The sequence below is a fragment of the Seriola aureovittata genome, chromosome 18, assembly GCF_021018895.1.
Source record: "Seriola aureovittata isolate HTS-2021-v1 ecotype China chromosome 18, ASM2101889v1, whole genome shotgun sequence".
NCBI lineage: Eukaryota > Metazoa > Chordata > Actinopteri > Carangiformes > Carangidae > Seriola > Seriola aureovittata.
Genome location: NC_079381.1, coordinates 17,971,378 through 18,075,757, shown reverse-complemented (window position 1 = coordinate 18,075,757; position 104,380 = coordinate 17,971,378). Strand labels below are relative to the sequence as shown.

General features: G+C 41.7%; 5 protein-coding genes and 1 long non-coding RNA gene across 12 annotated transcripts; 2 read left to right on the top strand and 4 right to left on the bottom strand.

Annotated features, from left to right (window-relative positions):
• Window positions 1-5,250: 5,250 nt before the first annotated feature.
• Window positions 5,251-7,228, bottom strand: LOC130186102 (uncharacterized). The gene is made up of 3 exons (XR_008830246.1): window positions 7,076-7,228; window positions 6,672-6,733; window positions 5,251-5,288 (listed from the first exon to the last, which is right to left on the bottom strand). It is a non-coding gene; the product is annotated as an uncharacterized LOC130186102 (long non-coding RNA).
• Window positions 7,229-8,728: 1,500 nt separating this feature from the next.
• LOC130186827 (beta-1,3-galactosyltransferase 9) lies at window positions 8,729-11,205 on the bottom strand. Its single transcript, XM_056404118.1, has 2 exons — window positions 11,200-11,205; window positions 8,729-11,109 (listed from the first exon to the last, which is right to left on the bottom strand). Exons 1-2 carry the CDS (start codon window positions 11,203-11,205, stop codon window positions 10,015-10,017), a joined length of 1,101 nt encoding a protein of 366 aa, XP_056260093.1. The 3' UTR covers window positions 8,729-10,014.
• Window positions 11,206-11,885: 680 nt separating this feature from the next.
• Window positions 11,886-17,186, top strand: psmd5 (proteasome 26S subunit, non-ATPase 5). Its single transcript, XM_056402842.1, has 10 exons — window positions 11,886-12,111; window positions 13,061-13,205; window positions 13,289-13,402; window positions 13,484-13,612; window positions 13,959-14,068; window positions 14,413-14,555; window positions 15,098-15,289; window positions 15,372-15,481; window positions 15,553-15,693; window positions 15,914-17,186. The coding sequence occupies exons 1-10, from the start codon at window positions 11,939-11,941 to the stop codon at window positions 16,169-16,171; spliced, it is 1,515 nt and encodes a 504-aa protein (XP_056258817.1). The 5' UTR covers window positions 11,886-11,938; the 3' UTR covers window positions 16,172-17,186.
• Window positions 17,187-20,647: 3,461 nt separating this feature from the next.
• kcnt1a (potassium sodium-activated channel subfamily T member 1a) lies at window positions 20,648-52,021 on the top strand. 7 transcript variants are annotated; one of them, XM_056402839.1, is made up of 32 exons: window positions 20,648-20,705; window positions 20,857-20,919; window positions 24,336-24,500; window positions 31,753-31,832; window positions 32,040-32,187; window positions 33,249-33,296; window positions 33,704-33,752; window positions 33,971-34,030; window positions 34,353-34,427; window positions 35,110-35,193; window positions 35,666-35,760; window positions 36,740-36,920; window positions 37,005-37,169; window positions 37,436-37,572; window positions 39,716-39,779; window positions 39,960-40,068; window positions 40,740-40,848; window positions 42,020-42,169; window positions 42,529-42,758; window positions 42,868-43,084; window positions 43,599-43,704; window positions 43,863-44,035; window positions 45,356-45,427; window positions 45,822-45,956; window positions 46,101-46,212; window positions 46,431-46,532; window positions 46,785-46,868; window positions 46,957-47,085; window positions 47,831-48,125; window positions 48,222-48,284; window positions 48,385-48,469; window positions 50,152-52,021. In XM_056402839.1, the coding sequence occupies exons 3-32, from the start codon at window positions 24,406-24,408 to the stop codon at window positions 50,267-50,269; spliced, it is 3,570 nt and encodes a 1,189-aa protein (XP_056258814.1). In that variant the 5' UTR covers window positions 20,648-20,705; window positions 20,857-20,919; window positions 24,336-24,405; the 3' UTR covers window positions 50,270-52,021. The 7 variants fall into 7 exon arrangements, with proteins under 7 accessions (XP_056258814.1, XP_056258810.1, XP_056258809.1 ...); XM_056402835.1 differs by lacking the exons at window positions 20,648-20,705; window positions 20,857-20,919 and adding an exon at window positions 21,120-21,779 and having other exon boundaries at window positions 46,434-46,532; XM_056402834.1 differs by lacking the exons at window positions 20,648-20,705; window positions 20,857-20,919 and adding an exon at window positions 21,121-21,779.
• Window positions 52,022-52,444: 423 nt separating this feature from the next.
• camsap1a (calmodulin regulated spectrin-associated protein 1a) lies at window positions 52,445-73,399 on the bottom strand. Its single transcript, XM_056402833.1, is given in 21 exon segments — window positions 52,445-54,122; window positions 54,237-54,355; window positions 54,659-54,780; window positions 54,868-54,955; window positions 55,298-55,360; window positions 55,559-55,767; window positions 55,884-56,020; window positions 56,146-58,167; window positions 58,169-58,505; window positions 58,625-58,709; window positions 59,027-59,112; window positions 59,642-59,768; window positions 59,875-59,971; window positions 60,072-60,211; window positions 60,444-60,585; window positions 61,554-61,586; window positions 62,844-62,924; window positions 63,008-63,169; window positions 65,001-65,263; window positions 72,322-72,527; window positions 73,020-73,399. Coding segments are annotated over 20 exon segments (4,809 nt in total). The 5' UTR covers window position 72,527; window positions 73,020-73,399; the 3' UTR covers window positions 52,445-53,831.
• Window positions 73,400-74,590: 1,191 nt separating this feature from the next.
• notch1a (notch receptor 1a) lies at window positions 74,591-99,133 on the bottom strand. The gene is made up of 34 exons (XM_056403871.1): window positions 98,881-99,133; window positions 97,597-97,678; window positions 89,713-89,975; window positions 89,271-89,609; window positions 88,136-88,258; window positions 87,782-88,015; window positions 87,537-87,692; window positions 87,232-87,417; window positions 86,940-87,053; window positions 86,198-86,311; window positions 85,855-86,088; window positions 85,646-85,756; window positions 84,211-84,403; window positions 83,951-84,096; window positions 83,735-83,848; window positions 83,031-83,150; window positions 82,763-82,915; window positions 82,440-82,668; window positions 82,119-82,320; window positions 81,854-82,007; window positions 81,545-81,729; window positions 81,116-81,248; window positions 80,742-80,999; window positions 80,526-80,638; window positions 79,827-80,398; window positions 79,276-79,716; window positions 79,013-79,158; window positions 78,670-78,883; window positions 78,471-78,555; window positions 78,194-78,356; window positions 77,750-78,048; window positions 77,491-77,638; window positions 77,288-77,385; window positions 74,591-77,168 (listed from the first exon to the last, which is right to left on the bottom strand). Exons 1-34 carry the CDS (start codon window positions 98,936-98,938, stop codon window positions 75,906-75,908), a joined length of 7,443 nt encoding a protein of 2,480 aa, XP_056259846.1. The 5' UTR covers window positions 98,939-99,133; the 3' UTR covers window positions 74,591-75,905.
• Between the last annotated feature and the right edge of the window lie 5,247 nt (window positions 99,134-104,380).

Genomic DNA, 104,380 nt, shown 5'->3' with positions numbered 1-104,380 from the left:
AGAGATGCACACCCTGCATTCTTTACATAGCATCTGACCAGTGACGAGTAGACCTGGCTACAACATCAAACTGGGCCCTAAAGCATCACTGGAGCCACGGGAAACAGACTCTGCTCAAAGTGTCACCATCACACTGGTGGTTGTAAACTAGTCAGCCCATTTATCTTTCTGTTTCTTTATCACTTGGGTTAATGCCTGCCTGCTTGTGTGGATGCAGACAGACAAAACACTGTGAGAAAGACAGCAGTGAAAACGAGGAAGCATCTTCCAGGATTAAAAGAAGAGGAAAACAGAGACAAAATAAGCGGGTTAGCAAGATACAATAATCCCAAAACCAGTTCACTGGCACCTGATCCAACAAACAGAATAATTTGGTACTAGAATAGGGCTTCCATAGCCGAGTACACCAAGTCAGAGCTATCATTACAGAATAGTTTCTTCCCTGTCTCAGTTAGAGACAATGGACTGAGTCCATTTTAGCACAGACATGTTTTTTTCCTCAAGCTGTTACCATCGACTGAAAGGTCCTTCAATTAAAAACAAAACTTAAAGGAATCTCAGTAAAAGAAAATTACAAACACAAGATAAAGTTCTGGCAGGAAGACCAATAAAAAGTATTATAAGATCCCCTATGATATAATGCACAGATAAAAGACACCAGTAAAACCCGCTGGCCATCAGAAGCTACAAATCTCAGTGCTATGAAACCTCTGCCTGCAGTCCCTGCAGTGGAAAAGCAGCTTACTGCAGGGTGTCTCACGTCTGGCTGGTTGAAAGTCCTGTCTGAAACAAAACTCTATTCAGGTCAGATTAAGATCACATTCTGAGGGAGGACAATGCGACCACTGATCTGGGGCCAGCAGAAAGAGAGAAGATTACTTCACTGACTTGAGACTTGAGATACACTTTCTTCTAGACGACTGCTGTAGCTAGAAAGCAACAAAAGACAGAATCACAGTCACTTAAGGTCAATCCTTGGGCCTTTAAGAGTGAGTAAAGTTTTATAGACCCCAGTCAACTAATCTTATCAGTTAAATTGACTGTGAAACACTTTTTTCATTACGCAAAAAGTTGGAGAATGGGTGTAACAAAAACGATTAGTTCATGACGACGGTGTTCCTACAGCCTTTTTCAAAGGGCGACAGCTAAGATGCTCTCCACTAATGACTCTTCAACTAAAGGAACAGTGCGACATTTCCAGACTGAGCGCAACAACAGTAAACAACTTGAAATAGTTAGCCAGGCCCTGTCCAAAGGCAACAAAAAAAAAAATCTGCCTACAAGCACCTCTAAAGGTGCATAAATATCGCTTGTTTGTTTAAACTGTGCAAAAACCAAACTGTAAAAATAAGGTTTACCATCTTTAGGGGAGATTATGGTCCAGAGTATTTCCTGCCTCTGAGCTTTAAGCTAACTAGCTACTGGCTGTAGCTTCATAACAAACAGATATGAGAGTAGTATTGGTTTTTATCACTGCCAGAAACACAAAAAAGCATTTTTCGTAAAATGTCAGAGATTTGCCTTTACTCCCTCTATAGGATCTACATCCAAATGTAGATGCCATTCTGTGGGAAGGAACCCTGCGCTGATTGGCAAGTAATATAAGTGTGGGCTGACATGGAAACTCTTCACTGGAGGCATTTTGTAAGTGAGGTGGTGACCGCACTGTCACAAGGCCAACGATTTATAACTTGTTGTGGCAGCAGCATCCACAGAAACTACCGAGAACGACAAAACAATAAAAGATAAAGTTGTAGGATGCATTTAGTTCCTATAGACGAAAATAGTAGTATAAATCTGCGGTCTGTGTACTATTGGATCTTTAAACCTCAACCAACCAACACAGACTCTACATACGTGCTTTAAAGACAACTACCCTTGGCACTCTCATGGACTTTGGATACTGACTACCCATCAGCTCCTGTGGAGCTGCTGAGGAGGAAGCTTTAATGAGATGTGTTGGATGATGAGGTGGTTTTATTGGGAAACCCAGCTTTATAATTACTATTATTACAAGTCAAGCCTCCCTGTAAAACACTTAACATACACATATTCTCTGTCTCTCTCTTTCACCCTTTCCTATCCAGCTCAACTATGGTTATTACAGCACAACAGTCCTTTGATGCTTGTTCTATTAGAACGGCATTTTAACATAAGACATTACAGTGCAAGGCAAGGGAGGAGCTACACAACCTCAACCAAACAGTCATATTTGGAGCCATATCTCAATGGAATAGTGTCTCCAATACTTCAAGAATAAGTAATATCTTCCTTTAACCCTCCCAATTAGTACTTATATAAGTAGTAAGTGGACATTGAGATAAGTTTGTCAAAATGGCTGTTTCTGATGTTAACAAAAGCTGTGAGTCTGTTTGTTTGAGTTTTGAACATATTTATAATAGTTTTAAACCTGCCTATGAATCATTTGGATATATCAATAATCTATAATAGTTGATAATGTATTCTAACACACTAAAAGGATTTGTACATGTGTTCATCATATATGATTACATACAAATTATATTGTTTTAGTTATGATTTATTGACTGATTATACACCAGTTATGGATCGCTAAATGATAAATTATACTTGTTAATCTATTAATAAACCCTTAAAAATGTGTTATAAACTATTTACTAAGGCTTTAAATGGTGCTTATAAATGCTAAATAGAAGGCTAAAGACAAGTGTTTCCAAAAAATCTATTAAAAGAGGTTTTAAGAAACAACTAAAAGCAGTTGATTTTGAAAACAGGCTTACAAATAAATTATTCTTTCGCTTTATTGGCGGTAAGGATATGAAAATTAATTGAGATTTATTATAATTTTTGTGTTTTACTGTATGTCATGCTATATTTAATGACTGTATGCCATATGTTTGGCTTGCATGGATTTGAATGCTTTTGAAAGAAAGATAGGGGAGAGTTGCATGTAGGAGAACATTAGAGTAATACAGTGTTAACAGATGTCTTGATCATATTTAGCATTTGAGACAAAGTAGAGGGGAAAATACTGCATAACCACACCAGAGCCCATCAGCAAATACAGTACAAGCCTCTAATAATATGTGATCCTATATGCTCTATTAAAGACAGAGTCTCCACCCAGCACTGATCCTGACAACAGTGACTGAGGATCCCTTTGACAAACTAGTTGCTGGTTTCTGCACAAGCTGAAGCTAAACTGCATTGCTGGCTTGAATTTGTATGAAGACACAGTTGAATTAGTATTAAGAGATGGAAAATAGGGAAAAGCGATGAAGAATGCAAACTCCAAAAAATTGCCAAGGGGCCTTTCCAACCAGCATTCATTGCCATTATCTAATAAATAATCTAACTTCATCAAAAAATTTACAGAATCTGGAATGAATCTGAATTTTTGATTTTAAATGTTCACGATGGTAAAACATTAATATGAAGAAAAAATAAAACCTAAATAAACTAAAACTAAATAACTTCAACATTGTCACATTGTAAATAACCAAAATTATGAGGCCAGTGCTCACCGACACTTTAAGACCCTGTAGGGAGGTTTCCTACTGAGCCATGTTGGCAACTTAGCGACTTTCTCACTAGTCCGATTCTAACCAAGTCTGCAGCTGTAGGGGGGGGGGGGTATATAGAATGCATAATTAAAACACAAGAAGTCAAAAGCAACTGCAATGTAGGAGAGTTACAAACTCCTGGCTTGGCAAAGTTACCGAAACCTCAAAGGAAAGATTGTGGAGTTTACAAAAAGGGAAAGGAGAAGAAACCACATATGTCGTCAAAAAAAAGAGGGTTTATCCTTGAGGTTACTGCTTCTACGTAAATGAACGTGGGCTGGAGGGCCACATGAATACTGAGCTTCTGCTGTGAACATAAAACTCAAGAATCTCAAAAGGATTGTACACTCATGTATAAAAACGCACACTGTATGTTCTCACGAATGACACATGTGCACATGCAAAATTAAAATTACCTACAGTTATTTCTTTCATCAGTTGAGACATTAACGCCTACTGACCCTCCCTTCAAATCAGTGGCTGTGGAGCCCCAGACTTCTTTCATCGGTGTAAACAGTCTAAATAAAACAGTGTTTCTCTGGTTTGATGAGTCCTTCCCTGCGGAGATGCGTCTCTCTGAGGGGAAGCATTCATCTGAGCACTGCACCACCCACATGCAGTTTACCGACCCCTCGACCTCACATTAACAATCTCTGCAGGCTGTGTTATGAGTGTGTGCGTGCATGCGTTGGAGTGTACATGTGGTTTGGAGGGTCTGATGGCTTTCCCGCACTGCGGACCTGGTTTCCACTTTCTCCTGGAAACTCCTGTCCAACCTCGACAGAGTTTTTGAGCCAGTAGGTTGTGTTGATGATTTTTTTGTAAAGAATAGATGCACTCAAACGCTTTTGGCAACTTTTTCAGTTCCACAGTAGCAAGAAAACAAACCCTTTTGAGTTTGTGGTCCTAAGTAAAGTATATTTTTTGTGAGTGTGGACATAAGACCATGAGTTAGACCCTGCTATGGACTTAAGGAATAGTTTGACATCTTCGAAAAAAATACACTTATCTCCTTTTTTTGCTACAATTAGACAAGACGATACCACTCATATATGGCAAATTCCTTACAGGCAAGAGTCACCACATGGCAACCTCAGGCAGTTATTTCAGGCTAACAAGACCAAGCCTCAATGTAAATGAATGGGGAGAGAGCAATAACTTCACTTTCAATGGTCACAGGGACATAAAAACTGCATGTACAAAACTGCCAGTAAAATCTGATAAGAATGACAAGAGATATAGAAATGGTATGGTTCTTCTTGTCCCTGAAGATGTTTCCTTAATGATTTCTATTCACTATTAGCAGTCCAACATAAGTATAAAATATAAAAATATAGATATCCTATTCTCCTCGTGCTATTTGGGTGCTTCATTGGAAATTGTGTCACAGTTGGACTGTAGCGACCATAAAATGACAAGTCAAAAACTAAAGCATCATGGTGCCAGTTTACAGACTAGACAGACGGAGAGGTGAGAGGCCAAGGATCATGTGGTGCCAAAGCCATGGATCAGAGGTGTTGATGCTAATAAATTCCGATTAATCCTGGAGAGCGATCCAGGTTCACACTGATGGTATGCCAGTCAAATTGTTGCCATGACTGGTCACCAGCCAGAATGATTATAGACATGCTGAGATGTTATTCTTTGAATACCTTGGCCCGATGCAGGAAGACAGACAGCCAGGAAAAGCTTTGCAGACACAAGGGAACCTGGCCAAGGTGGAGTAGAGTGTTGCTGTGTGAACATCTGGCAGGAGAACAGAAGAGAAAAAGGTTGTAAAACACACAAACATTTTGTTTGGTTAGCTCGTGGTGCTGGGATAGAGGCCAAACCTTCCTTTTGTGGAATTTGGGGAGAGAAGCAGTAGTTTGAGTGGTATTTAAAGGACATAAAATTGCTGGAAATCTAAAATGCAAGTGAGACAGAAACATTTCCTGCTTTACCAACTATGGTGTGATCACACCTCTCAGTCACGCTAAAGCAACAATATTGATAACGCAAATATTTCTACTCGGGAAAAAGGGTGGCACTCATTTATGTTAATGTTTAGAGTACTGAAAGCATTCACGATCATTATGTTACCTGTTCCCTGATGTTTATGGATTACTGACACAATCTTTTATGCATGTAGACATCAGTCATTTTTTAGGGGAATACAGTATATGCATCACACTTCCAAAGAGATACACAGATTTGGAATAAAAGATTTGAAATACAGAATCCTCAGTTAACTGTGAGTTTTCATCACAGGCTAAACATATACTGCACAGAAGCATACAGAGGAGACTTGGTTGCCTGGCCAGTGTATTGCTATAACTCATATTGGGCACTAGATGTCCTCGTTGGTGTATAGTGTATTCAGTAGTCTGAACCTTGTCCTGGAATTAGTGTTTAAATGACACAAATTCTTGAAAAGTTTGGTAAATCTATCTGATGGTTTGTCTTAACCTGCCATTTAGGCCTTAATCTACCAAACTACTACCAGAATGAATAAAATGATGCCTGAAAACAGGAAAGTGAACAATATTTTCAGATTAATTTCGTTCTGTGATATTTTAAAATCGACAAATGTATCAGACCCAGATCAGATTCTTCAGATTAATGCCATCTTTATTAATAGATAACTTTAATTCAATTATGATTTTTTGTCAAGCTTTTAAAAAAAAACTGAGGGACTGAGGGAATGGAAGCAGGGTGCTGGATTTTGTACACAGTGATGATGATGATGATGATGATGATGATGATGATGATGAAGCAACATTGTAAATATACCGCATTTCATACTCCCCCCCTATGTCTTTACCCCTATTTATGTTTATTGGTGGTTGCTGTGCCACCTACTGGTAGCAACTGTATTTTTCCGGATACATCCTGAATGGTGTAGTGGATTTTCAAACCCACACCGTCGTCCATCTTTAAAATCCACAACACCTTTGAGGATCTGCAGGTGGAGATGAAGGCAACAGAACCACCTCCTCTCTAATTGGACTCCGCTTTGTGATTGGACTGTCATTGTTCAATCAGATTCAGGTGTGAAAATATGGTCAAAATTTGTACTTGTAACTGCAGTGTCACACACAGTTAATTTGAGCCCATACAGGTGCGGGTGTAGCCATGCACTTGACTTACCATTTCTTGCTAGTTGTGGGGGGCCAAAGTGTGGTACTGTCCTGAGGTGGACTCTGACATCCCTGTGAAAACATGTAATTATACTAAATAAAATGACTTTCCATTGCAGGGCAAACAAGGACATTTTAAGAACAACCACCAAGGGTGACCTTTAAAAGTAAAGCTAACAATTTTGACATTTTAAAGACATCTGATGCACACCAAATTTCTTAGCAAGAAAAACAAACAAAAACACTTCCCTTTACTGATTTTTAAGTTGTGATATACAAACGCTTGTGTTCGCCCATTTTATTTTCTGGCCAGTAGATGTCGTACTTTTCAGATGAAGAATCAAGAAATGAACCTGCCCCCCGACCATTTAGCTGTGAAAGTAAACTCAACACCGGCGTCGCTGTCGGACTTACTTTCGGTACCTGGCAGTTGATTTATTCCTTACAAACAGGATGTAACAAGGTGAGTGAAGTTTTTTCTGAGGAGGAGATCCTAGTATTTCACTTAGCGACCGCGGACTGCACACAGAGCCATGCATCAGACCATCGTCTCCATCTTGTTTTTGTCATCCGTATTTAAAGAAATAATGGCGCGCTTTCGGGCCAATGCACGTATGAGGGCGGTGTATACACGGAGCCAACGGCGCGTTTCTGTTCAACCTACTTCCGTAATCGACTCAGGTATGAGAGCAGTTTCTGCGTATGTTTCTCCCCCAGTTCATTTTTCTTATTCTTTTCTTATTCATATTATTCTGGCTAAGACTCGGCCGGGTCTGGGCTGAGAGATCCGGCTGAAGTGCAGTCCGGTTGCTTTGCAGAGTCCAACAACCCACAACCAGGCCTGAAGTACACCACGCCACGCGGCCTTGCCATTTCAGGCAGTGAGCCTAAATGGCGTTTGTTAATTTCCTGCTATTTTCCCCATACCAACCCTCCGCTTAAATGCAGGATAGAACCAGAACTGCTCTTTTAGTAAATGACACATCCGCACAACATGAGCAGGCTACTCACATTCTCCTGGAAACCGAGAGTAAAGCAGAAAACATGAAGCAAGAATCCAGAAAAATAGCAGCTGCAAGTAAAACAAAAGTCCATGAACTTCAGCTGTGAGTGAAAGAAGGTTAAATATTCATAACCTGCAGCAAAAATCCAGCAAACGGCAGCAATAAATTGCAAGTTAAAGTCCAACAGCAGCTGTGGAGGAAGTTTATGTTACTAATAATTGCACAACATTCATAAACGTACAGTTCATTCATTTGAAAGCAATTCTGACAAAGTAAAAGGCTTAAATGTCACATTTGTTATTCCTGTGCCCAAGGACAGTTAAGTCTATAGGGAAACATCACACTCACTCTGTCCCAAAGCTAGAAATCAGAGAATCCTCAAATGGGGCTACTCCACACAACACAAGGAGCACTCACTGTTTTTTAGTACAAGTGGATGTATATTCCATTAAAATATCAATCAGTGTCATAAGTGACACATGAAAATGTAGAATGCAGGAATTGCATTACTTTTTTATTGAACCATTAACATGAATAGCTATTTAGTGCCAATGATGAACAGCAGAAAAATGTACTCTAATCTGGAAATGTAGACTTGCTTGCAGATGTCATTCTAAAAATGTCAAAGCTGTCATCAGTCAGGTTATCCAAGTTATATAGCAGAAATTACTTTGAGCCACTGGGGGAAATAAGTTACCTTGCTAACCATATAATCTACAGTATCTGTTTAGTGTAAACTCTAATAGGTTTCATCCAGATATTGAATTGGATATAAAGTTTAAGATAAAATCTGGAAAGGTCCAGAAACATTCATGAAACTTGAACTGTCACTGTGTAAAAACTGTGAATGGGATTTCTATGGAGATAGATTTGTCTCAATGTTTTTTGTGTGAACAGATTGACAATTTGTGTGTAAATGTGTAATCTGTAAATATCTGCAGGATTGAGCGGTTCAGCAGATCCTTTCTCCCCACTGCCATCAGGCTGTATAGCACCACAGCCAAAGCCTGTAGCTCATGACCTGGACCGTAAATCTAGACTGCATATACAGGTATGTGCGAGCCTCCACACCAATATCCACCCACACAGGTGTTATTAATTATTGTGCCTGATTAGACTTCCTCCCAGGACTGCGTGTGCATGCACAGATGTATATCTCCCTGACTCACCTACTTGTTATTTTAGCATGTGCCGTAAGAGCAAGAAAACATCTTTAGGCCTTTTTAAACCACACAATTGGAATTATCACAGCAGGAAAAACACATGTGCGATTAATAACATTAATGATATCTGCATCCCATTTAGTTTTGTGAAATCCAATACTGACATTTGTGCACCGAACAGCTAAGGAGCCCTCATCATTATCATTAGTTTCATCTCTGCTTCTCTGGAATGATGAATTAAAATGTCTGCCATGGTAAAACATTTATTATGAGTACATGGAGTCTATAACCTCACAAACCCTGAAACCGAAGAAGCTAAACAGAATTCACCCATCTGTGATTTTATCATTTACACCTGTGCTTTTTTCCCACTGAGACATGTCAAAATGTCTTCAAGGCATATTCCAATCATATCTTCACTTAAACTTCAGCGTGAGCAGAGGTTCAATCAGCCAGAATGACTCAAAGGACAACAAGATCCTGTGAAATCTGACCCCTCGAAGAATTAAAAAAAAAAAAAAAAAGTACATTACTCCTTCGTTAAGCAGGAAAGCACAGGTGAAATTACAAACATTGACGACAGCTCCTTTCTAGCTATTATTACAAAGCAATGCAGCAGTTAATAATGTTATCATTTACAGCTGTCTTTGAAAAAATCTAAGTGTTTGCTGTGATAAAGGTATATTTGGCTTTAGTTTCACTTCACATTTTTATCTTTTTCTTCATGTCTGCCTCCTCTGCACTGGCTCTTGGAAAACATCAGTTTAAATATAAGATAAAGACAACATTATGTACATGGAAATAAACATAAGTGGATTTTGTTTTTGTGGAAAATCTGCAAAATTCACTCGAGAAAAAAGAATTAATGTTTCTACTGAATTAGAAGTCAACTTTGCACTGCACTCTTATTTACATAAACCTGGCCCCGTGGATACACAATGTACACACAAAACAAACAATGTATTACAATAATTCACTTTCTCATTATAGTGATCTGAGCTGTCACACCAAGACTCTGATCTGAAATTAACACAATTAAAGCAGACACTGCCACCCACATATGCACAAGGACAACAAACTTACACACACATTCCTTTTGTTTCTTTCAACCCAACTTCCTGTCAGTTTTTGTCTCTCTTGTACTTACAAACTAATCACACACACACTCCGTCAATTAACCATGCAATTAAGCTTGTCCCTGGGAGTTGAAGAAGGACAGTTTATCTAGGTATGTAAGGGCCTTGCAAGTCACCAGGCCGTAGTAGGTCTGTAACAGGGAGCATCTTCCACCCTTCTGTCCCAGGTCTGCCCACACTGTTTCTAGTTCATGGTTTGCCATTCCTGCTGAACTGAAGAGATAGCGGTAGCAGCAGGTGTTGTAGCGGATATGTTTCTCTCCTGAGAACCTAGCACTGTGGGTTGGTGACACACCAGCCCTCTGAGAACAAAGGCCCACAAAAACATCAGCTTTCACAGGTGCACGGACAGCTGCAGACGCTATGTACACTTTCCGGACCACATCTTGGGATAAAACATAAGCCGTTCCATCACAGTATTCAGGCAGGTACTTGTCAGGGTATAGAACTGGGGGCAGGTAGCCAGGACTATTGGGGTCTCTATCAGGTGAGTCTCTCTGAATCACCCTACCTAGATAAAGGTCCTCAGGGTGCCTGTGTAGCCCAAGCAGGTAGTCTCCGATGGCAGGGAGGTTGACAAACACAGAGTCCTTGGTCAGCAGAACAAAGCGTGCCAGAGGACAGAAGGTGATCACCCAGCGGAGTGCCAGTACAGTCCTCTCTGTCTGGCCACGGAGGGACGAGTCGGCCACAGCATGACCTTGAACCATGTCCCCAAAGCGGTCAAACTCTATCACGAGGGCGTCTTGTGCAGCAGAAGTCTTAGTTGATCCTAAGAAGAACAGTACCCTCACTGGGAAGCCTTCGACAAGTGTTTGGTTGGCCCATGATCTCCTGACTGCATCTCTTTGAGTGATATTACCTGGGGAGCTGAAAACTAGTGTAAGGAGGAAGAGGTCTGAGTTACTGCAGGCATCAGGGTTAGCGATGGGGTAGGCCTGGGACACATTCTCCCTGGCGTTGCTCAGATCTAGTTTCCTCGCTTTCTCTCTTACATCAACGACAGTGCCATCAGTGTAGACAGCAGGTGTGGGCTGCAGGAGGTACTCCTCGACAAAGTCAGCCCCAAACAACAAGGCATGGAAGAGGAGAACGTTGAAGAGAAGGAAACACCACTGGTGGGTACGCAGCTTGCACAGAGAGCACTGGGGTATGAGACAGAAAAGGGGGGATAATTAATTACTGCAGTCAATCTTAAATGAAAATTTATAAACTGCAAAGAATTTACACTGTACCTGCATGACATCTGCTTCACTAGCCTTGTTTCTCTGGGTATTTTAGCTGTAGGTGACCAGAGGACCTCCTGCTGCTCTGAGTTCTACAACAATACCAGCTAACGGACAGGGTTTCCACTTTCGTGAAACTCTATCTACAAGGTAACCCTGCACCCCAAGCCCCATGTTACAAGCCTCAAGCAGAGGAGTGTATCTTCCCTCATTCATACAATATTAATGATACCTAGAAGGAGTAGTTGGATCAGACCTCAAGGACATTAAGGATCCCCTCCAGACACGTCTGAGACCTATAAAAATACTCACATATGAAAAATAAACTAGTTGTGTGTTAAACTCAGAGTCAAGTTTTTCCATCCACAGATAAAAATAATCCCCTCTGCACATATATCAGTAAGAAGCAGGACACTTTTTTTTTTTTAATGGTGGGGGACTTTTCAGACAATACAACTTTCATCAAATGTATTCAGCTGTCAGTAATAGTTTACTTATAATGCAAATAAAAACAAAGTTTACATTACAGGATTTTAATGTCCCTTCCGTGTTAGGGCCCTGGGTACTTTGCTCCACTCTTGCTCTACGGACTCTATCTATTGGTTTTAGACTGAAGTGGTTCCTGAAGCCTCCCTCTCAGTCCAGCAGGTGGCGGTAACGCGCCATAACGTTGGATGTCAACCCTGAAAATTGCAGAAGAAGCTGAGGCGGATACTGGTGCCGGTAGTTTCCCCAAACATTGACAGACATGGCTGCTTCCATTGAGAGTCTACTGGAGGAAATCTCTGGTGTTGAAGACCCACTTGAAGAGCTACAGAGTTTAAAAACAGCTTTATTATCGATACCTGTCAGCGCTTTGAGAGACTCAGTGAGCGGGCAGCGATTCGACGTGATATTCTCCCTGTTAAACTCAAATCAGAGGTTGGTTTAGCACAGTGCGTCTTGTTTACACTGTTAAACAAACTGTTTGGGTGTTATCTGCTGAGTCTTGTGACTGACAGGATTCAGGATGTATTATTAGTGTCACTAAGTTAGTGTACCAGTAGGTTAAGTTGTGTTTGCTCAAGAGAAAACGCTGCATCTGACCTGTGCTAGTTAGTCGTTAGCAAGCTAACCGGCTACAATGCTACAAAGAATATACAGTGCAGTACAGGCGTGAAGTGACTCATTTCCGTCATATAGCCCTTTACTCCTGATACTTAGATTTACAACGAAATGTCTGAAAGTTACATGAGTGACTTCCATATTTCAGGTGTTTTTAGGGGTGTGCATTGTTGCCCCTTTTTTGACACGGTGCAGATGCAGGGGGTCCAATATGGACATGAACATCATCCTCTAGGTAGAGCTGAAAGTTAGCACTGAAGCTACAGAGTCACAGTTAGTTTCAGGTTGTGTGTGTGTGCCGGAGTGTGGAGCTAACCAATAAAAATATGTCACTTTCCAAACAGTCACAGTACAGATTTACCTTTTCACAACGAATTAAATTCCTTATTATTTTTTAATGGTTAAGTAATTAACTCGAAGCTTTGGCGGTCAGACAAAACAAGCAATTTGAAAATGTCAGCTAGGGTTGCAATGAGTGATTATTTCCATTATTGAGTAATCTGACAAGTATTTTCTTTACCAATTGTTTTGTCTATAAAATGTCTATAAAAGCTAAAACCAGCAAATGTTTGGCATTATTACTGAAAAAGTGACACAAAATCATTGTTATCGAAGGGCTTATCACTGCAGATCTAATGTCAACTTGCTCCGAGCAATTATGAAAGTATATTTTCTAACATATGTAGACCAAATTGATTAATTGAGAAAAGAATTGGTAGACTAATCACTATGAATAAAAAGTGACTAATGTGAGCTGCATTCACAGGGCGCAGGTGGAGCTGTGTGTGGACATCCTTGAACGCATCTTAATGGCCCTCAGCCCTGAGCACCTGGCCCAGAACTACAGAGTGGAGCTGCAAGCTGGTCTGAACCATCCTAATGAAACTGTTATGATACTGGCCTTGACACAGGTAGGCTGCTCACAAACACACACACAAACACGGAAAGTTGCCCATAAAGCATTGACAAGGGTATTTCTGTTTTTCTCTGGCAGATTGGCAGAATGGTGGAACACCCCAATGCTGTCACTGAAATCCTCAACAACCACGACATTCTTCGAGCGGTGATCCAGTGCATCGCAGCGGAGAAAATGGCTGTGGCAAAACAGGTGATGACTGCGGCACTGAAATTTCCTGCATGAGATTTTTAATGAATCTACAGTGGGTGCAGTAACTGTTTTATTTCTTAGGCCATTCAGTCCCTGTCTAAACTGAGTCACTCCAAGCCTGGATTAGACAAATTGTTCCAGAGCGACTTGCTGAAAGCCATGAAGGATGTGATGGCCACAAGTGACATTGTCAGATATAGAATATATGAGGTATGTTCAAATGTGTGTTGCCTTGTGACTGATGATACATAAGTGTCCACTTTTTTATATGACATAGTTTTTTAAATTACATTTATTTTTGATGGAATCAGTAGAAGGTATGACTAATCAGCACAAGAAATCATGCCAGAACGTGGGCAATGTTGATTGAAGTTTTAATGTATGACAGATGAGCTTGTAGGCATGCACATGGACACAGTTGGGTGACTGCTGAACTTTAAGTTAGTTTTTTTTCACCGTTTTCATAAAATCGTCCAACAGTCATTTAGTAGGCTCTGTAAACAGCTGGAAGATTGCAAACACTACATTGCTGACTTGCTTTTCTTGCTGCTTGCAGCTGGTGGTGGAAATCTCGTCTGTTTCCCCCATTTCTCTCGGTTACTGTGCCAACAGCAGCCTCATTTCTCAGCTCATCGGTGAACTCACAGGAGATGATGTTTTGACCAGGTAATAAGATGAATCATACTTACATTAATCATACAGGGTCATAAATTGATATAGTCTGCGAAAGCATACAATGTAGCAGCTGCAGTTAGGTTTGTCAACCTCTTGGACAAGATAAAGCTCCCCAAAGACCCATTTAACAGGGAGAAAAATGGAAGAAATCTCAGTAAGAGCAGCAGAAGAAAGATCCCTCTTCCAGGATGGAGAAACATGCAACAGATGTGTGTACTGAATAGAGTAACATAGTAGATTTACAGTATGGACGATCAGGATGACAATATTATAGATAGACTGCAAACATTTATGAAGGACATGATTCAGGAAATGTTTTTAATCTTTTTCACTAGGGCCACAGCTATAGAGATGGTGACCTCTCTAGCCCACAGTCAGCATGGCCGGCAGTATTTGTCCCAGCAGGGTATCATGGACAAGATCTCCAACATGATCAGAGGAGCAGATACGGACCCTTTCTCCTCCCTCTACCTGCCTGGTGAGTCAGTTTAGAAAAGTGTTTCAAGAAAACTCATCCAATACATCCAAATTCCTTCGGCTACGCTCAGCAGAGTCCACTGTTATTGGTTCCTCTTGTTTGTTTTTTTATTTGTTTTTATATGCTAAATCGTAAATAGATGTGTAGTATCATTGTATTTTCTTCAATCCTTTTTGTCAGTTGATGCAAACCAGCTGACAAACAATCTGTTAGCTCAGTTAATTCTTATCCATAAAACAGAAACTGTTTGCATGGCTCGATATCAATAATGGTAAATGAGAAAATGTGTTTTTATGTGTCATCTGGATCAATTGACTTTATAAACTGCTTTTATGTCATTCTAAAGACGTGTCTCTCCTGTGATCAGCTGCATCATAACAGAAAAAGCTGCCACTTTTGGACACTATTCTCTTTGTGATCTGGCAGTCCAGGCTACATGTGACTCAATCATGAAAACATGCTGAAGTTTAGTTGAAGTATTAATTGTTTAAGTCATTCAGTGCTGCATTATTCAGCATTGTATGCAAATATCTCTCCTGTAGGTTTAGTGAAGTTCTTCGGGAACCTGGCCATTATGGACAGCCCACAGCAGGTTTGTGAAACGTACCCAGCCTTCCAGAACAAGGTGTTTGAGATGGCTCTGGACCCGGACCCTGTGATGATTGGGGTGGCTCTGGACACTTTGGGCTTACTTGGATCTACTGTGGAGGGAAAGCAGGTTCTGCAGAAAACAGGTTCGTTGTGTTTCTTATTTTTCTTAAGGTGTTATAGCTGATGTCTTGGGATGTTTGTGTCTAATTCTTTGTGTGTCCTCAGGAGAAAAGTTCAAGGCCGTGTTGTCAAGAATGAGCCAACTCGCCAGCTCTGGAGCTACGGAGCTCAGAGTGCGCAGCTTGGATGCCATATCACAGCTTCTCGGTCTAGAGGTATGTGTGTGCGACATAAGTGTTTTTTGTGTCTTTAAATGAATTATGAATCTATGATGCTTTTATTGCAGTCAGAGCAGCAGACAGAAGATCTTTTGGCCCTGACAGAGTCCTGGTTCCACGTTTTGTCTAAACAGCCCATGGACATGATTCGTGACATCAGCACTCAGCCGTTCCCAGAGCTGCATTGTGGGGCTCTGCGGATATTCACTGTGAGTGCTGAGCTGAATCTAGCTACCATAATTTCCTGTTTGTGTTACGGAGTGATTCCCTCTAAAACAAGAAGGGAGCTGTTGATATTGAAAGATTTTGTCTAGTTTTATTTATGCTTTGTATATTTACACAAAAGCTCATTGCTATCACCATTGCTCTGGTAATACTTGTGTCTTCATTGGTGGATATACTGAATCTCCGTGTGTATGTGTGTTCCAGGCCATTGCCACTCAGCCATGGGGTCAGAAGTTAATGATCAGAAATCCCGGATTCATGGAGTTCATTTTGGATCGTTCAACGGGTCAGACTAAGGAGGCCAAAGATGCTAAGTTTGAACTGGTGGGATCACTTTTGTCTTCATCAACATCTGCCGAGATACTGGGCAGCCAGAATTACATCCGTCTGAAAACTTACCTCAGAGAGGGACCTTACTATGTTTCAGCCGTGGCCTCAGTTAGCACAGAAGGAGCAGACTGATTCAAACGCACTCAGATACACTTCATGGGTTTCTAGGTAATTCTTAAGTAACGGGTAAGTGCTGAACTAATCTTAAGTGTGGGTTAATATATTATACTCTGCTATAATAAACTCATTCTCTGGTGAATACAAAAAACCTTTTAACAAAAAAGGACATGGTGTTAACTTGTTCAGTTGATTTAAACTTCATCACCTTTTCAGCATAAATCAACATATTATCTTATGAATGTTCAACAGTAAACAACTCAACTGCATCAAGAAACATTTAACTTGTAAAGGAATCTTGAAGTACTTTGGAAGTACTGTGTCTCAGTTTGAGTTTAGAGATTGTAACTTTTGTAACAGAAAGCCTGTGATACAAACTTGGGGAGTGAAGTTTGGAGCATTTGGGCAATTCAACAGCAGAGAGGTTCTAATGAAAGATGCCATTGAGCTGCATTTTGGAAAATGTTGAATCAAGTGTTTTTGGAGTTTGACACACATTAGAGACTAAAAGCGAGGATATCCCGAATTGTGATGCTTGATTTTGACTATTAAAAAAAAAAAATCTGTCTCTTGAGAGTCTTCAAACTATATGAATATGCAACACTGAATTGCTAGAGTATCACCTTTTAACAGAAAAAATGATTGCAACACTTTTGAAACAAGACGACTCTCCATAATGGACAAGTCCTAAACATCCACACACAAATGCAATAAACTTGGTGTCATTATGCTGGCAGCAGAGGAATGGTATGTTAACACGTTTAGTTTATGTGACCAACCAATTGAGCAAGGAGCCTTACACAATGTAAAATGTTACCGTCCAGTGTTCACCATCCAGGCACTAAAACAGACAAATACACATCATCGTACACTGTAGCTTTCAAACAAAACTGGCCTCGGACCAAAAACATCATTAATCAAACCACTGCTCTGCACATTCCTCAGACACTGATTTAATGTTTTGTGTCAAAAATAGTTTTGTTTAGTAAATAGAATGAATTTCTTTTATTAAAGCGGATTCAGTCTCACAGAGGATGTGTTGTGCTTACTTTTAAAATATTACACCCAGTGGTTTTAAAACAGCAATTTAAGTTTTTGGGGTTTTTTTTTTTGTATCTAATGAGATGACCATTAAAATGTCATGATTTTGGAGGGAACAGCAGAAATCTCTATTTCTGCTTGGCAGCTACAGTTTATGTATTTAATTTAAAAGCCTATTTGTTTGTACTGCATTAAAGTTTTAAGTGTTTTATAGGTTTTCATTCTCCCAGTCCATGGTGAATTAAACCACACATTTAGGCAAATCCTATTTGTGTGGTTGATCCTATCCAATTTGAGATTCAGTTGGTGTTCTGTTCATTCTCCACTAGAGGGCAACAGTTCAACTCTGCCTCCCTCAGACAATGGTTCTACACATCTATGAGTACAGCCATGGTCTATCAGCGGTCAGTCTTAAAATCCAGGCCCTTTAATCAGTGATAATACCACACTGAAATATCAGAAAAATATACTATAAGTATCAAATGGCTCCTGATTGATATATTTTTATATTTGACATTTATGGATTGATAATACTTATGCATCAGTACAGTAGCTGCTCAAGATGGAACTAGGTTTAACTGCCTTGTATATAGTAGGTTATTTTAGTCCAGTGGTTCCCAACCTAAATGTTGATTAAAGGGATAGAAAGAAAAAAAAGTTTTTCGTCACAATTTTGTTTTAAGTTTTTGGACTTTTCTCTCGTCTATTTGGGCCCTGAAGAGGGGAAATCACTTTTGGTTGACCTGCTCAGAACTCAAAAGACACGTGAAACATGACAAGGGGCCAAAATTATACACTGCTCATCTGTAAGGGGCCCCAAGCCAAAAACGATTGGGAACCAGGGCTTTAATCTAGAACAACACATTGCATTTTATAAGGTTTTAAGTGTCAATTCTTAATCCGAAAAGTAACGACAGCTGTTGAATGAATATAAAAGCTAAAAATGGAAAATACTTAAGTGCAAGTACTCAAAATTGCACTTAGATATGAGTTATAGTGCACTACAAGCACACATTATATACATGTCAAAGTCATTATTACATCAAACAGAATGTCATGCTTTGCTATCTTGTTTTTGCAATATTTTTTACATTGAATAAACCTTACATAATTACCTGTGACACTGAAATGATACTACAGGTAAGTGCAATAGTGTCAGAAACTTTGATCAATAAAATGAATGAAAACAAACTAAATTAATTATAAGGAAAAATGACTAATGCAAGGAAGAAAATCGTACCCAAAAAGCACTGTGACAAGTGATGTTTTGTGTGTATTTCATTGCCATTTTCCTTTGGCCTCTGTTTGGTATTTTCTTTGTACAGCTTCAAGCTGTCCATTGATGTGCAGTGGACGGGTCGAGCTCCGAGGGGGCAGCACAGTGGCTCACAGACACCAGATGGAGACATGGCACAGAGGAAAGGTCTGACTAACTATACTCTACTGAATGGAGCGACAAGGCTTATGTAAGATTTTGTACAAACAAGTTGAAGCCCTTGCAACACTAAATGCTCAAGATAGTACAGACAGTGACACTTATCCTCCTCCCTGTCACATCACAGCATCCAAACACACACAGCTGAGTGTGTGCTGCAGGAGTAAACATCTCTATCTGTGAGTGAAGTGCCACATGGGCTCAATTAAAATTTCAAAAGCTATGTCAAATTTTAAAATGCTTCAATTCTCACCCCTCCATGTGACTCCTATATGTTTTCTTCATAACTACAGCCTAATGTACTGTACATGTGACATGTTGAAATGGATCCTAATGTGGATCTATAAGAAAATTACACCTTTAATCTGCTGACACAGCCAAACCTCCTCTCACAGCACATCTACCCCGATGGGATAATCTCACAGATGTGACTTCTCTCGTCTCCAGCAGTAAAAAGACTTCCCACACTAGTCAGAACGGCTGACTCAATCCAAACATCCATCACAAGCTTAAAACTGTTCAACAACCTCCTGTCACTGTCTCCCCAGTGAATTATATCACCTCTCCCACGTCTCCTTCGTACTTGCTCCAGCTTGCGTCATCAAATAAGCAAAGAAATTAATAATAATATTAAAAAGAAAAACATCCAGTCTGTCAATCTTTTCTCTTTACACTTTATTTTCTGGCACTTGTGTGAGAATAGTGGAAGTCATTTGGCTTCTCATCCTTATCTTTTATTCTTATCTCTTATAATTTTTATCTGTAAGTGTCAGTGGCCTCCTCCAGAAGGATAAAATTACAATACAGACTGAAAGCTATCTCATGTTTTTTTAAACCCAGTTTTTGTGTGTGTGTGTGTGTGTGTGTGTGTGTGTGTGTTTGTGTGTGTGTGTGTGTGTGTGTGTATGTATATATATATATATATATAATCATATTCACCTGTTATTTATGCAGATCTATTTTTACCAACCTCAGGATGTGCTGCGATCATCCTTTTTCTGGTACTACACTAAAATATGAACTGTAAGCATTACCTCTTATCCCTAGAGCGCCATGTTAATCCTGTGATGCTGCTGACCTCTGTTCCTTCCCCTGCCGCCTGTCAGAAAGTGAGGGGCTCCTCCTGGGATAAACTCTGTGTGAAAGTTGGGGTGATGTGTAGCTTGAGCTCAGCACTCCAGAGAAACACTGATGGCAGGCGCTAGGTGGAGGGAAATGTGCGATTTTCAGATTTTTATTTGAATGATGACTCACACTGTCATGGTCAAGCCACTGTATATCTCATCATCCTGATTTGCACATAAAGTATCATATAACTGTGACGTCTGGGAATAGCTTGTTTATTTATCAGGATGTCCATCACGTACTTTGAGGTGGGCAGATATAAAGATTCCTGAAGAGCCCAATGTACATATATGTATCTATATATATGTATATAAAGACTCCTTTGGCCTTTATTATTTAAAAATAGATTCATAAAAATGCATCTGTGTCTTTCATAATCAGACATTCTGTTATGTAAATTAAATATTTTCTAATATTTCTTTTGAAATTGTGGCTTCGTACATTGTAATTTGTCATGTCATCATCTTGTTGTTGCTGTCAGTCTCTAATCCATTTAACAGCCACTGTTCAGATCCACACACAGGCATAAAAATAACACATAGTAGAAAGTAAAAACAAAAACACATTGCTCTCCTCCAAAAACAAACAAATAAAAAAAGACTGATTTTATTAGAAGAAATGCGGCATTTATCAAAGGCTGTTTCTCTTGTAGATATTGCAGTGTTTGTAGCATTACTGTGAGAACAAATTTAATTTCAGAGGAAGAGAGAGGAAGATTTTTCAAATAAAGTCATGCCTAACCTGCCATACTAAAAACATCATATATTTGTCACAGTGCTCGTGCCCCAAAGTCTAGGAAGAACATCATCATAAAGAACAGCGGATCATAAATCAGTCAGCAGACCAGCAGATATTACCTCTCCTGTTGCTCCTCATTTCAGAGAAAGCAGCTGTTCCGTTTCCCATCATGAGTATGATGGTAAAGATCTGATCCAACCACATACAGAGGTGAAGTATTTCTACTTTTACTGAATACTTGTTCCGCAACTGATTATATTGATCTGAAGTATTCTTCATATATGCTCACCGTCTAGCTATAATTTACTTTGTCCTAATTGTAAATTACTGTAAATTTACTATGTTGCTCTGTTCTGTTCAGATGACATCTGTTGCATATCTGTCCGTCCTGGAAGACGGCTCCTCTCCTGTGGCTCTCCCTGAGGTTTGTTCCATTTTGTCCTCATTAGAGGGTTTTTTGGGAGGGGGAGTTTTTCCTTGTTTGATTCTAGGGTGTAAGGACAGAGGGTGTTGTATGCTGTACTGATTGAATAGATTGGGCTATATGGATAAAATTGACTTGTATGATTTAAATAAGATGGACTCAACATCACCATACCCAATAGCCCTTCTTGTGTTTATTCATCATGTGGTTTCTACACATTAAACCTCATATTTTGATGATGGAGAGGTGAGGAGCCTCCAACAGATGGTGCTAATCTCACTCTCCTCATCAACAGTTGGGTGATAATTCAACAGTTATGTCATTAGGTGTACCCGTTACCTCAGGAAAGAAAGCTGTCACCACCATTATGTTCACTGCTGCAGACCTCTCCTCTGCATCTCTCCTCATCACTTTAAGCTTGATTTCTTTCCGCCAGCCAAATGATTGCGTTTGCATCTTTCAGTTTGTCTATTTAAAGAGTTCATGAGGCAGTTGTCACTTTGCTCCCAGCCTCTTTTCTGCGTAGGCTGACAAGAAAAAACAAACTCTTTCAAACCTCCGAGATGCACCTGAGTAGGTGAGGGGGGCATTGGCACAGGGAGGAATCACCCGGGCTTTTTTTTCCGTTTTTCTTTTAAAGAAAGCGCGTCTTTCTCTGCGAGAGTTCGCTCCTTTTTGGCAGATCTCCCTCCGATGCAATTAACCCAGGAAGGCGACTTTGTCAAGGGGGACTCAACGCCGACCACCGCAGCTCTCCAGTCCGACGGCAGCGTCGGATCTCCGGCCAAAATGTGCAGTGAATGTTACGTGAATCAGTCATTTGTCAACGATGATGGGACCGTGAACGAGCACAAGCCACGGTAAGAGAGGAAAGGAACAAGTCAGGAGGAAAACTTCAGGCTTCGTATGTGGAGATCAGTCAAGTTAGTGCTTTTGATTGTTGCGCCTCGCATTTCTCAAAGTTCTCCTGCGCATAAACATGATTTGTAGCTGAGGAATTTGTTGAATAGAGACTGTGACACGGGGACAAATTTCATGAAATGTGAATTTTCTTTTTTTCAATTAAGGGCAGTGCGTGAACATACTGATGAATAATGTTTATTAGTGTTTTTTCCAGAGCTCCATCCACCCAAACACTGTGTGCTCATCCGCTCCTGTCACACTGTTGTGTGTTCAGCTGCTCAGCTTGCTCTCTGTCTCAGTTGTCAGTGTTACAGCCCGGACATCACTGGAAACATGATGTGCATGCTGTGAGACTAGCACAGATAATCTTCTAATGCTGGGCTCTGCACCTGTGTGTCTTCTTTAGAACATTTGTGTTACTTTTCAATGGAAATGTAGTCTACACTGAAAAGTCTCAAAGAAGACATAAATGACACGAGCTCAACAAGAAACAACCATCAAAACCTCTCAACATGTTTTTCTCTGTTCTGTTCCCTGGATGCTTCTAATGACCTGGAAGTGCCAGCATGTTTTATGAAATCTGAGTGGTTCTCTTTGCCACTGGGTTTTGTTTTGTTAAGTTCGACAGAACCGCATGGGAAATATACCCTTCATCTATTATGCAATAATGATTACAAGCTTAATGGAGGACTATAGCAAACAGGCAGAGGTGGAGAGATAAAGGGAGGGTGAAAGAAGGAGTAAAGAGACGATTTGGGGTTTTTCCACACACTGTTTTGTGGATGATGTGCTTTGCCGCTTTGTAGATTGTGTAAATTTTTCTGCTTTGGAAGGGACTAAAAAACTGCACCCGTCTTCACACCAAACCACTTACACTTCATTTGAATCAATCCATTTACTCAGATCTGGGGTTTCTAACTCATCTCATTCCTTCACCTCCAAGTTCGTCTTCACACACGTTCTTCTCCTTGGGTCAAAGGTAACATCCCACTATATTGTACTCTTCCTTTTGCATGTTACTCAGGCTCTTGGACTGTGATTGAATAAGGTGTGAACAGGAGAGGTGACTCAACAGCTGCAGGCCTTCAGAAAAAAACAACATAACAGCAGAGACCGTGCTCCTCTTGCAGCCTCTTGCAGCTAAAAAGACATTTCTATTTCACTGTTTTTTATGGTCTCATATCAAGATGAATCTGAGTTATGGATCTATGATTATTACACAATGTGTGCCTCAAGCTGACTGATTGCATGCGTTGAAACCAGTGGTGGAATTAGTACTCAGATCCTTTACTTAAGTAAAAGTACCAATACAACAAAATATCCCATTACAAGTAAATGTCCTGCATTAAAAATCACACTTAACTCAAATAGAACAAAATGTACCTAAAAGTATCAAAGGGCAGAAAATGGGTCGTTAATATTGATGAATCTTCATGTAAGCAGCATTTTACTGTCGTAGCTTGTTGAGGTGGATTTAGTTTTAACTCCCTTTGATACAGTTAGTTTAGTCCATTGTTTCCCAATCTCAGGGGTTTGGCTACCTCCAAAAGGTCACAAGACAAATCTGAGAGGAGAGAGAGAAAGAACAAAGTTCTACTTCATCATTTTGTGTTCATTTATCAGACCTTTCTCTAATCTTTGCTGTTTTTTGGGCCTCAAACTCTTATTAGAATGAAATCATGTGAAAGGTTTATAGGGGAAATGTCTCTGGTTAAAAGCCTAAGAACTTAAAGAAATGTGACGAGGGGTCCGAACTATGTAATGGAGTAAAAAGTACAGTATATATTTTTTACTTTACTTTAAATTCACAAGGTTTCCACCACTGGTTGAAACCTTCCCACACCCAAATGAATGAATACAGAGTTAGTCTAAAAGACAAACGGTGTGCTTGTGTTAATAAAGTTAATACCATAAAGTGCTGTCGTGGACTATAAGAAACAGGGTTAGGACTTCTATTATTTGAACTGTACATTAGCAAATAGACTAGACTTCATGTAAACATCTGCTTCTGCTTGTTGATATTATGCTTGAAATGGAAACAAATGAACGCTTTCAGCCACAGTAGCTGCATTTAACTGCAACTGCTCCGGGATAGGAAAGTAGTTGTTAGTTGTAGTAGTTATTGTGCATGGTGTTTTAGATGAACATATGTTGGCTGGTTCTGCTTTTCATTGTCTGTATGAATTCAGGGTGCAGTTTGAACATTTCATATTACAGAACAAGCTGCAAACATGTTAATAACAAGACCAGTCACCAAAGCTCAGGGCAGAGAATTCGGACTTGGCTGAAATACAATATATTAAGTTTGCTTTTTTCTTTCCTATTTGTCTGTCTGCATACCGGTGTCAATCCTCCACCTGTACTTCTCCATCCCATGTTTTCTTTCCTTGCTTCCTCTCCTTCTCCCTTTCACCATTGCCTGTTCATCCAACTCCCTTTACCTTTGCACTTTTGTTCTTCTTCTCCCTTCATGTCCATGCTGCTTGTTTACTTTTCTCCTCTCCCTCCTCCAGCTCCGCTCCAGCGCCACTGCAGACCAACAGCAACAGCAGCGGAGTTATCTTAGACATCTCCAACCTAAAGATGGAGCAGCAGGAGACTGAGGTTCCTCCGCTGCCACCACGCTTCCGCTTCAGAGACCTGCTGCTCGGGGACCAGAGCTTCCAGAATGATGACAGGTTGGAAACTTTGCATAAACTCATAAGAAGCTGTTTTGTTTGTTTTTTTGGGGGACAGGCCAAAAGTTAAAAAACATATACCAGATTTTGACTGTTAGATATATAGACAGGTGACAAACTAAAGGAAAAACCTGAAAAATTAAACAATGCCATGACAATGCCCCCATCCAGAGGGCAAGGGGTCACCGAGTGGTTTGATGAGTATGACGATGTGAATCACATACTATGGCCTTCACAGTCACCAGATCTCAACCCAACTGAACACCTATGGGACATTTTGGACCAACATGTTAAACAGCCCCCTCCTCCACCACCAAGTCCAGAGACCTGTAGAATCAATGCCAAGGAGCATTGAAGGTGCTCTGGTGGCACGTGGTGGCCCAACACCTTACTCAGACACATCAGGTTCAGGTTTTCCCTTTAATTTGTCAGCTGTTGTTACTTTTAGCTGTTTCAACTTCTCCACTCGCTTGCAAACTACTTTTCTTGCACTCTCAACATGTATTGTTCAGGTGTTACGGGTGACTTAGTGGATATTGTGGACTTTGTGTTTGTTTTTTTCAAATTTCTTGAGCTACTCCACAATCTTTCCACATACCTCCCAGCAACTTCAAAAGTATCCCCTGGAGTTCAAATGTCCCTGGTTGGGAATCCTTTTATTAGTTGATTGACAGAAATCTAATCAACAACTATTTTAATACATGATTAATTGTTAATTAAGTCATTAATTTTTTGCTAATGCCAAAAGTTCACTTCTTCCATCCTGACAAATGTGAATGTTTTCTAGTTTTCTTCACCTTATATGATAGTACCCTGATTATATTTGGGTTTGCGACTGCAAGACAAAATAAGCCATGTGGAGATGTCATTTTCACTATCTTCTAAGACTGTATGGACCAAAACCATGAATCATGGTTAAGAATCTGCAGATTATTTGCAGCTCTGAAACACTTCATGAAATTGATTTGTAAATTCAAAAATGACAAAATTGCAAATACAAAAAGGACCGTATAGTCTGTAATCTTATTAGTCAATTAGTATTTGTCAACCAAACCTCTTTATACATCTGTTAAATCATGTTCATCCTGCTTTATTTCAAGGAGCAGCAGCTGTCATTTGCTATCAGAGTTTTTCATAGTATTTCCACTGGAAAATGAAGAAAGATACTTTATTTTGACGAGATTATTTGATCTCATTACAGATCTGTTTGTTGTCTCATGTTGCTTTCACCCATCAAAATTGCTGAATGTCATACCAATTTTTTACCAGCTGACAAATGCAATTAATTTGCATTCAACCCCACTTGACCCACTTTTGTGGCCGTGTTAGTAGTTGTTATATCAAAGTTGTTGTGTATGAAGTGTTTAGCTTGTCTGCCCCCTGCAGTCTTAGCATATACACAAGTACAGTTTGAGTGCAGTGTTCTTCAACCCTGTTATATGGTGTAAGTGTGCTTTGGCCATGTATACATCCATGGCTTTGGCTTTTGTTGCCTTGAAAGAGAAAATGAAGCCAGGAACGTGGCAGTTTTGGGTGCTGTCCATGGTGCTGAAAATAGATGGAGCTTCTGAAGCACTTTGCTTTTGTGGAGATATGTAATAGGCTATAGATGTATGTCTCTGCCTTTTCCTAAGAATCAATGTGAAGCTTGAAAAAGTTTGACTGGAAACATGTTTTTCATTAACAACACTGTGACCTAATTTACAATCAGAATTTAAAATGAGACCCATCAGTCTCTCTTTTGTCTATCTTTCTTGATCCACTTTATCCTCTTTTCCCCTCAGCTCTGCTGCTGCCTCTGAGATTGACAAAAGACAAGATCTGTCGCAGTCTTCTCTTTTTCTGAGATCTGACTCTTTTGTTTTTGTCCTGTAGGATCTGAAACATTCCCACAGCAGGGATTTCAATAGCTCCTGCTTCTTAATTTGAAAAAGAAAAACATGTGCATAAGTTTTGAAGAGCACTGAATTTAGAGCAGTTAGTTATGCACTCATATTTCTTAAAGATATTTATTCAGTATATAATCTTGGGTCCTGCCAGATGGACCTCAGGAGAGTGGTGATCAAATATAATTTTAGATGTGATTACAGGAGCAGGAAACCTTTGAGACTGCAGTGCTGTTTGTAATATTTGACGTATCTATTTGGCAAGGAGAGGCAACAAGCTTTGCCAATGCTCTCAGTCAAAGGTGACCTTTCCCCAGCTGTCCTTGCAACAACCACTGTTTTCTCCTTGATAAAGCTGCCTACGTTTTCAGCTTGTCAGTTTCATTTTTCTGTTCTCTCCCTGCAAATAAACGAGTCTTCTGTCCCCAGGAGATAGTGTTGTTGGAGGTGACTGATGCCACAGGTTAGATTTTCTCTGGTCAGCCTCTTGTGTTTGTGTTCAACAGCTGTCTGTGAACTCCCAAATGTTACTGGTCACATCTGCCCAGGATCATCCATTACTCAAAGGTTCCTTTCTCGAAGGCAGACAAATGCATATGAACACGACACAAAATATCTGCCTGAATTTCTCATCTGGTGAATCATGTGCTGCAGTCTTTCTCTCAGGGCCACTCCCTCATTTGTACAACCTCTTTTTTTTCTTCCTCACATCTAATCATCTGCCTGCAATTCCACTCTATTCCTTTCACTTTACTGTCCCACATTTCAAATACATACCTTCATTATCCCATTTAAGTGACGTCTTTACGAGCTAAACTTTGCAGTATATAAATGCAGAATGTGGAAATGAAAATGTCAGATTTTGACAGGCAGGAGTTATGGTAATGGTCTTCACATGCGACTCGAAAAGCCACATTGAGTGGCTGCACCAGTGTGGGCGAAAGGGGTTCAAGTGGACTGGCCTCTTCTGGTATTTTCAAACACACTGACTCATAGAGGGGGTCATCTATAAATTACTACTTCAGACTGTTCAAATTTAGAGAAGACAAAAAGGTGGGAGGAATAGGAGGGAGACAGAAGCGGAGCAGTGCCTCCCACATTGTTCTCGACTTTCTTTTTTTCTACTCAAATGCAAAGGAAAAAGCATCTGTCGTTCGGTTACTGTCGTCAAAACCTCCACATCAGCAGAGAGCTGACAGAGGAGCAAAACAGAAAGACCCGGCTTTGTAGGCTTAGTCAGATGACACATTTGAATCCCTTTTAAGAAGCAGATAATGCTGACATGATGTTTGCTTGATGCCACCTTCAAAAATAAAGGACAAATTAGTGTTTATCTGCAGGCAGATCCATTCTATCATTCCTTCAGTGTGTCACAGTGAATGTTTACAGCTTTGTCAGGAGCTGCAGTGCTGCTGGAGAAAACCATAACCAGTTAGGGTTATTCCTGTCATAGCAATGTTGCTGTGGCAACAGGCCCGCGCACAAAAGAGAAGGAGAGAGGGAGAGGGGGAATATAGAGATAGATTGTATATATTTCTAAAAATAATCCAATAAGCGCTGCTTTCTTCAAAATAAATGATTAATCAAACAACAATTTGTCTCTGATTTTTTATTTTGTTTTATAGCATCGTGTTCTAATGAGCGTGTTTAGATTTTTTTTTTTCTTACAAAGCTTGAAAATAATTCATCTTCCGACAAAACACGGTAGGAGCTGTGTTTATTCAGAGCTGCGGGGACGCGCGTTGGTCAAGAAGCTTATAATCTCCCGTAGGAATGAACTGACTCACGACGCAGCTACAGGTGTCCTGCACAATGGATCCGGACATCGTCATCCCGACCTGGGGCAATCCGTCTTTGGGCACTTGGAGGTCGGACACTTTTGGTAGTGATGCTGGGCAGAGGTGGGTCACGTAGGTGAGCTGGAGGCGCTGAGGGGGGCAGCGAGGGTGCGACACCGTGAGAAGTTTTTATCGATTGTATTTTTTGTTTTTCATCTTGAGAGAGATTGCAGTTAAAGAGCTACACATGCAGATGCAGGATGGATGAGGTCAACAACCTCCGTTTGATAAGCGCGCCAAAAAAGCGCGCTGAGATGCACAGACATGACTGCGTGTTTATTTATTTACAGTGACTAGAGCCTGAAAGTCATTTATTTAGCCTGTTCTATTCGCGGACACATTTTCTACAACTACGTCTGTAATTATCAATTAGTTATTTTCTCAGTTAATCACTTTTGGCTCATAAAGTGTCAGAAAGCCAGTTTGCATCGTTGACTAGAGCTGTTTTAATAATGCCCATTCCTCCACTCCTGGAATGTTTGTATTTGTATTTTGCATTGTCAATTTAACAAAACAGTGTGCACTGTTCATTCATTCATTTATTTATTTTACTTTGAAGTATTTCCTACATTACACTGGTTCAACCTTTATATGTAAGTGTCTTCTGTTTATCCTAATTTAAAATGATCTTCATTGCAAAAATTACATATTGCCATAGAACCATGAGCACATAGATGTGATCATCATTTGAGTCCATACATTTTATCATATTTTTTTACATTAATTTATTTATGGAAGGTGATTTTGTTTTTGATTTTTTTAATTTGCAAAGTTAAAGTTTCATTCATGTAATTAAACTTTAAATTTGCAAAAAAACAAAACAAAAACATCACCTTTTAAGTTTTTTGGATTATGGTAGAAAACAGAGGAAACCCACATATGCAAACTTAAAAGGCATAAAAGGAAAGCAGAAGGGAAATGTGGGAGTGTAAGGAAGGGAAAGGATGTGGCGGGACAGGGAGGATCAGGCTGGTCCAGGTCATTCGTTTTTTGGACCTCTGTGTGACTGGATTTCAGATGGGTGTTTGATGATGCCGCAGAGGAGCTCGCTGGAGCTTGCAGAAGGTGGCTTTAGCTGAGCTTGGCCTCAGGTCAGCCTCACTGGTCTGTTTATACCTGATTAGCAGGTTCTGCGCTTCATGACACTGTATATTCTGTGTGGAGGCCCTTGGAAAAGCTACCACTTGCCTGCAGTATTTTCCAGGGATTCCCATGGCCTTGAGCTCCTTAAAGCATTTCTCTTTCATCTCATTGACACGTATACATCGTTGAAGCTCTCCCCTGGTTCTCTTGGATCTGCTGTCTCTCTATTCGGCATTTTCTTTCTTGTCATTGGTGACGATTTGAACAGTCTCTCCCTCTTGGGACTTATTATTGGCCATGGAGTTTCAATGTTTGTCTGGTGGTCTCGGTTTCAGGCTCCCAAACAGGGTTTCGTCCACCTGGGAGATGAAGGCCAGTGTATGGTACTGCTACCATGTTCCGCTTGAGCTCATGTTTCTGGATGCCTTTCTCATGGTCCTTGGTTTTTGGAGTCCAGGGCAACAGAGAAAGAACTAGTTTAAAAAAAAAAAACAACCCTTTTCTAGTTCTTCACTTCACAGACTTGATAATACAAGATAAATGTTTTTGTTCTAAGCGTATCTGTCTAAAACCCAGCGTCAAAGGAAACTGATGACATCACATGCCATTCGGCTGAGCAATGGTGGAATTGTGATCAGTCACTCAGTCAGTCACAGACATTCATGATTATAGGGCTGGTCCCACTGTTGCAGTCCAGCCAAAAATGGATTTAAAAAGTAATTGTTTTTTAAAATAGCTGCTGATTACTTTTCTGATCATCAACTAATCAATTAATCAACTAATCATTTCAGCTCAATTTTATAGAGTTTCATATTAGAGCTGTAACTAACACTTATCTTCTCATTACTTGTTTTGTCTGGCCAACAGTCCAAAACCCAGAGACATTCAGTTCACTGTCACATAAGACAAAGAAAGGCGGCAGCATTTTCAAGGTCATTTTTGCTCGAGAAGGGACATAGATTATTAATTGATAAATATTCTGTTGATCGACTAATTTATTTTTTGATTAATTGCTGTGGTGCCAAAACATGTTTTTCATGATCATAGTCACACTTGTTTTTACTTTCACTGTTTGTATCCAGAGCAACAGGTCTCTATCTGTTGTTGACGAACACCTCGCGGCGAACTGATTTGATAAACGCAGGCCTGTTTCAGAACTGCAAAATGATCGCACTTGCAGAACTTCCTCAGCTGCAATTAGTCATTTTAAAAGATCGAATTACTCCCAGAGCTGCGCCTCTTATTGCCTGAAACTCCGATGTGACACCGCAGTATGACTAATGTCAGACTACTTCAGCTAGTAATTGTGCGCTCAACAGGAGCTGATTAAGGGTCATTACTTTCAACACTGTGTGTGTGTGCGCGCGCGCGTGTGTGAGAGTGTGTGTGGGTGATGAGGTGAGACACACAGACAGACAGACAGACAATGAGCAATCTGTAGCAACCTCATATGTGAGAGCCACCTCTCAGTGTAAGTGCCTTTACCTCCAGAGCTCTTCTCTGCCCTGCTGCTGGCCAGATGTGACAGCTGTTGATAGATCTTATCACAGAGGATTTGTCTTTCAGTGTTTTCTGTTTTCATATCTGAATGGCTTTCTCCGCTCTTTGGTGTGGTTTTACCATCGTGCAGACCTGAAATAGCTGTTTCAGTGCACGCCGCACGATATCTTTGCATCCAACAACCCACACTGCCTTTTCCTTCCCACTGTGAACCTTTCAGCCACGAGCCAGAACTTGGGATTACAGCAGCGGCTGCAGCAGCAGGAGGCGCAGCACTGCCTCACAAGCTTTTCAACCTTCCACATACTCTTCTAATCTGTCTTCCATTTGCACTCTCTCTTTTATTATGCCCTGTCTGCACTCTCCCCTGAAAGGATTATATATTAATAGTGTAAAGCTTGTCCTTGTGTTGCCAAGCTACCCACTGTATGAGTCGTGCTTATTCTCTTTGACTTCCCCCTTTCTCTCCTTCTGGGCTCTGCTCTGTTGTTGCACAGTTAATCTAATTTTATGTTTTTGTAATTGCAAGAAAGTTGTTCCTAATTTCTCACAGCCACAGCCACTCAACATGTTTATCATGAGGAAAAACTGGAATTAATTTGGCATTTTATTGTCATTCTTTACTCTAGCCGGAAAGTTTTTGTTCACTTGTTGTATTACATTTTATTCTGAGATTACATTAAAGCAAAACAGCCCAAATATTAACAGTGTGTCCTACAGCAACCCTGTCTTGTGATTGGGAAAAGAAAATCAGAGACACATAATTACCTAACTCTCCTAAGACACATGATTAGAAAAACAACGTTATGAATATTCATTCAGTGTAGAAATTGATATGCTGTGATATTTGACACTTTGAAACTGCTCCTAGAAATGTCTGCGCAGCTCTTTTTGTTTGTGCTGCTGATTCTTGAGTGACAGTTTCATCCCTGTCGTCCCTGTTAGGGTGCAGGTCGAGTTTTATGTGAATGAAAACACCTTCAAGGAGCGTCTGAAGCTTTTCTTCATCAAAAACCAAAGATCAAGTAAGTTTTTTGCTTAGCAACCATAGATTTAAAGAGAATTACCACTGTGCTGCATTTACTGTAAATCTACACACATGTAAACACATACAGACTGAAGTCTATTATAAGTCACAATAAGTCCTTTTTTCTTCTACACTGATTTTTTTGTTGCTTATAATCAAAAAGTTTTTTTTGTTTGTTTGTTTGTTTTTTTTAAATGTCTTTCAGGCCTGAGGATTCGTGTGTTCAACTTCTCCCTGAAGCTGCTCACCTGCCTGCTGTACATCATCAGAGTGGTGACAGACAACCCCGGTCAGGGCGCCAGCGCCAGCCACAGCGCAGGACAGCAGACTGCTCCCAATGGCAACAACAAATGGTTCGTTCACACTGAGAGAAAAGCCAAGTCAACAAACAATGAAAACAACAGAAGAACTAACATACAGTACAAAGGATGGATTAGTAAATGAAAAACAACCGAAAACAATGGCAATGTCATACATTATAGAACAGATGAGGTTTCTGGTCTTGAGGGCTTAAAGGCGCTGTTCTGGTATAAGAGGGAAGCACACCAGGGCCAATCAGCTCCTTTGAGTAGTTCATTGGTAATTTGGCTTGTTTACTTTGTCACCAAGTTGTCTCCAGAGTCTTTCATAAATATGTGTGCGATAAAAGTTGTCTTTCTGGCTGGAGGTTGTTTGCATCAAATAATATGCAAGTATGATTTATATTTTGTGCTGTTATTGTAAATACAGGATGAGTGAATGTTTTAATATTTGTAACTTGACTTGCCAGACTAGATGGAAATATGTGGCTGAACAGACAGTGCCAGTAGTAGTAAGTTGAACTGATATTTATCAAACCTGAAACAAATTATTTTTCATTTTAACCGAGCATTGAGCTACAGTGGGTCAAGAGTCTTTTACATGAGTATATCTGATATTGTATTGACACTCTGTCTACAAAGCTCCTTTCAGTACAGCCTTCTACTCAAGTACAAGAAACGTTTGAAGGGTGTCCTAGTGTACTCTGACTGGTAGACCACAGTGATTACAAACTCCACAACCAGTGATTTTTTTTTTTTATAGATCATAAACCTTAATATGAAAATGCTCTGAATCCACATAAGTTTTTTGTGGTTTGCATGGCAACTGGAACCAAAATAACATAGGATGTGTGCTGGTGTATTTGGTGAAACATGGTCTGAGAGGGGTAGTGCTTTATAGACTCTGGGCGGCCAGAGGAGAAAGACCAGGATTGGGCTTCAGTTTTATCTGGGTCTAACATCAAAAATTACAAGACGATGAGCCATGAAGGTGTAAAAGACTGATGGATTCACATAATTGAATTGGCATCGATGCAGATAACTTCACCACATGCTGTAAGTTCATCAACGTCTAATTCGATATCATGTTGTTCTCTTTTCCTTACCATCATCAGTGTTGACTGCCAGTGGAATGGATCAGTGCAGGACAGAGAAATTAACTGGTGAGCAGCAGAAGACGAGATTTCTGTTAATGAAGGCTAATTAGCACAACATTATGATGTCGCCTTTAGTAAGAGCAATATTCTGTGTTTGTTCTTTCAGCTCTTTGTTTGGGATCTTACCTCATTTTCTGCACTTACCTTATTACTTAACCTTCCATGCAATTTGTGTTTTGATTATGAGATCAGTGTTGTGCATTGTTACTTGGACACATTGTCATTTCTATTACCTCTCATTGTATTAATACTCTGCAAAAGATGAAATGACTGATAGCTTGGGTATCTGAATATCTTCTTTTGACGGTATTAATCTCTTACTGATGCTATAAAAATAGATCATTCTCTGATGTTGAGAATATTTATTGTTAACTGTGAATAAAAGTGTTGCTGTTGCATGCTGTGTCTGACAGGGAGTTGATCTTCTGGGTGGATAGAAAGGTTCCTGTCTGGGCCATTCAAGTGAGTCACAACAGAATATAGAAAAATAATGATTAACTTAATAAATTAACTGAAGTGATGAAATAGTTGATCACCTAATTTAAGCCACAGATGCTTCACCATCTAAATTAATATAAAAACACTGGTTTTAATTCTCATGAAATTGATTCTCAAATGGTTGTTATGTTTTAAATAATTTATGAGTTTGAATTGATTATTTCCTGTTTTGGTTTGCACAGGTGAGTGTGGCCATCATTAGTTTCCTGGAGACTATGTTACTGATGTATCTGAGCTACAAGGTAAGACACACACACACACACACACACACACACACACACAAAACACAGACTTCAGGCACATCAGCATGATTAATACAGTCTGTACAATTAGTCACTTACAGTCTGTGAGATTGACAATCCATAAGTGGTGTAATTATCCCAAGTCATTTGTCACGGCTACATTATGGATAGACGGTAATTACAGGATCTGGTGGAGGTGAAGGATTAAGTGGTCGTGGAAAGTGACAGACGACAATGAAGAAATGTATCTTTGCAGTGACTCACTGTCTATTGTGCGCGCAGATAAAAGAGTTAAAAAGCCTGTGTGTGTTTTTCATTTTAGGGGAACATTTGGGAGCAGATATTCCAGGTGTCCTTTCTTCTGGAGATGATCAACACAGTTCCCTTCATCATTACAGTAAAACTTTTAACTTTATAATGTCTGTTTCTTGTCTGGAATATGTCATAGTCTGTCTTTTGTAGCAGTATGTCTTTCACATGTTGTCTGATGTGTCCTGTCAGTCTCTGAACTATAACATGTACATACTGTAACTCTGCACCAGTCATTTTGGGTGAGAAGTGTTATAATAGCGGGTTGTCAATCAAAAATTGACAACCTGCTATTATCAACATTTTAGTTCATCCAATGCTTTAGTTTATGACCAAATATCTGCACACCTATTAACATTCCCATCAGCCTCAGCTGTACTTGCTAATTAGTAAATACTACACAAAACTAAGATGGTGAACATGGTCAAAATATGCTAGGCATCAGCATGTTGACATTGTCAGTGTGAGCGTGTTAGCAAGCTGACATCAAATCACTGTTGTGGCAAAGTACAGTCTGACAGAGCTCGTGGCTGTAGACTGTTAGTCTTGTTTTCATATCTGTACAATGTGAGCCAAGAATCAAAAGTATCAAAAGCCAGACCAATATTCTACAAATGTAGAAAAACGACAACAAACTGCAGGAAAACCAGTCATTTTGAGTGTTAAAATGTTTAATAGCAAGAGCAGGTTGTAATTTCCACTTGTGTGCAGTTTGTGATGTGAGACTGACATCACTGAGGAAATGTTGAAGTGTTTCCCTGTTTCCTCAGATCTTCTGGCCCTCTCTTCGGAACATCTTCATTCCCGTGTTCCTCAACTGCTGGCTGGCCAAATGTGCTCTGGAGAACATGATTGTGAGTCAAAAGCTTTAACTTAATGGTCTCTGTTAATGACCTGTTTTTAATCAACATTTTAATGACTTTGTTAAAGCAAGACGCTTCGAGCCACACTATCCTAGATCAGTTGACATTTTACGACACTGATTAAGACAGTGCGGCTGCTGCTGTTGACAACAGTGCATCCGTCTCCTGCTCCGCTTCTGCTCTGACTGTGTGCACCCTGGAGCGTTTTCCACTGAGGGATTATCTGCAGCCCTCTGTATTTTATCATGTTTTGTATTTCACGCTGTAATGCTGCTGCAAGGAGCATAAAACCATTTGCAATAAACAGCTAAACTAATTATGTGAATGATTCCTGGTACAATAATTGACAGAAATGTTTTATAAATCCAAGTTTAATGTCTGTTTTTGATATGGGTATGTACTCTATATCCTGGAGTTTGTAGCTTCAAATGTTGATGAAAGCATGTTGTTCGTTATGTTGTAGAATGATGTCCACAGGGCGATCCAGAGGACAAACTCAGCCATGTTCAACCAGGTCCTCATTCTCATCTGCACCTTACTCTGCCTGGTCTTCACTGGGTGAGGCGGCTTCTTCAAGGATTTTTTTAGCTTTAGTTTTAGTTTGAATCACTTATTTAATCTCTTTGTATTATCAATATACCTGTATTTGATTATTCATTTCAACCCTTTAGTGGTACATTACGTTATAATGTTATAACGTGTTATATATCTAATGTTTTTGTCCGTATCAACACCTCTCTAAAATTTTATTTTATTTATGTCATGCTTTTGTTAATTTAAAAAGAAAAAAAAACTTTATAAGTTGCAGAGCTGCTGTTACATTGGAGACTTGTATGACAGTGGAGATACTTATTCTATCTTTGATAGTGTATAGCTTTTTGTACAGTGATGAACTAGTAACCATTAGATGCTTCCCTGGCATATTATTATATTTTTATTTATGTTTGTCATAAAAGCAACAAGGAAAATTTGAATTTTTTGTGGAAAGGAGGAAATGCAGGTGGCACTTTCTTTTTTGGGTTTTCCTAATGATTTCCAAATAATTTTTGTTTTGTGCAAGTTTTGTAGAAAGAACCGTGTTAGTTGGTTCTAATTAAGGGGAAAACAGAGTGCTCAGTTGGCACACATGCAATTAATTCAAAATGCCTCGAGAGCGCAACAGACTGATTAGTTCTCTGCAGGTCAGTTGAACATGGAAAAAATGTGAAATCATTTTGCCCTACAGGCAAACATGCATAAAGAACAAAGTTTCCAACAATAAATTAATAATTGATAAATATTCATTTGGGTTTAAATGGAGCAGCTCTTTCCTCAGGGGATCAATACTAACCTCAAGAAACAAACTGAACTGGATTAGTCTCAACAACTTTTTACACTTTATTGCAATTGTTTCATTTATCATTTATATTTTTTAAATATCTATTATTTATTGATACATTCAGTTGTACTTTTGAATCATCAGACAGCCTGTCACTGTTTTATATGATTAGTGCATGGTAGTCATTAATGCTAACTTTGTGTTGTGTTGTGTGTGCAGCACATGTGGAATCCAGCATCTGGAACGAGCAGGCAAGAACCTCTCTCTCTTCAATTCCTTCTACTTCTGCATCGTCACCTTCTCCACCGTGGGCTTTGGAGACGTGACTCCCCGCATATGGCCCTCCCAGCTGCTGGTAGTCATCATGATCTGTGTGGCTCTGGTGGTGCTGCCTCTGCAGGTAGGAAGACCATGAAATAATGTGGGGTAACGTTTCACTGTTTATTTTGTGAGTTGTTGTTTTGCTGAGCTTGTTGTGTATCAGTTTGAGGAGCTGATCTACCTGTGGATGGAGAGGCAGAAGTCTGGAGGGAATTACAGCCGCCACAGAGCACAGACAGAGAAACATGTAGTACTGTGTGTCAGCGCGCTCAAAATAGACCTGCTCATGGATTTTCTCAATGAATTCTACGCTCATCCCAGACTGCAGGTACCAAGATGCAGTGTGTCATACGTGGCAGGAAATTACACGGATGCATTTTTATACTCCAGAATACAGATCTAGGATGTGATAATACTCTGTAAAGTGTGTTTCTAAGGATATTTAAATAAAAAATACCTCCTGTGATTAAGATAATACAGTACCTGAGACAAATAAGGAAATTTATAGGCAGATTTTGTGACTTTACAATGTTCTGCTTGATTCTCCATGCATTCCACTGTAGATACTGATGTGATTGTTGTGTAATCTTAAAGGATTACTATGTGGTGATCCTGTGCCCAAGTGAAATGGACCTGCAGGTGCGGAGAGTGCTGCAGATCCCTCTGTGGTCACAAAGGGTCATCTATCTGCAAGGATCCGTTCTCAAAGACCAGGATCTGCTGAGAGCCAAGTAAGTGACTCACTTGGTCAGTCCACTACTTTTGTCCAGACTGAAATATCTCAATGACTATTGGATAGATTGCCATTAAATTTGTTCAGACATCCATGGTGAAGCCTGCTGACTTTGGTGATCCCCTGACTCTTCCTCTAGCAACACCAGCAGGTCAAAAGTTACATTCATCCAGTTAAATTTATCTCAGTATCTACTGGATTCATTGGCAGAAAAGTTTGCACAGGTGTTTGTATTTCCCAGAGGATGCATCCTAATTTTTTTCATCATCCCCTGACTTTTCCTTTTGTGCCATCATCAAGTTTACATTTGTGGTTATAAGAGAAATGTCTCAACAACATGTTTGATGGATGATGCCATTAAACTTGGTACAGATGTTCATATTCCACACAGGATGAACTGCAACAACAGTTTTGCTGATAACTTTTCAATTAGCGCCATCATCAGGTCAAAATTTTAATTTGTGCAATACTTTGCTTTATGACAAATACCTGTACAACTAAAAACATGTTACATGTAACATGGTTATTCATCTGTCTCCCAAAACAGAGACATTTATTTTAAATGTAGCTTTCCACATCTGCATCATACAGCCTCACACTCTCAGGTAATATACTCAGCTGTTTGGCTGTGTAGTCTGTTGAATGTGCAGCAGAAATGTGGGTGATTGAAACCAGCGTGAACTCAGTGTGATGAAGAACATGAGGACTAGCATGATGACATTGCTTTGTGACTGACCGTGACTATTCTGAGAAATAACACTAATGGGTCTTAATGGTCTAATTGCTGTGATTTAAGGTGAAACAAATGGATCTAATTTTGCTATCTTCATTACCAATAGGCTTACTGGGGAGATGATAGATGTTAGTGGTTGGCCTGAACAGTGACTCCATCATTTATGCACAGCTGCACAGCTTTGTCTCACATCAGATTGTCTATGCTGGATGTCAGCATTTTATTTTTGCCTTCAGGGATTGGAATAAGTAATTGCTGCAAAGCACAAAGCTCCCATCAGTAGGATGTGAATCTCTATTATCCTTCTTTTCCTTGATATCACCCCTTTCTTAGTAAATAGGCTTGTCAGAGCTATTGTGTGGCCTCATGCTCAGACAACATTGTAATTATTCATTCAAGCTATACTGTTTCTTTTGCGACTCAGCCGTTAAAAGGAGCACTCTCTCTGTGGAAAGCAAGCATGATCTGTCTCACATTCGTCAGATCATGTTTAGGCATAAAAGTTTTATGAATGACACTGTGGAAAATTTGAAAGGATTAAAAAACTGCTGTCAATCTCTATGTGAAGTCAAGTTTATTTCTGTTGCCTTAATCGCATCTTTGGTAGTAGTCACAGTTGAATAATGTCTTCTGTGGTTCTGGAGGAATGCTTGTTCAGAATATAACCCAGATGAGTCTCTAACAAAAAGATGCTGCATTATGGGAAATGTAGGATCCAAAATTTGTGGTGCTTTGGAGCTATACAAGGAAAAAAATGATCTCTGCTGCTTCAATTTGACCATTCATGTTTTTATCTGTCTCTTGCGAGTCTACCAACCTTGCGTTAGTGTGATACTAAAACAACAGAAAGCAAAGGCATGAAATAGGATGGCAAAAGAACACAATAAAAAAACAAACAAAAACAGCTTTGTGATCCTCACTTGTAGAGTTACGCCTGCAGTTGTACCATATGGTATGGAAAACCTGACAACAAAATAAGTACTACTTTGATGAAAATGTGTTATATAACTTCTCTGCATACATTTGGCAGGGATTCGTGCAATTAGAGGTAGAGACTGGGTGTGTGTCTAGCTTACATCCTGCATCTGGCTCCATTTCAAATCCTCCCACACTTGTTTTGCATTCTGCACTCTCCTGGCTGTGTTAATCATATGCAAAAAACAGTTCCACTTTCACTGCACATACATAGTGTGGAGCATTTGTGGATGGTCTTTTGTGTGTCCGTCTATATGCAATTTTAAACTGAATATCAAATCAGTGGATGCTGCCGTTAACACCTCTGACTGTTCAAAGGTCATTTCAGTTGCGGGTGGATTGGCTGACTCTTTTGCGTTAGGGTTTGTGATTTTTTTTTTTCTGCTGTTCTGTAATAATGTAATTTGCCTTTTTTTTCATGTCACCTCTGCAGAATGGATGACGCAGAGGCTTGTTTTATTCTAAGCAGTCGTAACGAGGTAGATCGCATGGCTGCGGTAAGAAGAACAACTTATCAACTCTCTGCCTCTTTATCAATCATGAATTGTCATTTATTTGTTAACACAAACTTGGCTCATTAATGCTGTCGATTATGAAGCCAATTACTAATAAATTAAAGGAGATGAATCTATAAATGTAACAGTGAAAATGCATTATCTTTCACTGTTTCTACTCAGGACCATCAGACCATCCTGAGAGCCTGGGCTGTGAAGGACTTTGCTCCTAATTGCCCCCTTTATGTCCAGATACTCAAACCTGAAAATAAGTTCCATGTTAAATTTGCAGGTGAGAGTTTTTAAACCTTCAGTGAAATGCTACATTCACGTTACACTCCTGAAAGAAATAGTTCAAAATAGTTTTCTGAAAAGCACTTATTTGCTTTCCGGCCAAGAGTTAGATGAAAATACCACTTCATCCTCACCACATAATAAAGATACCACTCTCATATTTCTGTGTTAAACAGTATCAATACTCTTATTTTAACAGTGGTTCACAAGACTGGATGGCTGGTGAGCACAGTGGAGCATTTAGCAGCTAAAAAGCCAGAGATGTCCCTCAGGAGTGGGTGGAGACTAAAAGCAGAGCTAAAGACAGTGTATATAAAACTCAACTTCCAATGAACTCCACTGTTGCTCTGTTACTGCTGGATGTTTAATATACATTTGATACAAATTTAGCCAGATTTAGAGGTGTTGGTAGGTGTATTTTTGAAGGTTAGAGAAAGTTACTCTTCAAACTAAACTTTATTGATGTCACGCTAAGTTAAATGACTCTCATTACTCAATGGACAGATAAGAGTCAGGTATCACTATCTTTTCTTGACCAAAAGCAAATAAATATATTTTCCAAAATGTCCAAATTTTTCACCTATGAAGCATCTTTCCTGTGGAATACCATATCATAACTTTTACTTCTTGGGCAGCTCCTCTGATCAGCTCGTTTTCTTCTGCTTTCAGATCATGTTGTGTGTGAAGAAGAGTTCAAGTACGCCATGTTGGCTCTTAACTGTGTTTGTCCTGCCACCTCCACCTTGGTCACACTGCTTGTACACACCTCCCGTGGACGGTCAGTCATCTTGCCTAACCAGGCCTCCTCAGGCTTTTTGATTTCTCCTTAATGTGATCACAAAGTTCAAATTTCTTTCCATGTTCATGTCTGCTGATGTGTATATATATATATATATATATATATATATATATATATATATATATATATATATATATATATATATATATATATTTAGCTTCCATAAAACTGGCTGAATGAAGAAGCAAGCAAGGAACAAAATCTTAGTTCATTGTTGAACTCAGCAGGACATTGAGAGAAAGGATGCATTAAACCAAAAGAGAGAACAGGCGTACATTGATTTCTGAGGATGTGTTCCCTGTTAAACTGTGTGAAAAGCTCTCGGGGGGAAAATGATTTTTCACAGCATGCAAACAGCAAACATTTAAAAGCTGATGTAAATGGTAACCGCCTTTGAAGGGACTTAATGGCCCTTTAGCACTTCCTGTGTTCCTGAAAACTCTTTAGAAAGTAGAGCTTTGTGTATTTCTATAGACGTACAGGTTTTGAGATTGCACACCTTACCCCCAAAGGTGTGTACGACTGTTGTCTGATCTGTATATAAGGGAGTACGTTCATGCACATGTGCCCTTGTATATGTGTTTACATGGCATGTGTGGGCGTCTTTGAGTTCACGAGATACATTTAGAGACATGCATCTCATCAAGGGCATTTAGAGGGAAACACATTTAAAAGTGACTCGGTGATATTGATAATAATGAGCATATTGTTTTGCCTTTCACAATGAGTTACTGCATGGAAACCACAAATTGTGAAACATGATTTATAAGCATGTAAGTATGTAAACTGCTTCCTTGCGCATCTCTCGTAGCCCATTAAACTCCATCAAAGTGCTTGAGTAATTAATGTAATTACCGAAAGTCATTACAACGGGCATATAAGAGCCAAGCTGACTGACTGACAGATGGATGAAGCCGTCTGCTTTCATTAGCTGTGAGACCCAGCATCACCCGCTGGAGGGGATGTGGGGAGAGGAGGTGGAGAGTTTTCCCTTTGTGAATGATAACAATGATTGATCCTGAATAGATATTCTCATAAACTCAGAGACTGCATGTACATCAGCATACATGGTTAATTTCTAACACTTTAAAAGGTATCAGGTTTACTGATCCATTCTACATTTGATTGTATTTTCTCTGAATGAATGCAGAGAAGGACAGCAGTCGCCGGAGCAGTGGCAGAGGATGTACGGATGTTGCTCTGGCAACGAGGTGTACCACATCCGACTGTGCGACAGCAAGTTCTTTGGGGAGTATAATGGCAAAAGCTTCACATATGCCTCCTTTCACGCTCACAAGAAGTGAGTTGACATGTAAGCTAAAGCATCTTTTTCAGATGCTGACAAGTTGGAAATACCTCACAGCATTTACAGGGATTGCTGTTTGTGGATTTGAGTATGCATGATTAAGTACAGCAGCATTTTTTGGTCTCATCTTAGTTTAATATGATTATCATACAGATAAATAAACGCAAAAAGAGCAAAACTTAACATTTTGATTATAGAGAGCACAAATAAATGTTGAAGAATTCCTTTGAGCCTCAAGCTTCAGTTCATAGCTATCAGGTCTTGTGTTTTCATGGGGTAAAATGTAATGAGACAGTTTTGTTGTCAGATATTTGCCTCTAGTAATATGCTCACAGCAGGTATGTGATGTCCAGGTATGGCGTGTGTCTGATCGGTATAAAGAGGGAAGACAACAAGAGCATCCTGCTGAACCCTGGCCCGCGCCACATCATGGCTGCCACCGACACCTGCTACTACATCAATATCACTAAGGAGGAAAACTCAGCCTTCATCTTTAACCAGGAGGAGAGGAAGGGCCGCCCTGCCGGGGGAATCTACGACGGACCCTCACAGCTTCCTGTGCACAGCATCATCGCTAGCATGGGTGAGAGAGGAGGCAGTATGTGATCAAATGATCCTGTTGGTGAGAGAGATCTGAAAGGTACTGATGAATTTGATGAAACTGAGGAGATGTTGGTTGTATATATTTATAGGTACTGTTGCCATGGATCTTCAGAACACGAGTCCACCTGACGTTTCAGGTGATAAACTGGTCCCGCCTACAGTAAACGGCACAGGGAGCCGCCGGCCGAGCATCGCTCCGGTTCAGGAGCTCGCTGACTCGTCCTCAATCCTGCCATGCGACCTCCTCAGTGACCAATCAGAAGATGACTCCGTCTTCACAGATGACAAAGACCACTCATCTACTGAGTGAGGATTATATTTCTGTGTGTGTCTTAATACCTGTTCCTTAAAAACCCAAACAAAAGGAGGCAGAGCATGACTAAAGATATAAACGTCTTTTAGTTTGTGTGTAAACTGATCTTTTAGTTCCACAGTCAGTCTCAGTCAGTTGATGCTGTTGCATCTCTGGTTAAGACAAAAACATCTGCTCAACTTGCAAAATGCAATATGTAAATTCAGCAAACAATCAGACTGACTCCAACTAAATGTTGTTTGTTTAACACTATGCAACCTCCCTAAATATCTGTACAAAACAGAGAAAAATATTTTCCTTACCTGTTCTGTGACTAGTTTACCCAGCATGCAGTTGAACTTGAAAGCACTGTTGGCTAATTTCCAAGGCAGCATGAATAAATGAGTAGATTCTGCATATTCTGAAACATACCGCTAATTGTTCTCTTAACGTCTTGGAAATAAGCTTGAAACTGACCCGTATGTTTCCATCGAATGTGTCATTCATGATTTTTGGATTTGTTGCCAGGTACGTGAAAGGTTATCCCCCTAACTCTCCGTACATTGGGAGCTCGCCCACCTTGTGCCATCTGTTGGCTGAAAAAGCCCCGTTCTGCTGCCTACGACTGGACCAGGTGGGCAGTCGCTGTTCCTCCAACTTAGTCACTCACTTACTTACTGCCTCAATCATTTCTTACTGTACATTTCCTCCGCTGTCTCTCTGTCCTTCACTTGATAAAAGCAAACCAAAAATACCTGCCTGTTTTTTTTTTTTTCTTCGCTCCCTCTTCAGGGTTGCAGGCACAACAGTTTTGAGGATGCCAAGGCTTATGGTTTTAAAAACAAACTCATCATTGTGTCCGCGGAGACTGCGGGGAACGGTCTCTATAACTTCATAGTGCCTCTCAGAGCTTATTACAGACCCAGGAAAGAACTCAACCCCATTGTCTTGCTGCTGGATAACCCGTGAGTTCACTTTAAAACACACACACACATTGCTCCTTTCTCTGCCCTTCATTCTGTCTTTCACTATTTCACGGTGGGAAACGTTAGAGCGCTAATAGCTCACGTCAGCCGAGCACTTAGGACAAGGCTGCGGAGGTGGGACTTCATTGTCATTTCTGATGTTAGGTTAGTGATGCCGCTCACAGTGACAGAGTGTTTTGAGCAACAAAGAAAATAAAAACGCTGCTCTCTGTATCTCCAGACAGTTGTCATGGCAACTTGCTTTGCCTTGAACCTGACTAATATATATTGCTACGAGGGGAGAAAAAGATGGAAAAAATGATTCCTTTGAAGAACACCAAGCAGGCTTTCATCGACAGCCCTGATGTGTCCCTTTTCAGCCCCCACATGCGAGCTCTCAGGACGCTCATAGAAACACGCACATAACAATAAACTCTCCCTCCATGCATCACTCTCTCCCTCCCTCTCCCTATCGCTTTCGCACATGCACAAACATAAAACACCCACACACTTGGATATGCAGTTCAGGCACTTACCACAGCCTTGGGTCTCTAGTCGCCAGGACTGGGCAGATGCATAAAGTAATGTTCCATCATATGTGGTGTTAGAGGACAGGCAGAAATAAAGCGATTAAATCTCTTGGAGTGCACACAGCAACAGATGGACTCATCCCTCAGCCTAAAGACACTCTAAGTAGGAAGTTGAACTAGCATAGAGGCTCCGGAGGCTCTGATACTTACTGTTGCACATCATCACATAGTAACCACATACATTCCTAAAGCAGTTGGAAAGTAGTTTGAGTGCAATTAGTGTGTAGTTGGCCAAAAATCTTCAATAAAGTCTTTTTTCTTTGCTGGATGCAAATGTTGGAGTAGAGCTGCTGTATGGAGTAGCAACTGACAAATTATCTATATATATATATATCTATATGATATATACTTTTTATATAGTTCATTAATTTTTATTTCTGTGTCTGGCCCAACTGAAATATCAAATGTCAAAAACAATACAACACATCTTCAGGTAACACATGTACAAAACCAACTTCATTTCAGTTAACATCTGTTATTGACCAAGACTGAAAATAAATTGCGCACCGAGCAGAAAAGAAACGCTACAAGTCCAAAGTTTATCTCTTTCAGCCTTTGTCCAAGTAACTGACAAACTTAAATATTTCTTATCTGAATACCCAGTTTAGAATTAGTGCGTCATGTTTAAACAAACTATTTATTTTTCTAATCTCACCAAACCATGTGTTTTTTTGTAAATAAAAGAAACATAAAGGAACAAATTTTTCTATATCATCTATGTTTCTTGTAGTCCAGATAATCACTTTCTGGAGGCCATCTGCTGTTTCCCTATGGTCTACTACATGGCTGGGAGCATAGACAAGTAAGACTGTCGTAAAATCTTCTGTTTTTCATTAAAATTTCATTTTACATTTATTTTTTCTCATTTATATTGAAGGGGAGTATGTGCTTCTTTGAGATTTAATTGTACAGTAGGTTCCTCTTTTGTTACACTCATTGTGTGTGGGTTTATTTTACTATATTTGTTGGGTCTGAACACCAGGAGCCCGCTGTAACTTGTGGTGTCAGACAGTTTTGTAGAGACCAAAACGCCCGATCCCACAAGTTAAAACGGCTGTTTGAGTGTAAAGACTTGGTTTTATGGTTGAGGTTCGAATTAGGTTTTGGTTAAAGGTTAAAGGTTGATGGTTAAGGTTAGGATAAGGGGCTAGGGATTGCTTTATGTCAGTGACTGTGTGTGTGTGTGTGTGTTTCAGTCTTGACAGCCTGCTGCAGTGTGGCATTATCTACGCCGATAATTTGGTTGTTGTGGATAAAGAGAGTACGATGAGTGCCGAGGAAGACTACATGGCTGATGCCAAAACTATTGTCAATGTACAGACGATGTTCAGGTAATCACATCAGTTTATCGGCTCAATAGAGGCTCAATAGATCAGAGATAACAGCAGCATTTGCTAAAATTACTTTGAAAGTTTGGAAATAAATTGTGATATTAAGTCACATTTTCTGATTCATGTTTTTCTCTCCTGTCGCAGGTTGTTTCCCAGTCTCAGCATCATCACAGAGCTTACTCATCCATCCAACATGAGATTCATGCAGTTCAGAGCAAAGGACTGCTATTCACTGGCTCTCTCCAAGCTGGAGAAGGTGAGACATTACAAGAGGGCTTACACTGAATCACACAGTATGAATAACAGGAATTTTGAAGAGAATATAACATTTTTTTTTTCTTTTTTTAAGTAGCTGGTCTTGACACTGTTATTATGTTTGCCATTTCCATGGGACTTTGTACACTGCCAAGAAAGTGACAGACCTGTAAATGTTGTTCATCGTTGCTTTGCCTTTGTCCCGGGTCTCTCTGACAGAAGGAGCGAGATAAAGGCTCCAACTTGGCCTTCATGTTTCGCCTACCCTTCGCTGCAGGCAGAGTGTTCAGTATCAGCATGCTGGACACTCTGCTCTATCAGGTTGGTACACACCTACAGGTAACCGCTTAGTCTCAGATGACTCTTTTTAATATCAGGTGAAAGGAATGGATGTGTCTTAAAGCAGCAGAGAAACAGTATCGCCTGAGGAAACAGAGCAGCTGCACCAACATTGAGCGAAAGTGCCCTCTTGTGTTCAGTCACTGACACAGAGTGCGCTCTGGTTTACTTATAAGCACAGTGTTCATACAAAGTTATAGTTACAAAAGTGATTTTTCTGTGTTTGCATGTCAGTCTTTTGTGAAGGACTACATGATCCTCATTGCGAGGCTGCTGCTGGGACTGGACACCACTCCCGGATCAGGATACCTCTGTGCTGTGAGTGACATACAGCAGTTATGATCTGAAACAGTACCAGACTCCAGTCAACTGAACTAATAGTATACCCATTTATCTCTTGTTCCAGATGAAAGTGACAGAGGAAGATCTATGGATTAGCACTTACGGCAGACTGTTCCAGAAACTCTGCTCCTCTAGTGCCGAGATTCCCATCGGGATCTATCGGACAGAATCCCACATTTTCTCTACATCTGAGGTGAGGAGGATACTATAAGCAGTATCAAGCTAAATATCAAACTGCAATGCAAAATCATTTCTATATTTATTCATTTCAAATAAGCTTGTAGTCCCTGGTTTTTAGCAGAATATATAACAGGACTGTGAGTCTGTAGTCACGCCAGCAGCTGTGTGAGGCTGTTTTAAACACAGGAGTGCTTTGAGTAAATAGTCATTAGTAGCGGACGAAGTACTCAGACCTTCTATTTAAGTAAAAGCTCATTTAATTCAAATAAACTTAAAGTACCAAAAGTTAAAGTCCTCATTGTGCAAAATGGTCCATTTTAGAATGATATATATTATATTTTTTGATTATAATTATTTGATGTAAGCATCACTAATGTTGCAGCTGATAATTGTGGGGCTTATTCTAACAGCTTTATGTGCTGTTGTGTAGCTTAATCTATAATAATGAGAACTACAGCTAAAGTAAGCTAAATTATTTTCCTCTGAAATGCAGTGGAAGAGAAATATAAAGTAATGTAAGTTGGAAATTACCTCAAAATTGCACTTAAGCGCAGTATGTGAATAATTATGTTTATAAACCAGAATACTAAATATATTTAGCCTAATGATGAGACTACATGAGCCAAAGTCATTAAGATATGTTTCCCGGGAACTAAAAATCATCATTACGTCATCTAAGAATTATTAGAGAATTATTGTTGCTTTTATTATGATGAGCACTCTGGCTGTAGAGGTAACTTCCTGTCTCAACACCCCAGTCTCAGGTGTCAGTCAGTGTCGACGACTGCGAGGACACCAAGGACAGAGGGGACGAGTCTCGTGCCAACGACCAATCAGATCACCCCCTGCTGAGGAAGAAGAGCATGCAGTGGGCGCGGCGGCTCAGTAAGAAAAGCGTGAGGTGGCAGGGGGCGAGTCGCGACTCGAGCAAGGACCACGCCCAGCGCATCGCCCAGCAGCGCCTCAACCTCTACCGACGCTCCGAGAGGGAGGAGCTGTCTGAACTGGTCCGCAACCGCATGAGGCATCTGGGCCTGCCCACCTCAGGATATGGTGAGGATGGAAGCCAACTACTCATTGCCTTCCTTTCCCAGACTTTCACGTCTGCTTCATAAGTTTGTCTGTTTCTTGTCTAACTGTTATTTGTAGAAGACCTGACTAATCTGACAGCCAGCGACGTCATGAACAGAGTCAATCTGGGCTACTTACAAGGTCAGCATTTAAATCTTGATCCTATGGCAGGTATTAGATCATAACATCTTCATACAGATGTGACTGCTCCAGTTTGCTGACTGTGGTGTTTCTGTTTCAGATGAACAGAATGATCACCAAAACACCCTGTCGTATGTCCTGATCAACCCTTCTCCTGACACCAGGCTGGAGCTCAATGACATTGTGTAAGCATTACTGCTTTCTGTTGCTCCCAACTTACCTTATAACATATGATTAGCACTGCTGTTTACCTCTCAGCTCTCTCAAAGCTGTCTTATTACTGGATATGTTTGCATGTGTGTTACTGGGTACATTTTGTCAGAAATGAATCCAAGTGATAATCAAAGCAGATTAAATTCAAGTCACTATTACATGCCTTCAGAGAGACTCCTGGGTCTGCACACATCTACTTGAACTCAGTCACACAGGCTTGTGCTCCTTCTCGACCACTGCATTCCTCCAAGGCGTTCCTCCATGCCACCCCTGCACACACGCCAATCTCAGTCCAGACTGTTTTCGTCTGTGGTTCCCCGAAGGTGGAACAAGCTAGTGAATGCTATCGGAGGCGGGTCGTCCCTCTCTGCCTTCAAGAATCTCTTGAAGACTCATCTCTTCCGAGAGCACCTCTTCACACCCAAACATGCCAAGCTAGCACTTACTGTGCACTTTGGGTGCACTTCTTTACGTATTCTTCTTGCACTTCACCTTATTGAACAGATTTAATTCTTTCTTCAAGGTCTCCTACTGCACTGAAGCTTGAGTGTTGTCCCTCACTTGTAAGTCACTTTGAATAAAAGTGTCTTTCAAATGAGTAATTGTAAATGTTTATGAAAAAAAAGGTTTGATGCAAAAAAAATTGGCAAAACACTGATTTTTTACATGTAATTTATATAAAATCACTTAAGGGAAAAAAAAAAAATATATATATATACAACTTTGTCAGTGTAATTTGCTTTACTCATATTTTCATACATTCATAAATCACTTAAAGTCTCACTATTCAATATTTTATTATAAACAGATGAAGCAATTAGGAGCAAATGATTACGGGCATGTGATGAACCCACCGATAATCATCCTCTCATTCTGTCTTACTGTCTTACAGCTCATTGTTTTGGTTTTTACAGGCTGCAACTTTACTCTTATCAACCTTGTTTTCAGCCGCAGCAGGTGGTGCTCTTCAGCTGAAAAGTGGATGATAAACAGACCGTCGCTTCCTGCTCAGCAACAAATGGCAACAAACAGACAAAGTTAGCGACCATCTGGTGAACATAGTGAAGCATTTAGCAGCTAAAGAGCCAGATATTTACTCCAGTGGAGACCAAATATAGCTCGAAGAAGAGAGAATGTTGGTCTTAAATTCATCAGGTGCCAAAAGAAACAGGACTCCTAATTAATACTAATGTTGTTTCATGTTTGCTGGATGTGTAATAAGCACCTATTAGGTTAGCCTCAACAGCTTTATAAGGTGATAATTTATCTGTGACAAAATAAATAAAATAAATTAGTTTATACTGATTTAATAAAGAATGTGCTTAACCATATATTTTTTGTGTATTATTTTGGAAAGATTATACATTTACAGGAGAGTGAGGTAAGTGAACAGGGCATCTATCAGTATCCATGGTGACAGCTGTCTCCTGCTCATGATGGATAGCGGCGAGTGCATCCCACAGTTTGTTTATTTAGCTCCTCTTCTTTAAAGCAGAGTGACCTTCATGGCTCCTGTAGTGAAGGGTTGGTGAGTGGGGATTGGTATAGGAAAGTGCCTGAGTGCAGGTGCTCCCATGTGACAACACTCACCTGCCCTCTCTCTCTCTCTCTCTCTCTCTCTCTCTCTCTCTCTCTCTCTCTCTCTCCCTCTCAGGTACTTGATTCGTTCGGACCCTCTGGCACACGTCCCCGAGGAGCCTCCTGTCCACAGCAGCAGCCTGAAAGAGAGACACGAGTCCAGCATAGACACCAGAGAGGACACCCAGCTCTGATAGCATGCTGACCTTCACTGGTACCCTCCTTCCTAATCTCCCCCTTCAGTTTTCATGGGGGGGTGTGGCTGTGTCCACACAGGTCCAGTGTGACAGAGGACAATTTGTGCTATTATGTTCCAGCACGGCAGTCTACCGCTGTATTATACGAGTGCCTACTGTTTGGCAGAGGATGTTTGACGTCATCTGTGACATTTTCATCCTCTTGCCACAGACACTGTATGTATGAATAGTGCATTTATTTCTGTGAAAGCTCTCTCCAAAGAGCAGTCAGGGACACACTTGTTAAAAAAAAAAAAAAATTATTCAACTAACTGAAGAGATTTCAATCAGGTCAACCCCACCTGCAGTGTTGCCCTTGGTTAGAGGTAATCTGATTCACCAAACAAAAACACTGAGATCACAGGAAAAATCCTTATAAGGGTCACTGTCATTTAAAAGTCTGCAGTGAACTGTCCATTTTGTTTCTGCTCCTTTTGGGTCGTGGGTCCAGAGCAAAGCAGAGATTCTGGGATGCATCCATCTTTTCCTTACTTGTTTGAGATTACCACAGATCAGATGCAAATAATCAAAATTTCCTTGTGCCATACATACCTATCAACCATCACTCACATAAAATAAAACATTAAATTCAACACTATGTGACTTAAATAAAATATGTGCATTTAAAGCTTTTATATAAAGCTTATTTTTTTGTAGCTGAACCGTAGAGGTTAGTTATTCAGTCGTGTAGAGGTCTACAAACAGTGGTGGTTACTTGTATGTTCGCTGCGGTACATTTCTTAGGTTGAGGTTTGTGCACTACAAGACCTGAGTTCAACCCTAAATATTCTGTGCCATATATTAAATATTGTGCCATTAAGGATTCATTAAGTAATCAGACAACCTCATTTTACTTTCAGCACTGCTCAGTGATTTGTGGCTGTTTGGGTGAGGTTTGTATTTCTAAAATGCTACATCCTGTACACAAGAATTTTTGATTGCAACTCTTACATATTTAAATGTTTAAATATGAAAATATTTGTACTTGAGTTTCATTTTATTTCAATTTGCACATTAAAGTGCGATAGTAGGAAAAAAGCACATTGAAACTGTTTTGAGTTGTCTAATGATTTAGACTCAGCATTGCTATGTGTTTAACTTTGGAATGGGAATATAAAGGAAAAGGCTGACATTTGATAGTCAGTGGTGAAGGCTGGTAAATTAAATTTAGCACACAGCAGGAAATACATTTGTCATAGTTAACAGTGTGAATGGAAAGCAGGAGACAACATTAAGTGCAAAGAAACAAAGAGAGAAGGATGAAACAAAGTGGTGATGTAAAAGAAAGGAAGAAAGAAAGGAAGGAAGGAAGGAAGGAGCTGTGTGACTAAAATAACAAGGGAGCCACAGAACTGACAATCAGGACTGGAGAAGAGGTCTAATCAGGAAACAAGTGAAAACACCTGTGTGGCTTCACCGTGGGCATGTGGGGGCTTGATGAGTCGTATGTGGGAAATAAACAGCAACAGAAAGATCAGGTAATGGCACTTTTCTTTTTTTTTTTCAAATATTCTTCAAATTAACAAGTTAAGTCTTTTTCTAATCTAATTTGTACAAACACCAAAGTGTAAAAACAAGTTGTGGTTTTATTGGGGGTTACTGAGTATATTAACTCAAGCATTGTACTTAAATACTAATTTGATGTATCTGACTTGGAATGCCTTTAAAACATGATGCTTTGTGAATGATTAAACTAGATTTTAGACTGTTGGTTGGACAAAACAAGATATTTGAAGGCTTTGAGCCCTGGGTAATTATGATGGCCATTTCTCACTATCTCACTAATGTTTTGTGTTTGACAAATCAAATCCATAATGAAAATAATCATTGGCTGCAGCCCTACTGTATATTACCTGAGTGTAACACTCACAGGAGCCATTTCTCTGCATTGAGTACTTTTACTTTTGATGCTTTAAGGACATTTAGATCATAATACTTTTGTAGCATTTTCAGTGCATGATGTTAACTTGTAATAGAGTATTTTTACAGTGTGGTATGAGTACCATCACTTTACAGAGAGGGAATGGTGAGCAGCAGAGAAACAGGAAGGCAGAGGCAAAGAAAGAGAAGTAAAGTGATAAGGAATAGATGCACATGTTAAATGCGCACAGACCACTGCAACTTTAGCAAGAAAACGTACCTAGTTGCATTTTATTATATTTCTTCAAAATAAATAAACAACATAACACAATGAAATAAGACCGATAACATCTCTGAAAGCTTGTGACAGAATAAACCTCAAAATAGTGCCTGCTTTTTTAGTAAACATAACTTGTACATAATGTACAAAAAATACTACTCAAAAATGTACAAATGCAGCAAACAAATATCAAGTATTGTGCAGTTTCCCCCCCCCCACATCATACCAGCTGCTGACAGTCAGTCATTACAGGGATATAACTAGTGTTGAACGCCAGAAGCTACATTAAAATCTAACGCTCACCGGAATCCAGTGAGCGGTTAATGAGCAGCAAACATCTCAGTGGCATAACTCAGTTCATTTTGGTTCAGCGGTATGAGCCAGTCAGGGATCTCAGATGGCTCATACAGGTGGTGGAATACAAGTACTAAGTAAATACAATATAATGCACTACTGATTATAATGCACTGAGTCTGAAAAGCGCTTCCTGTTTGGAATAAATACTAGTACAATTTCCCCCTCCTGTAAAAACATTATTTCTCTTCCACCGTTACAGCAGCTTCCAAACAAAAAATAAACAAAAAAACAAAAAAAAGAGTTTTGTTGCTTTGCTCCATTGTTCTGTTGCATGACAGAAGTTTTAAAGCATAATCAAGAGAGTAAACATTCAGAGCTGGATGCACAAGTGGTGCATTCAGCTCTCCACTTCCCTAACACAAATACTCACACACTTCCCCAAACACACTTAATAGAAAACAAGACTGGACATTACCACTCACTAACATCCATTCCGTACTTACATAAAAAAGTTTGTTCAAAGCTCCCTCGTCACAAAAGCACTGACCAGTAGTAGTTACCGGTGAATAAACAGGGGCTCTGTATGTGGAGCCTGGATTAATCACAGCAGTAGGGTAATTGTTTTTGCCAAGCTGAAATAGCAAACTTTACAAGACATTATCAAGTGACTTTTCACCACTGCATGTCTCAGGTATCAGTAGTATGCTTGCTACTGTAAGTAGATTCAGTAGCTTTCGACCCCAGGGTCCATTTCCTCTTCACTGCTACTTAAGAATCCATCGTCCATAGTGCCTAATCAGTGTAGGATGTACCTACAAATTAAAACATAAATGTGTGACATGCAGAATAAAAACCTAAAAAAAAGAAAAAGAAAAAACAGAGTGCATTCACTTGGCAGGTGTTTCATATTCTTGCACTGCCACAGACTGACATCTCCATTACTGAGAACATCTAACCCTCCTCTATCTCTTGACCTGTCGGACACATGATCACATGTCAATCATCTCCACGATTATTGGGTCCTGCCCAACAGTCGTAGATCAGAACAGAAACTGTCCATTTGTCTTTCTCTCCTCCTCTTTCTCACTTCCTCCGTGCACTCCCCGGTCTCTTGACCTGCCAGAGGTGATTGTGGATGGTCAGGGCGTCCACGCTGACCGACACGCTCTTGGCGGGGATGACGGTGAACTGCTTGCGGTCCGAGCTGTATTTGTAGAGCTTGTCGATCATCTTTCGGCTGATGGTGCGTGGTCCAGTGCCTGTGAACTTGATGATCTCCTCAGTGTCAGGTGAGTAAGAATAAATGGCGCGGAACTGGCACCCGCCGTCACGGAAGAGGATGATCAGGTGGTTGGACTCGCACTTTTCGAGCTCCTGCGACAAAACACAGTTAACCAATAGTTATATACTGTAGGCATAGTTTATACCCACCTCACAATGAATAATCACATCAACAATCACAAATAAACTTCAAGTGACGACACTGACCTCCAGAACAACATTTTTCTGGGGCTCATTAACCCTCCCAGCCAGGCAGCAGTGAGCGATGGCATTGATGATGATTGGCTTGTTGGACTTAGAGCTCGGCTCCTTGAAGAGTTTTGGACCTTTTACAAGCAAAAAGAAGAGAAATGTATAAAAGATATTGTTCCATGACATATCCCCTCATAAAACAACAAATTGTTGCTTTTACATTTACATATTGGTATCGCTCTTTTCATCTACCTCCCGGCAAAAAAGCAAATAACCGCATTTCCCAAAAGTGTTTCTTTAAAGGAAGTGACAAGATCAAATATATTTTTTCTCTTGGCTTGAACATGTTCTGCACAAATGAATGCTGTGTGGTGGTAATCAATAATCCAAAACTTTCATCTTTTAAATTAATAGTCTTTTTCTGCATTTCTGCTCACCGTTATACTCTGTAGAGGTGATGGAGGAGGCTATGGAGCCGTTCTCCCAGTCCCTTTCCATGTTCCTGCTAGATGCCCTGCTCAGCATGGGGAAGGACTCCATAGAGCACACAGATCCAGCCCTGGAAGACAAACATATAGGTCAATCAAATGACTACATGGATATGCAAAATGGGTATCACCTCTGGACACAACGTGGGAATCCTCACCTCTGTGACTCTGCCCCTCCAGAGATGACACTGTCTGCCTCAGTCGCCAAAGAGAGGGTCGATCCTCGATGACTGCAGCTCAGATCAGCTGAAAATGACAGAGACAGAAGGATTTAGTACCTGTTACTTTACAAACAAAACGACATTGTTGTTTGCCTAATTCCACCTCTGTTCCATTTCCATTAGACAAGCAGTAACCCAAATTAACACTGTAATGTTACTCTAAATACTAACACTTCAAATCCCACAACAGACACAAATCTGCATAAAAGGCAAGATAACAAAATGACAAATGGGTCATAAGTTGGTTAGAATCAGCTACTGTAAAAAGACTGATCTTTCTAGTATGTGACCTGTAGCTGACTCCACTATTTTTAATGGGATGTGTATGTCTGATATCACATCATGCAGAGCAGGTTAGAAGGTTCACCTCCCCTGCAGCCTGCTGCTGAGCCCTGGGCTTTGATCAACATGGACACCTTCAGAGAATTACCTGTACAACACACATGTATACACTCAGAGCAAGACAACGAACGTGCACAAGTGAACTTAACTAAAAATGTGCACGCTCACAGCCTATCAGATTATACAACAAACACACAAACTATTCTAAACCGACAGTGTGACGACAAGACAACATGGTGCAATGGACAAAAATGATGTGCAGTGTAAGTATCACAGCTGTTCTTACGTGTGGTGGATCCTTTGGAGAGGCTGTTGGACTCTTCACGGTGCAGTGATTTCGGCCTGTTCCTGCGGGATTTAGTCCTTGGACGAGGTTTGACCAGACCCTGCTCCTCCATCAGCGCTTGCTGCTTCCTCCGGAGGTATTCCTGCTTAATCAGTTCTCGCCGCGCTTTCTCCTCCTCCTTACGAACACGGTCCTCCTCTGCCTTACGCCTTGAAGAAAAGGATGGAGAATTAACACTCTGTGACAAGAATGTACCCTTTCCCACACACACGCACCTTTGTCAGCTGCTTATCCCTGAGTGTCAGGGTGTGAAAAGAAAACGTACCTGGCCTCATCACGTTTGAGCTCACTCTCGGCTTCTTGTTGTAGTTTGCGTAGTCTTGACTCTTCAGCTTTGCGCTGCTGTTTGAGGAGGAAAGCAGCACGGCGTTTGGCCATTTCATCCTCTGCCTTCTCATCATCCTGGAAGATAAAAATGGCCGATAATTATTCAGCTAGTAACTATGTTTCTCAGTCAGTAGTCTTGATATGTCAAATCGTGAGTTACACACAGAAGCGATGTGAAAATGCAAACATCTGAATTTTACCTTAAAGAAGAAGCCCAACACATTCTTCTGCTCGCTGTCTGCTGTGCCGTCTGCAACATCTGCACTGCCATCCTGCAGTGGCTCCTTAAGCTCTGACAAGTCGACCTCAATCAGTTGGCCTTTGACCTTGGTACTCTCATCTCCTCCCAAAGCCTCTTTTCCTGAGTTGTCAGCTTTGTGCTCTTGTGGTTCCGCAGCCTGTGAGGGAGATACGGCTGTACTGGAGATGACTGATGGGTCCTGTGACTGGGGTTTGTCTGGGAGGCGCTCAGTTCCTTCTCCGGTGCCATCATGGACTCTGAAGGTGGTGTTTCTCTGAACGCTTCTCTCTAGCCTGGAGCTCTCTGCAATAGTCCCCAACTCCTGGTCTCCGTCGGTACTTTCTCTTGGAGATGGCGTGCCCTCTGGAGACTGAGTATTAGACTTGATAGAGGAAACCTTGCTGTTGTCTTTGCTCTGTTTCCTGTCCGAGGCTTTGCTGCGTTGGCTGGAGCTCAGCTTGGGAGGACGGCGAGCAGGAAAAGAATTGCTGCCACTGATATCTACAAAGTGGACGGCAAAAGATTTGGACTCTGAGGTAGAGGATGCTGTTTGTGTCGTGATGGGAGTTGTGCTAGGAACTGACTCTACACATTTTGGAGGTGAGGCCACATTCTGCTTCATCAGCAGGTCTTGCTGAAAGGAGAGCTGCATCATCTGCTGCTGAATGGAATTAATAGCTTCATTGAGTAAATCTATGGAGCGGGAACACTCATTCAAGCCAGATTCAGCCCCATTATCTTGAGACAGAGTGTTCAATCTGTTGTCTCTGTTCATCTGTCCTGCCTCTGGTTGACCTGCCTTCGCCTGAACCTTCAGAGCATCAAGACAGGAATCATCCCTGCAGGACTGGATCTTCACTTTATTTCTTTCAGCAGCTGTTAGTTCTGAGGATTCCTGGGAGTGTTTTAGTGGTAGAGGAAGTGTCTCGCTCTTCCCTCCACCCTTCTTGACAATGTTCAAGAACGCAGCTTTCCCAAGCTTTAGTCTCTGTCGTGCTGACTGGTTCTCCATCTTCTTCTTTTGATACTCTATTGCGCGTCTTTGCTCTTCTAGCTGCATGTGAAGTTGCAGCAGCTCTGAAGGCACTACAGGGGGACTCCCCATCATATTACTCCCCAACACAGAACCAGGCTCCTTCGCTTGCCAACTGCAGTCACTCCTCTGTTGCCAGGGAGGGCAGGGGGTGATCTCAGAGCCATCTGGTGTGGTCTTCTGAGAGCTGCTGGTACTTGAAAATCCATCACGCAGGCCAAGTTTAAGGAGCTTTCTCTCTGCAAAGCTGGTCATCTTGACACTGGCACTGCCTGAAGCGCTGCAGCTGCTTGCCCAGGAAATGGTACTGAGGCAAGGACTTGAGCGTCCACTGCCATCTTCCTTATCGTCCCGCTCACTCACTTTCAAGTCTTCTCTCAGCTTGGCTGACTCGCCCTCTCCCAATTCACACACCTCCCCCTCTTCTAGGCATTTTCCCTTTCCTCTCCTTATCACTTCTCTAGTCAGCTCCATCTGATCGTCCTCTTCATCGTCATCCTCAAGGTCTGCAATGTCAGAGTCGGAGTCATGCCCTACCTCCAGCGTAGAGGAGAAAGGGCTGTGGCAGTCCGACTCTCCTGACAAATGAAGGAAAAAGCCTTCGGACTGTTTCTTCCCAGATGGAGAGATGCCTACCGACCCCTCTGTGAGCGGCCTAAGAGAGCTAGGCACTGATTCTGCAACATGTATTGGTGTGAAGGAACTTCTATTTGACTCAGTTGCAGGGGCTTTCCTCTGTGGGGTGCTTGGGACATTGGTGGCTGCTTTCCTAGCAGCTACTGCTGCTCTACAGCGACTCTCACCACTTTCCTCCTGCTTGTTCAGGCTGATGCTCTTCTCTTTGGCTGGTTTAGGGATAGTAGGCATCAAAGGCTCCAGATAGTAGCCATCTGCCTGACAGTCCGGAGTAAAGGGACCCGTGTCAAGACGAGGAGAGCAACGAGTATTAGAAAACCCTTGAGGTGGTGGCTGCACTCTGGATTTCCAGCTCATCCTGTTCCATGTCACTCCCAAGTCGATGTCTAGAAAATGCATAAGGATGGATAACAGCGACCAGTTCCTCCTCTTCTATTTCCTCCTCTTCATCTTCTATGCGCATGTGACTAAGCAGGCTTTGACCACTGAGTCTGTGTTGCGACAGATGGGCGCCTGACCCCAGCATGTGTTTGGGGGTAATGATGTTGGAGGCCAAGCTGTCCTTGCTGATGGAGCGAGCAAGGCTGATACTGTCTGCATCGTCCTCCATGGGAAAATGAAGGGCATAGGGCGCTGGTTGGGATACAGGCCTGGACAGGGACAGAGGGAGGAATACAATTTAGTGTAATGAATCATGGAACAAGAAACTGTCCATTATATTCGTACCTGCTGCTACATCAAACTGAGAAACTGTAATCACACTGCTCACCTCGGCCTCCTCTCTGGCCAGGCCAGTACTGGGCCCTGGTGCTGCCCATCTGCACGTGTCAGAGAGTTGGATCTATTTCTCAGCTCTGTACAAAGAAAAATATGTTCCATATCAGAAAAGGACGCCTCAAAAATGTAACATTACAAGTCAAGCTAAACTCCCCAGACAGAAATGAGATATAAAAGCATTGTCCCGAAATTCTTTGCTTTAATAAACAACTTGTCAAATAAGGAAAGATACAAGATCACACCTTAGGTACGTTTAGATCACCTTAAAAGAATAATCAAAAATGTTTTTCCTGCTCTTTATCTTCCCTCTCCTTTTTCTGTTTGAATAATGTTTTTGTGGCTTTAGGGATCAAACGCTTCACCAGAGCCTGAGTAAATATTTTTTTCATATTACCTGAAGTGCTCTCCTCAAACACCTTCTGTTGTCTCTGCCTCAGGGGCAGTAAAGACTGAGAAGGGCTTACTGAGCTTTGTTTAGCGCTGTAAGAGAAAGACAGAGGGATTTGAGTTTTAGAGTTAAAACTAGTTTGAAAAAAAATATTACTCAGTAGCGCGTATCCAAAATAACACAAATTAAGTAATGACGTGTGATTTCACAATTAAAATATTTGGGATGATGTTACCATATGTAAAGTGCAGAGGCATTCATAGTATTACACTTAGTGTTGTAGTAACGTACTGTGGGAATGGCCAAAACAATATCACAGCATATAGTTAGAAAATTACCAGCATTTCTTCAGATGTAAATGTGGATCACACATACTGTAGAGGTTGTTATGTGTCACTTTTACCATATTAACTAGTGTATGAGTTGTAGGAGTGCATCATATTATTCCCTTGAGCTAAAAATGTACTAATGGACAAATGCGTATAGGAAGAAAAGTGTTATGTTTAGGCATGAGGTCTTTCTCAGAACTCTGTCAAAAACAACTACAGTACATTAAACCTGTAGGTTGAAAGTAAAAGTGTCTCTGTGTAGTGTTATGGGAACACAGTTATCGTATAATACCTGAGGTCAGGGCTTGGGGGCGTGGTCAATACATCAGCAGAGTTCGATGATGTCAGGAAACTACGTTTTGTGACGTTGGAGATGGGTACATGGGATCGAGAACCTTTAGGCTGCAGCAGCAATCTCACTGCAAAAATTGTTGAAGGGAAATCAAACCATTACAAGAGACTCCATTGTTTAAAAGAGTTACAAACTGCTCATTAAATGACCAAAAAAAGTCGCATGTGTTATACCATCTCTGATTTCCTGAAGGTCCCTGGGCTGTACGAAGTCTGGCTTCACACTCTCAAACCACCAGAAAAGCTCAGCAATGAAGACCATCAAGTTATTCTGCAAGACAGAGTAATCAAGATTAAGGTCAGTAGGACAATATGATGCACAATCTGATAATGTCAAGTATTTTCTGGCTGTAAAGTGTTTTTGGACGCACCTTCAGTACGGGTGGAGAATACAGCATGTCCTCAGCCTTCAGGTAGAAGCATTTGTTCAGGTACTCATTAGAAAACTCCTTCAGTAGCTGGATGTTGTATACACTGTCTGCTATGGAGGGAACCTCCTTCAGACAGATATCTGCACAGAACAGGACAGCAATGGTCAACTCTTTCAGGTTAATACTGTAATAGTTCAGTGGTTGATAAAGACCTCCTGCCCAGAGTCTTTAAGCTAAGCTAACAGTTTTTTCGGTTCGTGCTTCATATTTAGTGTCCAGACAAAAGTCTAGACATGAGACTGGTATCAATCTTCTCATGGCAATGCAGCTATTTTTCTTCATTGGATTTTTAGTGGTCCAGTGTTACCGTACCTTCCAGTCTAACGAGTTCTGGGCAATAGAAGTGGATCACAGCCAGCAGAGCCGTGCCATCACACACGTCCTTCAACAAGTCGTCCAACAGGGGGAAGTGCTGAAATGTCCGACCTGACAGGTGATCTCTGCGGTAACGCACCTACACAGAAAGAGACGGCACAAGTTTACATAAAGTATACAACTTTATCTGATCACAACACTAAGCCACACTCTCACTTGTCACACACAAACACACAATTTCTCATATTAGTTTTTGATAGAAAATCACTTTTTATATAACTTATTATTCTCCTGGTCTCTTTAACACATATACTGTGTTGTGTATTTATCTGCATCAGAAAAGGTCAGATGCTTTGCAAAGTCTGACGTCGCGTGGAACCTTTCATGTGGTACATTAATGATGTGTCTGTCTTCACTCAACTTTTAACCATGTTAATCACTTTCATGTATGACAATTTAACTAGTAGTTGGTGCAGGTGATGAATGTTTAAAAAAGGGAAAAACAGTGAAGGTCAGAATGAAATGAAGAAAAGAGTCAATGGTGAGTACATTACCACACGAGAGAACTCCACAGGCTCCAATAAGCAATGGGCCAGAGCATGCAATATATCAGGCTGGTGAGGAAGGAAAGAAATGATTGGGAGGAAGTTAATGAAATGAGGCAAGCCATGAGTGGATGAGAGGAATTGAGCCATTTAAACACTGGGCTCTGCAGATGTTGAAGTGAGTTAGAAGTGCCTGGTAGTTCACTTAAGCTTTGCTGGATGAAGGAATTATTATGTTTCATGCAAAGTGAAAGCAAATGTGCAGAGAAAAAAAAAGTGTTATGAGCTTGCTGTTACCTCATTTGCCTTCAAGGGGCCCTGTGTCATCTTTATTGTATAAATCACTGTATTCTCTGTAGAATTGGATTTATTTCATGTCTGGCCTCTTGCTGTCTATATAATTAGTTATTATTGTGGATTTGGCTCCTCTTTGTGCTAGCTGATCTGACACTGACACACAGCCACACACACACACACACACACACACACACACACACACACACACACACCTCAAACAGATACGGATACACTCACACAGGAGATTGCTAGAGGTTGCACTTACAGGTACAAGCTTCCAGTACCATTTGGAGGGGGACTAGTATCCAAGAGTCAGGAAGTGATGGGATTTGGGGGGAGACACAAACAGGAAGAGCAGCAGACAAGTCGTGGGTCAGATACACTGACAAGAAATCAGATTATCCCATGTTACCATGGAGACAGATCTGATCTTAAAGACAACTGGAAAGGGTTAGGCAGAGAGAGTCAAGAAAATCTAGTTTTACAGAGAACAGGCAAATGAGGAAAAAACTAGAAGTGTTTGTGTGTATTGTAATTAAAGTTTTAAGGAGTGCGATTTCACTCTGCATTGACAAATTATTTCAGACTAATTCAGCTCCAATACCCTCTGACAGACACTGTGCTCACACTTTTCTTTTAACAATATGGCTTTTCTGACTGGTTGATAGGAACGAAGCCAAGACAGCATAGTGCAGAGGTTTTCAAAATGTGAGGAATCTAAACACGGAGGCGTAATACACATATTTTTAGATTCAGCGTGACTTACATTTTCCACAGATATCATTCTATCCAATCATTGCATAGAAAAGTCCACAAATCCACTTAAAAATCATAATGTCCACCTCATAACTCCAGAACTTGCCTAAGACTCATCACCTTTTTAAGTTTCCTTCAATATCAAAATAACGCAGTCTGTATATCCATGGCTACATTGCCAACAGGAACTGCTAATCACTAACTGGGCTTATTTTTAATGGTGCCAATTTACCAAAATATATACAAATATAGGTAAAAAACACAGGGCTCAAGTTGTAGCCCATAGCTAACTAACTGACTCCATGGCAACATTATACTTCCTGTTTACATCTTGCAAAGCCCTACAATTAAGGCAGCTGTAGTTCCAAAACTTAGAGTATGATCATCCCCTAAATTAGAGTAAAACAAAGATTAAAATCCATTAATTTGATAGGAATTGGGGGCCCACAGTGTCAGACTTTGAAAACCCCTGACGCAGGGTGTCCACACTTGAAACTAAAAATGTGTTTGAATCTGTGATTGGAAGTCGATGTGAGGAGCTCATCAGATCATAACACAAGCAAGATCTGATGACAAAACCTACACACCTGACAGCCAGTGTGCCCAGTGAGTACAAGATGCTTGTGTATAAAATCACAGCCAGAAGGACAATAGACAAAGACAACAACATTACTAAAGAAAGACACTATTCAACAAAGAGAAAGCTTTTTTTTCTGAAACGGAGAGAGAAACAGACAAAGTGACCAACAAAGAGCATGTGAGACAAGTGAGTAAAACAAAGAGACACACAGGGTGTTACCTTCTGGTGACTGGATGGCTCCAGCAGATGTTGCTTCATTTTCAGTTCTTTTTCTGTGATCTCCCTCATCTTTATGTTCACCTGAGGTGGCAAAGATACTGTAAGTTGAGAAGAAGAAGACAGAATGAACAAATCCAAACATTAACACCATGTAAGGTTCTTACCTTGTTGATCCAAAAGACCATTGCGTCCTCCAGGTCAAAAGGCAGCTCCTTGGAGGCACTGAAGTTCGAAAAGCGCTTGACACTGGACACAACCTTCTCTATGCTGATCATCTCCACTATGTAGGCCATCATCAGCGCATCAATGAGGTGGATGTGGGCGCTCTGGAGGAACACAGATTTTGAGGTTAGGGTTAACAACAGAAACATCATGATAACCTACACGTCCATTAAGAAGTATCTCTAATATGTACTTTGTAAATCTTTCCTAGAATCATGGGTCTGTTTATAATATACAGTAGATTATATAGCATAAAATGATTGTACTGCATCATCAATGTAGTACATACACTGAGTTGCCATAGAAACAGGGCAGAACTTCTAGACTGAAACATGCAGCGGTCTAATAGCAAAATCCTTCCCAGCCTACACTTGAGACAATTGCTGTGTCATTATCTTATGAAACATATACTGTTTTTTAATTGCTTTAAAAAGGCCAGGGATAAACTGGAGCTGTAAAAAATGACAGTGTGTGTTTTGCTGTAAGTCTGGCACATGTACATGCAGAGGTATAAAAAAAATTACATTCATATATGGATACAGCATAAACTGCTGCCAGCTTGTTGCCTTTTATGTTTTCACACCTGTGGGATGGATGACTAATAGCTTCTGAGAGTGGGTTCAAATGCTGCGCCTTTTGTTCATTTTGCTTCATGAATATTTTAGTTACATACACTAAAACCTGCAAAACAGTCACATTCACTGGTGCATTATTTATTCCAATACTCTCAGTTCACATTTGGCTCTAGAAAGCAAAGTCACATTAGCTTGTAAACAGATGGTAAGCGTGGGTTGCCAGTTCACTAGGTCATACTACTGCAGAGGATGCACCCTAATTTGCCTTAATAATTCTTAGCTGTAATAATACTTTTTTGTTTGGCCACTTGGAGGCAGCAGAATAAGTGTTAACACAACACTGACATAGTACCACCTTAAACAGCATTTATTTGGAGTATTGTGTCTAATGACCTGATGAATTTAAGTTCAATATTTGCTCTCAGTTTAGCTCCTTTTCACCAATAACAACTGCCTCCTACATCTGGAACTGGGTTTGATGAGAGCAGTGACAGTTAGTTAAAGATGCAGCCGGAAAAGATTTGTGGGGTTCCTCCCCTCCTCAGAAGAAACACCTCTCACTTTACACAGTCACCTGCCACCCTATGTCACCCCGGGGTGGCAGCTGCCACTCCTAAAAGATACCTTGTGATTGTGATTGAATACCTTAATGATGGCTACTTTAGATAAAGATGAGGCAGAAGATTCTTCAACAGAGCAGCATCTGCTGTGTTTAGCACCTAATTTCATCATGTGATTACACTGTGAGAGCTGAATGGAAAGAACTATTATTTCTGCAATGGCATGACAATACAAATGAGACTTGCTTAATGTTTAGCACAATTATTGCAGCAGTCTTTGCATAGATTTTGTGGCCCCTACTGGTCTAATAGTGCAAAGTACAGTATTTTGTGGTACATACTTCTGCGAATAATTAAGGTCTCTGTGCCACCCCATGAATTTTTCTCTAGATCCGTCCCTGCTGGGTGGGGAATGTGAAAGCGCAGCACTTGCCCCTCCCTTATTAGCAGCACTGAGGAGCCTCTAAGCAAAGCCCTTAAACACCCAAATGCTCCAGTGGAGCTGCTCAGTGGCCAATAGCAGCAAGCATTCAGGTATGAATGTATGTAAGTATGTGAGAGTGAAAATGAGAGCCTTGCTCTCAGTGAAACGTCCCTGGATAAATTAAGGTTAGAAAAGGAAATGCCGATGCAAAATGATCAAACCTACAGTATCACCTACTGTAAACACTGGCCAACAGAATACAGATTCTGTTCCCTAAATTACTGTGTAATCCATTAACTAATTTGCTAATATACTTGTTTGTACTTAAGTTATGTTAATGTTGGTATATAACTAGACAAAAGGTTAAGATACCCACCATCTTTATGGGAGCTGAGCTGAGGTCCAGATCAGAAACAGGCGTGTTGTCATTCTCCAGGACATAGATGCCTTTCCTGGACAGGGCCTGGATGACAGACTGGTGGCTCTGGAGCGAGGCAGCCTGCTCAGCGTGCAGGATGAGCCCACACACCCGGCAGTAGAGCTCTCCAGACAGCAGCGGGCGGATGATGAGGGGCTTGATGTGTTCCTGCTCATACTGGTCAGTGTAGAAGGGGTCTCGCAGGTCTGCAGGGATGTTGTCTAAAAAGAGGGAGGATGACAACACATTGATAAGATAGAGTTTTTTTTTAAACTATTACAGTTGTATTAATCCATAAAATCACACCACGCATCCACACACTTAAAACTATTTTTGCACAGACGTGTCCACCACTGCTTTACCATGTTATGTAACAGAGAAGCTCTCAGGACACAGACTTCAAGGTATTAAGACTGTCTCAGAGGAAACCAGTGCAAGAGGAGAGCGCTGAAACAAAGCCAATGGTTAAACAGCATGCCAGGTAGCAACCCTGTAGGCTGATAGGTGGACCAGAGACTTAAAGCCAATGAGCTAACAGGACTTAGTGGTGATACTTAAGCTGATGGTGTTGTCCCAGCCAGCCAGGTGTTGTCCTGCTCATGGACATAGACACGCGACAGCTATTTTTATATGAGTTGGACATGTTAATCCAGAGTTAAGGCCTCAGGCACTCACGAAATTTAGCTTCCAGAGCTTTCTGGATAGACTTGGTTGGGAGGAGATAGAGAAACAGTTGTATGATAGAGTTAGCAAGTGGTCTGGTTATTCATATGGTGAGGAATGAAAGAAAAAAACAGGTGAGAATTTGGAATTAAGGGGATTGTTTCTTAATGAATAATATTACCTAACTGAATTGTTTGATGGAAAATAGCTCTGATTTGTCTTATTTTACAACCTTGGTCTTAGTTTAGTACTTCTGTCTATCACACCAATTAGTTCTGATAACATTTTACTTTCCAAACAAATTGTAGTGCTACAGGAGGATATCATCTCAGACAAAATGCCTTAAAGGAGTAGTTTGACACTTTGGGACATACACTTATTCACTTCCTGATGAGAGTTAGATGAGAAGATCGTTACCACTCTCATTTCAGTCCATTAAATATTAAATTGGACCCAGGAGACAGTTAGCTTAGCTTAGCACAAAGACTGGAAACAAGAGGGAGACAGCTAAGCTGGCTCTGTCCAGGGGTAACCAAATTCAGCTACCTGCACCTCTAAAATTCAATAATCAGCCTGCTGTACATGTTGTTTATTAAATCTAGAGTAAGAAGAAAGGTTGTGGTTTTGTGCAGTGAATTCCTGGGGTCCCTGCTGGCTTCCTGGCAACCTCCTGGTGATGATGAGACTCAGGACAAAGATGCAGACATGCCAACAAGATTTAACATGAGTCAGGCTAACTGTTTCCCCCTGTTTCAAGTCTTTATGCTAAGCTAAGCTAAGTGCTCTCTGGCTCTAGCTCCATAGTTAATGCACAGATACAAGAGTGGTATTGATCTTCTCATCTAATTCTCAGCATACAGTGAATAAGCATATTTCCCAAAATGTCAAACTATTCCTTTGACGATAGAGCAAGACTCACAGGCAGACAGATCATTGTAAACATCCATTAGACTGTGCTAAGCTGCTTTCTGGTGAACCATAAAAACTACACACAGTTTTACAATGCAAAGAAAGATCATAATGCTTATTTCACCTTTGGTTTCACCATTAAAAACGTGGTTTATGGAAGTGTTTAGTCCCAGTCTGATCATTTGTCACTGTGTCTGATAAAGTTTCCAGATGTCAGCAATGACAATGATGAATAAAAATATATTTTAAATGATAGTGAAAGAGACCAAAACTAAGAGAATAAAAAAGGACAAACAATGATACTTCACTACATCAATATTTAACCACCTCGAAAGCATTAAAACGACAGGAGTCAACCATAACATCTTTCCTCATTTTGACACATCACATTAAAGGCAGTGCTGACTGAGATAAACAGATAAAATAAGACATCCGCAAGTCGAGAACACACACACAACCACTCTCTCTCACACACACACATACACACACACACACTTACACAGCAGGTTCAGATTAGGACTACAGCACACTGTGAAAACCTCAACTGTGTCTTTCAAAACAAACTGCTTGCTCTGAGTCGGCACTGTCTCTCCACAGTATCTATCTCGCTGTCTGTTGCTGCGTAGTGCCGCCATATGTGCATAAGAATCCCCCATGATGAGAGAAAATATTTATTATTCACCCCCCACTTCTGTCTTCATCTGTCTCATTTGTGTTTCTCTCAACAAAAGCAAATCTTGCGAGTCCTCCTCCAGCCTCTTTCCAAACACACCTCTCTGATACCCCGCTACTTCATTGGTCTCAGCTGTCCCAGAATGCCCTCTCATCATCCCCGGTTGCCCTGGAGATGGTGATGGGGTATGCCAGCATGGCCGGAGGTGGGGGCTGGGTTGCTGTCCCATCTCATCACAGAGGCCTGCTCATTGGATCGTTTTATGGTCCCTGACATCAGGAGGTGTGTGTGTGAGTGTGTGTGTGGTGTGGAGAACTGGAGGGGGGAGGCAGGAGCTCCTCTCTAATCCTAGTTGGTAATGCTCCTTGGATATTAATTATCCACCTGATCCAAGTGTTAAAGCCCACCCAGGTGTGCATGTGGGAAATCAAGAGGAGGGGGGATGCAGGGAAAGTCTTTGTTCCTATTCTATGAGACACAAGGTCAGATTGATCAGCAGAGATCTTGATGACAGTGAGGGGGGCTGTCAGACTCTGGGCTCTGCAGGGGAAAGACACAACTATTCTTTCCAGTAAGACGGCTTAATGGAGAATCCTCCCAAAGACGGTATGTTGGGAAAACACAGCCTTTAAGCCGATGCACCCTCAGGAGTCACTTGGAAGTCTGACCCTGCAGAAAAAATTAAAAAGCTGGTGTATGGAATCAATTTGTCAAGTTCTTCAGTTTAATAGAGTTTGATGTGCGGCCCTTTAGTTATATCTTGTACAATTTATATCCATTGATTTAATGGGACTGGCGACTCATTGTATGACAGAATATAATTACAAATGTGAGTCAACACTATTTTGAGGACATCGGCAGTTCTGCAAAATTATTATTGCAATTATTGTTTACACCCCACAATAGAATTAGCTAATTGCAAATACTGTACATCTGTATTGGTGTGTATTGTATGTTCGCAGATAAGTATCAAGAAAGTGCAATACAGAATTTCTAAAGATATGTTTGAGATAGTTTAGAAACAGCGTCCATCACATAGTTTGTCCACCTGAGAACACTGACTATTAATTGTAAAATGTCCTGCTTTGGTCCCAAATTATTCAATAATCATGTTTGAGGGGTTCTTATTCAAAGTGTTTGTATATTTTAGTGTTTATGTTTTTAAAAAATAACCGTTGACCAACATATCAATCTGTAGATCTACACACGTCCAAAATCTGCTCCTCGTCACATGTACATTTTATGTCCTAATAGTATTAATTAGGTACGATACTAAACAATAATTTCAAAACACTGCAGTAAACGTGTGCAAAAGAAGAAACAGTCATGGCAATGCAGCTCAACATTATTTTTCTCTTATTTTCCAGTAAAAACATTTAGAAAACATTTCAACACTTCCCCAAAGGCCATTAGTAAAACTGTCATGAGTCTAAACAAACAGGCTGTGTTGAACAAAGACTCAAGCCTTCAGGTTCAATCCCATTAAACACTTAACCATGTGACTGGCTGTGCTGACTTTCACACCAGCACACACAGACAACACAGTCCTCCCAGCACTGCTGTGTTGTTTTGTCTGCCCTATAATCTAATAAGAATGTTTTGGTTCGTCTCACCGTCACACTGACAATAAATAACCTGGGAGTGCATCACAGACAACAAACACAAAACGGATACTTTGTACTTCAACACGAGACACTGTTTCTAAAAGTGTAAAAACTATCATATATTCATAAGTTACAGACAGTTCACTGTCCTACAGTATCACAGCCTGTTAATCAAATATTTAGTTCCTGCCCCAGACCTAAATTCCATGTCTGCTTTCAAAACCTGAAAACAAACAACTGAGATGCATCTCAAAGTTACCAGGCCTGACTAGGATGCACCAGTCCGATACATCAGATCGGTGTGGGCGTTGCCTAATTAAGTAGAACAGGTATCGGCCAGAAAAAGGAAATGCAGTTTCTTTGTCCCTATAATTGTAAAATTAATTGTTTCCGCTGTCAGTTAAATTCATTCAATCATGGTCAGGTCAAAGTTATTTTGAAACTCATAGCCTAACATAAAAATGATTCCAATAAGTTCTTTGCAGTGAAGAACGCAGGTCGTAAATGTTGGAAAAAGACATTTAAAACCAGCAGATAATGTGAGTTTAGGAATCGAAATTGGTCTCGGGGGAGAAAAACTGGATCTACTGCTGAAACGATTAGCTGTTTTACCAGGCAACAGAGAATGAGTCAGCAGCTACTGAATATTGTTTGGTTTTGCACCATATAAGCAATATGAGAATGTCACCGTAAACAGTGGGAAGGTGTGGTGGACATTTTTCACTATTTTGTGACAGTTAATCACGAAAAATAATTGACAGATTAACCAATAATTATTTGGTTAGGTGCATCCCTAGCATCCCCCTTGCAATGAGGAGAAAAAAACAGAGGGTCAATCAGCAACTATACTGATAATCAATTAATTGCTTGAGTCATTTTTCAAGCAAGAATTTCCTGGTTACAGCTTCTTCATTTTGAAGATTTTCTGCTTAAATCTCTTTGGGTTTTGGACTGTTGTTTGTACAAAGCAGAGTGTGTCTTCTTTAGCTTTGAGAAATTGTGATGGACATTTTGCGCTACTGTCTTACATTTCATAGACCAATCAACAAAGTAACTGGCAGATTAACTGATACTGAAAATAACTGCTAGTAGCAGTAGCAGCAGCCCTACACAACATTAAGCTCAGCAGGCAAAAAGCCTGACTCTCATCAGTGGCAGCACCAAAGGAAATGAGGGCGAATGCTAGACTGAACAAATGGGAGGAGTGTGAAACAGGAAGGACTGACTGGCTGTTATTTTTTTATCGGTGCACAGAAGGACTATAGAAGGTTAATAAAACTCTAGTGCTTGAAGTTGCATCTGCTTTAATTAGAAAAACTAACTTAAAGTTGAAACGTACCAACTTCCCTGTGCTGTATCGTCTCTGCCGTATGAACTTGTGAAAGTTGTAATAAATAACAAATTATATTACACTGGCACCGTCCAGTCTGGGTAAAAAACAAGAAGTTAAGACAGTTTGGTGTCTTGTTGAAAGAGCTCCTTAGTGTCCCTGGCACAGTGACGTCAGGAGGAGCCAATCAGATTAAGGGAAGCAGGAAGCTTGATGGAGGAGAGGGTAATGGTTTGGTGTTTATTATGGGCATCTGATCTGTGCCCTGGAACAACACGGTGTTAAGTAACAGAGGTAAAGCTTTTACCAGCAAGACAGAGCTTATGATATTTACATCACTGGTGCCAAGCACAAAAATGCTCCATTTGTTGAGGGAATAATGTGATATCATTCATGACGATATGGTGCAATACTGGTTGTGGATGGCAGATTTATTGTAAAATGTTGTGTCTTATATCTATTTCATATTCTTCGTTTTCATTTTCATCTCTCAGCTCAGCTGCTACTTATCTCACTACACATTACAAGCTTTGAATTTTAGGGGTTTGTTCTTGTCTCCAATTGAATTCACTGAGTCATCGCCAGCAACACAGGAGATAGCACTGCAGGGAAGGAAACACTTAAACTAGCCTACAGTATGTCTGGCTCATAAACCGGATATGAGGGCAGAGATTTTTTTTTCTTTACTGGATGACTGTCTCTCTGTGTCTCCTTCCAAATGCCTCATTGTCATACTGATAATAAAATCACAGAGACTTGTGCATGAACAGCACAGCTGACCCCCTGCTCACACCCCCGAGAGAGAGCAGCCAGTGAGTGACACAAAAACCCACATTCAAGGGGTAATTTCCAGACATTTACTTACAGCCTGGCGATGTAGAGCAATCATTTTTAATGTTTTAGTAGACCTCATCAGAGCTGGCAAGGCTAGTGACCTGTGTATAAAAGACTGATCAAGAGATGTCGTCCTAAGTCTTCACTCGCAATCACTGGCTGCTGCTACAGGAACTTTGTTTACATTTTTGCCAGTGGGCCAAGGGTGATACTCAAAAACTGTGAGACAACCTATAAATCACTGTAAACAAGAAGGTTGTCAACACATTACGTGAGACCTGAAGGTGTATATACACTCTATACTCGCTGTTATTGGATCAAATCTGATATAAACCATATAATGACAACACTTTCAATATGCCTTTATGCATAGTTGCATTTAATGTATTTGACTGCATTATCTATTGTGATTAACTGTTATAGCAGGGTTTCCTGTAGAGGTGGGTCAAGACCAATACAATCTTATAAAATAAAACGTTAACTTTTATGAGCAAAGAGCAGATGCACAATTTCACAGAGCAAATAACATATATTTAATGAGTGTGGCTGTTGAGAGGGTAGTCATCTACTAACTAAACTGGTCCTGAGGCGAGATGTGCAAAGGAATGTGAATAGGAACAGGACTAAGACCTATCACTACACCAACTACTAACAGCAAATAAAATGCCCATCACAATTTCCTGAAGCCCGAGGTGACATTCAAAATTCAAAAATATCCGGCTTACTGTCACGGACAACAAAGAAAATACGACAAACTGTATTTATAGTTAAAAAGTGGCTTATCATAAATTGTTTATCCATTCATTTTCTGTCGACTGCCTAATTATAATCTACAAATAGTTTCAGCTGCAAGTATAATAACAATGACTTCGGCTTGTTTCATGTTGTACAGTGATTTCTGTTACCCATACTTAGTTTCTGCATTTCCACTGTAAACTAAACACAAACATATAAACACACATAAACATATAGCGATGATGGACCCCCCCCAAACCTTAATTTTGTCTCTAGCTCAACGTGTTAGCTTTATTAGGGTGTGTTGTTTTTGTTGTATGCCAGAAAAAAAAAAAAAATAATGAAAATGATTCTAAATTCAGGATTTGTATCTATCTATGCAGCAGCTGCAGTTTTAGCTGCTGCATAGTTCAATTCATGCACAACGGACAGTTGCTCCAATAAATAATAAAACAAATACAGGAACCACCATGAGAAAGGGACATCATTCAACGTCTCAGCTGTGCGAGGAGAACAAGGAGAGAGCCTTACCTATACCATAGGCTTTGGCAAATAACCAGCGGAGATTTGCGTCTATTTTGGCTCTTGCAGAGTCGTAGAGCTCCAGCGGTACAACCTGAGCCTCTATACCTCCTCCTCTTCCTCCTCCTGTATCATCATCATCATCATCTGCTGTTGCTGCTGCTGCTGCTCTCCTCCAGGTGCTGTCCCTGCCAGCACTCACCTCCACATCCATCCTGCACGGAGAGACACAGAAACATTATTGCCAGTCCCAGCCGATTGCATTACATCATCGATAATAAGAACAACAACAATGCGGGGCCTGGCAGCACCTGCTCCGGTGATCACAGACTCACCTTGTATAACCTGCTGGTGCTGTAGGTGTCTCTGCTGTCAATTGTTATTCATATGCTATGCTCATATTTACATCCCACCCAAACACCAATTATATGCATATTGTTACAGCTGATAATGTGCTATATTGGGGTGCACTTTCCTCCATAAATGAGAGCTCCTCTAGGTTTATTAGCTTAATAATGGAGAATAATTAGCATCTTTGTTAGCTGCAGTTAGGTATTTTCTAGCTTGGTCTCGTCGACGCTGGATATGGTGACCAATGAATGACCTAACATTAACCTATAGCACCGTTGAGTTCAATGTATTACAGGTTAGCTCGCTAAACTGCGCGCACACACCTCGAAATGAACAATAACAAAACAAAGACTCACCTCTAAGAGCGCATCGAGTCCCCTCCGCAGCTTCGAGGTGAATGCTGTTAAAACACCGACATACTGGCCTCCCTTCAGCTGACGGTGAAATAACACAGGACTCCTCCCTGCCCAGCGACACAAATCTCCGGCCTCTCAGGATAAAGCTGCGGCTGGCGGCTGATGGTGGTTAATCCAATAATAAAAAATCTGACTGGCAACCATCCGGAAGACCGTTTTCGAGGAAATTATCAATATCCAAAAGCCGGGTGTTTAATACTGAGGCTGACATCGCCTCTGAGAAAGGACTGGCAGGTTTAACGGGCAGCCCTGTTGTAGGAGCCTGTCTCTATGGGGACGGGGGGTTATCTTCAATGAGCTGAGCTGCAATACACGTGCCCACCTGCTTGAGGGCGCTGCATGCACGCGCAGAGGGAGGACTGGCGTTGACGTGCCTGGCTGTGCATGATGCTGCATCTGTGCTTAAAGGGATACGCTAGTTAAAATTAGTTGGGGGACTCAACACCGATTTAAAAATAAAGAATGATCAAAATCAAAGCAGCAGAGGGAAAGATACCCTGACTATTAGTCCTTAATGTGGCTCCAAAGTCCCTGGATAGATACTACATTTCCCATAGTGCAACCACTGGCAGAGGTAGTATTCAGATCCTAAGGTAAAAGCACTAAGTTAAAGTGGGGAGGTTTAATAAGCAAAATGTACTGATAATGCCGTATCATTTAGCATTGGTCCATGTTATATACACTCCTATAAAAGTGTGTAATATCACATAAATATTATAGGCTTAATATATGTTTTATAAGTAAATGCTTAATTTGTAAAGTAACCATTGTTTTCAAATAAATGCAATACAGTTAAAAGTACATTATAGTACCTCAAGTTTCAATTTACACATACGGGGGGAAGCCAGAAAGTTTGAGAGGGACTTTGGTTTTTCTCAGTGTGACAGAGTTGCTCTGAATAGATTTAAGGCAGTTAAACATGAAATTTCAACCGTGTACAAATAGGTTTTTCATACTGAAGTCAAGACCCCACACATTTCATGGCTGTAATCCAGATACCAATGCAACCCTGGCCAGACACATTAAACACAGTAGCTATTCTAGGTGACCTTAACAATTCTATTTAGTGTGGATAAATGTGATAAACTTAATTCAATTCAAGAATTTCTTATTTTCCAGATCAGTCTACACTAGCTACTTCTTGCATCTTTTTTTACCAAAGATCTGACACGCATCATAACGACCATTAAATATTAACTTTAGCGGATAAATTATCTTTGCAAAAGCATAACATAAATTGCTTCTCTGATAAACTGTTTTTATGGTGGCATCCACACATTTTTCAACTCTATAATTTGAACTGAAATAAACAGGAATGATTTTCAGCAACAGCAGTGTCCCCGTGTTCACTGTGGTATTATCAGTGTACTGCCACTGGAGGGCAACAGACACCAGCTCCTGTGGGGATGGGAATAAGATGTTGTATTGAATTTAAGGAACTACAGATAAGATGGCCATACTGTCAATCACATAATATTTCAGGGAAAAAAAATGAAATCAAGAAAGGAATATATTTTTTAAAGCTTGACAGCAGCTTTTTATTGAATCAAGACAATTTTTACAAAACATTTTTAATCAGGAAATACTTTGCAAACTACAACTTTGCATGAACATTGATTTTGAATTACATCTTTTCTTAAACATCTTTATCTCTGGATTAGTTTATAAAACATGACATTTAGACACCTTAAACCACACTCTTTTACAAAGTGCAGGTGATGTCATTAAACACACAAACAAAGATCCCCATTTCTTTCACGAACAATGTTCTCCACCATGAAGACGTTTTCTTTTCTTTTTTTTTTTTTTACAAGAAATCTCACAAATACATTGCTTTTCTTAGGAAAAACAAAAATCACACTGGCACTATTTTAAAGTGTGGCGAATGTAACATTTCAACTTTCTACAACAGGTCTGCAATTTAACACTTAACAGGTTAAACATGGTAACCATAATCACTGATTTGAGAAACATTATGAAATAAAGAAACAGTCCTTGCATCATAAATGATCACAAACCAATTACTCAGCACCTGCCCAGACTGTTATTCAAGAAAAATAGGCTCAGGTTGATTTAGATGCATTTTCCATTCATTTTGAAAAGCATCTCTCAACACATAAGAGATGTTTGTTCTGTGCTTAAAGGTCCCAAATCTCCAAAGTATCTCTGTTGCTCACTTACATTTTGCCAAAAGAGGACAGTGTAGTAAGCAACATCATGAAAGGTGACACTGTATATATATATATATATATCTGATCATAATCTAACTCAGTGATAAGACTTAGTGAAATGTAGTTCAGTAACAAAACCTGTGTCACTTAAAAAGACAAAAGAGGTTAAAATATAATTAATTAATACTGAAATTTTTAAAAAATAATCTATAAAAGTTGAGAAAGAAAACTGTACAAACATAATGCGATGCGAATCCCAAAAATAAAATTTGTGAAGACCAATGCACCAAAAGATTAAAATAAATCCAGTGAATATAGCAACACAAGACACAAATAAATAGCCAGTGTACACATCTAGGAGTCTTTTTTCTGATATACACTCCTTTAAAACAGTTTTCTAATCTCCCCATACATAACAAAACAAAGAAATAAAAAAAGCATAAATATAAAAGCATCTTCTTTATATTTCAGGTCAAAAAAAGCACATAAATAAATACAAAAATTACTAAAACGGTTCTTATCGTTAGTATAAAAACTGATATTTAAAAAGGAGCATCTTCAGTCTTGAGACAGGTTTGTCACTCTCTTTCTGTATGAACTTTGTTTTTAGATATTTTTTTTTACGACTACAGAGTTCTGTCAATTTAACAAGTCTCTACTTAAATTGGTCTGGGATCAGATTCATCTGTGAATGGATACTTGTAGGCGGGCTGGAGATGCCTTCTGACCAATCAGACATGTTGGAATGTGGGGATGAGCTGGACCACTGGTCGGGGGAGCCGGGGGAGGGAGTTAGAAATGGGTGGTCGGGGACCTGTAGCTGGTGGTTAGGTGTGTTGTCCATGGGGCCAGAGTAGCTGTGCTGGGAGGGAGGGGTGAGAAACTGGGTGCCGAGGATCTGCGTCTCCTGCGGCATCACAGTGTGGATGGGCATAGAGCGTCCCGAGCTGTTGTTTTGCTGCATGTCGGAGCCGTTCAGCTCGACGTTAGCGAAGCTCTGGTTGAGGGACTGACCAGCTGTGGTGGAGTTGGAGTTCTGGTGCTGGAGCTGCCGAGAATGAGCCTGCTGCATCATGTGCGCGGGCGAGCTGAGGTGGCTTGTCTGCAGATTCTGGTAGCCCATGATCTGAGACAGAGTGGCAGTGCTGACGCCGTGCAGAGGGCCCATCATGTTGTGGGAAATAGGTGGCGCCTGCGTGAAGCTTCCCTGCTGGCCTACACCTGGGTGCATCCTGGAGACCCAGTCACATTGGCCTCCTCTGCTTCCACCTATGGATGTTGTGCCCTGACTACTGGGGCTGGATACAGGCAGGTGAGAGAGACGGGGTGGGTTAGGGTCGAAAGACATACAGCCCATATCCTTACCCATGCTCATCTGGCCCATATGGGAGTCACCATTGCCTTGTAGGTGATTTAGAGACATAGGTGGGGACTGCTGGAAAGGTGACGTCATGGGAGGAGAGGCCACATCAGACAGGTAGCCATGTGGTGACTCAAGGGAATCAACCGGGGAAAGGACAGCTGATGTGTCCAACAAATTGCTCTTCCCATCCAGAGACTTTTTCTTCTTCATTCTATTATCTTTGCCTCCATCCTTCCCTCCTTTTCCCCCAGCGCTAATTTTGCGAACCTTCTTGGCAGAAAGAGTGGGCTTGAGGTTGCTAAGGTAGTCACTGGGTGAGCAGAGAGGTGGAGAGAGGCTGGAGGTGCTTAGGGGGGCGCTGTGAAGCCCAGGACTCCTGACCACATTGTACTCATCCAGGAGGCGGACAATGTCGTGATGCATGCGTTCCTGGGCGATATCTCTGGGCAGCTGGTCGAGATGGTCAGTGATCTCACGATTGGCGAAGTGCTCCAGAAGAACCTTGGCTGTCTCGTAGCTGCCTTCACGGGCTGCAAGGAAGAGTGGTGTCTCTTCCTAAAAAAACAAACCAAAAAACAGGTAAGAAACAGGTAATACACAAAGTATACTACTGTGGATGTGAGGGTCTAAATATATATCACATAGCTCCTTCACAGTCGCATCACGTCACATACCTTGTTGTCTTGCATATCTTTGTTGGCACCATTTTTCAGCAGCACCATGGCAGCCTCTACATTGTTTACAGCTGCGGCCCAGTGAAGAGCAGATTTACCTGCAGAGAGAGTGAAAATGGAGAGGGTTGATTATCATAACACCTCAACACACTGAGGGATCTTTATTGACTGTGGAGATGAGAGGTTGATAAAACGTTAGCTACCAGAATCATCTGTGGCGTTAGCATCGGCGTGGCAGTTGATAAGCTCTTCCACCATTCCCTCAACCGCCAATCGGGCGGCCAGAATCAGCGGCGTCGTTCCGTCATGCATGCGGGCATCAAGATCAGTGGCGCGGTTTCGGATCAAAATCTGCATGAATATAGACTTGTTTAGTTAAGTGCTTTCAAGCTGCTGGACAAATTTTATCAAAACAAATCAAGGCCTGGAGAGATGTGAGACTTCTGTAGAGGAAGTGGTTACCTGGAACACTCCCTGTGCATCTGCTGCCACAGCGGCGTGAAGCGGAGTGCGGCCCATGTTGTCTTGAACGTTGGCATCGGCGCTGGACTCCAGGAGGCGCTTGGCAGCATCCGAGCGGGCGTACCGAGCAGCCAGGTGGAGGGCAGTCTCACCCGTGCGGTCAGTCTGGTTGTGGAGGTTGGCGCCCTGGTAAATGAAGTCAGAGATGATTTCTGCTGAGGGATCTTCTTCCTCTTCACTGTTACCAGTCTCCAATCCTCCGCCGCTGCAGGAGGCGATCATCAGGGGGGTGAAACCATCTGAAAGAGGAAGGGCGAGGATTGTAATGAGTTCCCCAAGCATGTGTCTGTTGTTGTTCACAGTAGATCAGTTTTCATGATACACAATGATAGATCATTCTGTAAAAAGCATCTGACATCCAATAATTATTGTAAGTGTACACACCTGGTCCCCTGACATTGACATCCATGCAGTCATTCTCTATCTCTCCCTGCGGAGGCGTAGGAGCAATGGATGGAATACGTAGGTCGGCTGCGTCCAGGTGCTGCTGTGTCCATTTCCTATGGTCAGTGTGGTCACTCAAATCCAACATGGCCTGCTCCTCAAACTGAAAGACATACCAATCATCACAATGTCAGCATCAGTAGGTAGTGAACAGACAGTTTGGTAAAATATAGTTTATTCAGACCAGAGGAGACTCGTATCAAATTGCTCATCTTACCCTGAAGCGCCTGCAGTCTGGATCCTCATCACCCCATTCATTTTGATTGTCATCCATAAGATTGATGTCTGAGTTTTTCATAGGCCTGTTGAAAAGAGGAACCAGGTTAGACCGCATACTGTACATGACATCAAATACACAAGACTACATGATACAATCTGCTGCTAGACTTTATGTTCCACTTTCAAAGTCTACATACTTCAGCCCAACAGAATCCTCTCCCAGTGGCTCTCTGCGTTTCTTTTTGGTGGGCTCTGACACTTTGAATCCCTCTGGGAACCAGAGCTGGCCATGCTCTCGTCGCCGCTTACGAGACACCAAAACGCCCAGGCAGATGAAACCCAAAGCAGCCAAGCCCAAGAATACAACATACATGGGGTAGAGCTCTGAAGAGGGGGGAGTGGGTCTCACACCTGGAAAGATAGAAAGTCACTGTGTGTTACTTAGGATTTCAACTTGGTCACTACTTTTAATGTAACACATTTATTATATATATGTTTATCTATCTATATAAGTAAAAGGTCTGAGGTTAAGTAACGTACTTGTGACAGCTTCAATATAGGGCACATTGAGATTCCCACTGGTGGCCAGTGCTCCAAGGAATGCAGCAACATCTGTCGCGCTCTGGAAACACTCAGTAGACTGCTGGTAACACTGACGGTTGTCAATCTCCAGGTACACCACAGACCTACAAGTAAAAATGGGTGGAAATGTTAACATTCATCTAAGCTCTCCTGTATTCCATATACATGTAATTTTACTGCTCAAAATGTTAGATATTTTGTGTTTATTTTGTGATACCCACCCTTTGACCTGCACAGGATCCAGCTCTCTGCGTTTCCGTGGGCTGACCATGGCAGACACACGCTCCTTCACCTGACCCAAAACATTGGCTGGCATCGAAGCCCACTCAGGCCAGCCATCTGCAGAGCGCTTCAGCACGTTATGCTTAACCAGGTCCTGCTCATTGCCGTAGTAAGGAAAGATCATTGGTTCTCCTTTGGCATCACGACGGAACACGACGTTGGTGTGGAGGACGCTGCTGAGCTCTCTGAGGAAGGTAGAAGAACGATTCTTAAGTTGTTCTGGGGAAATGTGGACCACCAGAACTAAGTGCCCGTCTGCTAGCTTCTCTGGCATGTTGTTGGCACAGTCCAGACCGTCCCATTCACATTCTGCATTGTTGCAGCCCTGGTCACAGTGACCGTCGGCATAGTGGTCTTTACAGTACTGGTCATACAGTGGGCTGAAAAGAAAGAATAAGATGAGGTTAGTATTCTGAAATTTCTGCAAGAACACAAATCTATGACAAAGATTTCTAAAATATGCATCTCTTCATCTATTTTCTATACTTACTTGCATTGACCTTCCTGTCCTTGGCAATCAAAACCATCATAAAGGCATCCAGGGCTGTTGCACTGGCCATCACACTTCCCATCGTTGAAGTATCGCCAGCACTGCAGGGCTGCAGAGCAGTTTTGCCACGGATCATCAAAATTCAGCGAGCAGTCTCCTCCATCCCAACCACAAGCATGGTTGTTGCACAGCGAATCACAGATGTGGTTGCCCGCCCATTCGTCACACTGAGGAATCTCACAGCTCACCTCCACTTCCGGAGGCGGCGTGATGTCCCGTCCAAAACCTCCGACAAAGGAATAGTCCAGGATGTGACACAGCAGGCCGTTGAAATTGCTGGGGCAGCTGCACTGGAAGAAAGGCGCGTCTGGAGTGATCTGGCACGTTCCGCCGTTGTAGCAGGGGTTGGAGATGCAGAGGCTGTCGGTGGGGGTCTGGCACTCAGGTCCAGTGAAGGTTGGCGGACACAGGCAGCGTGGGCCTAGGTGGCCTGACACACACGTACCTCCGTTCCTGCAATTCAGACTCCCACAGGAGCGAGAATCATACTCACAAGAAGAGCCGGTGAAGCCCTAAAGGGGCAGAAATGGACATAGGTTATGATCGTTGCACTCATACTCATACTTTAGGGGGAAAAAAGGATATTAAAAGCATTTTGCAAGAGGAACTGGTCTCAGTAGATCTTATAGCTGTACTCACGGGAGGGCATTTGCAGATGAAACCATGAGGTGTGTTACTGGCAACAGCGCACGTCCCTCCATTTCTGCAGGGTCTTCCTTTGCAGCCATCAAACACTCTATCACAGCGCTGACCTGGAGAACAGAGGCCAAACGTATATCAAGTACACGCATGAATATTTAGACATCGCACACAGGCATACTACATTCTTGTTATGTGCCACTAGAAGATCAGTACCTGTATATCCAGTGCGGCATTCGCAGCGGTAGCTGTTGGTGAGCTGAATGCAGTTGTAGGACCCTCTGGGGTCACAGGGGTCTGACAAACATTCATTGACATCACCTTCACAGCGCTCGCCTACGTAACCCGCTGGGCACACACATTGGTAGCCTCCAACGCGGTCCACACACTTGCCATTGTTGAAGCACTTGGGCTCGTTGGTCAGTGGGTCACTGGAGGGGTTGCAGTCATCCAAATTTATCTCACAGTGGACACCTATGGGAGATAAAAATGTCAGGTGAGGAAAAATCCATACCCTCATTTTCTGTGATCATCTATTTGTTTATTTTTTTGCCATTGAGTGCATGTGAATGTGCTATGCAGGTATCTACCCTGTGTTCCTCTGGGACAGGAGCACTTGTACGTGTTGATGAGGTCGATGCAGGTGCCTCCATTCTGACAGGGCTGAGATTGACATTCATTGATCTCTTTGGAGCAGTTTACACCGTGGTAGCCGGGGACACACTGAGAGAAAAAGAAAAATATCACTATAGTTAGAATTCATTTCAATTCATTTAAATAGTCTTAATGAGCATTAACCACAAGAAGATACAAGCAAATCAAAACAGAGAAACTAATGTTAGAAATAAAGTGCCTTCTGATCTGTATAGCTACAGTGTATGTGTATCGGGAAAATTATAAATGTGAACATGAGTTGATTATCCTTGTCCACCTCTTAAACCAACTGAAACAGATTTTATTATAGTAAGACAATCCAACACTTTCTATGCAATTTAATTTTCTATTCCTATATTCCTTACCTCACAACTGTAGCCTCCCAGATAATCAGTACAGGTGGCTCCATTCTGGCAGGGATTGGGTGAGCACTCATCTACTTGCTCCTGGCAGTAACTCCCAGTGTAGCCGGCCTGGCAGCGGCAGTAATGTGTGTTTCCAGCATCCAGGCACTGGCCTGAGTTCCTGCACAGGTGACTCACCTCCACACCTGAAATCGACAAGGACGGAGTTACACAATGTACAAATTACTCACAGGACTTGGAGGTTCAACAGATGTAATGAAAATTGATTATATCATATGATGGCAAGTAAGTTTCCGCTGGCTACCGTACCTTGCTGTTTGGCTGCTACCTCGCAGGACACACTGGGGATGTCACAATAGAGGCCAGTCCATCCAGTCTGGCACTGGCAGGTATAAGAGGCTCCCTGCTGCCAGCAGGAACCTCCATTTTTACAGGGGAAAGAGTCACACCAGCGCACAAGATTCTAACAGGGAAACAAGGAGAGAAAATATTTTACAAACTATAACTGGAGGCAATGCATGAAACCAACACAAAGCCCCACATGGTTATCCAGACAAAGGGTGACCATCAATACCTGACAGTTGACTCCTGTATAGCCATGAGGACAGGTGCACTTGTACGTCCCATAACTGTCAAGACAAGTTCCTCCATTGAGGCAGGGCTTGGAGTCACACTCGTTGATGTCGTACTGGCAGTAGCTTCCAGTGAAACCGGGGAGACACAGGCAGGCGAATGCATTGATTCCATCCACGCAAGTGCCACCGTTGAAGCAAGAGCTGCAGAAACACAAGAAAATAAAAATGCTAAAGCATTACTATATTCACTTTGGGCTGATTATTCAGCGAAGTTTTGACAGTTAACTAACTACAGACAGTATTTGGACATGGTGAGCTACCTGTCAGTGCAGTCGTTGGTGTTGATCTCACAGTTGATGCCACTGAAGCCAGGTGGACAGGTGCAGGTGTAGCTGTTGACACAATCCGTGCAGTTGGCTCCATTTTTACAAGGGTTACTCTCACACTCGTTTATGTCCTGCTCACATCTGCCACCACGAAACCCAGGCAGACAGGTACATGTGAAACTGTTGATGCCATCGTGGCACAGACCACCGTTACTGCAGGGATCTGAAAGACAGAAAAAAGGATATAAGTTTACCGTTTCCTGCTTTTAAGCTGTCAACACAATGGGAACTTGCAAATGTGCGAATCTGTTCCTTACTTGGTTTGCAGTCATCAATGTCTGTCTCACACTTCTGGCCAGAGTAACCTGGCTGGCACTTGCACTGGTAGCCACCCATAGTGTTAATGCAAATAGCACCATTGCGGCATGGGCTCTTCACACATTCGTTGATATCAATCTCACATGTTTGACCTTGAGATAAAGAAAAAATATGGTTCAATAAAAATTAATGTCACCATCCAGTGGATGGACAGATAAATGGACAGGACATGTAACAGATGATGAACAGAAATGGATGGATGGATACCTTGCCATCCTTCAGGGCAGATGCAGGAGAAGCTCTGGTAGTCTTCAGACTCCTTACATACACCACCATTTTTACAGGGTCTGGGGCTGCAGGGGGCCAGCAGGGTCTCACAGTTTTCACCTGGTGGCAGAGAGAAGACAACATCCATGTTTGCATTGCACTGGTAATATAGAGAAACTGCTTCACCCTTAGACTTTCTAACAACAACAAAGACATAAAATATTAAATTTCCCTATGTCTCTAAACCCCCGTAAAAGTTTCATTTCTAAATCCCAGTTTCCGCCCCACTTCCTTATCCATTTCCATGATGACTTCGCCAAACAGGAAGGGCCTTCCTGTTTCCTGCTATTGTGTGATCACAGACAGGAAACAGGACAGGGCGGAAGTGGGAATAGGGCTTGGAGCTGGCTCCGGTACTCCGGCTTGTATTAGCCACCGTGGCATGTTATTCCAAAACACACACGCTTTGTTATCCCTTCAAAGCAGACAAGCAGAACTTTCCACACAGAGACGCCAAAAACAGACATTCCCGTTAGTGGCCACTGGCTGATGTTTTCTAAAACAACACAGGATAGGATAATCCCTCTGTGTGGAAAGTGCCTTTACATTTTGAGACCTGTGTCAACAGCTGAGTCAGCAGATAACTAAGATAAAAATAAGTAATAGAAAATAAGATTAAAAAAAAAAGCAGCTACGTGTCATACCAGTGTAGGGCAGCAAACAGTTGCACTTGTATCCGGCCACATCATCGATGCAGGTGCCCTGGTTGAGGCAGGGGTTGGAGGCACACTCGTTGATGTTAGTTTGGCAGTTAGGTCCTACAGGGGCAGGATTAGAGGTCGCACTTGTGTTAGACTTAGGTCACAAAGAAAGAAGAGAAAGAGAGGTAGTGATGAGAGGTTGCAAGAGTTACAACTGACCAGTGAAGCCGGCTCTGCATGTGCAGTGGTATCCGCTGGTCATGTCCTTGCACGTTCCCCCGTTCATGCATGGGTTGGACTCGCACTCGTTGTTATTGATGTCACAATTTGGCCCGCTCCATCCGGAGTCACAGGTACATTTGTAGCTTTAATGAAAAATGAAAAGACAGGTCAGTGATGTTTGTTTGTTTTGTTTGTGTGATTGCTATTTGGACCACTTTTTTGCTGCACACTCATCCTAACATGGGATCTGTGCTCACCCATTGATGAGGTCCTGGCATCGGCCATGGATGCAGGGGTTGCTGCCACACTCGTCCACCTGAGACAAACAGGTGGCGTCGTTGTAGCCCTCTGGGCACAGGCAGGTGAAGCTGTTGATGCCATCGACGCATGTGCCCCCGTTGTGACAGGGGTTGATGGCACACTCATCGATGTTGATGTTACACATTGCTCCTGAAAGACAGTGATGTATGAATTTAGGACAATGTAGCAAATTTTCTTTTTGAAAGACATGAACTTATAAATATCTACACTGGCCATTTTGAAAGCCCCACAGATGGACACCACTTTCTGTTGTGGTATTGTTTGAGCCTTTATAAGCTGCTAGCTGAGGTGCATTGTGTGGCTTTTGGACAATAGAGAGAGCTAACACTAAAGACTCACAGGCAGAAGCTGTAGCAGCTCCAATGTGTGCCTAGCCTGGCGGCCCCTGGAGGCCCTTTTGCCTCTCCTTCATTGATTGAATGGGGCCCAGTTGAATAGGCAGAAGGAAGGTTTCAGCTGGATCTGAGAGGGGGAGGTGCTGCCAGGAGAGGGTGGGGGGCTGTCCCTACTCACCCTATTCACACACACACACCACCCCCCTGTCCAGGGAGAAGTAACCTCACCCAGAGCTGTTTACAGGGACAGAAGGCCAGACCCATTTCACACACGGCCGAGTAACAATTAAACCCCCCTCTGATCCCCCACCCAGCTCCCTCCTCTTCTGTTCTTCATCAATCAGGAAGGGAGGGCCCAACTGCCTGATCTTCAGTTACAATAGTCCTCTGTCCCTCTGTGTCTCAGTCCCGCCGTGCCCTCCACACTCACCCCATAAGCACAAAAAGATGAACGGGAGGAGGGATGCAGAGCAGCCTGTGCACACACACTTGTTCCTCCCTGCCCCCCTTTCAGCATAATGACACAGCCACTACCAGTCAGAACCGGCTCTGTTGGGCCATGAGAGGGAGGAAGACAAGAGTGGTCCACTCGCTGGGATAAGACTTTGTCACTAAAGTTTTATATGCTAGTACATCACAGGTAGCTGAGTGCTACAGTAAATGAAGTGAAAACACTTGAATCAGAGTTATGAGTGGGATTTGTCAGCTGAACACTACTAAACACCACATGTGTGATTAAAGGCCATGCTCTTTTCCTTTTAAAGTATCACTTTACAGACCCTTTCCAGGCTCAGCGTCACACTCTTTTCAAATGGTTGGAAAAGTTAGCGCTTTGTGTGTATGTGTTTGTGTGTGGATCAGGTTGGAGACTGTTCCTTTCTCTCTTACCCCCCCCCCCCCCCCCCCCCCCATCACACACAGGAAATCTGACACCATTGTTCTGCAGGAGGGGACCCGCCAGCCACCTGTCGTACCTACCCCTCCCAAAGCTCAGTGGACCATCCCACTGCATCTGTAAACTCCACCTAGCGCTCACCTGTGTAGCCCGGCTCACATGCACACTCGTAGCCGTTGATTTTGTCAATGCATCTGCCGTAGTCGCAGGGTTTGCTCTTGCAGTCGTCCAGGTTTACCTCACAGTTGAAACCTGTGGATTGGAGCACAAGTGAGCAAAAAATATGAGTAGAATCTAGACACTAACTGGAAGAGCTTGTCATATTTGAATGTGGATGTCTCTAGCCTCACCTGTAGTGCCTTTGGGGCAGGAACAGATATATGTGTTCTCCCTGTCCTGGCAAGTACCACCGTTCTTGCAGGGCTGGCTCAGACACTCGTTGATGTTGGTCTCACACAGTCGGCCGGTATAGCCAGGGTGGCAGTAGCAAGTGAAGGAAGCCAGGCCATCCTTACAGATGCCGTAGTGGCAGGGGTCAGAGTAGCATTCATTGATGTCGGTCTCACAGTGCTGCCCTGTGTAACCTGGACGAGAAGAGAGAGAATAATGGTGATGCTCATTTGGGGAGAAACTAGAAAAACTTGCAAGATGAAATTTGTACAAAAAAAACCCCAAAACAATAGTTTGGTTTACCTTCAGCACATTCACAGGTGTACTTGTTGGGACCATCTGTGCACTTTGCTCCATTCTTGCAGGGGGTGCTGGCACACTCATCAATGTCCACCTGACACAGACTCCCAGAGAAACCTGGATGTGGATTGAAAATTCATCAGATTATGTTTCAAATATGTGAAATTACCAAAACTAATGTAGCTCGTCATGTTCCGTATATCATGGCTAAAGTATGCAGAATGTGAAAATGGAGAAGAGAAAAACTAATTTGCATGTGTACATAGGTATAGAGGACACTGAAGGTCCTAACGAACCATACCACAACATTCCTTCCTCCACCACCCCACCCCCCACCTCCACTCCTCAGCTCTTACTGTGCAGTGAAATCTTTCTTTCAAACCACAACACAATGGCCTCCAGCTTACTGGGTATTAACCAATCCGTGCCCCCCAATTTTGGCGCTAAGCTCTAATACAAACTCTTATGCCCGCGAAAAATGCTAATGTTTCTGCAATCTGATATGCTCTGTCCTGCTCACCCGAAAACCCTTCTGTGACACTATTAGAAGAGGTAAATCATTTACATCCATTCTGAGAACTATGCACACTCTACTCATTGACAGATACGTTAATGATCCACTCTTTATAGCCTCTTCACTGCTCCCATTTGTCTGCAGAAAAAAGGGGTTAAAAGAGACCCGAAGGATTGAAGAACCTATTTCTTTTACTCCATCATTTTTCCCCATTCCCTGATATGTTCTCACCTTTGGGGCACTCGCAGTGGAAGGAGTTGATCTTGTCGATGCACTTGCCATTGTTGAGACATGGTTGACTGGCACACTCATCGGTGTTGATGTGGCAGAACACACCTTCATATCCTGAAATTTGTCCAGTGATTAGTCAAATCATGTTTCTTTTTCTGAGACCTAGTCAATGTCCAAGTGTTTAATAATGATCCAAAAAAGCTTAGAAAACAAAAGGTATAATGATGTTTACATTCACAGCAACAGTGGAAACCCCTTTTCTTCTCCCTGTGGTGTCAGCAAATGTTCCTACCTGGCATACAGATGCAGTGAAACCCTCCGATCTGGTCCAGACAGGTGGCATCATTGTGGCAAGGATTAGACATGCATTCATTGACGTCCATTTCACAGCGAGGACCTTCATATCCTTGAAGACACTTACACTGGAAAGAGCCTTTGGTGTTGAGGCAGCGACCACCATGTTCACAAGGGTTGGCACCTAAAGCATTGAAGATACAAGACGTCTCACTTATGTAGTCATTTATGCATAATAACTATAAAAGACTGCAATTCTAAACCAAACAAGAGGAGAGAAAAACAGTCGCCTTTGTTACTTACCGAGGGAGCACTCATCAATGTCCAGGTTGCAGGCTGACCCAGTGTAACCCGGGGGGCAGGTGCAGATTGCCTTGCCATTGACTGGGTTGGTGTCACAGTTGGAGCCCTTTTGACACGGGTTGCTGATACAGGCGTCATCCAGATGGCACAGCAAACCTGCGAGTCCCACAAAATACATGTTTTCACCAAACTGTATCATTACAATACTTTCACTTCAATGAGATCATGATCTGGAGATGTCGTACCTGTGCGACCGTGAGGACACTCGCAGAAGAAGGAAGCTACGCGGTCATGGCAGGTTGCACCATGGTAACAAGCCGCACTGGCGCAGTCGTCGATGTTCTCGCTGCAGTCGTCGCCTGTCCACCCATTGACGCAGACGCAGTGATAGCTGCCGTGAGTGTCATGGCAGGTTCCACCATTCTGGCACGCATTGGGCATCAACTCACACTCGTCCACATTTTCAGTGCAGTACTGACCTGAAAAATGTTTAGTAAGAAATAGAGGCATAAACACAGTATCCCAGTGGGACATTTATAAATGTTTTCTGTGTAAGTTTCTGATTAAAATTTAAAGTTAGATGGAGAAAAAAAAGTCACCTGTGTAATGAGGTGGACACTGGCAGTTGTAGGTGTTTACACCATCTACACACACACCACCATTCTGGCAGTTGTGACCTGGACAGTCATCGATGTTATGCTCACAGTGTTGACCAGTGAAGCCTGGTGAACAAAGAGAGACAAAGAAACAAGATGTAAAAAAAAATTGGTGCGTCACAAAGACATAGGAAAAGATCTGGCAACCTTTTTGCTTTTAGTTAATAATCAAGACTCTTTTCTTCCTCTTGTTATCACTGTGCACTTAAGTGAAAGATAAGGTCTCTATATCCTCGTGGCAGATTGTTTTAACGCCCTGTAGATGACAGTCCAGCTTGCTGCTCCTCAGACATCAAAGGCTCGAGTGGGTGTTTTACAGCCACGATAGTCTGATTAACTATCAACCAGCAGCTCTGCAGGTGCCCGTGCAGCTTCGCTATCTAAACGCATTCCAACACGGACACCCGCGAGAGACACACAGCATGGGTTAAACTTTAACACACAAGCCCACAATATCCTTCATTCATCTGCATATCTAAACAACTTGCTCTGTGCCGGTCATAAGCGCAAAATCGCACAATAACACAGCCAGCCGAAAGCTTAGAATAAAGATCACGTATTGGACTTTTCAGGGAAGTACAACTGTGCTTGGTATGAGGTGGTTTGTCCACAGCTGCTCTCCTGACTTTAACAGCAGTAACCACAACCTATGCAAGATTAGCCAAGGTTATACACAACACTGCAACGGGTATGGGTGCCAACACAATAAAGACACCAAACAGGCTGGCTGTTTTTAGCTGAAAAACAAGATGCTTTTGTGTTTGTTTGACCTCATGAATAGGGTGTGTCTATCTATACGTTAATCTGTATGTGTGGCTCCTGGTGCTGTGTGGGGCTTGTTGGTGGTTATCAGAAGGAAACGTCTGTGTGACTACATCCTGCCAGTGGAGGCTGGCAGGGGGGGGTACTCATTCCACCCAATCACATTTCACTACAGCAACAGACTGGTTTATAGGTCAACTGATGTAATAGGAAAACAAAAGTGTGTGTGCCAGATACAACTCCATATGTCAACAGAAGAAAAAGTTAACTACAATTGTTCTGCTTATTAATATGTAGATGTATGTTTGTGTGATACCTGGCAGGCAGCTACAGTCATAGGTGGTGTCTCCCTTCTGCACGCAGGTGCCTCCATTCTGACATGGTGAAGGACTGCATGGCATGTAGGTGGTCTCGCAGTGTTGGCCGGTATACTCCTGAGGACAGCGGCAGTGGTATGAGCCCACCTCGTTCACGCACACGCCGCCATTGAGACAGGGAGAGGGAGTCTGAGCGCACTCGTTGATGTCTTGTTTGCAGGTTTGACCGTGAAAAGCAGGTGGGCAGGTGCAGATGTAGGTGGAATCAAAGGCTGAGCACTGGCCACCGTTTGCACATGGGTTGGAAGCACATGGGTTGGCAAGCTGGCATGTTTTGCCTTGAAAACAATACAGCAAAAGAGAGTTGTTAGTAATTATGGTTCACAGTAAAATGAGACTACAAAAAAAGCATATTGAGGTAATAAAGTTTGAGCTGCATACCTGACCACCCAGGTGGGCAGCGGCAGCGGTAGGCAGTCAGGGTAATGAGATCACAGGTTCCTCCATTGCGACAGGGGGAGCTCATGCAGGCGTGGTTGGTGGGGGTCAGGCACAGCCGGTCGGTGAAACCCAGGCGGCACACGCAGCGGAAATCAAACGTGTTGCCATGGGAAACAGGGCGGCATTCACCACTGTTGCGGCAGGGTGAAGGGCTGCAGGGGCTTGGGTACTGGCACCGACTGCCTACGTAGTCACTTGGACACCTGGGAGTAGAGAGTGAGAGGGGAAGCGGTTATGATTAGAGAACTAAGATCTTTGGTTTAAATCATGGGAACAATTATCTAAACAAAAGAGGAATAAGGGGAGGGGGTGGAAGGGGAGAGGGGGACTAAAAATTTCCCGCCCAGCAAAGTCCCACTGCAGTAGGACAGGGACAGCATGTTGTTCTAGTGTGTCTCTCTGGATTAGACTCCCTCAGAACCTTGAAAACACATTCTGCTGGGACAACAGACGCCACAAAATAGTCTAGCCGTTAACAGCCCGTTCCCATCTACCTTTCGCCCCCACGCTGTCCGCACTCATCCTGAATGATCGTAGAGATCAAGGGGACTGTGCCGGCTCTGGATGTCCTATATGAAGCACTGCATTCAGACCCTAAGCCCCTGGGTGCTTCCCTCCCATCCAAACTAAGGGCAGATGCTGCTACAGTCACATAGCTGAAACTGATTATGAGAAGTGAGGATTTAGAAACACCGGACAAAAGCTGGACAAAGATGATGATGTGAAACTAAAAATTAATCTTTCCCCCCAAAAAAGAGAGAAATCAACAGATTTTCACTTCACATTATTTGATATGCAGCTTGTACATACGGGTAAAGTCCTATCTGTCACGTGTAGGAGCATTTGAAGTCAGCAAAAAAAAGAGTGTTTATGTTTGAATTGGGGCTTGTGTGAGTGTGTGTAGTTGTGCATATGAGCATGAGTGTTTATGTGCAAGGGAGGGCATCTGTTGGCCTCCTAGTATCTCCACAGGGAGCAGGTGCGCATGTTAATGAAGGCAGCTGTTGGACAGGACTCCTCCTCCTCCCCCCTCCTCCTTTCTCCTCCTCTCCCCTTATCCACCCCCCCTCCCTCGCTCCCTCCTTCCCCTCTGTCCCCTTGTCAGATGGGGGTGCTGACAAGCCAACCTCTCCTCCAGGGACATAAAGAACCCATGTGAAGTCAGCTGTTGCAACTTCTGTCTCTTCAACCCCCCCTCTCAACCACCACACTCATTCTTAATTCCTCTCTTCCTTACCTGTTCCTCTTCCAATTTCCTTTTTTCAATACACAGCACTGACTCTTCTGTCTCTCTAGTCTTCTCTCTGTTTCTACTTTGACTCACACTCAGCTTTTCATTGCCCTGTTTTCTCATTTCTCTCCTGTGTGGACTTTTTACAGCTCCCCACAGTTTGCTTTTTACAGCATTTCCCTTTTGTCACACAGGACTGCTGAAAATTCCCCTGTTGACTTAGTTAGGTGAGACCAAATCAGGGAGTTTTTAACAGTCACATGTCCCCACAAGGAGCCCAGACAGTTGCAATTGGCAGGAGATCGTAAAAGCTTTTGGGGTGACTTTGAAGTTTCCCTGTTTCACTCTACCATGAAAACACACTGGATAATCATTTTGGGAGTAATGGCATAATGAAACTGAGACGTTGGTAATGGTGTGTGTGTGTGTGTGTGTGTGTGTGTGTGTGTGTGTGTGTGTGTGTGTGTGTGTGTGTGTGTGTGTGTGTGTGTGTGTGTGTGTGTGTGTGTGTGTGTGTGTGTGTGCACTCGTGTGCATGTCACCCCGTGCTAACTAACTGTAATAGATCCTCTTTGTCCTGAAGTCAGTCCAGTCTGAGATAAAGATCCACCCACATGCTGAAAAGCTCAGCAGCACACACCACGGCAACAGGTCTCTCCCAGCGATGCAATGTCCCCTCAGGCCGGAGCAGATGCTTCCCCGACCTCTGACCCCAAACACTTTTGTGACTGTGGGATGGCCTCTTTGCCTTCTCTCCCCTCTCTCCTCTCACCCCGCTGGGCCTGATCTACCATCTGCCACTCTGGGGGTGACTTTATCCTCAGACACAAAACCAGCCCCACTGTGTGGTGGAAATGCCACCGCTGAGGAAAATGTTATGTAAATGACTGAGGGCGGTGTACAGTAACCATGTCTGTGAGTATCAGCTTTATACTCTTGTTGTTTCCTTTAATGTTCTTTAAGAAAGTATTACAAGATCACCATATTTTCTTTTCGCATTCTCCCTCAACTCTCCCTTCCTCCTTGTTCTCATTGAGTGGCCATTTGTTTCTGTCCTACCCTCTTCATTCATTTTGTCTAGTTTGCTAATGTCCCCTTGGATGTGTCTAATAATTAGCCAAGGTCTGACCTCAGGGGTCCACATCTGTTGGTAAGACTGAGAACAGAACAGCGAAGTATTGTTAGAGGAAATGAGAAATGTACTGGGCCTGGAACGACCTGAACTCCCACCACAATGAATGATCTGCACTTTACTGGGAACACTGAGTTTAATACTGCAGTAGGGGAGCAACACTGGAAACAGAAGAATGTATAATAGCTATACATATCATCATACATTCATCATATAATTATACATTCAATCTGGTGACTTCTTTGTTATTAAGAGTTCTGTAAAATCATTTCCTCTCTTCTAACCATATAAAATTAAACTGAAACACACACAGGAAGTCAATGGGAAACTATAAAGTATGAATTTCAATTCTCATGTTTACTCAAACAGAGTAAAGTCTTATAAAGTTCATCAAGCCACCGCCTTTAAACAACGTTCTGAAACTGAGACAAAGTGTAAAGCGAATGAAACCACATGAAATAACAACGTGAACATGAATAGTTTCCACACGTAACACGCATCATTAAAAATACCCTCATAAAAAGATAATTTTGACGGTAATTGAGCTATTTCTCGTCTCACTCTCTACAAGGGCTGAAGTGGGAAGATTTATGAGGATCACTCACACTGACAGGGACTGAGCATCTGCTGACTGATGACTGCAAGGTCACTTTCATGCAGAAAATACTAGATAACAAACAGCAGCGTCATAACTACCCACAGCGCCTGTGTGTGATTGAGTGATACACTTTGTTCTACTCATGTCAGGTTAATTTCAGTTACTCTCCCAACACCGTGGAGACGCCCCACCTCACAGTCCAACAAGAAAAACACCTGCCTGCCACTCCACTTCTTACGATGCTTATCAGTGACAACAAATCTCCTAAACGTACCTCTAGCCTGGAGTCCTTGACTCAGGTGCGTGCATAACATATAACCACAACATCCTGAGTGTGAAACTGATCTGAAACCATTATTAGGGTACTTTTTTTGCCTCTCTTGGCAGAAATACCAATTTGTAATATGGCAAACATTGAGGATAATGTGGGGTAACTGACTCTCATAACTGATAACTTTTCTGCTCATGCCTGTAATTAAAACAAAGATAAAGAAACATTCTCATGCGCACACACACACGTGGGCATTTAACCCATTTACTCCCTTGCTAGGTGCCGTGTAGTTTGACTCTAACCTGCCAAAAGAATTGGTGTTTGTCAGTCTTTACTGGTGCATGTGAACTTTCAGCGTCCACTAGAGTCAAATAGCCTCTTATCTCTGTGCTCTGACAGCTCGGCTTTGATCATCCCGCTCTGAGGATCTCCAGACTCCCAGGATTCTGATCACTGCCCGGTGTCAATGTGTTATTCTGAGGCCATGTCAACGCTAAATGTGGGGAAGTAATAGTCTGTGTCTTGAGTATTTTCTTAAAGTTACCCTAAAGTTCTTTAGATTGAAACTCAAAATCAATATAAAATTGACTGAATTTGATTTTATTTGGGGTAAATGAGATTGGACATATTTCCCATAGTGTCCCACCGACTTCATTTACTGCTGTATCAGAGGGGCCTTGGCATCTGGGGAATGGGCCCAACCAGGGGAGTGGCAGCCTTTGGCTTTTATTTGGGGTTTAAGCTCTAACACCAGCAGGCACACTTGACCCAGTCATGCACTTGTATGATCTGAAACACTTAAGCCCACATGGAGCTGAGCTTTAACAGAGACCTGCCCGGTAATCCTATAGGAGGACAAATGAAGAGCAGCATTCCTTAAGGGAGAGTGGAACATCTCTTTAGTGGTACTGGTCTCGCTCTAGACAGTTTTTATGAGTGAGACATTTTATCATCAATATGCAACACCAGGCAGCTCTGTGCAAGGTCAGAGAGGTCTGATCACACTAACCACAGCAGACTTTCAGTCAATTTTCTTTCACGCGTCTATTTCTGTCAGACTTCTTGCAGTATTTGAGACATGTAGCAAGACAGTTGAGATGTTTTCCATGTTTATTATTAACAGTCACCTCAGACCAAAACAGTGTCCATTTCAGCAAAGCAGCATCAAGAGTCAGTCAGCCATGCAAAGGGAGGGGTTGGGGGCAACAACCTTTAACCTTGCCATGCCCTCGTTACTGTCTCACTAATGGAAACTAAATTTGACTCAAACAACGCTGTGCCCTTACATGTTTTAAGTGGCCTATGAAAAGATGACTAGCTCCATGGGAAACAGGAAGCTTCAGACCTTCAGATAACCTCTTGTTTTCAGACCGAGTGCTTCCCCATTACAGTGGCTTGTTTTTGTTTCCGTGTGTCAAGTACCACCACAAGCTGAAGCACACTTTTATGTCTAGAGGAGAGACTTTCCCCTGACTGAAACATTTCCCTGTAATGAATTAATCTGTGGAGTGAATGTGATTTTGCACATGCTGGATGGTTAAATACATTCTCTTTTGTTCCCTCTGCTCTCCAACAAAGCCAAAGTTGATTACATCAAAACTGAATTAAGACCAAAATACCACAAAAATTGTTATATCATTTAAGCATACAATTTCAAAGAAAATGAAACTTAGCAGTTACCACAGAACACAGGGCAGCTAAATATACAACACAAACAGTTAATTACACAGCTTAGCAAGAGAGCTAAATCCAGTTAAAGGTATCTAGTGCGATTGCCACGGCTAGCCATGGCTAAAGACAGCTTTACTCTGCCAAGCTGTTTCCTGTAACTGAAATATATGTTTTTATGAACAAAGATCCCAGTAATTTAGTTAGTAATCACACATAAATGAGGCCGTAGTTAAATTCAGTAACTGAGAATGAAAACACCTCAACTTATGCTAATGACTAACTAGCCTAGCTTAGCTAAGTAGCAGTAACTCCCATCTCAGCTTCTAACTCTTTGCTGTGGTTAAGTTACTTTTAAATCACATTTATAAGTACTGATTTATAAATAAATGTGTTATACGGATTTCAGTGTATCAGCAAAAGGTGGATGGAAAGTTAGAAGATACCTTATGCCGGGCAGCCAGAACATTTAAAACCTTCGTCTTTCCTGTTCTTATTGTTTTCTGCCTTTGTAGGCAGATACATCTATCAAGAGAACTCCTATACAAAAGCTGAGCCCAATCAAACTCAGAAAGGTAATTACACAACAGTTACAATACAATAAACAGGACACAAGCCATTTTAGGGATATACGTCATGAAAAATGTCAAATTAAAGGAGGCTATTTTTACATCCAGGAAGGACAGAAAACATCCTCTCTGCAGGATAGGGAAATGGAATATCAATTTTGTCCCAACACAGGTATAATCCCAGTAAACCCTTGAAAGATGTGATTACCACAGTTAACACCAAGCCTAACGTTGTTCTCTACGCCACCATGTGATTTCACTCTCTATTCTCACACTCATGGGAACTGTGATAAAAGAGGATTTAATTCTATCCTACCACTCAAATCTGTGTCACCATATGCTTACACTCTGCAGCGAAAACCACAACGCTAGACATGAGTCACTGCTGGAGTTGCATGTGTGGGTTTGAAGCATTTTAGCATTTAAACCTTTGACCGTGTTTTTAACTCAATCTGCCTGAATGTTGAGAATTGCCTTGACTCGGTCGTCACAGTGCCAGCCTCTTCTTCTTTCAACCACTGTGTCAGAGATCAGTTTCCCTCAGCGGACTTTCCAATCATGTCATCAACACACAATCAAAAGGAATTTGCTAGTCAATGTCTGGCACAAAATTCAAATAATGATGATAAAAAACCACAAGTTGGGCGATTATTGGAACCCCCCCCCCTTAGCCACACACCCATAGAGACGCTACACTCTGACCCCAGAGCACTGACGCTGAATCTCCCAGTGCACCCCCGTGACTGGGGGCTGCTTGGCTCAGCGGGGATGAATGATTAATGAGAGGAAAAGCAAGGAGGAAGAGAGAGTGCGGGTGGATGAAGTGATGCTCTTATCCTGTCTGTTTTTAATTGGACCGGGCAGAGATGGGGACCACAATAACAGCTTTGTGGAGGAGGAGGGTGGAGGGAGAGTTTCTCTGTGCACACGTGCGGAGGTCTGCACGCGTGTGTGTGTGTGTGTGTGTGTGTGTGTGTGTGTGTGTGTGTGTGTGTGTGTGTGTGTGTGTGTGTGTGTGTGTGTGTGTGCAGATTAGATATTGTAAATTGGTGGCCCTGGGCTAGTAACATGGGCTATTCAATAATTCCCCCTTGTCCCAGCAGACCTAGAGAAGCGCCTGCCATGACCACATGTCCTGAGGGTAAACCAGGCCACCCTTGAGCTTCTTTACAGGTGGATAAAAATCATACTACAAGTGGAAATCATACAATATTTTAAAAAAAGTTTTAGTATTAGTAATTGTCTCCCTCCGGGACAATGAGGAAAACCCCAAAACTGGCATCCTCCCATCACTTTATCTTTTGTCATCTTGTGCAAAAAAATATATATTCAGAACTGAATCATCAAACTCACAGACTAAGATGCAGGTCAGCTAAAGAGCATGTCAGCGTATTATGTGTCTCACCCACAAACTACTAACAACAGTCCACAGCCTAAACAAACAGCCCACAATCTGCCTCTGTCTGTTCCCACTTGTTTGCCTTCAAATTTCTGCACTTTATTCCAATTAATCTCACTCTCTCGACATCCAATCCAATTACATTTCACAGCCATCTGGCTTTCTAGTGGAGATCACGAGCCGGTAAGGTGTGTGTGTGTGTGTGTGTGTGGGGAGGGGGGGTTGGAGTTGGGATGGAAAGGAGGCGGTGTATCCATTCAGAAAGCAGGAGGGGAGGTTAGTGGGGGTTGTGGCAGGGTTTGGTGTGTGTTGTGGTGTTTGGGGTGGCTGTGGCATGATGGGAAGCCTCACTCAGATTAGTCACACAGCATTATTCTGACTGCAGGACAATGGGTGACGGGCGGCAGGCGAGCCCCAGCTGTCGCTCATGAAAGAGCAGAAAAACAAGATTTAAGACTGGACGCGTCCTCTCACTTTGCTGGCGAAGGGGTCTTGCATTCATTAACGGGCCTACTGATGGGGTGGGGGGTGGGGGGGGGCTTTTGTCCAGATATCCCTCTTTCACCTCTGCAGCACCCTGGAATTGCACTCTCCTTTAATTTCTTCACTTCTTAAACTCTTTTCTTTTTGAGGGAATGTGTGCAGCCTCACAGAGCGATGTGGCTCCTGGAGGGGCACAGGAGCACACCAGCCCAGGGGAAACTCAAGGGTCTCCTCTGGTTGCCGGGCACAGGGCCCGCTCAAAGGCTGGAATGAAAAGGGGGAATATGTGGCCCCTTTTCTTTCCAGCCAAAGAGCCCTTTCAAGTACCAAAATTACACTACACTACACTACGCCGATAAAACAGCACAAATTCCAAAACACCTCAACAAATGACACAAGTGAAAATGTTAATGCTTTGTGGTGGTGTGCTCTGCAACATCTGAGGCTTCAGGTGTTGCTGCTTTTTTACTTACTTGCATTCTCCATTTCCATTAGAGGTGGCTTCACATCTTCCTCCATTCAGGCATGATTCAGTGGGTAGGGAGCATTTTAGACCTGTTGAGTGCATGAAAAACATTAAAACACATCTGTTACCCAACATGAACATGACACACACACATACCAGGGTGGTGTTTATGAGATCTATACTGTTACAGGAGCTAGTGGGATTAACAAGGATTAGGCAGAGTTGAAATTATTAGCGGGAAATTATTCATCAGTGAGTTTTTTATACAACTTTATTCACAGCCATTTCATATTTAATGCACGCGCGCGCTTGCACATCCTGATCTTTTAATTGATTTGTTACACCGTTGTCCGTGGGGGATATTGGGAAGCCTGTCGCCGGTGAGGCACGGAGCGTGTGGTGCGTGGCTTTTTGGGAGCGCACGCTTTTTTTTGCGGGGGAAAGCGCAGCAGCTGCGGGGCTCAGATGCGGAACAATAGAAATCAGAGTCCAGCACGAGCCATAAAACACTCTCCTCGGGCATTGTTTACCGGCAGACGGGAATAACAGCACCTCCTCCATCCCCCCACCCTCCACCCGGCGCTCACAACACTCTCCCACACATGGAGACAAAAGGTGTCCTCCACCCCCTCCACCCCCCCCACCCCCTTCCCTCCACCCCCCAGCGTCCCCCGGCCCCAACACACGCACCAACTTCCATTATCTCCCATGTTATTTAAAACCGGTTCTTAAAAAGAGGACATTTAACAAGACCTCAATGCATTTTTCTACAGTTAAATAAAACCAGGTTACAAGAATAAACAGCGAACTGCAACTACAAGCAGTTAAATACGAGTTAAACTCCTCATAATAAGTTTTTGATAATTAATTGTTTCATTAAAAGTATACGGGAGATTACACTAGTAGGCCTATGACTGGTCTGCCCGTGCAGACAAAATAAACAGTTAACTTTCACAAGTGAGCTCTGGGGAGTCAGCAGACAAGCGCACCGCAGCTCTTGGCTCCTGCACTTGAAGTGAATTCATTCCCACGACCAAGAAAAGCTCTTAAAATAAGTCAATAAAACTTTCAAAGGGATTCACTGGAATTCATTAGTGTCACATATTATGCTCGCACTTACACGGCTCTGACAAAAACCCAGTACTGATCAAATGACACAGTTATTATCCATTCACTGAGCTTTCACTAACTTCTGCGAGGAGTGATTTTCAACTGATACGAGTTTCGATTCCTGACCCTCCTCAGTGCTGCTCTGCAATTCTCTGCAACAAAACATCTTGAGACGTCTTACCTTGTGAGATGACGATTGCAGGAATCAGAAATGTTAGTCTCACAAAGAAACGATACATTCCTCCTCTTCAACTTCACAAATGTCGCTGAATCCCACGTAGGGTTCTCATAGATCCACAGTTTGGTGTACTCCAGATGTTGACTTGAAATAAGTATCCTTTGTAAGGAGAGGTAAATCCAGCGGAGAGAGGAGAGAAAGACAGAAAAAGGTCTCCAGTCATCAAGAGGAATCAGATCATAGATGTTAACCTGGTGCTTTCCGAGTTCTCAATGAAATCTAGAGGCAACTCTACAAGTTCCTCCCACTCTTCTCCTCCTCCTCCCCCTCCCCTCCGCCCCCCTCTCCTCCCCCCAGGCCAGATAAAAGCTGTCTCTCTCTCCTTGTGCTGCAATAGTAGCACACACCCATTCCCCTCCTATGTCCAATATAGGGTCTAGTAAAATTATTAACATTTAATTAATTAATTAATTTCAATAAACACATTTACTCAAGTGCTTCACTTACTTGGGTAAAATTTAGAGGCACTTTACTTCATTTGTTCCATTTTCTGCAACTTTACATCTGCTCTACAACATGTCAGAGAGGAATATACTTCTTGCTCCGCTATATTCAACTGAGAGCTATAAATACTGTGGATATTAAGATTGTTCATGTTATGAATTTATGGATTATGATGCATTATTATACATTAATTTACCAAACAGTATACTAAATACATTAGATGCTTAAAACTAGCTCCACCCTAATCAAATAGCAGACAAATTCTAATGAAACATTTATGCACCAGTGATAAAAACCAATGATATTGCTATGATATTATAGTTTAACACTCCCGGCTTAGAGTATTTTACTTTTGATACTAACAGTACATTTTTTCTAATTATAGGCTTACTTGTGTAGTTTTACTTATAACACTTTCTCTGTGTATTATTACATTATGGTGGTACTACTTTTACTAACTTTTCCTTTAAAGGATCTGGATACCTCCTCCACCACTGAAAGTAACCAAGTACATTTACGCAAGTACTGTACTTAACTACAATCTAGAAATATTTACCTGAGGTATTTTAATTTTATACTACATTCATTTTATAGCTTAAGGTACTAGGTACATCCAAAACATATGATCAACTTGAAATATGATCAGTTTTTTACTAATTTAACTATTCAACTTTCTATAAAGTAGTTGGAATTGGCTCAACCATAACTGACCACAAGATGAAGACTGTTCTTTCTCTTTTATAAATCAGTAACGATAATCAAAATAATATAATAATGTGACACTGACAGCAGCCTTTCAGCTGCATAACAGCTACATTTAGCTAATAATACTTACTTTAATATGATTTTTAATGCAGGACTTTAACTTTTCATGGTTTATTTTTACATTATTGTATTGCTACTTTTACTTGATTAACAGATCCACAACTAGAACATTATATTCACTGTAAAGTCAGAAGCTACAACCACAGTGGCCAGTCAGTTGTGTCACTTCACACTTGTGTTTCTGTTCTGAGAAGCCCACTCTTCATATATCTGAATGAAACTCGATGTTCTTGGCACCAAACCATAAAGTCTTGATTTCATGATATAAAGATACATTTCAGTTCCTGTTACAGTTTCATTCACACATCACAACTCACTTTATGGATCCTGAAACACATGATGGCTTGTAATCCTTCTGGTGAAGTCTTACAAGCATACCATGATTTACATTTCTATAATGTTTCAGCTGCAACATACAGCACTAGTACAGTAGTTGTATTGACACTGAGAGCACATGTCTGGGCCAGATTCCTGTTATTCCTTTTTTTCTCTCTCTCTCGAGGCAAGTGAAACTGTCAGGGAGTAGCTGCAGAGTTTCAGCACCCCAGGGCAAAGATTATTTTATTATGAAGCCCACGCACATGCTGGTCCTTCTGTTGGTGTGACTGCCAAATGGACCATCGCCAAAAGGGGCTAGGTCTCTTGAGGTGCATGTAGTGTGGGAAACACCGGGAAAACAGAGAAAAAAAAGAGAGAGTGTGAGCAATCAGCTACAATTTTATTGCATAACAGAGAAAAAACAAATGTGAAGTGTTGGTGGTATGAAATAAAAATGTGTATGGACATGCACGTAATAGAAGGAAAACACCTGACCCACCGTGAGAAATGTCAGATCTGCCAGGCACACGCTCAGCTCAAGCCATGGCGTACTGTTAACACATGCCCTGCATCCTCACCACTCGTAGTAAGGTGTGGCTCAGTCTTTAAACCACAAAGTGCTGATTTTTCACAAGTGCTTGCACAGTGTTGTCTTTTATCTGTGATGAAATTGGATCTGTTTTTGCATGTGAGGCTCTCTTTGACGTGAGATACTTGTTTGTTTAGGGCGAAAATTTAAGGCCATGAGAAAATGTTCTGTAATGGATTCACAAGGTTGGAGAGGGGAAGATCCAAAGCTAGGAAAACAAACTCTATCAAAGCTTAATATAGAAACAAAACCCAGGGAGGTCAACACAAAGTGCAAGAAAACAGAGTAATTTCTTTGGGATTAAATATAAATACAACTGCCCTCTGCAGTGCGAAGCCTGGCCGATCAGTGCTGCAGAGTCTGACCCTGAGCACACTGCAGTTCCTTCAGCTCAGACTCACTTCCTTCCTCCTCTGGGAGCAAGGATGGAGTGAGGCCACAGGTTACGATAAAAAGCAGCTCTCTTTGACAAGGTCTTCATGATGTCATCCTACTATCAGACCACTAAGTCTGACCGGAGCTGGAGATATGATTCTTGGTTCACACCCAACTGGCTGCAACAAAGTCTCAAAAAAGCTCCATGACACAGAGGATATACAGTAGTTACACTGTGAGCAGTGAGATCTAGTGTCCAAGAAAATATTATTTCTCTCAAGAACAGTGTGGAAATGTTGCCTTGTATTAAGTTAAGAATTTAGCAAGAACAGTTTTTTTCAATTGTATGTTAAAGATTTTTCTCATTGGTGAATGGAAGGGCAGATAAACAAGCTTCTATACTCTTGTGTTGTAGTTTTATGATCAACAAATCAACTGGATTTTTATAACTTTATGGTAGCCTGTAAAAAAAAATTCCATTTACAAATTTTCCCAGTTTAAATTTTTATTTCATTATTCAAATTTATTTTTAACACTTAGTTTATTACTGCTTTGTTTGGGATAAACAGTTTTTACTACAGTGTGAATTAGAAAATACATGTAAAACTGTCAACTTTTCCAACTGGTGCTGCATTGCAATAGAATATATTTGACATAGTACAAATTTGTCTCGACTTGTGAATATGGTTTATTTTTGTATTTGTATTGTCACTTCACATAACACTCCATTGATTTATTGTGTATTTTCTTAGTAGTGAACATTAAAACTAACCTTAAAGACCAAAGAATAAACATTCACACAAGTTAACTGAGTGGCTGATATGACTCGAGTATGGGAAGAATAGAGATAACCAAGATGTGAATTAGGGAAAATAATAAAAGAGCCAGTATGACATTCAGTTTTGACAAAATTAGGACTACGATATCAGTGGCATTATTCTAAAGAGTATAGATTACAACACATTCAACATACTTTGAATACCTGTAGTTTTCCAGAACAAGTAAAGAAAAAAAAACTTAATTTCCCTCTGCCTGTATGTGTTATTTATTGATAACTTTAGTGTACTTTTTCAGATTTAAGATAATACCCATCTCAAAACATTTAACTATCCTAATTCTTCCTTCGAATTTAAGTGCTCACATTAAGAAACTATCTCCACACTGATTTTCTAAAGCCAAGATGTTCTAAATGAAACAATTAAAAAAATCTATCTGATCAATTTACAGTCAGAAACAATGCTCAGAGAAAAGAAAGGCTTTGTGCCTAATCTGTTGACAGTACTTCACGCCTTTGTCTCCACCAATCTGATGCCCCGGTATTTACTAAAGGGCCCGGACTGAATTGGCTGCTGTTTGTAGGAAAACAACCCCTCTGTTGGTTATTTGAAGATAAGTGACTGGGCAAGCACAACACTTTATCAAGAGGAACCTCCACCTCCCTGCAGTGTTGAGCCTCTGTTTGTTTTCTCCCTGTAGTATACAGTCCTGGATCAGAGGTCCTCAGGTGTCCCAATTATCACCTTCCTCTGATGGCCTCACATTCACTTTTTAGACAAGCCTCTCATATGTAAGTCATGCTAATGTCAAACATGCCCGGACACTCAGTGGTGAGAAAAAGAGTGTTACAGATCAAGCACTTTGCCACATGTGCATCACATGTAATCCTCAGCGGCAGATCAGCACATGAAGAAGGAGTTCATCATCAAAGTGATGATAAACAGACAATAGTAGGACTCCACTTATCACTGATTTATATTGCTGCACAATGTACAGTAACAAAAAGATCTAAATTAATACTGCAGAACAGGAGACATGGTCTTTTTCATTCCACGTTATTCTTTCTCGTCAAAATCTGCAACTCAGCCACCAACATTTGTAGCTTTGTTCTTCTGGAGGCACAAAAGCCTTTGCACAGCTTTTTCCATGTTTAAATGCTGTAAGTTCAGCATCCATCTTTGTTCCTTTACTCACCACAATTTTTCTCCAATGGTGGAAAGCAACCCTCTTGTTTTGTTTCTAATTCTATCACTTCTTTTAGTCTACTGATGTTAGCATGCTAACCAGCTAGCCCTGGCCCAGTACCGCTGAAAGTATCGCTGTGTATTATAACCTCTTGGATGTAAATGCAATGATGGCTGAAGTCTGGTAAGAAAATTAGCAAAGAGGCTGTTGTTGTTTTATGCTGTTGCATGCAGCAAATTATATCATCATCTTGAATATTAATTGGTTGTATGTGTGTGTGTCAATTTCTGTGTTTTGTGTGTGTGTGTGTGTGTGTGTGTGTGTTTGTGTGTGTGTCAGTATGCTTGCAGAAGGACAATGGAACACAGGAAGGGCCCGGCTCCATGCTGTCCATGTAGACAAGGCATACATATATATCGATGTGCTACAACAGCTAAATACACCACACACACACACACACACACACACACACACACACACACACACACACACACACACACACAAACACACAATAGGTTTTGTTTTTCTTTTTTTTAAGGGGCAGACCTTCCCCCCTCTACAGCCTGAAGTGTGAACAGTGCAGGAAATGGTCCCTAATTCACAACCTTGTGACAAAAAGGACAACTGGAGAAACACACACATATGCACATACAACACACACACACACACACAAAACACAGAAATTGACAGTAGCAGAAAATAACCAAAAAAGAGCCTAAATTAGATTTGCTGCCCCACTAAGCAGATGTTCAAGGCCTAGATAGGGGAACATTGCCTGATTTTGGCTGAAACCTGGAACAGTGCAGCAGGCCAGGCAGTTGGCCTTTACAGGCCCAGTGATCCCATCTATAATAGCTGCACGAACGGGTAAGGGTTGCACAGTTGGATGCCTGTGCTCTGCTCTGTGGCTCACAAGGAAGGCATAGCCAA

Excerpts from the sequence above, each read along its gene's own strand:
- notch1a (XM_056403871.1), bottom strand. The coding sequence starts at position 98,938 with ATGTATCGTTTCTTTGTGAGACTAACATTTCTGATTCCTGCAATCGTC. Across the intron at positions 97,679-98,880 it reads TGCAATCGTCATCTCACAAG|GTCTAAAATGCTCCCTACCC; the intron begins GTAAGACGTCTC and ends TGCACTCAACAG. Across the intron at positions 81,730-81,853 it reads GGTAGCAGCCAAACAGCAAG|GTGTGGAGGTGAGTCACCTG; the intron begins GTACGGTAGCCA and ends TGTCGATTTCAG.
- psmd5 (XM_056402842.1), top strand. The coding sequence starts at position 11,939 with ATGGCTGCTTCCATTGAGAGTCTACTGGAGGAAATCTCTGGTGTTGAA. Across the intron at positions 12,112-13,060 it reads CTGTTAAACTCAAATCAGAG|GGCGCAGGTGGAGCTGTGTG; the intron begins GTTGGTTTAGCA and ends CTGCATTCACAG. Across the intron at positions 13,613-13,958 it reads TCAGATATAGAATATATGAG|CTGGTGGTGGAAATCTCGTC; the intron begins GTATGTTCAAAT and ends TGCTGCTTGCAG.
- kcnt1a (XM_056402834.1), top strand. The coding sequence starts at position 21,613 with ATGCAATTAACCCAGGAAGGCGACTTTGTCAAGGGGGACTCAACGCCG. Across the intron at positions 46,213-46,430 it reads CTCTCTCCAAGCTGGAGAAG|AAGGAGCGAGATAAAGGCTC; the intron begins GTGAGACATTAC and ends TCTCTCTGACAG. Across the intron at positions 48,126-48,221 it reads CCTGCCCACCTCAGGATATG|AAGACCTGACTAATCTGACA; the intron begins GTGAGGATGGAA and ends TGTTATTTGTAG.